General features: G+C 32.5%; 3 protein-coding genes across 5 annotated transcripts; 1 reads left to right on the top strand and 2 right to left on the bottom strand.

Annotated features, from left to right (window-relative positions):
• Positions 1-581: 581 nt before the first annotated feature.
• Positions 582-34,631, top strand: LOC139494748 (leucine-rich repeat-containing protein 70-like). Of its 2 annotated transcripts, XM_071282947.1 has the most exons (19): positions 582-749; positions 5,579-5,650; positions 7,731-7,802; positions 10,199-10,270; positions 11,304-11,375; positions 16,315-16,386; positions 18,715-18,786; positions 20,606-20,671; positions 21,298-21,369; positions 22,199-22,270; positions 23,235-23,306; positions 25,245-25,316; positions 26,529-26,600; positions 27,834-27,905; positions 28,439-28,584; positions 30,293-30,340; positions 31,246-31,344; positions 31,727-31,791; positions 34,524-34,631. In XM_071282947.1, exons 1-18 carry the CDS (start codon positions 595-597, stop codon positions 31,780-31,782), a joined length of 1,434 nt encoding a protein of 477 aa, XP_071139048.1. In that variant the 5' UTR covers positions 582-594; the 3' UTR covers positions 31,783-31,791; positions 34,524-34,631. The 2 variants fall into 2 exon arrangements, with proteins under 2 accessions (XP_071139048.1, XP_071139049.1); XM_071282948.1 differs by lacking the exon at positions 26,529-26,600.
• Positions 34,632-43,200: 8,569 nt separating this feature from the next.
• Positions 43,201-90,798, bottom strand: LOC139495084 (protogenin-like). 2 transcript variants are annotated; one of them, XM_071283234.1, is made up of 21 exons: positions 90,481-90,798; positions 80,007-80,342; positions 75,039-75,183; positions 73,354-73,520; positions 72,650-72,778; positions 71,452-71,598; positions 69,851-70,008; positions 69,018-69,147; positions 67,110-67,247; positions 65,479-65,637; positions 64,531-64,722; positions 63,276-63,398; positions 62,526-62,705; positions 61,003-61,255; positions 60,179-60,303; positions 59,359-59,526; positions 57,374-57,499; positions 56,844-56,955; positions 56,182-56,356; positions 52,376-52,522; positions 43,201-49,193 (listed from the first exon to the last, which is right to left on the bottom strand). In XM_071283234.1, exons 1-21 carry the CDS (start codon positions 90,545-90,547, stop codon positions 48,609-48,611), a joined length of 3,762 nt encoding a protein of 1,253 aa, XP_071139335.1. In that variant the 5' UTR covers positions 90,548-90,798; the 3' UTR covers positions 43,201-48,608. The 2 variants fall into 2 exon arrangements, with proteins under 2 accessions (XP_071139335.1, XP_071139336.1); XM_071283235.1 differs by lacking the exons at positions 43,201-49,193; positions 52,376-52,522 and adding an exon at positions 53,345-53,525.
• Positions 90,799-105,089: 14,291 nt separating this feature from the next.
• LOC139495082 (monoacylglycerol lipase ABHD2-like) lies at positions 105,090-119,670 on the bottom strand. The gene is made up of 8 exons (XM_071283233.1): positions 119,335-119,670; positions 116,415-116,587; positions 115,042-115,209; positions 113,540-113,723; positions 109,131-109,325; positions 108,222-108,291; positions 107,375-107,459; positions 105,090-106,027 (listed from the first exon to the last, which is right to left on the bottom strand). Exons 1-8 carry the CDS (start codon positions 119,490-119,492, stop codon positions 105,843-105,845), a joined length of 1,218 nt encoding a protein of 405 aa, XP_071139334.1. The 5' UTR covers positions 119,493-119,670; the 3' UTR covers positions 105,090-105,842.
• Positions 119,671-121,896: the final 2,226 nt, after the last annotated feature.

Here is a 121,896-nt window from a genome sequence, read left to right as displayed (position 1 = left end):
AACGGTTTATAATTTCACCAGTTTCATAGCTTTAGATACTGAAAAATTGCAGCACTTTCAAGTACGGTAAGATATTTTTTTGTTTTATATATTTTTTTTTCTTCATAGCTTTATATCTGAATATATTCAAGGGGGTACCCAACACTTGGATAAAACTACATTAAGCAAGTTTAATTTTCAAAAAATGTGCTGCACACTGTTAAATAACCCGATACGCGCGTTATCCAGTGTGCCCCAAATTTTTAATGTTATTTCTTCATAGACAGAAAAAATATTACAGTCATTCCTTAAATATAAACCTTTTTTTTTCGTGGATATATACATTATATCGCATTTAGCACTGTTTGTCCCTTTTTCGAGGAGCTTTTATTGCGCGGTTTTTAAATTTACTGAAATATGTAAGTTTAACAATTTTGCGACGAATTTATATTAGAAAAATTTTTAATAACGAATATCTTGAAATTAGTCATTTTTCAGTATCCGTAAAAAAATTAAACAGTAAAGATTGACAAGAGAACAGTCAACTTTAAAAATATTTTGTATTAATCTTTGCTATTTTCCTCCAGATCAATCAAATCAAATACAGACGTAATAATGATGTGTGTTCTGCCTGTGATATTGTTGTTTATCTCTGTTGATATGGTGATTGGCTGTCCAGAATTATGTGAGTGTGTCGATTACAGGGTCTACTGTAATAAAACTGGGTTATCTACCATACCAGATGATTTACCGCCAACAACAAAAGTTCTGTAAGATTTTACTTATATGTATAAGGCGTAGATTTAGTCAAAATTATTATATTCAAAGGGATCCTGGAATAGTCCGGGATTTTCAAGTTGTCTTGAAATGATTGTATTCAAAGGGATCCTGGAATAGTCCGGGATTTTCATGTTGTCTTGAAATGATTGTATTCAAAGGGATCATGGAATAGTCCGGGATCTTCATGTTGTCTTGAAATGAGTGTATTCAAAGGGATCCTGGAATAGTCCGGGATCTTCATGTTGTCTTGAAATGATTGTATTCAAAGGGATCCTGGAATAGTCCGGGATCTTCATGTTGTCTTGAAATGATTGTATTCAAAGGGATCCTGGAATAGTCCGGGATCTTCATGTTGTCTTGATGGTGTTTATCAATTCTGTATTCTTTTTTTTCTTATGCCACTTTTCTCTATCCTTTATATATCAGCAGCCTATTATTCTCTATTTCTTATTGCCAGATCTGCGTGAGGGTTTGATGGGGTCTTTATTCTTTATATTTCAGCACCCCATTATTCTATATTCTTTATTTATAGCCTTATCTGCGCTTATTTCTCATTATTCTATGTACACCCCATCCAGCCATCCCCCATAAATGAAGTCAGGACGACGTTCACACTTCTATTTGAGATTTCCGCAATTCGATTTCGAGATAAATTAACCTTAAGTATTTATAAATATTTTGACTAAATTCGCGCCTCACATGTTTGCACAAATAAACAAACTTATTTATTGTACATTGTTTTTAATTAAATTATATTTGAGAGAAGCAATCATTGGCGGATCCAAGGGGGGGAAGGGGGGTTGGAACCCCCTTTTTTTGACGATCAATGCATTTGAATGGGAGCATATAGTTGGACCCCCCCCCCCCCCCCCTTTACTCTGGGTTGCAACCGCGGCTGATGCATGAAACCGAGGCTGATGCAACTTACACTAAACATGAATATTGGTTTTTTTTTAAGTCTATGGTTGAATGTGTTTTAGTTGTCTTTAAACAAGATACCAATAGTATTGATAGAAAGAAAACATCATAGAATTTATAGGAGAAACACACAATATAACTTAAAGTAAGGATGTTCGCAACTCTATTTCAAAATAACAAGTTTTTCAAAAGACTGTTATAAATTGATAGTATAAATACAAAGGAGCTTAGATAACCAAAATAAAATAAAGGGTCATGCTGAGTGCTTGTTCAAGAGATATGAGCCATTAAAAATTTAGCGGGAACTAATTCTCTCTAGACTTTTCTTACATTTTACATTGGCACCATTTTTCTTTCAAAAATAGAAAACATATCAAGGCTTTTTTTTGCATTTTCAAATATGACTTTCTAAACTATATGTAATAAAAATATAAAAAGAAAAGTAGGGGGTAGCGGGGAAATCTTTTTAACGGCACAACATGGATAAAACCAGATGATTCCGAATATCTGGCGAATATTCACACACAAGAGGAGAGAACATCCTTTATTCATTAAAGATTTTCAAACTGAAAGCACAGTGGCGGATCTAGAAATTTTCATAAGTGGGGCCAACTCACTGGCTGCCTAAGAGGGGACCCACACCCGTCACGCTTCAGTGATTCCCTATAAAATCAACCAATTTTTTTCTCAAAAGGGGGGGCCCGGGTCCCCTGCCCCCCCCCCCCCCCCCCTAAATCCGCCTCTGAAGCAAACTACTAAGAGGATATAATTTTACAAAACAGTTTAATGAAATACTTTTAGAAATAAGATACAATACAAATCATCACGAGAGGTTTAGAAAGTGAGATTGTGGAGAGATCAGTATCACAGAAAAGTGAGATTGTAGAGAGATCAGTATCAGAAAAGTGAGATTGTAGAGAGATCAGTATCAGAAAAGTGAGATTGTAGAGAGATCAGTATCAGAAAAGTGAGATTGTAGAGAGATCAGTATCACACTCATTACTATTTACTGTCAATCACCGATGTGTTTATCTGTAAATGTAAAATGAGACAATTTTTACACATAAAAATAGCCAGAGGTTTAAAATTTATTAAATAGTATTTTGGAACAGTTAATGGACCTAAACTCCTCACTACTGATTTTGATCTTATTTTAAAGATTGATATAATTTTCTTTGAATAAAGCCTGTTGCAGATTTTTAGAAATTGTGATTACTGGTCAGAAGGTTTTTTTTCCAAAATCGCATTTTTTTAAATCATTTTGACAATTTTTTCAGAAACCCGTCATTCTGATTTAAAAAAATTAAATGAAATCATGGTCTGGTAATGTTGATTTAAATAGGCTTATAAAAAAGAAGATGTGGTATAACTGCCAATGAGACAACTCTTCACAAGAGACTTATAACAACGAAGTTAACAAATATAGGTCACGGTACGGCTTTCAACAACGAGCCAAACCCATGACGCATAGCCATGGCAGCTATAAAAGGTCCCGAAGTTACACATATAAAAAAAAAATCAAACGATGAAAATAACTGCATACCTGTTTTAATTTAAAATAATGAACGAAAAACAAATATGTAACACAGCAACAATCGACAAACACTGATTTACAGGGCTTGGAACTCACACATACATAACGTGGCGGCGTTAAACAAGTTAGAACCCCCCCTCCTTTTTTTACTCGAGACAGAGGTGTAATTTTGTTACGTTAATTAACAACTGGTTATCATATTATTATTGTTCAACCCCCACACCCCCACCTGCTCCTTACATGTGAGAAATTTCAAAAAAAGATATCTACAGAAATTTTAAATCAAATTTTATAAATCTTTAGATATTATATAATGCAATGATTCTAGGCATCATGAATTAAAAAAGAACTCAAAGATACACCTATTCATTTTATACTTGGTAGTAAATACAGATAAATTGTATGTGTAACGTGGTCAGCGGCAATCGTGCTGTATCGTGTCAAATAAACATATTCTACGTGAGGTATATAATAAAGTGTATATGATATTATCAGATTATTACATGGCATTTTTCATATCGCATGTATTATCAGCCCTAGATTTAATATCAGCCCAAGAGCTGCATGTCTCGAGGGATGATAATACATGCGATATGAAAAATTACATGTTGCGATCTTTTTATCATATTTATGCTTCAACATTGGAGAAAAATGAAAAATTAATGCATTGATCCTTTTGCGTTGTTCAAATTCAAAAAGTTCACGGACGTCGGACCCCAAATGCATTAAATTCGATACGAAATATTTCTAGCATATGTCTTCACAGAAAAGAAAAACAGCAGTCTGATATATTTTAATATGGACGATAAATAAAGATAATTCAACAATATACATGAATATTGAACACTGTTTGGAAAAGTCAACATTTTTAAAATAACTTTCTAGATTATGTTTGAAACTTTTGAAAATGCATTTATTTTATCCTTTGTTTGTTTGGTTTTTTCACATTTTACACAATATACTTTCCAGTATCTCAATAATTTTGTACCATACTTTGTAATGTTTTTTCACTGAAAACGTACCATTGAGGTGTATTTTCCGGAATTTGCCGAGTATCGCCAGAATGCCATGTGATAACGTTACGGAAAGGCATGTGTGTGATAATAATCGAAGCATGTGATAACTTTTTTATATCAGGCCGCTAAAAACCAATTCGGAAACATATGGAGTTTACGTTAATTTGATGCTATTATCATACAGTAAAATCATATGTTATTTTCTCTAAGTAAATGGTAAGGCTTTTTCTTCAATATTACCCACCATATCAATGCACAACCATTATAATCCCTCGAGCAGAGCTCTTGCGATTATAATGGTGTCTCGGGTTGATAAAGGTGTGATATTGAAAATCCATATCACATTGCTTTATAAATATAGGTGTTCATATAAAATGTATTGTTTGATATGCGTGAAAAATGTTTAATACAAAAGGTATTAAATTAGTTTGAAAACCCCGACCGTGCAAGGGCTGTATCGCCAGTCAAGGTCGTTAAAAATTTCCATCGTGGAAAACCCTGAACAATGTCTAGTGAGGCCCCTCATGGGGGGGTCCTAGTAATCACATAATCACCATTTTTTGGCCAATATAATCACATAATCATTAAATATTTGCTTATCTTTAGTAATCAAATAATCATAAACTAAAAATACAGTCCTAGGTAATCAAATAATCATGAAATATTTGGCTTAATAATCAAATAATCATTAAAAAAACGGCCAAGTAATCACATAATCAAAAACCCCATGAGGGCCCTCTCTAGTTCGGAGACGACAGGCAGTTTTGAATTTTAGAGAGACAATTAGTTCAAACCTATCACTATCAAGTCGAAGCCACAATAGCAAAAAAGTTGAAATGTTAAGAATTGTTTCTTCTGTGTATCAATTAACCGGAACAATCTTTTAAAACAATTTGTTAGTTTACAACAACAAATGGAAGTGTTTAACGACCTTGACTGGCTATACAGCCCTCACACGGTCGGTTGTTAGTTTAAACATATCTTATTTGCTTAAATATGCCAAAAGGATAAGACACAAGCTAATAAAACAAATATAGTCTCCTCCCAATTTGTTGAGTAAGCTGTTCAAGTATGCTCACTTCATTATGTACGAACTTTAATTTACAGTTGTATAAGAATAAAAAAAAGAAGAAGATGTATGATTGTTATTGAGACAACTCTCCACAAGAGACCTAAGAGACAGAAATTAACAGCTATAGGTCACCGTACGGTCTTAAATAATAAGCAAAGACCATATCGCATAGTCAGCTATAAAAGGCCCCGAAATGTCATGTTTTACATGATTGTCACCATTACATGATTTAAGGTAACATTATGCGTTTTTAGTCATTGTGTTTTAACATTGTTTCAGGTGTGTTGCAAGCAATCAGATGACTAAGATAAACAGTAATGCACTCAACAATATATCAAGCCTACTTGTTTTGTAAGTATGTATGTGTTTTGGAAAGGTTTAAGTCGAGTTAAAGTGTTTTACAAATATTCATGTATTTTGTTACAAGTTTTTATCAAGTCAACGTTTTTTGTAAGAATTTTTTTAAAAAGTTAATGCCAAAACTACGTGTTCTGTAAGTATTTACGTTTTTTTTTACAAGTTTATGTTAAGACTTCTTGTTTTGTAAGTATTTATGTTTTTGGACAAGTTGGTTCAAAGCTTTCTTGTTTTGTAAGTATTTGTGTTTTTTTTAACAAGTTTGTGTCAAGCTTCTTGTTTTGTAAGTATTTATGTTTATGGACAAGTTGATTTTAAACCTACGTGTTTTGAAAGTATTTATGTTTTTTAACAAGTTTATGTAATAAAGCTTTCTTGTTTTGGAAGTATTTATGTTTTTGAACAAGTTTATGTAAAGCCTTCTTGTTTGGAAGTATTTATGTTTTTGGACAACTTTAAGTTAAGCCTACGTGTTTTGTAAGTATTTATGTTTTTTGGACAAGTCCATGTAAAGCCTTCTTATTTTGTAAATATTTATGTCTTTTTGGGGACAAATTAATGTCAAGCCTTCTTGTTTTGTAAGTATTTATGTCTTTTTGGGGGCAAATTAATGTCAAGTGTACGTGTTTTGTAAGTATTTATGTTTTTAGAAAAGTTTTTGTCAAGCCTACGTGTTTTGTAAGTATTTATGTTTTTGGACAAGTTTATGTTAAGCTTTCTTGTTTTGTAAGTATTTATGTTTTTGGAAAAGTTATTGTCAAGCCTACGTGTTTTGTAAGTATTTATGTTTTTCGAAAAGTTATTGTCAAGCCTACGTGTTTTGTAAGTATTTATGTTATTTAAAAAAGTTATTGTCAAGCCTACGTGTTTTGTAAGTATTTATGTTTGTGGACAACTTTAAGTTAAGCCTACGTGTTTTGTAAGTATTTATGTTTTTTGGACAAGTTCGTGTAAAGCCTTCTTGTTTTGTAAATATTTATGTCTTTTTGAGGACAAATTAATGTCAAGCATACGTTTTTTGTAAGTATTTATGTTTTTGGACAGGTTCATCTCAAGCCTTCTTGTTTTGTAAATATTTATATCTTTTTGGGGACAAATTAACTTCAAGCCTACGTGTTTTGTAAGTATTTATGTTTTTTGGACAAGTTTATGTAAAGCCTGCTTGTTTTGTGAGAATTTATGTTTTTGGACAAGTTAATGTCAATCCTTCTTGTTTTGTAAGTATTTGTGTCTTTTTGGGGACAAATTAATGTCAAGTCTACGTGTTTTGTAAGTATTTATGTTTTTGAACCAGTTTATATCATGCTTATGTGTTTTGTAAGTATTTATGTTTTTGGACAAGTTTATGTAAAGCCATTTTGTTTTGTAAGTCTTTCTGCTTTTTGGCAATTTTATGTAAAGCTTTCTTGTTTTGTAAGTATTTGATGTTTTTTTGGACAAGTTTGTGTAAAGCCCTCTTGTTTTGTAAGTATTTAATATTTTTTGGACAAGTTTATGTCTGTCATAAAGCTTTCTTGTTTTGTAAGTATTTATGTTTTTGGACAAGTTTATGTTAAGCCTTCTTGCTTTGTAAGTATTAATGTTTTTGGGCAAGTTTATGTCAAGTCTTTTTGTTTAGTAAGTATTTAAGTGTTTCGGACAAGTTTATGTTAAGCCTTCGTATTTTGTAAGTATATATGCTTTGTAGACATGAATAGAATTTGTCAGTAACAGTAATTTATAAATAATCAAAATTGATAAGCAAGACAACATATGACAAAAATAATCATTAGAGTCCCTACGGAAAATTTCATCATTTTAATTCATTTTTTGTAAATTTGGCTGTTATAAATGATAATAAGGGACGCTCTCAATAATTCAAATCATTTATTCGTCTTTCGTTCGCTCGTTCGTTCGTCCGTTCGTTCGTTCATTTATTTATTCATTTATTCATTCATCTATTTGTCCATCTTCTTGTTTATTCGTTTATTTAATTTTCTTATTCATTCATTTGTTTGTTTTTTTTTGTAATTTGATTGTGACTTAGATTTACTTTTTATGTTAAAATTAATAGACCTCTATAATTATATTTCAGGGACTTGTCAGATAATTTGATCTCAGTTATAAATGGATCAATGTTCGAAAGCCTCAACAACTTATCGACCTTGTATGTACTTATATACACTACATATATGTTTAAAAAATATTCTAATTTGTTAAATGTTGGAAATGATTAAACAATAGATATATGAGGATGTGGTATGAATGCCAATAAGACAACTCTTTATCCAAGTCACTATGTTTAAAAGAAAAACTACTAAAGGGTAAAATGCAGTCTTCAACACAGAGCCTTGGCTCACAGGCGCGTAGCAACCCGTACGCAAAAACGCAGTTGCGTACACATTGAAAATTTGACAAACATAAAAATATGGTTAATCTAGTTAGAATAAAACTTATTAATAAGTAATAGAATTAATTATAAAGTGTTATAAAAATATGTTAATAGTCACTTTTGTAACTATATTCCGTTCCGGAAACTAGTTTTCTCTTTACATTTTCGGGACCAGCATCGTGATTGTGCTGCTGATGCAAACAATTAAAATAGCCGATTCCTCGGGGTTTCAGAATACGATAAGTGCGTCTACTATGCCTCCTTACCCTGGCATCTTTTCTGAAGATTTCAAAATGACTGATGAAATAAAATGTGATGTTCTATAAGGGTAATACTTTTGCAACCTATTCGCCGTTTTTGTTTACGATCAACGTGTTTTTTACTTTTTTATTTTATGTTCGGTCGTGCAAGATGGGTGCCTCGTTCATTTAATTATACGTGTCTCGAGATTAAAAGTGCTTATTCTCCATATGTGCAAAATTTAAAGTGCTTGTTTTTCTTGCTTTGAAAAAATAAAAGACTCGTTTTTGGAAGTTGATAAAAAGAACTCAGATTTTGTTTTGAAGCTTTTCCTTGTAGATTTTGGGACTTCAAAAGTATTTATATACAAATGTATAGTTAAAGGTTTCCAAACTATGATGTTATAAACAAGGATTTATACCCTGGAATCTTTAAAATACTATCATATCATATGCATTTATGTCGGTCTGGACGACAACGATAGAACACTCTTTCAGTACCATGAGACGACTAAAGAAATACAATGAAATCCAAACGTTTATCTGGGCTTGTTCTATTGAAAATATACCACGAAAAACAAATTTCAACGGACAGGGATTTTGATAACTGGAAAGGAAATGGTCATTGACTTTCATAACTAACTTTGAGAATTAAAAGCTAAAAGAAAGACTGCTTGTTCTCTTATCATTAAATAAAACAAAGACATGTGATTCGATTTATTTATGTATTTTCTCAATAAAAAAATACCCTTTAAGGCTAAGAAATTTGGATTTTCTCAGTGAATGTATAGTGGGTTGAGACTGATTAGGTAGCAATTAAAATATATGGTGGTGACACTATATATTTTAATTGTTACCTAATATATAAATAAGCTCTACCCACTACACATTAAAAGTTTTTTTTCTCTATTTTTCTTTTTTTTTTTTGAAATTTAATTATTTTCAAAAGTTGTTTTGTTACTCATGAAAATAAGATTTCTGTGAGGTCATTTTCAGTCCCAGGAAACCGCGAGAATGCAGGATTTTGCACCATTTACTCTAGAGCTTCTGAGGGCCTTGACCGGTCCCAGACCCCCGGCATTGCGTACACATCATTTTGGCCTAGCTACGCCCCTGGCTCACACCGAACGTTAAGCTATAACGGGCCTCAAAAATGACTAGTGTACAACCATTCAAACGGGAAATCTAACGGTCTAATCTATATAAAAAAAATCAGAAACAAGAGACATGTTTAGATATAAGAAATAAAGTAGCATGAGTATGTTTTCTAGCTGGTAACGGATGTAGATTAACATTGTTGCTTATAACCTTTAGTTGTAATGCCCGCTTCGTAGTCGAGAGGGCCATTCAGTTTGTGCATTGTCCGTCTATTCGTCTGACATTACCACTATACGTTTCGGAATATGTTTAACTCAACCAAATGTTATGAACCTTATACACAATCCACAATGATTCTAACCACAAAACTCAGACGCAGTTTGAATTTGAATGGCGTCATTTTTAATTTTCAAGAGTTGTGCCACTTTTATTTTCTTTCTACAAGAATTAACACACATCGTGAATTCTAGCGACAACCTATTTGGAAAATCAAAAGACTAATGATGGGTTTTTTATTGATCAAAACATAAAATGTCAATGCAAAACTGACCCCAGTTAATTAATTAGTTTATGTATGTATTGATAAAGGACTTTCCGTTTTGAATGGACTATTTTCATTTTAAGAACTTTTGCCTCCGCTAGTCCGAATTATATAATATTTAACAGGTTACATTTTCTGTGGTAAAGCATCCTGGTTCCAAGTCTAGTGAGAACAACGTAAAGAGGTGAAATCCAGCTTTTATTTGGTACAATTTTTGGGGTTAATTAACTGAGTTACAATATATAAATTCCGAGTCAAACGTCGGTGATGTTTTACTTTTTTTTATATTTCAGGAGGATGGACTCCAACAAATTGACGACTCTTGACGAATATACATTTATAGCTTTGACTGAATTGGACGTTTTGTATGTAGACTGTTTATATATATATAAAAAAGAAGATATGGTATGATTGCCGATGATACAATTTTCCACAAGAGACCAAATGACAAATAAATTAACAGCTATAAGTCAACGAACGGTCTTCAATAATGAGCAAAGCCGATACCGTATAGTCAGTTATGAAAGGCTGCGAAATCACAAATGTAATACAATTTAAACGAGAACACTAATGGTCTAATTTATGTACAAAAATATTGAACAAAAACCAAATATGTCATATAACAACAAGCGACTACCATTGGATTACAGGTTTGGGACAGACACATATATACAGAATGTGACGGGGTTAAACATGTTAGCGGGATGTTTGGTTACATCAGAAAACCATGTCCCAGTTCAATCTATGTATCATATGTATTCAATGGTTTAAAATCTAGCTGTATCACAGTATAGTTGTTATTTTTGGGTTTTTTTGGGACTGCTTTTAAAGAAAATATTAATGAATTAACTGAACTAGAGAATACCGCTGTTCACAAGTTACAAATCGATTTAACCGAAACAAATCCGTGTCACAAACCAACTGAAGGCAGCACATCAACTATAAGAGGCAAAAAACGGAAACACAGAAATACCGAACTGCTTAAACAAACAAACGTCAACATACATAGAAACGGACTATTTGATAAATTCCTTCCTTGGAACAGGACATTTTAAGAAAAACGGTGGTTTGAACTTTGTTTTATGGCTATCCAAACCTCCTTCTAATTTGGCAATGTTAAAAATACCTGTTAAAAGTCAACATTGCGGGACAGAAATAGAGTTCAGATAAATGCAAGACTAAGGACAGGAGAAGACAGAGAAATATGCAAATAAATAATATAAAAGTACATTTCAACATGTAAACCACATATTAACATCGAACACGTAAAATTAATTTACGACAGAACACAGATACAGCACAATACATGTACGAACTGTGCGTCACACAAATGTACTAGCTAGTAATTTATGCTACTGGTAAATTATTGTATTATCATAATTTGTTTTTGTATTTTAGGCGTCTTGAAAAGAACGAATTGTCGGAAATTAGTCCTTCTGCATTTAAGAATCTGTCAAGTCTGAGAATATTGTAAGACATTATGGTGTTTCTTTCATATGTTTTAGGAAATTAAGGGACGACATCAAAAGATCGATGTAGGATAAAAAAAACTTAAATCAAATAGTTTGGGGGTGGGGGTCAACATTCAATTTTGTTAATTTAAAATCGATTTTACATATATCCCTATTGGTCAATAAATTTTTCCCAAATTAAGTTAAGAGGGGGGTGTGGGGGTCAGTGAAAAAACTATTTGAATTAAGTTTTTTATCCTTTATTGAACTTTTGATGTCGTCCCTAATGCAGAATTAAATATGATTCGTTAAAAGTTAATGATAAATTATCACAGAAAAGTGAACTGTATATAAAATAACTGTTCTTCCATTGAGACTCTTATGTAACTTCTTATGACGACACAAAAATGTAGATTTTGTAGTAACGTTCTGGATTGCAATGAAGTATTAGTTTACTAAATTCTTGCTTAGATACTACCATTTGATTGAAAGTCTGGCTGCACATATACATTTTTATAACAAACCTAACAGCGCATCTAAACATTTACGATTATGGTGTTTATACAGCTCGTAAATTTAGACAATCCGAACCTTCAAATACTAGTAATAGTCTGGCAGATCGGTGAAAAAATTGCTCAAAGAATGAGGAAAGCACCAATTTTTGCATGATGGTACATTTTTGTGTACTGAGCAATTTAAGCTATGGACCCACGAATGGCGGCTTATTTCAAGATGGCTGCCGTACGTTCTAAAATATTTTCCAATATTGCACAAACCACAGTGGATTTGATGCTAGAAGCAGAAAAATCATCATATTTGAATGACTTGGTGTACTTAGCAAGATTTTGTTTTGATCTATCTTTGAAATACAAAATGGCGGCTATTTTCAAAATGGCCGCCTTGAAAATAAGCAAATATTCATTATTGAGAATTGACCTGAATATAAGCATTTTTTCGATGTAAAGTGTCATTTATAGTATCTGTCCCAGTTCTGTCCTTTTTGATTTTGCCTTCCTTATCATTTCCTTCACAAAGTAGTTGCTTTCATAAAAAGCTGCAGTAGTAACTTTCATTAAAAACTGCACTGTTTGTTGTCTCGGGTCACACATAAAAGCTGTGGTTTGGAATTTATCTGCCTTAAGATATCATTCAGTGCCTATCTTATTTCTTGGGTCGCAATATATTGCTATTTGAGATATTAAACTGTGAATTGAGAATCATTTCAACACACATTAAAATGGCAGAAACTGAATCACTTAAGGATATAAAGAAACCCACAGCTGAAGACGTTTTAACAGAGGAAAGCTGAGAAATGACTATTAAACTATTGTACCAGGAATTTTTAGCAGATAGAAAATCTAATGCTCAAAGAACAGTTGAGATTTACCGCAATATAAAACAGAGCAAAGCGCGAATTGATAAAATATGTGTTGGTCTCATTACGTTTAAAGCTGAACAAAAAGAGGCAATCAATATTAATAACGAACAGATGAGAGAAATATCTCGGCAACTTCAGCAGTCTGAATACATGATAGACCACAGGGCTAGTAATAATTGCTTGGCGGAATTGATGGTTAGACCAATACGATATTCAATGTTGTGGTGAGATGAATGGACAAGCTGACAACAATGAGGAAGGAGACACAGTTCAATTTAAAAGTGCATTTGAACAGCAGGTTACCTTCCAACAACTGGCATCTGTTGTAAATGAATTATTGGACAATCGAAATAAAGAAGTTAAAATTCCTGCAATGGACACATCATCTAAGCCAAAATGTGACCTTAGCCAGTACAACACAAGTTTACCAAAAGTACATAACAAAATCCATGCCTTGGGTCTTTCCCCAATTGTAGTTCGCATGAACCATAAACCGCACCAACTCTGTTGAAGGTGTATTCACCATAAGTCAAAACTCCTATGCCAGGGCCCTTGGCCCTGTATGAGACAGTTCAAATATTCAACAACAATCCCTATTTAAGAAAATACTATAAACCTCTAGTACTAATCAAAGATACCAGCAAAATGACTTATGTGTCTTCTTACGCACACTTACCATCTACTATGAGTCAATTATATTTAGTTAAGAGCAGCACACCATTACAGAAACAATTAGCTGCAAGTGGATTCGGAAGATTATAAAGAACGACTCGCGACATTAATAGAGTAAACATACAATGGGATGTGTGCAAAGAGCCATTAACAGACGATGTTATACTTAGGGTAGATATTTTGAACACACTGAGCGCAGTGATACACCTGAGTACAATTACAATCAACAATAAAGTGATAAATGCGGCATTTGTTAACAATGAAAACGAGATTTCAACTCAGCAAGTTTGCATAAAACGAACCATCACAGTTCCGCCAAACTCAAAAATGACTGTTACCATTAAAACAAATAAAAGTGCTGACCAGGAGTGCATTCTAGGACCATGCTCGCTGAATAGTTGCAAATATTTTTCGCACGTAGTTGGAAAAGGAAATAGTTGCCCCTTAACCGTTTTAAGTGAAGGCAATCGTCTAATCCCCCAGAAGAAAGGTACACCTATTAATTACATAGAATAATTTGACGATGCAGTGAAAACTCGATAGATGACGTAAGACGTGGCATTGAAGAGACACGAGACAAGGTGCCCTCGGCACTGCCTCAAAGTTCAGATGAGTTACCTACTATTCCACCACATTTAACCGACATATATTAACGTTCAATCGACTCGTTCCAACCATTAAAACTGAAAGCGTTTACAAAACAATTACAATAACATATAACATATTGATTAACATTTTGAATTTCTCTTTTTGTTTTTGTATATGCAGCCATATTTGCAAAAGTATGTGTTATAGAAATAACCAAATATTTTTTTTTTATATTTTAAATTAGTTGATAACAAATTCAAGAAAATGAAGTCCATTTTTAAAGAATCATTACTTTAATTTCCGAAATTATATAGAATACCTATAGGACAATCTTGATATTTATACCGTTTTTCCGCCATCTTGAAAATGGCAGCCATATTTGATTTTTCAGAGTGGGTCCATAGCTAAAATCTAAGGGTATATAATCAAGAACTACTATGTAAAGTTTCATGCTTTCCTCATCAAGTGAGCAATTTTGCTCTATATCTGCACCAATCGGCCGGACTATAAACTTAGTTCAGAAAAATACCAATTAAAACTGTTGATACATTTTTATGCCCCATTTATGGGCATTATGTTTTCTAGTCTGTGCGTCCGTCCGTTCGTTCGTTCGTTCGTTAGTTCATCCGTCTGTTTCTCTTCAGGTTAAAGTTTTTGGCCGAGGTAGTTTTTTTTACTAGTTATCCCACAAGGACACGGTGTGTCAGTGTAAGATCATCCCGATAGCCGGAGGCCAGAAGGTGATCTAACACTGACACACCAAGTCCGAGTGGGATAACGTTTTTACATCCCTGCTGTTTAAGATTAGACGAAAAAACGTTTACAATTCATACAATCTAGTTTAGAACGCCACACAACTATTACAATATACTTTATATATTACTATATGATGTATACTCTTTATTACCCCCAAACACGATGAGTAGATATCAAACAATGTCAACTCGCCCTACTTGCCAATCGGCCCACACTATATCGCCACTTTATAACTTTATAGGGTTGTAAAAGCGTTGACCATGCGCACAGTTTAAGAATGAAGCGCAAATGTATTTCGGTCAACGCTGTTACACCCCAATGAAGTAACAAAGAAGCATTCAATTCTTAAAATACACATATGTACATTCAGGGTCCTATAATGATTCGATACCTATATTTTGGCATAGCAAAGTTGCATATAGCTGCAAATACTCCTCCTATATCTGAACTTTCTGTATTTTGTGTTTATTCTTTTAAGCGACACAATATCCAACATTTTGTCTTAATCTGGAAACAAAAAATAAATTTCCTGGTCAATTTCCACAAGTATATTGTCAATCGCCAATTTGCTTTCATAATCTTTTGTGAATATATCCTTGTGAAATGTATTCTGCTCTATGGTCGGGTTGTTGCCTCTTTGACGCATTCCCTATTTCTATCCTCAATTTGATTATTGTATATGGGACGGCTCAAGCTCTTCTCCGGATGAAGCATTTCCTCACTGTGCTGAAGAATCCTGTGTGGCATTGAATTGGGATGTTATCTGCACTTTAGAGACATTCTTCGTTTTCATTCTATATAATGAGGATATATAAACCTCGAATGTATAGCTCTGTTTCATAAAAGTAAAATTACAAAAATACTGAACTCCGAGGAAAAATTCAGTCGTAAAGTCCCCAATCAAATGACAAAACACATCATCTAACTGTCATATTCCTGACTTGGTACAGGCATTTTAAAATGTAGAAAATGGTGGATTGAACCTGGTTTTATAGCGCTAAACTTATACAACAGTTGCATCAAATTACATTGAATTAACAAAGATGCCTGAACAAAATGTTACAAATAAGGACACAACAACAACACGGATCCAAACATTTTGATCTACTTATGCTAGAAATTACAAAAATCCCAATCCTGTTATAAAACTCAAAGTCTCATTCAATAACATAAACGGTACCATTTTATTCTGCACCAGATGCGCAATTCGACAATCAATGTCTCTTCAGTGATGCCCGAGGCCATGATATTTGAAAATCCAAAGCTTATTTTAACAATTACCCGGTTAGTCTCTCCCTATAATCGATATATCTTACTTGTATGGACCTGCACTTTGATTATACCAAATACTTTTAAAAAAAAAGTTTTGGATTGAAGTCATAATACTTTGCTCAGTGCTTGGAGCACAAAAATCAAGGTTGAAACATGAAATTCCTCATTTTGATTGGTTGATTGTCGAGTACGAGTACAAAAACCGAGTCGTAAGTTTTATGACTTCGGGGCCGGGTGTATAGAAATAAAAAAAATTGTATCTTTGATGTGGTTGTTTATTTGTATATTTCAGGCGAATTGATTACAACATGTGGACAACAATTGGCGATTTCACTTTTGACTCTTTAACCACATTACAGATTTTGTAAGTATTTTCTAAAAAAAACTGCATTATATATTTCGTGCAGAATTGCTGTGCCAATCAGTCTTATAAGAACATCAAAACATATTTTTATAAAAATCAGTTTGAAATGATATTTTGTATAAAAAAAAAATGAAATGGTAGGCAAATGACACAATCTTCATTCAGAAGGCAACAAACAATCTCGTACTTATAGCTGAGTAATGAAAACATTGCGAAGAAACAATCAAAGCACTAGCATCACTTCTTTTTTGCAATAAAGAAAAGATGAAGTTATGACATACCGGTACAACAACTACATACAAGTAGTTTGGCTTGGGACAATGTGGCAGTGTTAAACATTTTGTTAAACAAAAGAGCAGGCTAATGCCGCTACAAGGCAGCACTCGCACCCTCAAAGTGGAAAGGGGTTAATATAAGTTGCAAAAACTTGTTTCCCAATCCACTATAAATAAATATGTTTAAACTAAACAATTTTTTATGAGATCTATACTCTTTCTTTTTATTCTTTTTAGAGAATGGCAGTTTAAAAAATTGAATCATGGGATTTTATTCGTCAGTTTTTGTATTTATAACTCTACTGTATTGAATTATACCATACTGGTTTGACTCCTCCTATACTGTATTGACTCCGCCTTTACTATATTGACTCCGCCTTTACTGTGTTGACTCCAACTTTACTGTGTTGACTCCTCATATATATACTACTAGAACACACCCGTGATATCGCGGGTCCGTGACTGATATATAACTATGCGTATGCCTTATTTTAGTATTGGTATTGTCATCTGATAAAGTCATGCCGATTATAACATGTATAAGGTGCACAGTTTTCTCTGCTTTCAAAATCTTTCTGTTTGAACCCGTCGACCTGGAACCTATCAATTATTAGTAATATTAATAATTTGGAAAACAAAAGGGCCTGGAATGGAGTATTTTTACTCAACAGTATACAGCAAAATTCTAAATACACTGTTTGGTAGTGCGCCTGTCAGATGTGGAACGTACAGATAAGGTAATAGGTAACAGATGAATATACTATTGGTATCGGTGTCGGACTCGATCCGGAACTTCTTAATTATTGGCAATATTAATTACGTGGAAAACAAATGGGCCTAGAGTGGTGTAATTTTTAATCAACAGCATTGTACTATATTAGTTATATATAAAGTTGAATTCTTTGATTCATCGTTTTTACGTGATGACGGCTGACAAAGTGGACCTCGTAATTTTAGTATTATAGATGTTGACTCCTCTTATATAAGGTTGACTCCAACTTTACTAATTTCAATCCTCCTATACTGTGTCGAATCCTACTATACTGTGTTGACCCCTCCCTGACTATAAACTCCGTCTTAACTGTATTTACTTCGCCTTTACTATGTTGACTCCTCTTATACTAGGTCGACTACACCTATACTGTGTTAAATCCTCCTATACTAGGTTGACTCCACCTATACTAATTTGAATCCTCCTATACTGTATTGACTCTGCCTGTACTGTGTTGACTCTTATACTAGTTTGACTCCTCCTATATTGTGTTGAATTATACTATACTGTATTGACTCCTCCTATATGGTGTTGACGCCTATACTATATTGACTCCTCATATATTGTGTTGACTCCTCCTTTACTGTGATGATTCCTCCTATACTGCGTTGACTCTGCCTATTTTATGTTTACTCCTCCTATACTGGTTTGACTCCTTCTTATATGTATTGACTCCTCCTATATGTTGTTGACTTCTTTACTATGTTGACTCTTCATATATTGTGTTAACTTTTTATATATTGTCATGACATCTTTTAGATAGTGCTGAGCGATCTGGAACAATCAGCCAACATCTTGTTTGTAGAGGATTTTTCTCTGTGATAATATGTAGAACTTTTTTGTATATGTTTGAGTTACTATTAGTTGATCTGGCAGAAGTAGTTAACATACAACAGAAAACAAAGGTTTTGTTTTAGTTTCTACTCTGTTTATTGTCCATTTCGAAGCAATTCTAAACAATGCTCCGGAAAGGTAATTCTAGAAATTGACATAATGATATATATTTTTAAATCAAATCATCGTTGTTCATGTTCAGCAATGTAAGTTATTCCTTTCACGGATTTGGCTAAACTTTTTCGGACCTTTTGGATTATAGCTCTTCATCTTTTATATAAGCTTTGGATTTCAAATATTTTGGCCACGAGCATCACTGAAGAGACATGTATTGTCGAACTGCGCATCTGGTGCAAGAAAATTGGTACCGTTAATTTTATTATTATTGTTCAAAGTTTAAACTGTTAATAGATGTGTTTCTTCTTATTTTTTCATTTTATTTTACAGACGATTAGACAACAATCGGCTTTCCAGAATTGCCGAAACTGCCTTCAACGATCTATCAAGTTTGAGAATCTTGTAAGATTATAGCTCAGTTTTTTAATTGACCTTGATTGTTTTAATACAATATTTTTTAAAAGAATAAGACGCAAATATGATCAGTTTCTTTTAATGAACAATGTCTTAACATGTCTATTGTTTCAATACATGTATATAAGACATTAGCTAGAAAAGATATGTCTATGCCTTTATGCATCATCTCAATACATAAACTGATCATAGATACAAGGATTAATATTGTTTTTATAAAAGACTCATCGTGCAGTGACGCTAGAATGAAAAAGGGGAACGTCCCAATAAAGTTCGAAGTTAAATTGAAGGTAATTGAAGACCCAAATTTCTGAAAGGTTTTTCGAATACAGCTAATGTAGTCCATACCTGGGGTAGAAAATAAACTTATTTGTTTTAAATTGCATGTTTTTAAACAGTTCATTTTAAATTATAAACATTTCAATGATAATCCATGTCAACACGCAAGTGCTGACTAGGTTGATAATATTCTTGTGGGTGTAACATTGTCTAAATTAACATGTACCAATTCAGGAATATTACAATTGTTAGCCTTTTGTTTGTTGTGTTTAAACTTTTAATTTGGCTATATGTTTATAGACTTTTAAAATATTCCTTGGAGTTTGTTATATTTCTTATTTTACTTTTTTAGTAGTTTCTTTTGCCTAATGATATTTTATGGATCCTCACTGCTCTTCAACTTTGTACTTGTTTGGTTTTATAACTATTTTGATCAGAGATTCACTGATAAGTCTTATTTAGACGAAACGCGCGTCTGGCATATTAAATTATAATCCTGGTACCTTCAATAACTATTTTATGTTTTTATAAAAAAAAAATGTTATTCTGGTAATCGGACAAGATATTTGCAAATACATGTCATTGCAATTCGCCGTTTCAGAATCTAATGCATCCTGGGTAATATTTTCAAAAGTGTACACCACAACGTCCTGATTGGTTAAAAATGTCATAAACAATGGAAATTTAACCAATGACGTGGCGTTATTTTCATTTTGGGGTACGAACAATGAAATTACCCATGATTCTTTAGATTCTGAAACGGCTAATTGAGATTTGATTGTCAATTCTGATAATACAAAATACAATTTCGTCGAAAAGTCCTCCTGATTCTGTATAAAGACTTCAGTCACCGCAGATAAATTTTGTACAAAACACAATTAAAATAGTGTAGCCAACATTGAAAAAAAAAATCAGATAAAATACCTATAAAATACAGTTGAGGCAACACCAGAAATTGAAGCAAGACATCATACAATGTTGGGTCGCTAGATATCTATTGTGATAGATATTCAATAGTTCTTTTTAATCACGATTATATGTAAATTATCAAAGCTTTAGTGAAACGCTCAAAGATGTTTTATGCCAAAATTAGACACATTTGTGCTAATTTGAATAATTATGAAAGAGAAAAAAAATCATAAGTTGAACATGGAAAACACGAAAAACAAAAACACACATGGAGACTTATAAATAAGTCAACATTACAGTTTATCATGATCATACATGGACAAAACAGTCAGTTTTTGTTGAGTTCTTATTTTCTAATGTTAATGTTTATCAAAGGTACCAGGATTATAATTTAGAACGCTAGACGCGCGTTTCGTCTACATAAGACTCATCAGTGACGCTCATATTAAAATATTTATAAAGCCAAACAAGTACCAAATTGAAGAGTATTAAGGATCCAGAATTCCAAAAATACATATTGAACAAGTTTCTTCGAATTATACAGTTAAGAAATTTATTAAAACAACACATGCATTGTATACAACTGTTTACATCTATATATTGTTATTTTCTGTTGTAGACGGTTAGATAACAATTTGCTTACTTCAACCAGTGGCCTTCAAAATTTGACAGCACTGCAAGTACTGTATGTACCTAATGCTTTCATATTAACATTAACATCAAGTTTATGCTGCTAGGGATTTTTTTTATGGCGGCAAAATGCATCAAATTAACATATTGTATGTGGCTGTTTTGCTCATCCATGTGACATTAAGCTAGCTAGTAAACCAAGTTCTATTACTGCAATCACTAGATATTCAACATTGAGGTTGTGATTTCGAACCCCGATCATGCGGGTGCAATCGACTCCAATCTAAAATTACTAGGATTGTCGATTTGCCTATCGAAGGTCGGTGGTTTTCTCGGCACACTGCGTCTTCATCTACCCGTAAAAAATTACCATTACAAAGTAAATTGGCGCTAAAAAGTGGCTTTAAACACCAACAATCAATCAATCAATCAATCAATATATCAATCAATCAATCAATCATAAGCAAATCAAGATTTTGATGATTATTATTTCATTCATGCATTGCTGGAAACACTTAGTCTATCAACTCATCCGGTCGCGAGGTTCTAGCGATTACATTAGTTTAAATTGTTACCTTGATTATAGTACTAACTAACTTACAAAAGTGGCCTCGTTGTCCATGTAGTCTAAGTAGTCCAACGAATGTAGTGTTGCCTTTAATGATATTTATCCAATTACAGCTGCTTGAATGGTAACAAATTGACAGCCATTGACCAGTTTTCCTTCAAGAATTGTGTTAATCTGGAAACACTGTAAGTTTGGAAGTAGTACATAACTTGTTACACAACAACAGCCATACAAGTGAGAGGTTCAGCTAGCTATGAAACCTGGTTTAATATACTATTTTCTTCTTTATAAAATGTCTGTACCAATTCAAGTCAGGAATATGACAGTTGTTGTCCATTCGTTTGATGTGTTTGAGCTTTTGATTTTGCCATTTGATTAGGGACATTCCGTTTTTAATTTCCCTTGGAGATTAGTATTTAAGTGAATTTACTTGTAATAATACTATATACAACATGTGTAATTGAATAAGCCAGATAACATAATATTGTTCCTTTCTTTGTATGATAGAACAATATTTTGCTATCTGTTACTGTCATATTTTCCACGATCGATAACAAAGTAAGGCGAAGGATAACAAACGAACGTTCAAACTTACAAGATCGTATATTCGAAAACAAACTGACAATACCAATGCGAAAAGACAAATAGAAAAGCAACGACAAAGAAAAACCGAATACTGAGTTACACACACTCCACCGCAAACTAGTGGTAAATGAGATTATATATATGATTGACAAGGCGACAACTGTATTTACAGGTACATACTAAATGTCTTTGTAAGCGCTCGATCCTCTCCTAACCAGGAACAACGGTCTAACAGCACAACACAGGAATAAAACCTGTAAAATCCAGTTGTAATTGGCATAACACATATGATCGAGACGAGACACAAAAAAAACTAAAAAAAAGACACAAAGCGCCGAAATAAAAATACACGCGGATAATGAAAGTTCTAAGCCAATGACTAACTAATAATTTAGGTTAAATAAAGTAAAATTTGTTGATTTTTTTCAGGCGGTTGGAAAAAAATCTTATTACATCAATTCACAAGAGATCTTTTGAGAGTTTAGTCAAATTAAAAATTCTGTAAGTATTGAGTTTTTGTGTTCTTGTTGTCCCTTTGTTTTCCACTCATAGATGATCATGTTGATGTGTTATCCTGGGTTTTAGTTTGTGGCCCGGATTTATGATTTTGATCATTGGTATACTGCTGATGCTTTCATGGAAGTAAACTGTTCAATGACCACCTACAAGTTCCACAAACGGAAATACCAAAATACTGTATCTACATTACTGTGTATTCATGAACACCGTATGATAATTGATATCAATTTGTTTGATGTGCTTAAGTTTTTGATTTTGCGATTTGATTACGGACTTTGCGTTTTGAACTTTTCTCGATATTTGGTATTTTTGTGATTTTACTTAACATTTTTATTCGTTGTATATTGATGTGCGTGTGTTTAGTGGGTAAAGTTAAGACGAATGAAAATGTCCATCAATGTACTAATATGCTTAATTATCTGTATTGGCCAAAATGACGATTTCATTTCAATATCTTTTCCTTTTTTATGTTGCTTTTATACTAGAAAGTGATTAAAGATTTATTAATCGGCCTATACTACCATGAAATTAAGCATCAGCAACCGAGGTTAATGTTTAATAATAAGGTAGTTAAATGTATCTGATAAATACAAATCAGGCGCCTATAGCGATTGTCAATTTTATTCATGTATTTCATATTTGTTTCTTGTAAATTGATTTGCTATAGATAAGGCTGTTGAACACTATTCGTTCACATCGAAAGTCTGGTTAATCATTGAAAAAACGCGTTTAACAAATGTCACAAATTCGTTGTAAACAGTTAAACAAGAACATAAAACATGTTTAAAATTGTTGTCTCATTTTCACATCTAAGTGTCTGTGTATTGTAAATAAAACCACAACCGATTGTTTGTTTTAAGGAATTTCTTGTCACAAACCTTTTATATAAAAACTGAATGGAACAAACATGTATCAAATCATTTGTAAACTTTTTTAAATGTTTCAGGCGAATAGAAAACAACAAGTTAACATCAATTGAGACCCCTACATTTACGTACCTGGTCAATTTGAAAACTCTGTAAGTTTGTATGTTAACTTAGGTAAACATGTGAAACACCACGACATTCTGTATGGTATGTCGTAAAACTGTGGGTTTATGGTTGTCGTTAGTTATATGGCATATTAGTTTTTCGTAAATTGTTTTATTATAATTTAGATTGTTATTTCTGTCAATTAAATTGTCCTTGTTAATATGGTTACCTATAATTGCATTGGAACTTGGGTGTTTATTTGTCTCATTGACAATCGTACAAAATATGATAGGTTGAGTATTTTGAAGAAACGTTTTAATGTTTCATTTGTTAGAAAATTTTCCCATCTTATCAAAAGAGAGGCAAAAATACAGACTGAGAACACCATGGCAAAAAAAAATACGACACAAAAACAAAAAATAGAAAACTAAAGACTGAGCAACATGAACCTTAAAAATTAAGGATTGATCTCAAGTGCTCCGGAGGAGTAAGCAGAAATTGCTACACATAGTGCAACCAGCGTTTTCTTGATGCAAGTACAAACCCGATGATAAGTTGTTCTGTAGGTCACATTCTATGAGAGGAGGACGAACTTGTAGTTACGACAAGTGTATCATTTCCGTCCATATCTGTGAATCTAATATTTTAAAACGGTCAACCAACTTTTGATGGTGTTCGTCAACTTTTCAAAGATATGACTTCAACTTCACCAATTCGAACTCTTAGTTCAATATATTCTTAGTAAGAAGAAATCTATTATCATGGAAGTCATGATAGGAAATGAAAGCTATGTAAATTCGTTTTAACAGGTAGATAGATACGCCATATACAGGCGCAGTAGGAATGTTGCTAAAAGGAGGATGAAACTAATTCTTAGATATAAGATGATACTTTTAATTTAATACTTTACATTAACACAACTTGACCATGTGAATATTTCGTCAGCTCTTCGAGGTTTTTTCAAAAACATGGGTGTTATAGTTGTGTTTTCCTCCGTTTGAGTTTGTAGTCCGGATTTGTTTTCTCTTTATCGATTTGCGACCTTTGAACAGCGGTAAGTATAAAGGCCAAAGTAGTTTACCACTGTTCGAAAGTCATAAATCGATTGAGAGAAAGCATATCCGAGTTACAATCTAAAATTGCGAAAAACACGTCAAATAAAAGAGGAAAACAACAAAACAACAGAAACCTCAAAGTGCAACAGAAAAAAACACAACGAAACACAGACGGAAACAAACTATAAGAAAACAATTGTCATTTCCCTGACTTGGTATAGGACAATTTAAGAAAATTGGTGGGTTGAGCTTGGTTTCTTGTCTATCCAAACCTCCCGCTTTTATGGCAATGTTAAATATAACACTAAAATAACAACATTACATGACAGGACTACAATACATATAAATAAGAACATTCAGGACAGATCAATGCACAAATTAACAATACAATAGAGCATTACGACGTATATATTTTTAAATTGTCGAAATGCAGATTTGATGCATTTAGATGATTGCTATCATTATGGGAGTTCTCTTCTTAGTTTCAAAATAAGTAACTTTTCAAAACACTAGTTTATATTGATAGGTGATTAATAAAGGAATCAAAAGAGAAAAAAAAATATATATAGCGAACTTCCTAAATGTTATCAGTAAATAGTTATCAAAGTATCAGGATTATAATTTTGTACGCCAGACGCGCGTTTCGTCTACATAATACTCATCAGTGACGCTCACAAATTGAATACAATTTCGTGAATTGATCATGGCAGTAACTAGCTGTTTGAGAACAATTATTTTGAGCTTGAACATCACTTCCTACCGAAAATTACAATTTAAAGCAAGATAACTATTCTAGTGTAATGGCATAAACGGTACCAATTTCTGTGCCCCAGATGCGCATTTCGACAATGTGTCTTCAGTGATGTTCGAGGCAAAAATATTTGAGAATCCCAAGTTTAATGTGAGTTGCTTAAATTTGTATATTTCCAGGTATTTTTTCGACAATAGGTTGGAAACAATAGACGAAGATGCTTTCTCAAATATGGAAAAATTAGAAATCTTGTATGTATTCAAGTATGCTATAATCTTTAGTTATTTCGCATAAATTTTAATCAGCTAGTTTAATGTTTGGATAGACGAGTAACATTTCCTAAATAAAGAAGTCTTTGTTGGTGAAAATTATCCAATCTGTAATGGAAGAAAGTAAGTGTTTGTTAAAAATTCGCAAGCTTTGAAAAGCAAAATAATGATATTTTTTTCTTGGATATTATGGAAAATTAAAATATATATTAGATTCCAAATAAATTTCTGAGAACAAAAATATATTTCTATGTGAACTTTCTAAAATTCTGATGAAAAAAATACTGCAACTTTTATCAAAAATCTGTATGTGATAGTATTCAAACGGAAATCTATCTATATGTATGCTATACTATTCCAAATTATTCTCATCTGTCCTCTGCAATCATGTTTTGAATAGCGACAGGACGCATATAAAAAATCATGTATACCACCGTCATTGTTGGCTTATTATTATGGTTCAGCAATGGCTAAAATAATGTTCAGTTATTCTTAATATGATTTTGTCACTTATAAGGCTTAATGAAAATGAAAAGAAAAAATGGGGTTACCGTGTTCTTGTGTTCTTGCGACATGTAAAACAATTATAATTCACTATCATTCGAGTATAAAAAAAAACTACTATAAGAGTTATCTTCCTTTGCATTGCTAAGTTGAAATGAAAAATAGCATCAGATTTTTGTTATTTGTTTAAACATTTTGGATAATGTTATGAATAATTTATTTTCTTTATACAAATAAACAGTCAAACACAAAATTGCCAATTTTTCGGAATATTTTCCGATTAAAGTGGTACCTAACACTACAGGGAGATAACTCTGTAAAATCAGCTAAACGTTTTAATTACGTTGGCTTGTTAAGGGAATATTAAGCTTCTCAATGATCAAAATAAGTGTTTATCAAACTGCTATATAACCAGTGTATTTTTTCTGATAAAACGGTTGGTTCAAAATTTTTGAATTTTTTATATTTTTGTAAAAGGGTCAAAGTAAATACTTTGTCAAAATTTTAAGAAAATTAAACGAGCTAAATTAATTTTAGTTAAAGTGTTGGGTACCACCTTAAGGCCGAGGACTTGACTGATAGTGTACTGCTATTGTACAATTTAGGGTAGCGATATATAGTTAAACTACCTATAGGAAGGGTGATGTTCTAATCAAAACCTATAGATTTAATACTTATACTGTATTTTAGACGTTTGACTGGCAATAAGTTAGTGACTTTAGAAGAGAATACCTTTCTGTCCCTGAAATCACTACGAATTTTGTAAGTTTTGAGTAGTTAAACCTATTTCAAATCATATATATATTTATATCGGTTTCTCTGAATTTATAAATTTTACTTTCTTTTGAATTCCTCAATCGTTAATTATAAAAATGGACAAAAGACACCTTTTCTATGTAATAAAATGTACTGCTTATTGTCCGACATGTGACACTGCCTATAGACATTCGTATAAACAATTGAAACGTTTCAGTCCTGTTTTAAATAATTATAACAAAAGTTTTAATAAGTGACAGGCATAATCAGTTTCTTTATTTTTTACCTCATTGTGTGTTTATATAATAAAATAAAAAAGATAGATATACATACAATATGAACTTTCTATGATCAACAGAATTGAACGGCCATGCCCATACAGATACAAAATTTACTTGTTATTTTAATGAAAGGGGACGACTATTTGAATTTCCATGGAGAGATAAGGACGTTTAGCAAACAGAAAGTTTCTTTATTATTATATGAATTATGAAGTCAGCAAACCCAGGCAAAATGTTTGTTTTTCAAATTAGTTTGTAACCACATTTCCGATATTTAATTCATACCTCAGTTCTCATTGTATTGTAAAACATGGTCAGGATATTAATTTTATTTATCCGCTAAATTCCTCAGGCATGAAAATATCTACTAGTATTCATTTTTTTATACTTTCAAAATTTCTAATTATATGATAATTATCATTTATGTATTAGGGACGACATCAAAAGATCGATGTAGGATATAAAAAAAAACTTAAATCAAATATTTGGGGGTGGGGGTTAAAATTTTGCATGTTTTATATATCTTAAATCGATTTTTACATATATTCCTATTGGTAAATCAATTTTTCCCAAATTAAATTAAGTGGGATGGGGGGTCAGTGAAAAAACTATGTGAATTGAGTTTTTTTTTATCCTACATTGAACTTTTGATGTCGTCCCGAAGTGTGTGTTGGAAAGATCTTTCTTCATCATTTGTGTTACTGTTTGTTTGGAAAATTTGGTTTATTTAAGGGAGTAGACCTTGGTTCAGGGAGACAACTCTTGAAATCAGTTAAGCGTTTGTAAAAGTCAAGTTCATCAATGTATTTTAAGCATTTACCTGAAACAGATTGAAAATAATCTATGTAACCTAGAAGCTTAGAATATGTTTTTGGAAATGGTTGACACAAACGTACTGATGATTTTAAGAGTTATTTCCCTTAACCTAGGTCTACCTCCTTAAGTTATTTTTTTTCAGGCATTTGCATACCAATCAACTGACAAAATTGGGCGGCAACACTTTCCAGCCTCTGATTAATCTAGAGGTATTGTACGTATTTGAATAATTATTTATTACATTTATATTTCTCATAACATACTCGTATGTTTTTCAATATTTAATATATATATAACAGAATTGTAAAGAGATATTTTTATATTTCCTTGATTATGTGTGTTAAAATTGAAGGTTTAAATGAAATAACAGATGATGCTAGAATAAAAGTAATATTTTATTACAATCTACGTCCCTTAGGGCTGTGGTGAATACTTGTCTTACTGGCAATATAACTCCATCTCCTTATGTTCGGCAATACGCTTTGGAAAATAGTATTGTTTATTGCGTTTACGCCATGCACAGCCGCTCTTCTAGTCTGCAGCACAATATTTCGAACTGGAAAGGAGTCGAATCATTTTTAGGGTGTTGTTCTATATTTGTAAGCATAACATTCTTGCTAAAACATCGTTGTCAATACAGCTTTTGATTTAGTCATTTCGTAAAGTATATTCCGTTTTGAATTTTTCTTAGAGTTTTTTTGGTATTCTTATTAAAAAAAATGTTTATGTATTGATGTCATATTTCAGGACATTATACAATAACCTGTTGGTTTGTGAATGCAGTCTTCATCCATTTGTCGAGTGGTTGAATCAGACAAAAAGTAATGTGATCGGTGCCACCTGTAATGATACAAATATTCAGGTCACAGATTTTCCGTACAGCAAATGCTATGGTATGTTTTATGCTTTTGTTTTGCTGTTTTTATGCCCCATTTATGGGCTTTATATTTTCCGTTAGTCCGTCCGTCCGTTAGTCCGTCCGTTCGTTCGTTCGTTCGTTCGTCCGTCCGTTAGTTCGTTCGTCCGTCCGTTCGTTTGTCCGTCCGTTCGTTTGTCCGTCCGTTCGTTTGTTCGTTCGTCCGTCCATTCGTCCGTCCGTCTGTCCCGCTTCAGGTTGAAAATTTTGATCGAGGTAGTTTTTGATGAAGTTGAGGTCCAATCAACTTGTAACTTAGTACACATGTTACTTATGATATGATCTTTCAAATTTTATGCCAAATAAGATATTTTCCCCCATTTTCACGGTCCACTGAACATAGAAAGTGATAGTGCGGATGGGACATCCGTGTATTATGGACACATTGTATGTGTTTTACATGTTCGTTTTTATTCTGTGGTTAGCGTGTCGAAGTGTACAATTGTATTGTTTATTTGTGTATTTATCTGTGCTGAATGTTCTTACATTTTTACATTTTTTTGTACTGTATTCCTGTCATTTTTTTGTTTATTTAACATTGCTATAAAAATGCCAGGTTTGGCTAACCACAAAACCAGGTTGAGCCCATTATTTTTTCATAAAATGTGTGCGTTGATTGATTGTTGTTTATTTTTGTTGCACTTCAGTGTTTCTGTTGTGTCGTTGTTTTTCACTTAAAAGTTGATGTGTCCATCCGTTTTAGTTTGTAACCCGTAATGGTTTTCTCTTAATCGATTTTGACTTGCGAACAACGGTATATTACTGTTGTCTTTATTTACCAGATGAACTTTTTATTCTGTTAGCAACTTATCAATTCTATAAATAGGTTTTGAATGGCGTAATTTACTACGGGTTATTTCCCTTATTGGAGTACCCAAATTGTAACATGAGATACATACAAGCCTTTTAAAAAAATATCTTACTAGTGGTGAATCAAGCAAGGACAAAAAAACATGTACAGAAAGACCCAAGTTTAGCAATCAGTAATACAAGTGAATTTACCTGAACTATAAAGGAGTTTGATGACTTTGTCCTCCAACATGGCGACAAAATAGAAGTAACTCTTGGTCAAAATATGTCAACCGATTTTTTAAATTTTGTTTTATGATAAAAATATTTCTTGTTTATATTCGGTAGTCTAACTTGTTAAATTCAGGTCTGATCAGATAAAAAGAAATAACATACAGCATATTATCACACATTGTATTCTTCAATGAATTATAGTTTTTAGCAAATTATCATTTATATCGGTTTAAGACTAACCACTTGCTATGGATACAGTAGTTCGATTACCTAAACCGTCGGCCACCAATGTCCCATCCTTTATTTATTACTCCTCAACAGTAAAATAACTCCTTCTGATGAACCATATAATTTCAAAATACTAGTATTTAAACATTTAAACTATTTCTTTCAACAGGTCCATTAAATATTTGTGTGTGCGTGTATATACTAGTATATAAACGCACACACACAAATTTAATAAACATGTTTAAAGAAATGTACTATATTTTCATATTTTTATCTGTTTTTATTTATATAATTTGTTTTAGGTAAACAAAAGTTTTCACATCTAAAATTTTGTTTGCATGTTTTTAACTTCTGCAAGTCTTGTGCTTGCATTAGTTTATGAGATTAACTGTATATTGGTATTATAATCATAATTATGTTGATTTTTGTTTTAGATGAAGGCGTGAATGCCACAGAGATAACAGAATTTGTTCCCGTAGCTGGTATGTTGAAAACATAGCTTGAAAAAACTAGAGTTATCTAACTTTGAACATATTATAACCATGGAAGAGTTTCTTGAAATTTTCATTAATTTTATCAATTATAAAGGATATAAATCAACTAATCTTATACTTATTTATTTTTTAAATAGGGAATGTGTAAATAGTTGTAAAAATTACCAGGGTTATTATTTAGTACGCCAGAGACAATCCGACCATAGAGCCGAAAAGAGAGTCGAGATTCAGCTGACCCTTACATAAAAATGTGTACTAGTTTAGTCGTATTATTAAACAAAATCAAAATCATAAAAGACTTAGAAATGAAAGAGGATCCTGACTTGGGACAGGCGCAAAAATGCTGTAGGGTCAAACATGTTTAGTGAGTTCTCAACCTTCCCCTATAACTACCTAATGTAGAAAAAACAAACACACAACAAAAGGATATTTATTAAATGCGAATAAACTCATCATAGATACCAGAATTGAATTTTTTATCATCTATAAGTTTTGGATGGCAAAGGGGAATGTGTCAAATAGACAACAACCCGACCATAGAACGGGACATTATTATCTGCGTGTATATAACTGTAACATCAGACAGACTTAAATAACAATTTCAAAAAAGGTACATAAATAGAGGGCATTATAGAATGTTTTTCTTTTATCAACTTTTAAAACTTTTCATAATCTGGAAACAAAAATATCTGTAAAACGCTATTTGCCTTAAAAATGTTATATCTTACACATCCTGGGTAACTTTTTTGGATTCGAGCGTCACTGATGAGTCTTTTGTAGACGAAACGCGTGTCTGGCGTATATACATAATTTAGTCCTGGTATTTATGATGAGTTTATTTACATATCCTAGGTATGTCTTGATTTATTTAACATATGTTATCATTGTTATAGATGATGATAGCATTGGAATAGTTTTACTTACTATGATCATGGCTGGATGTGTGTTGTTTATTGTCGCAGTGTGTTTGTGCATCAAGTGCAGAACAAACCGTGAGTACTTTTTTTACTCAGAATAATTAGGTATAAAACAAGAATAATTACAACACGTAAAGTAAATTCCATTATATAAATTTATTCCGGTTTGCGTAAGGAATACACTGTTAATTATAATCAATTGACAATTTTCTAGCCTAACACATTTTAAACTGTACCTCTCAAAACACTTGTTTTTAATTGAGGAGCATTTTCTATCTGACTATGCAATATAAGCATAACTGCTCACTGTTGAAGGGTTAAAGATCACTTGTAATTGCTTACATCATAATAATTTGATAAGATTTGTCACCTCATATTGTACTTGAATGAAATCTCTCTTTATCATTAAACATTTTCATGACACTAATAGAAAGATTTTTTTTAAATTTTATTTCAGGAAAAGATATGTTCGACCATAGCGAATTAACAAATTCCAAAAGCTCAGGAGTTTAAGTGGTACTCGTAAGTAATATAGCTTATGTCTACCGAATTAGACTATTTACCGGATTTGTTATCACATAAGCAACACGACGGGTGCCGCATGTGGAGCAGGATCTGCTTACCCTTCCGGAGCACCTGAGATCACCCCTAGTTTTTGGTGGGGTTCGTGTTGTTTATTCTTTAGTTTTCTATGTTGTGTCATGTGTACTATTGTTTTTCTGTTTGTCTTATTCATTTTTAGCCATGGCGTTGTCAGTTTATTTTAGATTTATAAGTTTGACTGTCCCTTTGGTATCTTTCGTCCCTCTTTTATGTCAATTTTTGTCAACACAGGCTTGCTCTGTTTGGTGGGATGAAAGAATGACAAACAAACATTATGTATGATAAATACAATTTCAGTTCCAAATTTTTCCTGCCACTTTCTAAAGCGCCTTCTGTGATCAGATTACACGATCAGGGAAAGGAACTAAGTATTAGAATTTCTCCAATATAAGAGTTATTCCGCTTTTTATAGTACCGCCAAGTTTGCCAAAAAATCATTTTTAATAAAAAAAAAAAATAGCATTGATGTAAGAGCTTAAGTGGTACTCGTAGTAAAATAAATTGTTATCAAAGGTACCAGGATTATAATTTAGTACGCCAGACGCGCGTTTCGTCTGCATAAGACTCATCAGTGACGTTCATCTCAAAATATTTATAAAGCCAAACAAGTACAAAGTTGAAGAGCATTGAGGATCTTATGTTCAGTTATGTAATTGGTTCTGTTGATTTAAAAGACTCTTTTTAATGAATTGGATTCAGGATTTTGCTTTCATAATTTTTCATGGTCTGATATAAAAGGCGAAAGATACGAAAGGGATATTCAAACTCCTAAGTCGAAAAAAAGTAAAATCACAAAAATACTGAACTCAGAGGAAAATCAATTCGGAAAGTCCATAATCACATGGCAAAATCAAATAACAAAACGCATCAAAAACGAATGGACAAGAACTGTCATATTCCTGACTTGGTACATGCATTTTCAAATGTAGAAAATGGTGGATTGAACCTGGTTTTATAACTAGCTAAACCTCTCACTTGTATGACACTTGCATCAAATTTCATTATATTGTCACCGATGCGTGAACAAAACAAACCATACACAATAGGTAAACATGTCAAAAATAGGGGTACAGCAGTCAATATTGTGTTATCATCTTAATCACTATAAAAACAACAAATGTAACGAAGAAGCACAAAAAGGCATACATCAAATTTAACATCCTCATTTTGCTTATATTATACGATTTTATTTATCTATGTAAAATATACCCATAAAGGATGGAGAAAATAAACTGACAAATCGATGGCTAAAATATTTAAAGACCAACAAACAACAGTAAACAAAACAGTATATAAAAAACTAGAAGTTGCACTTCTGTTTATACATAGGAACTCCTTTTACGGCTAGAAATGAGACACTTAAGTTTAACTATGAAGGTTCATAAAAATTTGTATCCTGAAATGTACTTATGTATTTCTTAATTTTCTTAAAGATCAAAACTTGAACTCTGTGGCATATTTTCAACATTTTCAACATGTTAATGCCCTGAACTTCTAAAAGTGCGTGAAATAAAATTATGTACATTCTCTCTTCACTTTGGGTCTTTCTTAGAATTCAATTTGGCCGCTATTCATGTGAATTTATACTGGTTACATTTCCAAGTTCTTTCTCTATGAGATGCAGAGATCACATCTGGAAACCAGCATGTAAACAAACAAAAGAACCTATGAATTTTTATATATAAATAGGCGCTTAGTCATTTAACGAGCTTTATTTACAAAGTGCAATATATACGACTGAGCAACCGGAACCCAACCGAAAACTGGAGTTCATCTGTTGTGTCTTTTTGTTTTGTTCCCAATACAATCCTTGTCAAGATAATGAGATTTTATGCGACTGTCATACAAGTGAGAGGTTAAGCAGGCTTTAAAACCAGGTTAAATCCACAATTTTCTACACCAGCAAATGCTTGTACCAAGGCAGGAACATGACAGTTGTAATCCATTCGTTTGAGATATTTGAGCTTTTGAATTATCCATTTGATTAGGGATTTTTATTTCAATTTTTTAGTGGTTTTGCGATTTTATTTCTCACTGTATTATCTTGTTTCCTGTACATGCGCATAGTGGTTGTACAAATGCTTACCCGTTCTACATTTCAAAAGTAGAGGTACTCTCCTGCGTTATTGATCTATTTGGTTATTTTAGCACTTATCTTCTATGTTTTACCCAAATGCTTGTAAAAGTCAATGCAGTGCAACACATAATGTAAGAAATCAATTACAATTTTCTATCATATTGTTGACAAATTCGCAGATATTTTCTCGTTCATTATTTTTGCTATTCAAAATTTGATTTATCTAGCTGTAAAATCCGCTTTAACTAACCAAATGCCTGTACCAAGTCAGGAATATGGTAGTTGTTTTTCAATCACTCTGTTGATTGATAGCATTTTGTAAGGTTTTATGAATTCCGAATTTGCCTTCTGTCTTTTTAATTTTTTTTTTTTTTTTTATCTAATAATCTTTTACCCAGTATACAAAAGTTGAGAAAATCATCCGGTAAAAAATATAAATTGTCTGAGATTATACATGATATATTAAATAAAATATACGAATGTTTCCATGTATAAAGTTATAATATCAAGATCCATATATACTTGTATATATTAAAAGACCTTGACTTAAATTTACTCTTCTTTTTAATTGCAGAGTCAAAATCAGCATCGTGAGATGGATAATACGGGAAGCTGAAAAAGTTGATAAACACATATATTAAATGTTTTGTAATATATTTTATTTTGTCATTAAAGAAATGAAGTGCTGTCTTATCTGTTCTTATATTTTATTCTAAAGAAAGACATGGTGTATCAAAATGTTTTTCCTGACATATATCTTTTTAGTATCAATCTTCTTTTAAAAGACTAATTCTTTGTTATCACCAAAATGTTATGAAACACACAAAAAAATATTTCGCAGAAAGTAGAATTATATGAAACAACTTCCTACACAGAGCAAAAAATTTTGGTTCACGTTAACAATTCATTTTCTCTTTTTAGTCGAAACGGTGTATCAATCTTATAAGCAATGTTTTAAAACAATGTAGCCTATCAGACTGTGGTTAATATCCGATCGTATGTTGTTTTCTAACTTACCTTTAATAACATACAATCAATGCAGTATTTTATAGAGAGGTACATGAAGTAGAGACCGCATACACTTGACCCGCACTGAGGCATTTATTCTATAACAAATATGAAGTGGGAGTGATTTTTTTACCTCATTTTCTCACATAAATTGCTACCAAATGAATACTAGTACATCATTACAAGCTATTTAAGACATAAATTGTGGTTGGAATGTCAATAAGACAACTCTTTGAAAATAAAAAGTCACAAAAATACTGAACGCCGAGGAAAATTCAAAATATACCTAATCAAATTTACTAAATCAAAAACCAAGTCAGAAATATGACCGATGATATCCATTCTTTTTTTGGTGCGTTTTAACTTAAGATTTTGCCTTCTTTCCGTTTTAAATTTTTCATGGAGTTCGGTATTTTTGTGATTTTACTTTATTCTAAAAAAAAAAGAAACTCGAATACAAAAGTTATAATAGCCAAGTTGGTTATCATTGAGGAACAAAATTCCGAAAGGTTTTGAAAAATATACCTACGGTAATTTAAACTATTCTTGGAGTAGAAAATCCTTAGTCTTTCGAAAAAATTCAAACTTATAATTCATAATTGTGTTCTTATGAATAATAATTCAAGTCAGACTACTAGGCTGTTGTTACTCTCCGGAATAAACCTTCACTAACAGTGGCAAAAACAAAGTAAAAGCAGAGGAAAATCCAGAGCGGAAAGTCCCTAATCAAATGGCAAAGTCAAAAGCTCAGATACATCAAATGAATTGACATCAATTGGAATATTCTTGACTTGGTAAAGGCATTTTCTTATGAAGATAAACCCATCATATACCAAGATATAGATTATGTGCAGCAGACCCGCGAAGACTCATCAGTGACGCTCGAAAGAAAAAAAATAAACACTTAGAAGTAAGAAAACAATATTATGTCAATGTTAAGTATTCAAAATTGATAAATATACTCGTCATGTCAAATATGTGTCAAGATTGAAAATATATATGATTTTTACATCCATGAAACCTTTTCTTGTTACAAATGGTAACCTTGCTTTGAAATACTTAAAAGATAAACTGCTCCTGTACTAGCGAGGACAAATGTATACTTCTAAAGCTAAAGGAGGAAGTGAACTGTTGACTTAACAGTATTCCAACATATCAGATATTTCATGTATAACTTTTATGTTGCAGTCTATATGGCATTCTTTTTTTCTGTTTTCTTAGGTGCATGTATTTGAATGCGTGTTTTAATATCTATAAATATAAACCTGTCACATTCTTAATATTTACATCTGGTTTCACAAGAAAACCAATGTTTGTTTACCCATAAATAAAGGCAACAGTAGTATACCGCTGTTCAAAACTCATAAATCCAGGGACAAAAAACAAAATAGGGGTAACAAACTAAAACCGAGGGAAACGCATTAAATATAAGAGAACAACGACATAACACCGAAACGTAACACACACAGAAACGGACCAAGCATCAGACAAAACACCACGAGAATAACAAATATAACAAGAAAACCAAATCCATGAATTTGGGATAGACAAGTACCGTGCCACGTCTGATCTCAATATCTCAAAAATAAGAGAAAACACAAACGACTCAACGTTAAAATGCAACACACACAGAAACGAACAATAATATAACAATGGCCATCTTCCTGACTTGGTACAGGACACTTTTAAAGGGGAATAAAAGTGGTGGGTTGATTACCCATAGCGGAAATGATGTTTGTTTTATCATTTAAGAGAGGCAAAAATTACCAGAGATATTCAAATTCATAAATCGTAAACAAACTGACATTGTCATAGTAAAACGACCAAAAGACAAATAGTTTACACAACAAAGTAAAGTAAAGACTGGTGAACCACATCAACAACTGTGGGTGATATCAAGTGCTCCGGATGGGCAAGCATATAAATAAAGGCAACAGTAGTATACCGCTGTTCAAAACTCATAAATCTATGGACAAAAAAACAAAATCGGGGTAACAAACTAAAACTGAGGGAAACGCATTAAATATTAGAGGAGAACAACGACACAACATTAAAATGTAACACACACAGCAACGAAATAAGCATTAGACAAAATCCGATGAGAATAACCAATATAACATCAAAACCAAATACATGAATTTGGGATAGAAAAGTACCGTGACACGTCTATATATATATATTGTTTCATATCCTTGGAACTGTTTTGAGTTCAGTGGTGATATCTGACATGGACGTTTCACTATCAATGACAATTAGGTGTGATACGTCAAAGGTCATCTTTTAATCAAGTTTGCTACAAAATTGTGTCTTTTAATAATACTTGTTAAAATGATGACAACTGAAATTTACGTTAACCATCTTAATATGTTTTAAATGAATGTTTCAAACAAATAATATCGAAGATAATTCAATTTGATACTACAGGAAATCTGCTGTTGATGTTGATTTGGAATTGTATTTTACTGCAATCAGACTAGTTGCTATTTACCTGAGGCAATTAGAGATGTGTTGGTCTGTCAAACAGCGTGACAAGAGAAACCTAAGATTATTAAGATGTGTTGGCTTGTCTTGAAAAAGGAACAACATATTCATTCACTGTTATAGTCAGTATTATGGCAACAATGAATAGGTTTGGCATGCCATTAAACAAGGTTCAACCAAACATTTTTTTTTTAAATTTCCATTTCCTTGCAATGTGGCATTTTTTCGTTTGTTTTTTTGTTGCACTTCAGTGTTCTGTTGTTTCGTTTCTTTCTCTTATAGTAGATGTGTTTCCCTCGGTTTTAGTTTGCATTCCAGATTTGATTCCTCTCTATCTATTGATGACTTTTGAACATCGGTATACTGCCTTTACCGAGAAATGGGCAGAGCTGTTAGTTATTGATACTACAGAATGGTCAGAGTATTTCATGATAACAAAAAAGTCTTGTAGAGATGCTTATTTAAGAACCTTTCAAATTTGTTTCTTTAAAAAAACTTGTATTAAAAAGTAAGTCATGATACATATTGTAGCAAAACAGATGAGTGAAAGTATTAGTGTTGTATGTGAGTAAGTCAGAGAGAGAGAGAGGAGAGATAAATCAAATACATATATGTAACCTAAAATATTTTTTATTGTTAAAAATTAATTAGTCAGATTCTTTTTGTATATATTGCTATATTTTTTTCTTATATATTCTGTATTTACCCCTTGATACCATTGTCAGGTGGTAGTGTAATGGGGTGTGTAAAATCCTGACTATTGAAAAACAAATAAAAGATAAAAAAAAAAGAATATGGCAGTTGTTATCAATATTTCTTTCTGTGTTAGTGTTTGTTTTTGTTGCACATCGATGTTCCTGTTGTTCCTTGGTTTTCCTCTTATGGTTAATGCATTTCCCTCAGTTTTGGTTTGTAACCAAGATTTGTTTTTTGCTCAGTCGATTAATGAGTTTTGAACATCAGTGTATTGATGTTGCCCTAATCAATTATGACAAGTATTTCTGATTTGATGAAGTTAGTCTGAGGCACATAGAGATGTGTTAATCTGTCAGTCAGCGTGACATAAAAATAACAACATATTGATTCACTGTTATAGTGAGTATTTTATTATTACAAGTATTTCTGATTTGTTGAGGTTGACCTGAGGTAATGTGTTTTCTTCTGTACAATAAAATAATGGTACACCTCAACAAACTAGACAAAGAGGTACATGTATAATGATCTACCACTTTACAAACAAGGGGGCACCATGAAGGGACTGGAGAATGACCAAGCCTTTCATCATACTGCTTCTGTTCACTATGGTATATTAGGTGATGATGTGAAATGACTTTTTAACAAACAAAAAGGATAAAATCATAATTTAAGCATTTAGAATTCTCCAGATTCCCTTCAAATGGGCCCCCACTGATTTTGACAATTAAAAAAAAGCAAAACATGATGGAAATAAAAAACAAGATGCAAAAGAAGAGACACATAAAAATATTGTGTATTTTAACTCCTGAATCCAGTGACCTTGATTCTTGAATCAGTGACCTTGACTCTTGAATAAGTTACCTTGACTCCAGAATCAGTGACCTTGACTCCTGAATCCAGTGACCTCAGTAAAAACAACCTACTTTCCCTGTATATCATTCGGTCATTGTACAATAAAATTGTTCTCTAATAACATTCTGATATATTTATATATATAATGTAATAAACAGTGGTTTGTGATAAAAGTAACTATTTAAAATGTTTGGGGTCATTAATAGCTGACCTAGCACTTTATTTTTTAAACTACATAAGTTTTTCCCTACAGCACCTCATTGCTTTTTCCTTTATATTTGTCATTTAGTTCCACAAATTGAATACTATGATCTTATTTATTATTAACTATTATCTTGATGAAAATATACACTAAACAAGAAAATAACCAAAAATATCAGGTTTTATATGAGGTAACACAAAAAGTTGGTTTTACATGAGGTAAAAAGGTTAATCACTTTTATAGGTTTTATGAGAGGTAAACAAAAAGGTTTATTGGTGTTATGAAAAGTTTGTATAGAATCTACCAATAGGATGCTGCATAAAAATCATTCAATAAATTATTTCATACAAATGTTAAAAGACCATTCACAAGAAATCTTCCTCTTGTTTTTAAAAAAACCTTGTTTTATAATAAAAGTTAGTAAATTCTACAAATTTAATGGTAAAATTTGAAGACTTTGAATTGCTCAATTCTAGTATATATAATTTATTTCTGTCTCTTAAAATTTTCAAGGAAATATGCAAAATTGCATAAAAAAGTAAGGGTAACATCTCCTGTTAAATATCAATTGATATTTTTGGTGAGATATCTGTCTTAATAATATAAAGGCTATCTGCTTCTCATAACTCTATTTACTACTTTACTATCAGAGAAGTAACTATTGAAAGTTCAAAAGTGGAAGAAATTTTAAATAAATTTTTTGGTAGTCTTCTATCAGAATACAACAGTATAACAAGAAAGAGAAAATTTTGAAAAGAAATTCTGTTGAATGTTTGAAGAAAGAGAAGATTTCCGAATGGTCTTCCATTAATAATGAAATTATCAGATCTTAAATCCACAACATTTAATAGCACTATCTTGCTTTGGGGATTTCAACAAAAAAATCATTATACAAAATTTAAATCAGTCTTCAAAGGGAACTAATTTTTCCTTAACAAAAATGAGATTACTTCTAATTCAAAATTTAGTACATAGAAAAAACTAAAATATACTTAGTTATAAACTTAGTTCTTGGACATGATTCATTCAAATGCTGTGTTTAAGCAATGTGTCCAAACAAAACCAGAGATTTTTAACCATACAAAGTGTTTATTTTACAGATCTTATTATGACAAGTGTAAATAGGTAAAAGGTCAAGTGTAAATAGGTTAAAGGTCAGCTGCAACTGATGCACAGTATAATTTTTTTACCAAAAAAAACCACTTATCATGCAACTTTTTAACAATTCATTATTTTGCTAAATTAATTTTTATCAATTGATTGAATTATACAATAAAAGTTATATTAAGGTTCCATAGTTTTACCAATACAGATTTCTTATCAGAATAAAGATACTGAAACAGTCCTAAATTTAAATACATATTGCATGTGACAAAAATTTTGAACAAAAAAATATTTTACTTCATAATAATGCTATAAGATATGATAAACAATCATGTATAAATATTTACATCAAAGCAGATCTTTACTATCCTGATATAAATACAAAAGTTTGTACTGAAATGATATTGGTCAGATTAGAGTTGTAAAATGAGGCATTTAATGGTGTAGACCTTAGTTCAGGGAGATAACTCTTTAATTCAGTGTTGCGTTTGTAAAAGTCAAGTTTCATCAATGTATTTTAAGCATTAACCTGAAACAGATTGGAAATAATCTGTTACCAAGAAGCTTACAATATATTGATGAAGATGGTGGGCATAAACATACTGATGATTTTAATAGTTATCTCCCTTAACCTCGGTCTATTTCCTAAATTTTATATTAATTGTATACAAGCACCTGCGAGAAAAAGAACAATTAAAATAAATTGGATTTTATGATTACATGTCTAAGATTAACAAAATCACTGAAGAAAAACAAAAAAGAGGTAGATAAGTAAAAAAAAACACTCCACACAGTTTGTGTATAGAAAACAGGCATGGTTGTCTCTCTTATAATCATCTTCATTCCATCCTACTAGATTTTGTATACCTGATTTTTTATTATAGATTTCGATTCCACTAAAAACTTCTCATTCTGACAAATCAACGACAATTTTGATCATCTTTGCCTAACTCAAATAACTTTTCTCAATCTGACAAATTAACGACAATTCTGATCCTCTTTGCCAAAGTCAAATAACTTTTCTCAATCTGACAAATTAATTGCCATCTAATTTATCATTGCCAGACTGTATGAATCCTGTTTTCTATACACAAAAGTTTCTAATGATAACAGAAAAAACAAAAATGATCTATGATTTCTGTAACAACATCCCTACGGTATGATTTCAAATGAACACATATGCATAATATATAGTAAATACCAATCTATACAAATAAACAGCTCCAGGACTGACAAACTAGTCGTAGCCTTGGTCAAAACCTGTCTTCAGCTCCAGGACTGACAAACTAGTCGTAGCCTTGGCCCAAACCTGTCTCAATAGGCGTGAAATGTCCACAACAATCTCTGACCAAGCTTGACCACAACAATGCATATCTCTCTGACCAATCATGTGACAAAAATTTCTCTTTATAATTCTAAAGCGTTGTTACAAATCAACCCCTTAACACTTTATATACTTTTTTATAAGGATGTTTGCTTCTTTGGTTTTATTTTACTATTATGTCTAATATTTGGAATTCTCTGGTTTTGTCAATGTAATACCAATAAAAAAATCCCCACTAACCCATATTTTTCTTTCATAATTTTATAGTGTTCAAAGCTATTTTTAAATATTTTGTATAATCCTGATTATTTTTTAGTCAGATGGAAAAAAAATTGCCAATGTTAAATGTATGAAAAATCTAGAGAGGATTATGTCCCACCAGATTTTCAATTCATTGTATTTTAAAAACAAGAACACAGGCATACCATTTTTTTCTACTTCTTAAGGTGGTACATAACACAACAGGAAGAACACTCTGTAAAATCAGCTAAACGTTTTAATCATTCTGTATTGTTAAGGTAATATTAAGCTTCTCACTGATCAAATTTAAAAAAAAAAAAATTTTTTCTAAGGGTCAAAATTTCATGAAAATTAAATGAGCCAAACAAATTTTAGCCAGGGTATTGGGTACTACCCTAAGTTCCTTTATAAAAATCTTGTTATTTTGGAACAGAAGAGCAAACATCCTTATACATACAATAACCTTATTGTACGAATCACAAATGGAGAAGTTGAAAATTTAAACATATCTGTATACTTTGGTTGTTTCAATGTTCATTTTATACAAATAATGATAAGAAATAAGTTCCTACAAAAATGTTCTTAAGATATAAATAGTGTGTTCTATTTCCCCTCGTAATTTACTTGTGACTAACCAGCTTCTAGCATGATTTAATTCTGTTCTGGATTTCACACGAAAATTGTCACAAAATAAGTTTCAAAAAGGATTCACAACTAAAACATACACTGGTGAACAACAATCAAATATCAAGAGTATACATACATTAAAAGGGAGATAACTCTGTAAATTATCTAGCATTTTAATGAAATCTCTAATAATGAGATTTTTTTTTTTAAATAGATTTTTTTTTTTCAAATCTAAAAGAAAAATAAATCACTCGACTTATCTCCCCTTTTTACAATTTCCTAAGATGGGCTTATAAAAAGATAATACATCGATTTCGTTCAAAAAACAATCACCGGGTTTAATGTCCATAACAACCAAAATGAATTGCCATGGCAACAATCATGTCAACATGCAATAAAAATTTCAATCACAGTCTCTCGCAGGTAGTAATCAGAAATTGATAAATATCATATAACAAACAATAGACGTAGACTTTGTCCTGGTTATTAACCTTTCTAATCCTGATAGAGCATGCAAGAGCATACATAAAATATACCGTTTCAAACAAATAGGCATTTTATAATCATGGTTTTGATCAATAAATCTAAACAAATAAATAATAAATATATGGAGAAAATAAGTGCATTTAATCCTTGATGAAATCCTTGATGAAACAAAAAGGTTTTTAACATCATAAGCAGTGACAAATTTTGAGTAGGGTCTTTCCATGTTTCTTAAAAAAAAAAGTTTATGGTTTGAAGTTTCAATGATAAATGAATTTCGCCTGTTTATCTAAGTTCAATAAATGTCACATATTTTAATAGCTGTGATAGAAAAATGTCACTTGCTTATCTCATCTTTTATTAATAGCTGTGATAGAAAAATGTCACTTGCTTATCTCATCTTTTATTAATAGCTGTGATAGAAAAATGTCACTTGCTTATCTCATCTTTTATTAGAATTTTGATTGTTAATATAGACTAGAGCAAGATAATATTGATAACACAGTCTTAACTTCAGCCACAAGTTTTGTCAGCTTTCACTTTTAACAATCTTTTCAGAGGTTTTCTCTAAATGGTAGAGCAGTTTGCATTGGCGATATCTTTTTATCAAATACTCTTCGAACATGTCTTTTTGAGGTGAAAGTGTTCTAGCAATGGAATCCATTAGACAATTTATTCACTAACAACATCATTAACAAAGATAAAAATAGATTAACCATGATGCAACATAAAATAAGAAATCTGATTACTTATGACATGATAAATACCCATTCTCACATATCGACCTCAACCTTCTATATAAAATCCTCATAGTTATATTGGCCACAATATTGTCAACTACCGTATCAAGAGGAGTATAATCTGCATTTTGATGGGTTAGAAAAATGCAGACTATACATGATACGGTATAAGAGGTTGTTTTGAATTCAGAGACAAAATGACTGTGAATATATACTAATCATAACAACAATTTATATGTATACACAACAATTACATTAAAAATATGATACACATAAAAATATGACCCGCATTGTTTGAAAAATGTCATTTCCTAAAATTAATGCCTCTTAACCGAAGTGAATTGAAAAAATTTAACCAGTGCCTGTATGTTATATAAAAATTTGTCATCATTTATCAGGATGACTTCTTTCATTATCATTTCTCTAGTTAAAACTCCCATAGACATAGCAATTCAAATCCTGTCAAAAGTATGACTCGGCTACTTAAAGAATTCATCAATGAAAAATTCTAACAAAAATAGTTTATCAGACTAAAGAATATAAATTTCAATTTGTTTATTAATGCAAAAAAGATGCTCCCCATTTAATTCACTCTATGGTGAAAAGGAATAAAATTACATAAAATATTATCAAATTTGTACAAAATTTTAAAATATGCCACTAAACATGAAAACCAGCAGGTCCATGTGGCAAAAAGGGGGCATATATTTTGTTATAAATTTAGAAGTTGATTATTATCTACAGGAGATTAAAAGCTTAAGGATGTATTAAGGTGAGGTTAGGTGAAAATTAATAAATTAAGAAGTTAAAATTGATACTATAAGCTGGTAGAGTATCATTTAAGGATACAAATAAGCTAAAAATATTGATCGGTCATGAACCTCCTTTTCGAGATATTTGAGATTTAAAATATGGCGGGAAAAGGCTGACTCGGACTTTTACCTTATATTTGCATTGGTATTATTAGGTCTCAAAACAAAAGAAAGCAAATTAAGAATCTTCTAAAATTTTGGTAAATGACCTTTCATGAGCAATTAAGTCTTCCATGAAAAAATAAATGGGTGTTATGGGGCAAAATATTTTACATTGTATTGTATGGAAAAACACCAAGGAGTCCGAACATTTGACACAAATTTCAAACCTCACCTAAGTACATCCTTAACAAAAGTGTGTGTTCAAAACAAGATATATTCCGTCTCATTCCAATTGAAGTGTATAATTTGTTAATATTTGCCATCTCTTTCAGCATTCAGAATGATAAGACAAATTTATATATTTTGAATAAATAATGGAGGTTAACTTTATTATAATTCATCAACTGCTTGGTGTTTGGTACCAGTCAACAGGCCGTTACTCTATAAATAGTTCTCAGAATTATGAAAAAAATCTTTAAGTTTAGAACAAATATTCTGGCAAGAACAGACTGTTAATTTTTAAAACAGAATTTAAAATAATTTTGTGATTGAAATAGCATAAGTACAGGACAGGAAAACAGCAATTTTTTAAATCACAACATTTATGCTCATAAAAATGACGGCTCCCTGAGTAGACAAACATTAGGCAACTTGGCCCTGCCTTAACAAAGTGCCTCCCTCAAATATCATATCAACTCAATAAAGATTCTATCAGATGACAATAATAGCTTTTACTGGGAAATGACAAAAAAATGAAAAAATTTAACTGGAAAAAGTTTTGTGTAATTTCTGGAAAAAAGTTTTATGTTATCAAAATTTTATGGAAAAAAAAGCCTGGAATAATTGACACCCACCCTGTGCACAAAGATCTTAATATAAAAAAGAAATTGTTTGTTGCTTTTTTAAAAGGTAATCATTGTGTAAGTTTTATTTTCTCATCAAAATGTTTAAGTATTTTTATGTACCACATTACACTGTATATAAGTCATGTAAGTCCCCCAGGGAAGTTTTATATATACAATTCTCAAATAACATAATGCTGTGATGAGTATCAACGGGAAATCACCTATTCTTATAAAAAGAGGGAGTGTGAACTAGAACCCAGATGATGCCAGTAATTGTTCCCCTATTAAAAATGAATAAAATTCCCCATCGATAATGGAAATTAGTATAACACAATTTAGTGAAAGAGGTAGTTATAATAAAATGAGGTATTATCTTGGAAAATAAGGTCGTTATGACCTATTTACTTCGTCTGTAGATTAATGCCCTACACATGTATTTTTTTTAATAAATTTGTTTTGAAAGTTTTTCTTTTTTCTTAAATGAGTAATGTGTATTGCACAATTACTCAAAGGAACTCAGAAAATCAAATCAAGTAACTAAAACACCAACAACATCTTATATATACATTTTTAAAAGAAAACAAATGTTTGTCAAATGGTAGAGAAGTTTAAAGTGAAACAGAAGGACATTTAAGGGGAGATAATTCTTTAAATCAGTTATGTGTTTGTAGAAGTCAATTTGCATCAATGCATTCTAAGCATTTACCTGAAACAGATTGAAAATAATCTATGTAACCCAGAAGCTTAGAATATGCTTATGAAAATGGTTGACGCAAACGTACTGATGATTTTTAAGAGTTACCTCCCTTAACCTAGGTCTACATCCTTAACTTGAGGTGGCCATGATAGATAACCTCTATCCTGCATACATTGAACTCAGCTGCCTTGAATGTGATGAGAAAAAGTGGAATTAATGACACGTCCATCATTCAATTGAAACATTAAATCATCACTTTAACACAGAGGGATAAAAACATCAGATCCACACTTTAGTACAAAGACAGATTTACAGCTAATTTCTTAATGCTTGTAGAATAAAACTGTAGCTGGTTTGCTTGCTTTGTTTGAATAAATGTTAGCTCAAGCAGTGTAATTAAGATTGACATCTGCACACAATATAGACAGGCATTATTACACCAGTATATATTAAATTTGATAGCGATTATCCAAATTACATCTGTCATTATACAAATAAAAGTACGCAGGCTAACCAAAGTCTTACCCTACATGAAATGGGAAATTAGCTGTAACATCAGTTTCTATTTCCTTCTTAAATATTGAGGCTTTCGCATCAAACAAATCTGGTTTTGAAAAATGTCATTATTCTAGATCTTTTTTCAACTTACGAATTCACTATTTCATATAACATATATAAAAATGAGCAACAAATTAAATGGGGCCAAATATATATTTAGAAATTATTAAATTGAATTGTGAAATTAACACGTCTTTCACAGTCTTATGAAAATTACGATTCATTCCGATTGATTTACAAATAGCACTATGAAACAATAAATATAATAATTTAAATATCTCAAAATCATAATTCATAGTACAAAATATCAGATGGTTTTGCTACTATTTCCAATAGTAAAAAAGAAAACTATAATTTTAAATGATATAAAATTCCATATACATAATACTAGCCACAGGTCAGTTATTTCTAGCATACTACTAATAATAATTTATCAGTTTATTTATACATTTGAGGCATTGGTGAACATAAGTTTATCTAAAGCTTTTAAAACGAATCCCTGATTATCCAGACTTACAACAAATACATATATTGCTGGTCTCAACCCCTAAAAGCTGAGCAAAACCTTAATGTTGGGTCAAAATTTATTTTATTTCTTCAAGCCTTTTAGTAAAGTTAGCTAAAACTTTTTAGTAAGGATAAAACCATCGAAAATCTATTAGAACCTCTCTTGATGTTTACAAAAGAAAAACTTTTTTTCTTTAATTAAAAACTGCAATTCCTAAAAATAATCAAATCTTTAACAGAATAAACTCATCAAAAAGTTATTAAAATTTTTTCAGTTTTCAATAACCACTGAGAGTGCCAATGACAGTGGTAAAATGTTTCCCAAAAACTGATAATACACATTAGAAAAAAGACTTGTGGTAATTTTGAAAATATTACAACTGGACACCAAAGTGTCAAAAGTAAAATCTACAAAATTAGTCATCAAAAAAAACAATTCTACAAGTTGAGTTAAATATGAAATACAGTCCATAATAAAATAAACAAAATATTTCAAATAATTTATAAAATATTTTCTATCTTAAAATTATATGCTAAGATAAATTTTTGGGCTCTTGTATAATTTAGCTTTATGATGGTCATTTAATACCAAGTGTAATGCTAATATAAAATTTTAATATAACATTAAAAGACAATTGAGGCAATATAATAATTTGTATGCTGGACCAAAAATCACCGGTTATCTTTTGTCCACAGCTCACTTGTTTTACCCTGTAATTCTTTTTCCTGCTTCATATGTTTTCACTTCCTTGTTCTACTTTCACTTTCACTTTACAGCACTGCGAGGTCATGTGACTCATCTGAAGCTACTTTCACTTTTCCTCCTCCAAACTGATTATAATGTGGGATGATAATTAAATAGTCACGTGACACCTGAGGTATTTCACTATTTCGATCACATGATCGAGTCATGTGATCCTTGAGGTATATAAATGAATAATAACAACGATTATTCATAAAAAATGCAGTCTTTGTCTGCTAATAATAATATATAGGTAGATAAACGTCAGTGAGGTATCCTGTTTTTACGTATTCGACCAGGGAACAAAAATTATCAAGAGCTTATGTGTAAAACAAAGACAGTTTACCCGCATCATACCGAAAATATCATATAATAATATTCCTAAAATAACACACTATGCCAACCAACTTAAAAAATATGTCGTTAAAAACTTTTTTAAAATCGTTTTGAAAAAAAAGAGAAAAAAAATGCATGTTAAAAAGCTTAACATACAAAACCGCTAAAAAATTTGTTCATAAAATCTCTGAGTTGTCTGCAAACAACTGTTTTTACTTAAAAACAAATAATTAAAAAAAAACATTAACCAGTCTTAACAAAAGTTTGAAAAAATCAAAAATCATAAATATAAGAATATGAAATTCATGCATCAATTACTTGTTGTGAGTTGACACGATGTTCCTGAGGCGATGTGTTGGCATAGCAACGCTTTTTCCCTGGGTATGGCGGAGGAGGCGGTTGATACGTGTACGGCAACACGACCTCCTCCGGAGCCCTGATTCTACCATTCCGTAATGATGGAATTAAAGAGTCTGAGGTATTAGATTGAGGTTTGTCCTCGTTTAGTGAGGTATGGTGGTTGCTGCCGACATCCGAACAGTCCTCCACGCTGCTAACGGACCCCTCTGTCTCCACTGGCGATGGAGGATCCTGACATGACGGGGGACAGGAGGTAGACTGTTGATTAGGGGCAGATATCCTGAGAGATGATGGAGGGAGACAACTCCGTGAACTACTTGAGTTATTTCCCTTTGGTACATCCTCTTCAGATGTGTCGGGAGAGGTATGTTCTTCACTGTTTTGTAAAATGTCTGAGTTCTGAGGTAGATCCTGGCCCACGAGGCTCTTATCATCTAAAGAACTTGTTTTGAGTCCTTTAGATGAATCTTCTGATGTATGACTTCCATCACTTGACGCTAACATGGAGGCTATAAGCCCTCTTGTTTCCTGAAATATTGATCAAAAAGATTAACATGGAGGCTATATGCCCTCACGTTTCCTGAAATATTAACCATAAGTTTAACATGGAGGCTTTAAGCCCTCGAGTTTCAGGAAATATTGATCATAAAGTTTGAACCAGGTCTCATTTTTATTAATAGATAAGGATGTTCGGTGGTTGTCAATTGTTAATGTGGTTTCTTCTTTTTTATATAAGGGCTATTCCAGAAAAAAATGTATGGGGGGGGGGTTGGAAGGCACATTGTATTAATAATACATGGGTGATGGGTATCAGAGCAACTTTTCACACTATAATTCTCAATTACAATTGTCTGGGTGGCGGGTGCTGACAAAAACTGCCTTCCAACCCCCCCCATACATTTTTTTCTGGAATAGCCCTAAATTAGACCGTTGATCTTTCTGTTTTTAATGGTTTTACACAAGTCATTATTGGGGCCCTTTATAGATTGTTGTTTGGTTTGAGCCTAGACTCTGTGCTCATACATTATTGGGGCCCTTTATAGATTGCTGTTTGGTTTGAGCCTAGTCTCTGTGCTCATACATTATTAGGGCCCTTTATAGATTGCCGTTTGGTTTGAGCCTAGTCTCTGTGCTCATACATTATTGGGGCCCTTTATAGATTGCTGTTTGGTTTGAGCCTTGACTCTGTGCTCATACATTATTGGGGCCCTTTATAGATTACTGTTTGGTTTGAGCCTAGTCTCTGTGCTCATACTGTGAAAGTACTTTTATTCGTGGGGTACCAATTTTCGTGGTTTTCGTGGATGACTTTATCCACGAATTTAAGTGTCCAACGAAATAAAACAACCATTGTCCAAATCAAGACATGGAAAAATCCCCATCGGAAGTTTTGACCACTGATATTATCTAGAGAATATATTGATTAACGCCAAATCTGAGAATACTATAATAGCAGTCACAGAACTACAAGCGTATGCAGGATTATACCCATTTAATCTTTAATAACCTAAACTGTACAACTTTTGATCCTTTAATTCTCATAAAAAATATTTTTGATCGATGAAAGTCAGATTTCCGGTATTGATATGCTAGTATGATAAACTGTTCATTTTATATCCTCATAGTTCTCGTATATATGGAAAATAATAATTTCATGCTGGGCTTGATTTTGATAAGAATTATTTGACAATTCAAGATACGTTTAAAGCATTTGTTTATGTAACAATTTTCAATAGGTGACATGTTTATGGCCTAATTAACACCTTTGATGGTCTTTAATCTGTTGATCACTTTATCATGGGTTAATAAGTGTTATCACTATGATTTACACGGGTCAATGTTTACTTTGCAATTTACTTCAATCCTGACTATTTGTAACCTTCGTTTCTAAAAACTTTAATTTTGCAATTTTTTTATAGAAAACTAAAATCCACGAATTTAAAAACCCACGAACATGTAAATATTGCTCAATCCACGAAAATTGATACCCACGAATTAAAGTACTTTCACAGTACATTATTAGGGCCCTTTATAGATTGCCGTTTGGTTTGAGCCTAGACTCTGTGCTCATACATTATTGGGGCCCTTTATAGATTGCTGTTTGGTTCTCTGTGCTCATACATTATTGGGGCCCTTTATAGATTGCGGTTTGGTTTGAGCCTAGACTCTGTGCTCATACATTATTAGGGCCCTTTATAGATTGCGGTTTGGTTTGAGCCTAGACTCTGTGCTCATACATTATTGGGGCCTTTTGTAGATTGCTGTTTAGTTTGAGCCTAGACTCTGTGCTCATACATTATTGGGGCCTTTTGTAGATTGCTGTTTAGTTTGAGCCTAGACTCTGTGCTCAAACTTTATATCCTCTACAGGATATTGACAAAATACAAATATTATGTACAATTATAAAGTTTTGAAATCACAAAATTAGAAATGTCAATAGCTTTATGTTTTTAATGGAAGAGTATTTACAGTTTACAGTATTTTAGGAAGGAAAATCCTTCATTAATGAATTTCAAACAATCTTCTGGTATCAAAATGTCACAGAGATCTTCATGACTGCCAAGCAAAAGATCTCAGATCAAACTCAACTAACTTGTCATTATTTTCTCTGATTTTTAATGAACTCTTTATACTAAATTTGTTGTCCCATGTTCGGGGAAGGTTTTCTGCCTTCAAACCTCTTTAACCTGTCACATTCGTTAAGTCACAATCCTGTAGCTCAGTGGTGGTTGTTTGTTCATGTTTTTCGTAAATAGTTTTGCTACAAGTAAGTTTCCTCAATTGAATTGTTTCCTATTTTTCATGTCAGGGTTTTTATATCTGACTATATGGAAGTTTTATTTTCTCATTGTTAAAGGTTGTTCAATTGCCAATAATTGCTAATATCCACTTCATTTGAACTTTGGTGTAAAGTCGTTTGACTGGCACTCAAACCACATTTCCTAATTGCTACAAGAATTTGTGTATAAAATAAATCCTTTACACAGATCAATAGTTTGCATTCATTCCATTAAAAAAGAGCAAATATGTAAAAGGATAAATCACCATGATCAAATGTGTGATTCTATAGATTAACAAGGATGTGTCAATAGTAGTAGTAGTAGTACATGGATGCCCCACTCACACTATCATTTTCTATGTTCAGTGGACAGTGAAATAGGGGTAAAAACTCTTATTTAGCATTAAATTAGAAAGATCATATCATAGTAAACATGAGTACTAAGTTTCAAGTTGATTGGATTTCAACTTCATCAAAAACTTTGACCTGAAGCGGGACAAATGGACGGATGAAGAAACGGAGGCACAGACTAGAAACATAACTTCCATAAATGAGCATAAAAAGAACAAAAATATGGATCTCTGTATTAGTTCCTAATCAAAATCATAACCTCAGCTTATCAAACTAATGGATAAAAAGCTCCCTTGACACCGATAAATGGCTGACCCGTGTTAAGAGAGAGCCATATCTCTTGCACGTTAAATACACCCTTGTAGATTTCGAAAAAGAGTAGGCTAATGCCGCTACAAGGCAGCACTCACACCCGCAAAGTGGAAAGGGATTAATATAAGTTGCAAAACTTGTTTCCCAATGCACTATAAATAAATATGTTTAAACTAATGGATAACAACTGTCATATTCCTGACTTGATACATGTATTTTCTCATGTAGAAAATGGTAAATTAAACCTGGTTAAACTTAAAATACAAACCTCTGGATTGGCTATTTCCCCTCGTCCAGGGAAAGCTGTGACACGTCCATTCGGCACATGACCATTTCTCATGCCATTCTTAAATGGAACATAGCCATTGATTCTTGTTCCATTAGGTGTGACGATCAAATTCCCACTGCCACATCCCTATAAAACATATCATACAACACATTAGGTGTGACGATCAAATTCCCACTGCCACACCCCTATAAAACATATCATACAACACATTAGGTGTGACGATCAAATTCCCACTGCCACATCCCTATAAAACACATCATACAACACATTAGGTGTGACGATCAAATTCCCACTGCCACATCCCTATAAAACACATCATACAACACATTAGGTGTGACGATCAAATTCCCACTGCCACATCCCTATAAAACACATCATACAACACATTAGGTGTGACGATCAAATTCCCACTGCCACATCCCTATAAAACACATCATACAACACATTAGGTGTGACGATCAAATTCCCACTGCCACATCCCTATAAAACACATCATACAACACATTAGGTGTGACGATCAAATTCCCACTGCCACACCCCTATAAAACATATCATACAACACATTAGGTGTGACGATCAAATTCCCACTGCCACATCCCTATAAAACATATCATACAACACATTAGGTGTGACGATCAAATTCCCACTGCCACATCCCTATAAAACACATCATACAACACATTAGGTGTGACGATCAAATTCCCACTGCCACACCCCTATTAAACATATCATACAACACATTAGGTGTGACGATCAAATTCCCACTGCCACATCCCTATAAAACATATCATACAACACATTAGGTGTGACGATCAAATTCCCACTGCCACATCCCTATAAAACATATCATACAACACATTAGGTGTGACGATCAAATTCCCACTGCCACATCCCTATAAAACATATCATACAACACATTAGGTGTGACGATCAAATTCCCACTGCCACATCCCTATAAAACATATCATACAACACATTAGGTGTGACGATCAAATTCCCACTGCCACATCCCTATAAAACATATCATACAACACATTAGGTGTGACGATCAAATTCCCACTGCCACATCCCTATAAAACACATCATACAACACATTAGGTGTGACGATCAAATTCCCACTGCCACATCCCTATAAAACACATGGTTTCATACAACACTGTAGATTATTCAGCTAGTACCAAATTCTGAGGCAGAATTAGTCTTTACTATTTATAGAAAACTCCACTTTGTATCTTTTGTGTTTTTTTTCAGTGTTTTAGGGTTTTAATGTCATATCTTGGCATTGCAATAGGTAAGGTTTGTCTCTGTTTAAGAAGTTTTTACCCTAAATCGGATGTGTACTGATTGATACATAATTTTTTTTTTATTAGTTGTTATTGGTTTTGAACAAGCTGTCAGTAACTGTGAGTACTCTCAGATCTGTGTATTTTTGTTTTTTTTGGGGATGTACAAGTAAAATTGAGAATGGAAATGGGGAATGTGCCAAAGAGACAACAACCCGACCATAGAAAAAAACAACAGCAGAAGGTCACCAACAGGTCTTCAATGTAGCGAGAAATTCCCGCACCCGGAGGCGTCCTTCAGCTGGCCCCTAAACAAATATATACTAGTTCAGTGATAATGAATGCCATACTAATTTCCAAATTGTACACAAGAAACTAAAATTAAAATAATACAAGACTAACAAAGGCCAGAGGCTCCTGACTTGGGACAGGCGCAAAATTGCGGCGTGGTTAAACATGTTCAGGGCTCGACATTAACGCTTGTCCGATTGTCCGCTACCAGAGGTAAAAAGGGGTGGACAAGTAAAACCCCAGTAGAGCTTGTCCGATGGGACAAGTAAAATAATCTGTAGAAAATAATTTAAATCCCACTCTGATGATCAAACGAAATTCGTTAATCAATAAGGTTTCTAAAAATGTTATTCAATTTGACCTGTTATAAGATTACAAAATCAATCGATAATAAATTTAAACTGTTGTCTTGTCATATACTTCAGCATAGAAAAAACACATTCTGTAAACGTAAACCAGTCATCGACACTCTTACTACTGAATCTTCCTCCGATCATTAAGAACAACCTCCAGTGGAGAAACTTTATCAGTGATGCGCTTTAAAGATACGGAATTCAGCTTTGAGATTAAGATAACAATGTTGACTGAGACGGACATTTTATAAACAAACCCCTTCGATACAATCATGGACTTAACAAAATTTGGGTTCACTACATCTGGGAAAAAGAAAAAAACAAAAGACGAAGAAGAGTATATAGAAAGAAAGAATACGAGCTTAAAAGACAGAGGACGTATTTACCGAGCTGGGAAGAGGAATTCTTTGGGTTAAAATATGCTGTTCATACGGACAATGATGGGAAGGTTGATGAGTCAAAATCAAAAACTATGATATGCCAAACGTGTAACAACTATTCTGATTTAGCAGATAGAAATTGCTCTATGTTCATAGGAACAAGTGCTTTCAGAAAAGATACATATGTTGCTCACAAACTCAGTCTTCAATCACTGGTGGTCAGGTGGAAGACAGAAAAGACCAGGCTTCAACCCTCATGAGTTTAGAGGATTGAGAGCACTACCAGATCCTGACATGGAACAGACTCACTCTGATGATGACATTGATGACAACTAGATAATTAGAACCCTTTTGACTAAATGCAGTAGCCCTTTTTGACTAGGATGTCACTAGATAATAAATATATAAACTATAACTGTTATATTCTTTTATTTCACTTTGTGCAAGCCATTAACATAAAAATTAACTATATTTTTAAAAGAAAAAAAAAGTTCACAATTATTTTTCGGACAAGTAAAATTCCATTCGGACAAGTTCATTTTGGTAAGTACTTGTCCTACAGGACAAGTTAAAAAAAAAGTTATTGTAGAGGCCTGATGTTTGTGAGATCTCAACCCTCCCCCTATACCTCTAGCCAATGTAGAAAAGTAAACACATAACAATACGCACATTAAAATTCAGTTCAAGAGAAGAATTATGATTTCATCATATGAACATCAGGCACAATCCTTCCCGTTAGGGGTTTAGTATCATACCATCATAACATATACGAGAAGAACATAACCCTGTTTAGGGACCACATGTTTTTTTTTGCTAGATGTATTTCTATTTGTATCCATCTGATGAGTTGAGCCTATTCAACTTATTATTATAGTTTATTATTATATAGTACTATAGTACTGTTACAGCACTGTCCTATGTTAGGTGAAGATTTGCTGCCAACAAACCATGTTTTACCTGGCCACATTCTGTATGTCCCTATTATCCTCTCCAGTCTTTTATAGTTTATTATGCGATATCAGAGGCGGATTTAGGGGGGGGGGGGGGGCAGGGGGCCGCGCCCCCCCCCCCCCCCCCTTTTTCTGGGAAAAAATTTGGTTGCTTATATAGGGAATCACTGAAGCGTGACTGGAGCGGGCCCCCTCTTAAGTCAGTCAGTGGGCCCCCGCTAATGAAAATTTCTGGATCCGCCACTGGATATGGACTTTGCTTATAGCTGTTAATTTCTGTGTCATTTAGTCTCTTGTTAAGAATTGTCTCATTGGCAATCATACCACATCTTCTTTTTTATATTTGTATCTTTTGTATTTTTGTTTTCATGTCAACAGTGCTTTGTATGAATTAAGTCGTTTTCCGCTGGTTTTTATACTTTGTTTTTATGTTGTATTTTATACCAATGTCCAATCTATTTTTGCCAGGTGACCTCAAACTTTTTTTTTCTTTATGTAGTTGTTAAAATATATTCTATGTAAACTGACCTTGGAGTCACAATTTTGATTCTCTGTCAGAATTGGTGTGAACTGCTCCATCTGGTGGTGATCCAATAAACTCTGTTCTGCTGGACCAGTCACATGACCGTTACCATGGTTTGGTATGTGGCCATTACCATGGTAACAAGTTGTTTGTGTCTGTGGATAACTATTCTTAAAACATCTAAAAATAAACAAATAAATGAGGAATGTGTCCATGGTAGAGGCCAACTAAAGTTAGAGAACGGAAACTAAAAATTCAGCAATTTTTATGTTTATAATGGGACATAATTCAAGAATGGTAAAAGTAACAAGACTGAATTTCAAACTTGACTTTATGTAGTTATAAGCCTTCTGTACAAGTTTCATAACATTAGGTTGCGGCAAACTAAAGTTAGAGAACAGAAACCAAATTTGGGATGTACTGGAGTACATACAACAGTCTATACGTACAGACCTACCTTTAGGGTATAACATATGCTCCCCCTTGCTACAGCAGGGGCATAAAAACAAATAGACATGCATTTACTTACAAACAAGAATGTGTCCCAAGTACACAGATGCCCCATCCGCACTATCATTTTCTATGCTCAATGGACCGGGAAAATGGGATAAAATCTCTAATTTGGCATTAAAATTAGAGTGATCATATCATAGAGTGATGTAATTACCTGTTTCGACATAGTATTATCAGTATACAGATGATGATACACACAATTCCTATCAGACAGCCAATTATTATACCAATCTTCTGGTCTTTAGGACTACCACTCGGAGATACAACTGTAAACACAAAAGCAAAATTAAAACATCATAAACAAAATGGGACAATAATTTTTTTTGTCAATCATTTAAAAGTAAATAAATATAAGATCTGATTTTAAGTTATAATGCCCTCCTAAAAGATCCACCATTGTATATGCAATTACTGTTTCTTTCTTAGTTGAATTTGAAGTCCATGAAGTTGTTAATTCTAGAATGATAATTACAGGAGCAACACAACAGGTGCTTCGTGTGGAGCAGGATCTGCTTACCCTTCCGGAGCACCCGAGATCACCCCTAATTTTGTGTGTGTCTTTTGTACTTTTATTTCTCTGTTCATCTTTTTCTTTTTTAGCCATGGTTTTGTCAGTTTATTTTTGATCTATGAGTTGGAATGTCCGTCTGGTATCTTTCAGCCCTCTTTAAGCAATATACATACCGGTTTCCTTCTCAGGGACTACAATAGTAATTGTGGTATTACCAGGTCCTGCCCCTGTGCATGCTAACATCTTCAGATAATAATATATGCCTTCAGAATACTGTAAACTCCAGGATGTTATAGTTCCTACAAAAGATTCTTACTATTATTCAAATTGTCACATACAAATGGTTTTATATATAACAAACTTTAGGTTTCACTTGGTAAAAACAACCGTATCACAAACTGTATAACAAAAACTGTCTCTTTTGTGGAGATATCTTATATTCATAGATATTTTGTTACATTTCCCATATCAGACAGACAAAGAGGAATTTTACAATTATAAATAAACATGGATAGCGGCCAGATTGAATTCTGAGGAAACCCAAAGTGAAGGGAGGGGTAGAACAGAATATTACTCTTGAAGTTCAGGCATCAAAGATATGCCCCACAGTCCTATGTTTTGACATTTGAATATGAACTTTCCATTCTACAATATAATTTTTTACCTTACTTCATAGTAAAAAGTGGCATAGATTTAGCCATAAAAGGTGTTCCTATGGGAAATTGCATTGTCTATATTTTCAGAAGTGCAACCTTTAATGAAATTCCAAAAGGGACAGAAAGTGTTTCAAAGGATGTAAACAACCTCACTAAAAATGGAAGAAAACTAGGGTATGAAAAGCTTTATAACATTTGACACAGAAATTTGTAATACATCATTTTAAGTTACAAGTATAATATCATTTCTGAGAAAAATTAATTCATTGGTGTTGTTTTCTCATTGTCCAATGTAATAATTCTCTATACTATGGATTATTTTATCTTCGTGTATACCTATTTTATTGAACTAAGGAAACTTGCATGTCCATGGACATTTAATTTTGTGGTTTGCTAAAGTCTTAATACAATCCTTTAGAAAAGATGTCATAACTTGTACATTAAATTTTGTGGTTTGCTAAAGTCTTAATACAAGCCTTTAGAAAAGATGTCATAACTTGTACATTAAATTTTGTGGTTTGCTAAAGTCTTAATTCAAGCCTTTAGAAAAAGAGGTCATTACTTGTACATTAAATTTTGTGGTTTGCTAAAGTCATAATACAAGCCTTTAGAAAAAGAGGTCATAACTTGTACATTAAATTTTGTGGTTTGCTAAAGTCATAATACAAGCCTTTAGAAAAGAGGTCATTACTTGTACATTAAATTTTGTGGTTTGCTAAAGTCTTAATACAAGCCTTTAGAAAAGAGGTCAATACTTGTATATAAAATTTTGTGGTTTGCTAAAGTCTTAATTCAAGCCTTTAGAAAAGAGGTTATTACTTGTACATAAAATTTTGTGGTTTGCTAAAGTCTTAATACAAGCCTTTAGAAAAGAGGTTATTACTTGTACATAAAATTTTGTGGTTTGCTAAAGTCTTAATACAAACCTTTATAAAAGAGGTCATTACTTGTACATTAAATTTTGTGGTTTGCTAAAGTCTTAATACAAACCTTTAGAAAAGAGGTCATTACTTGTACATTAAATTTTGTGGTTTGCTAAAGTCTTAATACAATCCTTTAGAAAAAGAGGTCATTACTTGTACATTAAATTTTGTGGTTTGCTAAAGTCTCAATACAATCCTTTAGAAAAAGAGGTCATTACTTGTACATTAAATTTTGTGGTTCACCTGTAATCAGGAAATCCTTAAAATTGGTATCTAACGAATAATATAGGGTTATTGCATGAATATTGGGAAATATTGTCCCAAGTAGAATTTTATATTGCACGAGCTTGCGAGTGCAATATATCCCTTTTATTGTATAGCAATATAATATTTGAAGGTAAAAATTGATTTAAACTAAGATTTTATCATTGATGACGTCATGAATTTTGAAGATTTATTGCACTAGTGCAATATTAGAATTTATTGCACGCTAACTTTTGGTTACTTTCTGTTTGAAATATTATATTGCTATACAATAATATTGAATCTACAGTATGAAGAAAGAATAATAAAACCTACCATTGACTTTGATTGTATACCAGTCACCTTGAGGTTCCTCATCAGATCCAAGCTGATATTTGATGACGTATGTCGTGATTTGACCGTTTGGTATGACAGGAGGTTTCCATGTGACCACAATATTACCATTCTTCATCAAAGCAGACATATTTACTGGTGGGGAGGGAACTAAAATAAAAGTTAAAAATGTTAATCAAGTACACACACATTGTTGGAAAATATATAAATTATTTTTACAAGCTTTAGAAACAGAATGAAAAGAAAACCCTCACTTGAATTTTGGTTGTTCAAAATTCAAATACTTTTTGTAGAAATCGACATAGTGGAAACGTGCAAAATGAACTGCTATACCAAAAAAAATATCCACTTTACCACTAACAGACTTTAGTTGGCAGATTTCAGGATACATCTGCATACCTGATTAATATCCATTGACCAATCAAACCTATGTTTATAGTAAACAGACTGTTATACTCCACCTACCCATTGAATTAAGGTGTCAATCTTAATTACAATGTCTTAGCAAACAACCAAACAAAATTGACAAGCAAGGCATTTAAACTCTTGGATTACATGCTTTAATATTTTAACTGTAAAAAATTTACTGAACCATGGTGTTATCAGGACTTTGACAAATATATTTGGTCATGGTCAAATAATTTGAATGGAAACACTGCTTCAGTGAAATACATGTTTAATGCAGGACCATTCCAGCAAAATCATCCTTATTATTTGCTGGTTATTACTTAAACATAATAAGTAATATTGTTTGCAGTAATATTATCAATTTCAACAATTTTGGACAAAAATTAGAACCTACCATCTTCCTTGGTCCTTGTAAAGACTGGTTTACTGTATGGACTGGATTTACCATCTCTTGTGTGTGCTCTTACATCAAACTGGTATGAGGTGAAAGGATGCAGTTTATCAATGGTCACAGTAGTCCTGCATTCATACAATCAAAAATTGGAAATAACTTCTAGTAACAGGATTCTCACTAAGGAATAATTGTAACATTAAGGAGGTAGACCTAGGTTAAGGGAAATAACTCTTAAAATCATCAGTCCGTTTGTGTCAACCATTTTCAAAAATATATTCTAAGCTTCTAGGTTACATAGATTATTTTCAATCTGTTTCAGGTAAATGCTTAAAATATGTTGATGAACTTGACTGTTGCAAACGCATAACTGATGTAAAGAGTTATCTCCCTGAACCAAGGTCTACCCCCTTAATATGGGGGAAATTCAAACATTGAAAATTTAAAATAATCACTGCCTATATCTTTCACTCTTTGAAACTTTTTGTTAGATATTGAAGTCCTACACATGAAGATTGTAACTTTTTTTTTAATTTAAAGGCATCTAACATGAAGATCTTTGGTAATCCTTGTGAACTTTTTTAAAATATTACTATAAGGATAACTACCAATTGAGAAACCTATCTGTCAAACTCATTGCATGGATAAGGCTATATACTTTAAAGTCCTTTTTGATTTTATACCCTTTTCAACATTTGTATTAAAATTTGGATATAAACACTTTTGGCTTCAGGCATTGCTTAAGACACATAATTGTTACTGTTTTTGTAAATCAGCCTCCTCATGAAGATTTTTGATATTGAAGGAGAAATACTCAATCTACAAACCTAGTGACAGTGATTCTCCTCTCGTCCCTATCTGGATTGGTATGGTAGTACCGTACAGTATAAAAGGCCACATCAGAACCAGCATCAGGCTGTATCCAGGTCAAGGTCACCTTGGTTTCCATGGTAGTATTGATCTTTACATCTATCGGTGGTTGTATGGTGGAGTAGCCAGTCTCAAACTCGTCTACCACTGGGCCAGAGGTACCATGTTGGTTTTTGGCTACAAGTGTCACTACATAAAAAGTGTTGTTTTCTAAAAGGTAAAACATATAGATATGAGATGATGTACAGTTAATCAAATTATACATCAAGGTAAAGATATTAAAACATTATACCTGAACTTTACAGACATTTCAAGTTGGATGAGCGTTATAGAATAACACAATTTATTGCTTGATGTTCAATACGTTTTTCACAATCTGCTTCCCTAACTGGAGCACGCAAGACCACGCTTCCCTACCTGGAGCACGCGAGACCACCCCTGTCCTGTTCCTGTTGCTCTTTCTTATCAATATATTTTATATACGTACCACCATGGCTCTTTGGTTTTGTATGTTTTATTTTAGAAACTGTTTTGTCTTTTGATAATTATTTGTGTTTTTCAATTTTTGCCATGTATGTATGTACTTCGAGATTCCGCCAATATAGACGCAGCTTTGATTGACTGCAAGGGTACAGCGGATCCATGTTCACTCCCTAATGATTAATGGAGATGTGTCCTTTACAATGCTGTGGTGTTGTCTGTTAAATTGTTAGTTTTTAGCTTAGGAGTTTGATCGTTCATTTGGTATCTTTTGCCTCTTTTCTAAAAGAAGTAAATAGGGAAACGATAGTACTTTTAAAATTGCAACTCTATGCCAGTCAAAGCATGCACACATATTCATGCATAAAAATAGTAGTACTTATGATTATAAGAAGTTCAGACCTGCAGGTCAAGTCATGTCAGGTCTGTTCAGGTCATAAAATAGGATGAAAACTCGGATGAATTCATGAGTTTGAATATATATGAAAGATGAACGACGCAAATATGATCATGAGTATGAAAGAAATGAATGCATATGAAAAGATCATTAAATATTGTGACAGTTTAAATTTCTTGCAAAAAATCAATGCAATATTGTGTAACTCCTTCTATCAATTCATTCAGACCACAAGAAAACAAAATAAATTTAAACAATTACCACAAAAAAGGCTTGTAAAAGTTCATTTAGAAGGTGTTATGTTGGTATCCCTCCCTCCCCCATGAAGTCTCCCTTTTGAGTCTTCATTTCTCACCATTTAGTTGACATGGCATACAATTTTTTTTCTCTGTAACTAGCTTAAAATGAGTACAATACACTTTCAAAAATTTTGTTTTAAATATTCATATTTCAACAAAACATCTGCAACAATATCAACTATAATATCTGTTTAGATTCTTTTGTGGGACAGAAAAACATTTCTCATAATGAAAATCTTAAAATCACCTTATGTGACTATATAAAAGTGTAAAACATGATTTAAGGTATTAAACAAATACTAACCCAAATCAGTGAGGACATAATTCCTCCTGTAAGCAGGCAGATTGAACTCCTCCGGAGGCTCCGTGCTACTGATTTTATTGAGGGACAACAGGTAACCAGTTGTAGGTAGCTCTTCACTACTATGTTGCCAGGTAACATTCACTGAGGTAGAATTAATCTGGTTTACTTGTATCGTTGGGACTGAAAAAGAGCAAATCATATTCAATCCAAGATTCTGGACTAAATGTTAAATTATTTACAAAAGTTTTGTCAAATTCATTAGATTATCTTTTTTTAACTGATTTAGTAGGATTTTCTAGCTTTGTTGAAAATGGGGCTTAAGGTGGTACCCAACACCTTGACTTATTTGGATCGTTTAATTTTCATAAAATTTTGACAAAATATTACTTTGACCCTTTGACAAAATTATAAAAATTTCAAAAAATTTGAACCAACCATTTTATCAGAAAAAATACAATGGTTATATAGCAGTTTGACAAACACTAATTTTGATCATTGTGAAGCTTAATATTCCCTTAACAACACAACGTAGTTAAAACATTTTGCTGATTTTACAGAGTTATCTCCCTGTAGTGTTAGGTACCACCTTAACTCTAGAACAGAAAAAGTGATGCCACCAAATTCAGACTTAATCTGTATTTAGTGGCAATAAGCATTGTGTTTAAGTTTCATAACTAAAGTTGGAGAAATGAAACTAAATTTGGGAGGTACGAACGGATTTGATACATCTAAGATGTAAAGAAAACTTACCTGGGTTATTGCCGGTTGAAGTACGGTAGTCAACCCACGGCCAGTCCTTGTTTTCAATACGACAGTAGCCAGCCTTAGTGGATGCCAAGACTCTCACACGATAGTCTGTGTCAGGATCTAAACCTAAAAAAATATAACATAGACAGATGGTCATTTATTTATGCCCATTTATGTCAATTCACTTTAATAGAATTTCTAAACTTTGCAACTCTTTCTCTTTTTTTTCATTCAAATTTATTAAATATCTTTAGATAACAAATTTTGTCTTGCAATAATAATCTGTTTGACATTTTATGACCTCAAGGCTTGAAATAGAATAAGGGCAACATTTCTGTACACATTAAGGGAAAATTATCAATATCGCATCATATAAACACGAAAAAAAAATGTTTTAAACTTTATTTAAACAACACAAAAGTGAATTTAAAATATAACAAAACTATGAATGCATTCAAGAACAATATACTTACCAAATTGCTGTTTCAGGGAAAAAACCTTTCAGTTTAAAATAAGCATATCTTGCTGACAATTATTTTGTATGCAATTAACCAAACGGCCGCTTGATGGCAAATGGAGGTGACCAGATTTTTAAAATATAAAAAAATCAAAAAAACTTGACCCTATCATTTTCTTGGAAAAATTTCATTGGATAGATAGCAGTTTGACAAACACTGATTTTAATCATTGAGAAACTTAATATTTCCTTAACAATACAATGTGATTAAAACATTTGGCTGATTTTACAGAGTTATCTCACTGTATTGTAACCAACTTAACAGAAGACGTACAGGAAATAGATTGTGCTGGAGAAAATTATGGAGATATCTGGTATTCGTACGAAACAGTTTCAATCCTACAGGTAGTGATTATTTTAGGAAAATTTGCATACAAGCTTTTTTTTACTTAGTTAAATTTGAAGATAAACAGGGTAGAAACATTTACTTAAAACTTTCGGTTTCTTGCCTGAAATCTTCTCCCTGGAATGGGAATTGAACAAGGAACCTTTGTGTTAGTAGCCTGATGAGCTAACCACCACACCACGGCTTTAACTATATTGTATGCCCTTAAATGTAGCAGACTGTATTACCTTTTTAATATATCTATAGGTACTGAAGGGATAGTAAAATTAAATAATGCATTGTTTTAAGCATTGGTTGTAGTTGATTCAACTACAATTCTGGACAAAGGAAGATAACTCCAACTTTAAAGACGACTTTAACAATGACATCATTAATATTTGTTGTGTATGAATTACCTGTGATAAGGAAAGACGTAGCAGTCCCTAATGTTCTTTCCTTCATGATGATTTTACTCTCCACTTTCATGTAATAGATTGAGTACTCGATAATAACTCCATTCCTGAATCTCAGTGGGAGGGGATCCCATTTGACTGTGATGGTATTAGGTGTTGTGCTAACCAGTCTTATCAATGGTGCTTTGCAAGGAACTGAAAACATAGAAATATAAATAAGATCAATAGAGGCTCTCAGCTCACAATTTAAAATTCTTGTTTAAATTGACAATCAAAGTGTTTTTAAGTACTGAAGGGATAGTAAAATTAAATAATGCATTGTTTTAAGCATTGGTTGTAGTTGATTCAACTACAATTCTGGACAAAGGAAGATAACTCCAACTTTAAAGACGACTTTAACAATGACATCATTAATATTTGAAATGTGGATATTAGATTCCTTCACCTTGCACAAGTCATGTAATTCTCTCGACAAGTATAACATCATTTGTCAATATTCTACAGAAAATCTGATTATGGTAAACTTAGCTATAGGTGAGGACTCTTATAATTGATTGGAACTAGAAAGTATTACAAAAAAAATTAACTCATGGATAGTTTCTATCAAAATATTCTATGAAGCCTTTTTCAATAAGGCCTAAAATAAAATATAATTTGTTCCCCAATCCTGACCAACACTGCGAAAGCATAAAATTTTATTGTCAAAACTCAGTTAAATATTATTCTATTTGTTTCCAATTTCAGGCCTGCCAAATGGACTGTATTGTTCTAGCTTTTTGGTAAAAATAAAATAATTTCTCTACCTACCCACTCCTGGTTTGGCAGGGTCAGGACTAGGGAAACAAACAATATATTAATTTAGGCCTAACCCTGCTCTGAAAGGAGAGAGGGTTTTACCAGTTTATATCTGTTCCTCCTTAAAATGGTATATAAATTAGAGTAAATGCTTACCATCTTCTAGTGTTGCCACTGTGACTGGATCTGACTGTTCCCCTGCCCCACACAATGATGTATAGGCTAACACAAACACTGTATAATTAGTATAAGGTACCAGATCTGTGAACATCTTCATTGTATCTGTTGCTTGCATCACTTGTGTTTCTACATTACCTGAAAAATAATAAATATGCTACTGTATTACTAGATTTATTTCACTTGACTGGGCGGGGTTTAAGAAGTTCGCCTATTTAAGACCAGTCCATCTATAGACAGCCTTTGTTTGATAGTGCTTTTGCAGTCAAACTGTCTCCCTCAGGAGTTTCCAGCCTTTGTTTGATAGTGCTTTTGCAGTCAGACTGTCTCACTCAGGAGTTTCCAGCCTTTGTTTGATAGTGCTTTTGCAGTCAGACTGTCTCACTCAGGATTTTCCAGCCTTTGTTTGATAGTGCTTTTGCAGTCAGGCTGTCTCACTCAGGAGTTTCCAGCCTTTGTTTGATAGTGCTTTTGCAGTCAGACTGTCTCACTCAGGAGTTTCCAGCCTTTGTTTGATAGTGATTTTTTGTTCGTTGAGTTTTTAGTTCATTTGTATGTATTGGAGTTAAGTGTGGTGTCCATTTGCTGAGCAAAATATACAATATTATTGAGGGGCCAGCTGAAGCCCAGCTCTGGGTGCAGGATTTTCTCACTGTTTTCTAGACCCATTGGTGACCTTAAGCTGTTTTGAGGTCTTTGGTCAATAAATAAACTCATCATAGATACCAGGATTAAATTTTGTATTACAGCAGATTCCATTGAGTGTGTAGCCAAAGGTAATATCTATGATTAGCTTGCCTGTTAGCTGAACCATGAAGTCAGTGTTAGGTTAGGTAAACTACCCTACTTTAAGAATAGACTAGTCCGACATGAAAACTAATCGATCTGTCTGTTGGACTATGCTACTTCAAAAGGAGGGTAGTATACCTGACCTAATAATGACTTCACAGTTCAGCTAACAAGCAAGCTTACCAAAGATATTACCTTTGGCTACACACTCAATGGAATCCGCTGTAACGTCAGACGCGTCTTTTCGTCAACAAGACTCATCAGTAACGCTCGAAACCAAAAGAGCTAAAAAGGCCAAATAAAGTACGTAGTTGAAGAGCAGAATTCCTAAATTTTTTGCCAAATACAGCTAAGGTAATCTTTTTTTGAGGTAGAAAAGCCTCAGTATTCAAAAATTTAGAAGTTTGTAAACAGTTAATTTATAAATATGACCATATCAATGATAAGTAGTTTATTCTATGACACATTTCTGGTTTCCCTTCTCTTTTCTATTGTACCTGTAACTATATCATGAATATCAAATTGTTTAACAAGTTATGCACCAATTTCAAGCTTTTATCTCATATTGAGTTCCAAATTTTTCTTTTATCCTTGGAATTCTGAACCATGAGAATGAGATAAATATGTTCACCTTACAGCAATTAAAGACCAATTAGCTGTTTCAAAATCTAATGATTTCAGGGTAAGATTTCAAAAAGTGTTCACCAAAATATTGTGATTGGTTTAAAACGAGATAAACAATAGAAATTCAACCAATTAAGTAACGTTATTTTCATTTTACCCATAGTCCTTTAAATTCTAAAAAGGCGAAGTTAACTTACTTCCAGTGTCAGACACTTTCATTGTGACAGAGTACGCCAAAATGGGACATTTCTGGTTGACCGGTCTATACCATGAGACTTTTATGCTTCTACTGGACACTGCCTCAGCGCTGACATTTGGCTTTCCAGGCGCTGTGTCTGTAATACCAAATAATCAGTTTATGTTGAGAGTGATTCACATGAATTAACTTTAAAAAAATAATCCTATTTTAAAGTGCGTCTCATTGGGGTCTAAGCGTGACGCGGGATTGCCGAATTTTTGTAAGTGTGATATGGGAAAGTCAAATTATTGTGCCGTGAAAACGGGAATTAAGGTCTAGCATGACACGGGAAATTACAAAAAAATGAGAAATGCTTAGGTACATAGTATTAGCGGGATACTGGAATCTGACAAAACAGTAAGCAGGATCCGGGATCAGAACCCCCCAATGAGACCCCCTTCAAATGAATCTATTACTGAGGATTCATTCACTTTCGTGGTTTTAGGACATCTTTGTAGAAAACTAATATTGTGGTTTTGGCAAAATCTGCATAAAAACCTTTAGAAATTGAACATTAACATTAGTGGTTCTCTTGTATCCATGAAATCAACGAACATTGGTATCCAAAGAATATCAACAGTGATATTGTTGGCTTTTTTCAAAACTACCTCTACCCTTTTTCATTGGGAACATTTGCATCATTTTTATCAAATTGGGAAATTCATAATAAACCATGAAATTAACTGGAACTTCAATTTGCAGACCCCCTTTCAAGATGTAAACCCTCATTTGAAATAAAACCCCTTATAATCATGATTATCAGTGATAATACATAAATAGACCCTCAAATCTGCACATATGGTCATTTTAGGCATGAAAAATGTTTAAATGAGTGTTTTTCTGTTTGTATACATGCACAATTACTACTGAAACTGCAGTTTGGGAAAAAAGTTGTCCTTTTGGGAATAATTTTAAGCCTTTTTTTTTAAATTGGGATTCTTCTCCAGGGGAAAAAGCCTTTATTCTCCATTAATTTAAGGCAAACAATATCACTAATCAATGATTTCACAGTGTCTACTATTACGATACAAACCGTTCCTGTTTACTTAATTGGCTTTGAAAAATCTCATTCCAAAAGGTTATAAGTTTAACACCGTAGTAAAATCTTTCAAACTTTTTATCAGGAGTACTAACATTGATTTGAAAGGATAACACTTTTTTTACTTTTAAAGTCTAGTTCTACTGGAATCAATGAAGTATTTCTGCACTCTCACGGCAATTTTTTTCATTTGCATGTGCTGTTCAAACATCCTGTTTAAACATCCACAAGTTTTTCAATTGTATTTTTTTATTTGGTGATTTTGACTCATTTTAACACTCGCAAAGTGTTTTAGAATTGTTTGCCAGCATTTTCCACTTCTATTTTATGGGAGGGAATATCAGCTATAATTATACATTTCCTAATTTGTAAAATGTAGTTAAGTGTATTATGTATATTAAATAAAAGAACAAACATTTTATTGCATATAAATAATGAAATATTTGGAATGAGTTGGCTAAGGTACAAGTGTACATATATCAACATTGGTGGATCCAGAGGGGGGGTTCCGGGGGTTGGAACCCCCCCTTTTTTTTGGCCGATCAATGCATTTGAATGGGGACATATAGTTGGAACCTCCCCTTTATCCTGGGTTGGGAACCCCCCCTTTTTAAAATGGCTCGATCCGCCCCTGTATCAACAGCAACCTCTTCCAGAATATTCTGGAACTAGTTAATTCTACAATTGTAAAACTTCTTGAAATGTAGAAATTAATGAAACTGATGTAAAAAATACATGTTTCAAATTACAATATCACATTTTTACAAATTAAGAAATTGCATGTTTCAAAATAAGAAATGTATAATTATGGCACTCTATTCAACCTACCGTCTTTTTCAATGAGAAGCCTGGCGAATGCTGATACAAAGTCAACACTGTTCTCTGCTATACACTGATAATACCCAGAATCCTCCACTACCGTCTGCTCTATCACCAGTTGTCTCCCTTCATCTTTTATCTGTAACAAATTAAATTGGAATAAAAATATTGTATCCTTTTTATGAATTTGACTGAAAATATATTATTGTAAATTTTATTGTATCATAATACAACATCACACAGTTCTGAGATTTGAACCATTTATTTTCATGTCAGTGGTAATGTTGGCTTTTTTCAAAACTAACTCTGCCCTTTTTTATTGGGAAAATATGCGTCATTTTTAGAAAATTGGGAAATACAGAATAACCCATGAATTTGACTGAAAATTCAATTTGCAGACCCCCTTTCACGAGTCAAACCCTACTTTGAAATAAAACCTGCACAAAGGTCATTTTATGCATGGCAAATGTATAAATGAGTGTTTTTCAGTTTGTATTAATGCACAATAACTACTGAGATTGCACTGTTTTGGAAAAAAATTGTCTTTTAAGCCATTTTTTTTTTACAAGTTGGGGTTTTTCTCCAGGAGAAATAGCCTTCATTCTCCGATAATTTAAGGCAAACAATATCACTGCATGTATTTAGAAGATGATTTTTTTACTCATATATTATCAGTGAGTGATAAGATTTCTCTTGGAAGAAATTTAAATATTCCAGTGAAATAATTACACAGAACAATAGCTATTGTATCTATTCAACGGAACAATAGAGCAAACAAAAGTACAAACAGATTGACCAATCAGAGACAACTTTGGAAAACTTTGAATTACAATGGCTCTTACTTTATATCTGCCATGAGTGTTGCTGATTAGAGTTGTCTGTCCATCCTTGTACCATGTGATCTTAGGCTTGGGAGATCCTTCTGCATCACACGTAAATATAATAACACGTGACCGGGGAAACTTCTGGTTTTTAGGTTTCTCTAATATAACAGGTGGTGCTGCAAAAAAATAATAATAAATAATTAGTTGTTGTTTCTGAAAAATAATAAATAATTAGTTGCTGTTTCTGAAAAATAATAAATAATTAGTTGTTGTTTCTGAAAAATAATAAATAATTAGTTGTTTCTGAAAAATAATAAACAAGAATGTGTCCATAGTACACGGATGCCCCACTCCCACTATCATTTTCTATGTTCAGTGGACCGTGAAATTGGGGTCAAAACTTTAATTTGGAATTAAAATTAGAAAGATCATATCATAGGGAACATGTGTACTAAGTTTCAAGTTGATGTAACTTTAACTTCATCAAAAACTACCTTGACCAAAAACTTTAACCTGAACTTTGCACTATCATTTTCTATGTTCAGTGGACCATGAAATTGGGGTCAAAACTATAATTTGGCATTGAAATTAGAAAGATCATATCATGGGGAACATGTGTATTAAGTTTCAAGTTGATTGGACTTCAGCTTCATCAAAAACTACCTCGACCAAAAACTTTAACTGGACGGACGGACGGACGCACAGACCAGAAAACATAATGCCCCTCTACTATCGTAGGTGGGGCATAAAAATTAGTTGTTCTTTCTGAAGGTAAATATATATATATCCATTTATTGTTCTTACATGAATTACCAATGTTATTTCAACTGATCGGGCAAATAATTTGCATTAGAACAGTCTATTTGAAGATGTGTGTGATAAGGATGATTGACATTATAATTATTATTGAATTCTAATCACTTATCAGTGTCACCGAAACGCATATACAAAAGTACTGAGTGTTTGATATGGGACGAATAACTGGACACTACATTGATGAGTTTATCCCAAAACTCCTGTCTATAGATGGACTGTCCTTAAATAAACGAACTTCTTAAACCCCGCCCAGTCAAGTGAAATAAATCTAGTAATACATATTTATAACAATTTGAAATCTGTTAATTTTTTTAGCAGCGTTGATAATGATGAAATAAAATTCGGACATGATAGATAATAACTTTCTTTAATTTAATCAATTATGACAGTCACCATGTTATGCTGAGAATACATCTTTAATTTCATATGTGAACAAAAGCATCTGACCAGGTTTCAGTCTGTACTGTAAGTAACTAACTTGTCTGATGTCTTAGACTAGGAATATTCAACTCTTGATATAGATTATTTATCAATTTTTATTAGGTAATGAGAAAAATGTTGAAATATTGTTCTTCTGAAATTTTTTGGTGTAGAGCTTTCTATCGTCTTACTTGTAACTACAAGGTTAGCCTTAGCAGTAATGAAAGGTCCATTTTGACTAGAAACTTCACTTACTTGTAACTACAAGGTTAGCCTTAGCAGTAATGAAAGGTCCATTTTGACTAGAAACTTCACTTACTTGTAACTACAAGGTTAGCCTTAGCAGTAATCAAAGGTCCATTTTGACTAGAAACTTCACTTACTTGTAACTACAAGGTTAGCCTTAGCAGTAATCAAAGGTCCATTTTGACTAGAAACTTCACAAATATAACTGCCAGTGTCTTTCTCTTCCAGTTCTAACAATTTAAGATTTGTCCCCTGCAACACGGCTTTCGTGATGTTTTTACCATCTGAAAAATAGAACATAAATGAGCAACAAGTTCAAGGTTCAATGTCCTTTTCTATAAATAAATATTTTACATCATTTTGTTTCTGGTAGAAAGTTGTCTCAATGTCCATCATACCACATCTTCTTTTTTGTCTGATTGGTTTTTTTACTTTGGCTATCATCATTAATGCATAATTTGAAACAGAAATATGCAACTGTAGGTTCAAGGTCTGAAAATGATATTAAAGGGTTTTGGTTAAATTTTTTTCAAGACTTGGAGATAAGCTCTTTGTTTTTCTAAGTTTATGTTCTTGATTCGTCAGAAATGCTCCTTTTAAATAGGTTTCAATCCATTGCCACTGAAAATTGTGACAACTGCCTGTGTTAGGCAGAGCCCGAAATATGAAGGAAATATGAATGAGGATTAGGATCAGCTTGTTACCAACAGCTGATCATTTCATAGAGGTGCCTATTAGACCATGTCTTACTGCCATTTCATGCTTTTCAATGATAAATGTTTATTTAATGTATTTTTGATTGAGATTGACCATTTCTATTGATATGTAATAGTGTGCCTTTTTATGTTGTAATATTACAGTTACTGTCTCAGGTTAGGGTGAAGGTTGGTGTCTGATAAGACATTCAAACCTTGTGCATTTTCATGCATCTTTCCTAATTCTGAAGCCTGTTGTTCGGTGGTTGGCACAGTCCATCGGACTTGGGGTCAATTACATTGGAATTAATTAAATTACACATTACATTGCAAAAATGATCAATTACATAAATTACACATTACACTGTTTTTGAAATGTAATTAATTAAATTACAATTACTTTGTATATATATATATATATTAGACCATTGGTTTTCCTGTTGAATTGGTTAACAAAAGATATTTTGGGGTCCTTTAAAGCTTGTTGTTAGGTGTGAGCCAAGGCTTCATCTTGAAAGCCTTACTATGACCTATAATTGTTTACTTTTACACATTCACTGTGACTTAGATGGAGAGTTGTGTCATTGGCACTTATACAACTTCTTTTCTATGTTGTTTATGAAACTTTTTATTTAATTACCTTCTCTTCTCCATTTAACAATAGGTCTGGGACTACCATCGACCAGACATTCTAGCACCACTGTTTGACCAGACTGAGCAACTGTATCTGATGGTCCAGCAACTATCTTTGCTGGTCTTGGTTTATTCCCTGTAATAAATATTAAATTTATTCTTTCAGTATTTAAGGAATGACTGTAATATTTTTTCTGTCTATGAAGAAATAACATAAAAAATTTGGTCCACATTGATAACACGCGTAGCTGGTTATTTAACAGTGTGCATCACATTTTTTATGTTATTTCGAATAGACAGAAAAAATATTACAGTCATTTCTTATAATTTAATTCTAAATTCCATTTTAAACCGTAGAAAACCATGAAACATCATCGAGGACGTCACGGTCACATGACTAAATTATGTCTATGGGCTCATAACAAAATAATGTCAGCCAATCAGAAGACGCATTACATCCAAAATTAAATTATTTCTAATTGGTTTTAATTCTAAGTCCATTTATAACTTGCTGTCTTGCTGTTGAGTGTGTACTTGTTAACCTATAATTGTTTACTCTAACAACATCCGTCATCGTGACTTTGATGGAGATTTGTCTCATTGGCACTCCTACATTTGTCATACCACATCTTTTTATTTCAACAAAATTTGTGTTCAAGGTAGTTAATCTTACAAGTATCAATAACATAATCAACTGGTAATATGTTGTACCTGATTTGACTGTGAGGTAGGCTTCAGAACTTCTTTTCCAAGTAATACTATTAACTGTATCGGGGAGGTGATGTAGTCCCCCTGAGGTAGCATGACAACTGTATTGGCCCGCGTCGTCTGCAGTCACATGTAAAATCTGCAGAATCCCTGAGTTTATAATGATATACCTGAAAGATAGATACTGTATCAGGCCGTGTATAGTATGCAGTTATGTATAGTATGCACCGTCGTTTCATAAAGATAAAACTAGATATTTATATATCATGTAAAATCTGCAGTTTATAATGATAAACCTGGAACAATAGATAATTAAATTTATTGTCTTACTCTTCTTGTTGGATTGTAGTCATTTACCAATTTTTCTCTGTAAAAGTACAATGCAAAGGTCATGTTGCTTAATATACTACAATGTTTTAAAGGAAATAAATATTTTTTTGAGGAAACAAACTAGATGCTGTAATGAGCCTGTGTCGCTCACTTTGGTCTATGTGTATGTTCAACAAAGGACACTCTCCAACATTGTAGATTAGAATTCATGACAAAAATCACTGTTTTGTTGATCTTGTATTGATTATCATTTTGTCTGCTTAGTTTCTCTCTATCTTCCTCAGTTTTTTGCTCGAAACACAAGAGGGTAAAAAAAATCCTCATTTAAGGGCAATCACTCCTATAAAGAGTGACAGTCTACTAAATATATTGTCAAACTTTGATTTGTTAGTAGATCTTGCCTTGCTCAATGCTGATCATTTTTGTGATTTAAAGTATCTACTGTGGATTCATTTTTATTCGTGGTATACCAATTTTCGTGGGTCACAGCGAACCACGAATTTAAGAATTCAACGAAGAATAATCCCGAGAAATGTGTATGGAGTCGGATGTTTATTTCCGGTTATGTTATGCAGTTCTAGTAAAGTGTTGAATATTGTAACGTAACACGTGTTTTTTTATTGAAAGAAGATACAAGTATTTTGATTAAATCTATAATAAATATATCGAATATCAGTGATAATTTACTTTTTAAAATTAATTAAAACTGTTCATGGAAAATAACTGCAAGTTGTTAATTATCGTGTCATAGTTTGGTTTAACAGTGATTAAAAATCAATAGGATTAAGTACAGGGATATTGCCCGTAGGTAATATTGTTTATGACAGGAACATTTATTTTCACACCTTATACTTATATCACTGTTTATTATATCGTGATTAGGGAAATGAGCTTTCAATCATAAAGTTTTGAATGCCTTATAGAATTCAGACAAGAATTTATAAATTGTAAAACAAACAAATAATTAGTTGTCTTTGTCCATTATTTTTATCGAAGTTATCAATGAGCACTTTAACCTAGAATGACCAAACGATGATTTTGACAACTCAAAAAATTTTCAATGAATTCCTTCTTTTTTGTTTTGTTTTATTATTGATCACACCAAGGAGGTTATATGATCTCCTAAATCAAAAAGAAATCCACGAATTACTTATCTAATTTTTTGTTGTTGTAATCAGCGATCCACGAATTTACGTAGACCACGAAACATCTTTTTTTTCTCTATCCACGAATATTGATACCCACGAAAATAAATGAATCCACAGTATATTAATTTTCAAAATTGTTATATATATAAATGATGAGCACTATCAAAATCACTACAAGTCAAAGGAGTATATATAGAATGACGTATTTACCTGTCATTTGTTGCTAACTGGACTTCATCTTTGATCCATGTGTACAGAGGAGGGGGCACTGCTTTGATCTTACACTCGAACCGTGCCACACCCCCCTTGTCAACACTTTTATCTACAGGTTCAGAGCTATACTCTTTTGCTATGCCTAAAAATAAAATAACAAATATATCTAACTCTTTTAGGCCATAATAAATAATAGGTTTGTTTGCCCAAACGCTACCTACCCAGAAAAAAGCTGCCTACTCAAATTCTTTTATTGTCCTGATTTGAAGAAGTTTTTTTTTAATCAAATAGGCATGAAGACTAATTATATATATATAATAAAGATCTGATACTTCAATTTCTTTTTTTGAAGAAAAAAAAAGAAAATGCCTACCTACCTACCCGCTGTCTCAACCTTTGGGTAGGGTTTGGACAAACCAAAATATTTTTAAGTGTGGCCTTATCTACAGGGTTTCAGAACTTTTGCTATGCTGAAGACAGTACTTTGACCTATAATGGTTTACTGTTACAGATTATGACTTGAATGGAGAGTTGTCTCATTGGCACTCATACCACATCTTCTTATATCTACTAAAAAAAATATCTTTCTTTTCTATTTTACCGTATTGCATATGATGTACTTTGACCTATAATGGTTTACTTTTACAGATTGTGACTTGAATGGAGAGTTGTCTCATTGGCACTCATACCACATCTTCTTATATCTACTAAAAAGTATCTTTCTTTTCTATATAACTGTATTGCATATCATGTACTTTGACCTATAATGGTTTACTTTTACAAATTGTGACTTGGATGGAGAGTTGTCTCATTGGCACTCATACCACATCTTCTTAAATCTACTAAAAAAAATATCTTTCTTTTCTATATAACCGTATTGCATAAAATGTACTTTGACCTATAATGGTTTACTTTTACAAATTGTGACTTGAATGGAGAGTCGTCTCATTGGCACTCATACCACGTCTTCTTATATCTACTAAAAAGTATCTTTCTTTTCTATATAACCGTATTGCATAAAATGTACTTTGACCTATAATGGTTTACTTTTACAAATTGTGACTTGAATGGAGAGTCGTCTCATTGGCACTCATACCACGTCTTCTTATATCTACTAAAAAGTATCTTTCTTTTCTATATAACTGTATTGCATATCATGTACTTTGACCTATAATGGTTTACTTTTACAAATTGTGACTTGGATGGAGAGTTGTCTCATTGGCACTCATACCACATCTTCTTATATCTTCTAAAAAGTATCTTTCTTTTCTATTTTACCGTATTGCATATATGTCTTCTTAAAATTGTCATACTTGCAAGTGAGAAATTAAGGTGGTACCCAACACTTTCACTAAAATTAATTTGGCTCGTTTAAATTTCATAAAATTTTGCCAAAGTATTTACTTTGACACCTTAACAAAAATATAAAATTTTTTAAAATTTTAAACCAACCGTTTTGTCAGAAAAATTACACTGGTTATATAGCAATTTGACAAACACCAATTTTGATCATTGAGAAGCTTAATATTCCTTTTATATCACAACGTAATTAAAACGTTTGGCTGACTTTACAGAGTTTTCTCCCTGTAGTGTTAGGTACCACCTTAAACAAGCTATAAAACCAGGTTAATTTACCATTTTCTACATAACAAATTTGTTTACATTCTTTTTATGTGTTTGAGCTTTTTCAAAATTTTGCCATTTGATCAGGGACTTTCAGTTTTGAATTTTCTATGGAATTCAGTTGTTTGGTTATTTTACTGTTTACACTAGCAGCAAAAAATATGTTATATAAAAATAGATATTTTTTCCCCTTATAATACTGGTAAAACAATCAAAGAGTTAAATCCTCATTATAATGCTGCACCTTATATTTTTATAAACACACCCACAAGGTCACATGTCAATCAGCAATCTTTGAAGGTCATGTTGACATCAAGCAAATAGGCTTATGGCACAAATGTGTCCAATCATTAAATTATTACATATATACATGCAAGTATAAAAAAAACAAATTCCTTAATAAGTACAATCTGTATAATATTTACTTTCATGTAGAGTTTTTCACAATGTTTTATATTAATATTTATTAATATATTATTATAATTCATGAAAATAAAAATGTCAAATTATGCATTTTGAAATATTTCTTTTTTTAATTTTTTTTTTTTACAGCTGTTAAGAATTTACAGATGCTATGTACTATACAAAACACTCAATCATACATTTCTAATGTTTATAGTGACCAATCTTCATAAAATTACTAGCATAAAAAATAATTTTCAACTATTTTTTTCTCCTAAAAAGGCCTCAGAACTACTTAATTATTTATCCCTAGAAGACTTGAATATTTTTTGTGGCTAAAGAAAAGATGTTGGTATATTAACCTCTTTATTAACTAGTGAACATGTTTTTGTTATTTGAGCCTACACCTATTCCCTACCAGTACCTCAACACCTTGGCACTATTTCAGCCATAAGCTGACCCACAAATAAAAAAAATAGTCCCTTCTCTGTGCACTGGAATATTCTGCAATCTATATCAGTTCTATCCTAATTATGATGTTAATCATTACAAACACATAAATAAAATACACTTCTTTCTTTTTAAGTTGCAAAAAATGTTCTATGTACAAATGTATTATAAATCATATTCTTCTTCATGTAAATAACCTGATGTGACCTTTGCTGAATGGGTCACACATCAGAGAATTATGGGGCGACATAAAGGGGAACTATCTACTCTTTGTTTACAAATATTTGATTTAAGATTATAGAGGTTTAAAAATTGAAAATGTAAAAACATAGCTTAAAAGGAATTAAACTTTATGTTTGCCCTTCTAATCCGTTTAAGAATGTTCCGATAGAAAAATGTGTTAATTTATAGGATTTTGACTTGCGAGATGTATTGATTTTTCTTAGGCTATAAAATTTCCAATTCAATGTGATTTTAAAATAAAACTCAGTTGTAAATAAAGAATGAAACATCAATTAAAGGGTTCATTCAACAATTTCATGCATTTTAGATTTTAACCTCAACAAATTATATAAACACTGCTAGATAATAAGGATCGTCAGTTCAACCATTGGTTAAACGTTTATTTCAACATGTTCAGTGAAGATAAAATATTTTTTAACGAAAATGTTTTACAAAAAAATTATAAAAGGGGGATTTGCAAATCAGTTTAAATGTTTGACATCAGTTTGGTCAATATCATTAGAATTAAATCCAAACTCGCCTAATTTGAATTTATAATGGCCCTGTTTTTTATTTTTGTTTTTGATCGACTAATCATGTGGGTTAATGTTTTGAAATGAACAAGAAAATGACATGAGCCATGATCATTGATAATGAGATTAGATAAAAGTTTGTTTTTAAAGTAAGGGTCAGTTGGAATGGACAACCAGAAAAACACTAATATTTTTTCTTTTGCGTAATTGTGTAGATTATCATTGATTTAATAAAATATTTTTCTTAAATACTTTTTTCCATTTTTCTGGGTAAGAGTTGAGGGAAAAGATGATGAGGGTGATTTTTGACGACCTTGACCATGTCGACTACCCCATTTATGCATACTTTACATGAACAATTGCTTGTTTAACAAAAAAAGATCTGATTGGTCAATAATAAAAATCTATTTATAAACATGACAAATACATGTTGAATATTTACATCACACTTAAGAACTTGAGGGAGAATTAACTTCTCCCTGGAACTGGAAAGGGAGACTTCAAGGAGAACTATTTTCCTAACATCTCTACCTTTTAAGATGTATTTGTTAAGAGCCTTTTGTATGACAACTTCTACATGTAAGGTGATATTTTCTTTCCTTGATGTCTCATGACTTAACTCAAAATAATGTAAAAAGGAAAATTACAAAAATACTGAACTCCACAGAAAATTCCAATTGGAAAGTCGTCAAAGTCCCTTATAATAGAAAGAAATCTCAAACACATCAAAACGAATGGAAAACAACTGTCATATTCATAACTTAGTTCAGGCATTTTCTTATGTAGAAATGGTGGATTAAACCCGATTTTAAGATAGTTAAACCTCTCACTTGTATGACAGCCACCATCACAAATTCCATTATACTGACAATGATTGTCAAAAATAGGGGTACAGCAGTCAACATCAAGTTATAATCTTAATCACTTTAAAAACAAACAAAACTAGCCTGTTTCACTCTTATCTTGGTTTATATTTAACAAATGACACTCTCCCACATTGTAAATGAGGAATATTTCGTTTTGTTGATCTTGTAATACTGATATTTACATGTAGGATGCTTGTAATACTGATATTTACATGTAGGATGCAAAGTGATGAGAAAAGCTCACATGACCCTTTGGGCCAGGTGAGCTAAAAATGCAAGGCCACATTTAAAAGAATATCTGTTTCTCCTCCCCGGGTCTACCCTTTGTAAACAGACCAGGAAGGCAGGTTCTTTTTTTTTTTTTTTTTTTTTAACTGGATGTGATTGTCATAGCATGGTCACATGAATGGTTTGACTTGTCCAGTCCAGGCAACTTATCAGTTGTTTGTGCTCAATTTGAGTGTATTTATTTAGATTATCAATCCTTCTGCTTTCAAGCACTTTCCAAAAATGGAAACAAATTATTTTCAGGAAAAAAATAATTTCGATTTTTTTGTGGAAAATAATTTTTTGACCCGGGGGCTTATTTTTGACCCGGATGGGGGAGGGGAAACAAACATATTTTTAATTTTGGCCCAATGTAGACAGCAGAACTTACTTGCTACTTCAAGAGTGACCCATCTAGCTATAACGAGGGGGGATAGGAAGGGTCCTGATCCCGAAATCCATAATTTGCATAAAGAATTCCCGGATCCCGAAATTCAGAGCTTAAAAACACCCCATCCCGGAGTCCTGATAAAGATCCTATTCCCTCTCTATAACGCTGGCTACTTTATTCTGTACTAAACATTATAGATAGATGAACTTACTTGCTACTTCAAGAGTGACCCGTCTAGCTATAATGCTGCCTATTTTATTCTGTACTAAACACTCATACATTCCCTCGTCAGATATATTCTTCTTCTTTTTATGCCATACACGTTTAAAGTACAGGGACCCATTCTGTACTTTCTGTATACGATTGTCAAAGTCTAATAAAACACCATCCTTCCTCCACGTTATATTAGGAACACCATTCTCTGATGATTTCACCTCCACCGAACAGTTCAACAAAAGTTTGCCGTTCTTCTGTGCCACAACATGGTGGCCGTCCTGACTGTTGACCACTAACCCTGATAACAGTGGTTCATCGTTCCCATTGTTCCCTGTAATACAAACAAAAATAATCAAGGTTAATATTTGCATAACTAAATACAAAAGTTCACATCATATTCAACTAAATACAAAAGTTCACATCATATTCAACTAAATACAAAAGTTCACATCATATTCAACTGATGTTTTCACGAAATTAAGGGTGCTATAAACAGTTTCGTACTAAAAACTAGGGGTATTTCCCCAGTGAGATTTACATACTGATGGAATTCCCTGCTATTTATATACCACTAAATGAAAAAGTTGATTGTTTTTTATGTTCAATGTGAAAAACATATATTGAAGTTCAATTAAAATGCCACTTTTGTCAAGATTTAAAAAAAAAAAAATGTTTTTGTGACTTCCTACTATATGGGAGGCAACTCCATAAACAGCTGATTTTCACCTGTTGCAAAAAGCACTTTGATTTGTCAGGTAAGATAGCTCCTTTCGGAGCAGGCGAACGTAGGCTGAAACTACATTTTCTTAAATCAGCCGGATAAGCTCTTCGAAATGCATATTATAAGAAATCTCAAATATATGCACAGGTTACTGATCCGTGTGTCCAAAGGTGGTCTGTTTTTAAGGTTTTTTAGGGGGAAAATGCCTAATTTCCAGCTGATAACTTGTACCAATTTGCATGTTTAAACAAGAGACGTTGGATTTTATTATTTATTCAGAAAGTTCATAGAATTATCTTTCCATTGATGTATAGATTTCTATATAACTATGAATATCTGACTTCTGCATGATGGCCATGGGTCCACTATTACATGCCCTGTTACAGAATGACGTCACGTAAAAAACTGTTGATTGCACCCTAATGTAAGTTTTAAGTGGAAGAAATATTCTCTTATTAGTAATATTATTTCCATTGGAACAAATATTACAGCAGTGTTCTCCAAATCTTTTTCCCCTGGTGGTCCTTGAGAGAAATATGCACTATTAATTCTATTCAAAAATACTGAAATTGTGCCAGGCCTGTGAAAAGTTTGGTGGTCTAAACCTTAGGACCACTAGCTACTTTAATACAGTATTTGTTCCTTACAGAATAAAGGCCTTGGGTAAGGAATATTTGTTCCAACCCGAACATATATTATAACATTGTTTATAACTAAGTTTCCAGTGAAATTTTTTGTTTCATGTAGGTGCATGGTCAAATATACATTGACACTTGTGAATACAAGTTCAAGATAAATTACATCTGCAATGAATATTTATATCAAGATAAATAGTCTGCACTGTTAGCCACTAGGCCAATGCAAAAGACTCAATGTTCTCCATAGGGCCATAAAGCACCATGCATGGTACCCTTCTGCTATATTTTTTACCATGGTGGCTGGTGCTATCTTGAATGATTTTATAGTAGAATGTTTAGGGGCCATATGCATGCATGGTGCTATATTTTTTGAAAAACCAGTGCTACATGTATGTTAATTTCCATGGTGCTATTCTAAAACATTTTGGAAGAACACTGAGACTAGAAAATTTTTGGACTAGTATAATATTTACAAAGCAAAATGTCACAATATTGGTCTTCCAACTAAAAGATGTTACTCACTAATACTGCAGACTGGATGAGTGTGATGATAATTTGCAATTTAAGCCTAAGAATACATGTATGTGATGTCTCTATCAACTTGTGATAGAAAAAGACATTTTCTGCCTTTCATGCACTACTGGAAACAGAACATCTCAGTAATATTGTTTGCCTCAAATTACAGCCGAAATTCTGCCTTTTCCCCTAGAGAAAATTCCCAATTACCAAAAAAAATGGCTTAAAATTCCTCCCAAAAGTTTTACATTTTCCCCAAACAGTGATGGTATTGGTAGTAATGTTTGTAAATATCGTATTCATGTTATTATTTTGATATTAGAAAGCACTTTTGAGATCCGGTTTCTGATCAGATTTATCATGGTGTTTGTAACACATGTAGTTTCCAATGCATCTTATAAGTACCATCATTGCTTCTGTTTCTTTCCCCTCTTCGAAAAGTACCTTTCAGATTGAAAATGTCTGACAACCAAAATATACACGAAAAAAACTGCAAAAAAGACAGCAAAGCCAGCAAAAACTCAGAGATGTGTTTAGAATAAAATATACAAATTTCCCAATTTAAATAACAGATTATGAAATATGCATTTTTCCCAATAAAAAACGGTAGAGGTAGTTTTGGAAAAAGACAACAATATCACTGCATCTAGATTGTTTAAAGTGATGCATCACATTTTGTGCATGAAGTTCAATAAGCTGTGACACTCAAAACTTGCAAGCCATATAATAGTAGTACACATCTGCTTAATCATGATAATCAATTCATTTTTAAATTTAATTTAATCAGCTCCAAAAAAAATATGCAAATTTGAAACATGTCACATGGATTAGAAGTGAAAATCTACTCAGTTTATATCACAAGATGATAATTTAGAGTAATATAACTGGAGATATATCGTAAAACGTATATAAGACAGACCATTGGCAACTTTGGGAATTTTAAATAATAAAATTGAGAATGGAAATGGGGAATGTGCCAAAGAGACAACAACCCGACCATAGAAAAAAAAAACAACAGCAGAAGGTCACCAACAGGTCTTCAATGTAGCGAGAAATTCCCGCACCCGGAGGCGTCCTTCAACTGGCCCCTAAACAAATATATACTAGTTCAGTGATAATGAACGCCATACTAATTTCCAATGTACAATTCCTATTTTTAATGATGCATATTCTAATAGATTAGAAGTGAAAATCTACTCAGAACTGTCCAAAGGCAACCTTCTGCAATGTGCATACTACAATGTAAAATGTACATGATCATCAAACTGTTTTCAAACCCCAAGGCCACAATTAAAAATATTTTGGTTTGCCCAAACCCTTCCCAAAGGTTGAGACAGTGGGTAGGTAGGCATTTTCTTTTTTTTTTCTCAAAGAAATTGAAGTATCAGGTGTTTATTAGTTTTCATGCCTATCTGATTAAAAAAAAACTTCTTCAAATCAGGACAATAAAAGAATTTGAGTAGGCAGCTTTGTTCTGGGTAGGTAGCGTTTGGGCAAACAAACCTATTCTTTTTTATGGCCCAATTTGACAGCACTAATACAGTGCAGAGAGAACACTGAATTTCATATTCTCAATAAGAATGTATACAGATTCAGAAAAAACAGTGTGGAGAGAACACTGTGACTTGACTGTTATCATTATTTGCTTTAAATTTCATATTCTCAATAAGAATGTATACAGATAAGATAATATTTATTTCTAATTGAGGATAGATTAGCGCAAAATTAGGTTCAATAGGAAATTTATAACAAGGTATTTTTTTCAATAGGTAACCCATGTAACACAAAACATGGCCAAAATGTATCCTGATATATGGTTTATTATTTTATATCCATGATGATAATTTAGTGTAATATAACTGGACAAGACCATTGACAACTTTGGGAATTTTAAATAATGTACAATTTTTAATGATGCATAGATATTCTAATACAATAAAATCCCATCACATATAACTACATGAGTTATCTTTCCTGATTGTGAACAATGTACTCAATGTCCTTACATTCTTTATCACAGAGATGCTTCTGCTTAACGGTCAAGAGGTCATTCTTCAAACTGAGGCTAAGGTGAATGACCAAAGCTGTTTCTTAATGGTCATCCAATGAGCAAAGGTCAATTTCAGGTTAAAATCAATTTTGAACACTGAATACTAGTAATAAATTGCATAACTTGTCCCTTTCACTAACCTTTTAACCCTATTATAGAGTTCTATTTATAGACCTCATTGATTATTGAATGAAAATGCAGAAAGAAAATGTTTTAAATGTTTTAATCTTTCCTTTTAAATGATACTTTCAAGGATAGAATGAATAATGTTTCAAAACTTATTCCTTGCTTACAAGATCACCACCCTGGTTTTTGGTGGGGTTCCTGTTGCTTTAAAGTCTTTAGTGTTCTATGTGGATATTTGTATACTATAGTTAGTCTTTTGGTCGGTTTTTTGTTTAATCAATTGTTTTCACTTTATTTTGGACTTTGAATGTCTTCAGTGATATTGTTTGTCTTAAATTACTGGAGAATAAAGGCTTTTTCCCCTGTAGAAGAATCCCAATTTGAAAAAAAAGGCTTAAAATTATTCCCAAAAAGACAACTTTTTCCCAAACAGTGCAGTCTCAGTAGTTATTGTGCATGAATACAAACTGAAAAACACTCATTTAAACATTTTTCATGCCTAAAATGACTATGTGCAGATTTGAGGGTCTATTTATGTATCATCACTGACAATAAGGGGTCTTATAAGTTATATCGAATGAGGGTTTATCTCTTGAAAGGGGGTCTGCAAATTGAAGTTCCAGTCAAATTCATGGTTTATTATAAATTTCCCAATTTGATAAAAATGATGCATATTTTCCCAATAAAAAAGGGTAGAGGTAGCTTTGAAAAAAGCCAACAATATCACTGGTCTTTTTATTAAAAGAGTGTCTATGTCAATGAAGTTAATATTATGTCTTCCTACATGTATATACAGTATATAAATATCTTCCCTCATTTTTTAGAAGTAGGCTGTTTTGAGAGAGAGAAAAAAAAGACTCTTAGGACCAATTAATTATAACTATCAATACATACATGACATATATGCATTCATGTAAGATATAAAAGACCCAAGAGTATGTTATTTCTTTAAAGCATATCTGGTTCTTAAACAGGGATTAACAGAGAAATGTCCAAGGGGGAACCTAAAACAGTTATTATTGGGACGAAGTCCCCAATTACGGTAGAAAAATCAATAATAAAAAAAAAAAAAATCGGGAAAATTTCCCGAATTTTTCATTCTACTAATGAACTCAAAATCGTTAACTTTTTTTTTCAGATCTAGTTCCTGTTCCAGTTTTTCCCGCATTTGCGCAGAAATCTGTCTTGTTTACATGAGACTTTGAAAAGAAAATTATATGTATCAGTCTAGTAAAATATAAGATTGGAACTCAATACAATTTCATTTTTAATAATTGTTTGATTTGAAAAAAACGTTACCTGATGGAAGCGTTTCTATTGTTTACATTGAATATGACGTCATAATTTAAACAACGTCACAGCTAAATCCCTAACCACAGAACCGAAATCAGGAACATTACGGTATTTCCGTTTCCTTTATTAACATGTTTGAGGTAAGAAAATAATACATACAGACTTCGTCCCCATTCACAGGTTATGCCTGCCTCATATTAAAACCATTTAAAAATATCTATTTATTATTTGTTTTGCAGTACACTTTAAAACATGCAGGGTTCACACTACTTCAAAATCATAGGGGTAGACGATAGGGAGAAGTGGTGACACTTCAAAGGTGGTCAACGGCACACCACACTATGATGTTTGTTTTTTTACAATGATACATCTTACCATAAATTCCTTTTTTAATTTATTACTAATAAGGTTTATCCATTTTCTTTGAAAAGAACATTTAATTTTGTTCTAATAAAAAAAATATTCCCACACTGTAGAACTGTTTAAAGTTATTTCGCAATATGTCACTTACATATTTGGTGCAATGTTTATGATTGATATCGAAGAGGTTAGGTACCCTTTTTAGGCTTTTGAACTTACAGAACACTTTCCTTTGATAGTTACATGTATCCCCCAAAACACTGGGTTTCTTGTGATCACTTCTTCATGAACAAGGCAACCGTTATGACCTTAAAATTGAGGTAAATTTGACGTTCAAGTTTTTGAACTTTGTTATAACTTCATATTGATATGCATGTTTTAAAAAAAAACATTAAGTTCAAAGACAAATTAACTTAAAGGGGCACTAGCTACGATATATATAAAAAAATAAAGTATGATTTTTTTTAGATCAATCATTAATCAAATTGGAATAATGAAATAATAATTTGCTTTTAGCAATCAATTTCCTTTAATTTTGTTGAAATAAGCGATTAAACATAATTTTTGACTGATTCACTTGCAAGTGAAAACGTCATCATCATTCTAACCGGTATTCATGTGAACTTCAAGTTAACCCCTAGCTAGAGATTGACAACGCATGCATTGTACGTGTACTGGTTATTTCAAGAAAAAGAATGTCAACAATGAAAGTGAAACTACGGTAAATCATTTGATTACTAATTCGATGCACATAAAATCATTCTTATATGGTTAAAAACAATGAGAAACATCTATTTTTAATCTATAAAATAAAATCAAACAGACCTATAAAAATGCAATTGCACGTGTTGGTTTAATCTATTCGTATCTTTATTTTTGTTTACATCGCTTATATGGTCATCTGAGGTCAAATCGATAGTTAATTAGATGGCGTCTGGACTAAAATACACACGAAACGAACCTATATATTATCTACCCCATGCTCTGTTAACTGTTTATTTTAGACTTTTGATAGTTTGGATAAATGTTTTACATTGTTATAAACCAAATATGAGAATTTGAGTCAAATCGGTTACAATGAATTTGACAGCTAGTGCCCCTTTAAAAGTTCAACTAAAAGTGACCTTGTGTAATGTACAATGTAGTCTTCACAATAAAAAAAAAAGCCCAGACCTTTTTTTTGGGGGAAAGAGGAAATTCTAAATAGATTTTGTAGGCCTGTAGAGGTAATTTTTACAGATCGAATAATGAAAACAAATTAACAAGTGGCAAGCCAGGGCTGCTGGGCCTGAGGTCAAACTTGGGCAGGAAAAAAGGGATTCTCTTATGAAAATTTGCTAACAGAGTTTGAGTGTTGTGTTGTAAGAAGATAAACTTGATCGCTTTGTTGAAAAGTTTAAAACAATATTAAGGATATTTTCAATTACAAAATATTAAGGATAAAAATATAAAATCATAAACAGCAATCATGTACAAAAATCTACATGTTGAACATGTAGTTTCCTATTTTTTAAGGCAAAAAAATATTTCTAAAACTCACATCTGGTACATATATATTTGTTGTTTTTCAATTACATGTAACATTGAAAATCATAGAAACAAATTCAAAAAAATCTCCAGGGTCCTTTAAAACAAAACACTGACATGTAACATGTTTGTACATTTAAGTATTGGGGTAATATAAACAAATTATAAACTGTGCAGCTAATTTATCGAATAGCAATTTCTCTAATATTCTCACAACAAAATACAGAAACAATGCTGACATTCAGAGCCAACCATTCCAGTGATTCTGCACATCAAGTGAACCACTAGATAACTTGTTTTGAAATAATGTGTAGAACAGATGAATGTGTTGGACAGCAGTGCTAACTCTATTTTACAAACTGGCAAGATTAAAATATTGAAAATGAAGTACACTTAGTACATGTACACCCATACATGCCATATCTACTTAAAGTTATAGCAAACATTAGGAATTTCTCAAGAATAAATATGCAAATTTACAGTAAATTGTAAAAGCATATTTGGTACCAAATACATGTACAAATTCATAAATCTTAAAGGTACTTTATGTACTTTTATTTGTAGTTACCACCATACATCATGTAGTGTGAACCCATGATAAATCTGATGAGAAAACGAATTACATCTGCCACCAAAACCTTAAGTAAACTTTTATGAACCCTATAGGTGGCAGGACACAGTGCAGGTGGTGTTGCCATGATGTGAAATGTATCAGAAGCAAGTGCATTTAGCATTATATACACTTCAAAATGTTGGAATCACAGAAAACCTACATGAAAGCAAGATCAATGATTGAACGATTGACTGTTGGTTGCTTTAATGTCCAGTGGCAAATAGTTCATGCATATTCAGGACAAGAACAAATTTAATAATAATAGGTAGGTCCTGTAAAAGTGGCTGTCCAGGATGCAGGTCAGGAAAATTTAGACTGCCACTGAAATTAATGGAAAATTGAAGCAAGATGAGTAGTCCCTTTCAAATGTAAAAGGAATTCTATTGGTTTCCATTGTCATCATGGTCATAGAGCTAGCTATACAATACTGTCTTCTTTTCCTTAGATGTTACATTACATAACCAAAATATCCAATCGGTCCTGTATTAATTTCAAGAACTGCAGATGTGGAGCAGGATACCCCTACCCTTCTAGGACACCTAAGATCCTTTTAGGTCAGGTTAACTTAGTCTTGTATAGTTTTAACTTACATGTAAGCTTTCAAGGTTTTCTGGACTTTTGGTTTGTCTTTTTGAGTCGTCAGATTATTCTGACTAATGAGTTTGATATTTTTTTGGGTGCATTTTTGGAGTTTGTTTCAAAATAGTACCAAATATTATATTATCTGATTTAGACAGTATTTATCATGGTACAATGTAATTTGTCGTTTAATTGTGTTCTTGAGTTTCTGTCACATTGGAAAATAACAAACATGAAGATTTTCCTTTAAAAAAAGATACATGTACCAGAGGGATATTTATCAATCATTTTTATAATAAAATGCAATAAAATCTGTTGCACAACTTACAAAATGAGATACAGTATATAATCATTGCAACCCCACCACATTCTGCCAGTCCCAAGTCAAGAGCCTGCTATTCAGTGGTTGTTGTTTGTTGCTGTGTTACATAGATATACAATGTAGGAAGATGTGGTGTGAGTGCCAATGAGACAACTCTCCATCCAAATAACAATTTAAAAAAAGTAAACCATTATAGGTTTATGTACGGCCTTCAACACGGAGCCTTGGCTCACACCGAACAACATAATTGTTTAAATAATTATTTTTTCATTATTTTGGACGTTTATAAATTAAGCGGTTTAAATAGTTTTGTTAAATCAATTGTTTTACATCTTTTATTTCAGAGCCTTTTAAAGCTGACTCTGCAGTATGGGCTTTGCTCATTGATGAAGGCCATACAATGACCTATAGTTGTTAATTTCTGTGTCATTTGGTCTCTTTTACTAAGTTGTGGAGAGTTGTCTCATTGGCAATCATACCACATCTTCTTTTTATATTATACTAATTGTATGATCATGATGTATTAAAACAAAAGGTGGTGTTCTTATTTCATTCTGCTTATATCAGATAGAAGTATATATTGGTGAATAATCTTCAATTAATTATTATAATGGAACTGAAAGATGAGTAGGATAATGAAATGTTTTTTCCTATGAATAAATGTTTTTAAATACAATTTAGCATTGTTTACTAATATTGAGTGTACATGTAAACAATATTTAAATTATTATGAAATTTAATACAACTTATACAATATACATATATGCAAATAAGACTATTAAGTTGCATTTAATTTAATAATAAAAATATAGTTAATTTTTATTTTATTTACTGATTATGATAACTTTCAACAGATGATCTTTATCAATGCTATAAAAAAAATTGTACTTTGTTAACCAACACTCATTTGAAATTTGATAAATCTTTTTTTTTTGTTTATATATGCAGATTAAAAAAAAACAATAATAATTCTTGTCATTAACTTAATTCTGAAAAAAAGACCTCAAAATGGCTTCTTTTATACCAAGGTCACCAAGGCCATCTATGATGACCTATATAACTGTAATGAATTAATATGTGGATAACCAATCATCTTCCAGAACATCACAAAAACGAAAAATCTTTTATTTTATTAACAAAAAAATCCTATATTTGTAGTAAAATAATCACGGAAACAATTACCCATGTAAATTTTTGTTTATTTCTTCAATTCTTATATAAAATACACATGTTTTTTGTTAATTCGTAAATTTTTATTTTTGTCAATATAAACAGTTCAATTTTAACATAATCTTGATAAAAATGTTAATCATCACCCATAATCATCTTGTTTTGTTTTCAACCATTTGTTTATATAGCTCTTTCGTCATATCTTTAATATTTGTTCATCTTGACCCCATTTTCGCCTCTCGACACCGAGATCAGGCACAAATTCCATTCAGTGGTAAAAAAAAATCGCGAGAAAAAATCAAAACATGACCCAACTAAATTGGCATAAATTATTACAAAATGTTCCTAGTCATGTTTCGTGTCCCAGAATAATATTAGTAATATGACTGGGGTAAATGTTGATGTCTTTGGTGTGGTCAAACTCGGACAAGCCAAAAGGTGAACAGAGAGGGCACAAATAAACTGCGGCCATGTTGATTTTGTTGGAGCGGGGTGACCGATATCAAAATTTCATGTAAACATTATATTCATTATTTAAATAAGTAAATTCTTACCATTTGCAGGTGTAATCCAAAAAACTACATATAGAATACCAACAATATACAAACAGTGGGTCGCCATAAATGAGAAACCATGAGGATTTAAAAAGAGTTTACATTGTTGTTGTGAAAAAGCTGCGAGCTGTGCATGAATACACGCACTGAACCGTGTCACAACCCGTAATCTTTTAGCCTTGCGCTGTTCATTGAGATTACCGGAAAGTACCACCGGATTATCATGAGAAAGATGGAAATTAGATAAAGATAGCGATATGAAATAATTTCTACTATTTTTTTGTAACGATTTATTTCATAAACAGTCATAATAACATTGAATCATAGTCTTTAAGCATGCGCAAAATATTGTAAACATAAAATAAGCAATACACAAATATTTGGGTGTGTCAGTGTAATGGAACAGCCTCGGTGATATCGGGTCAAGCTACTGTACTGTAATGACCATGTAATTGAACGACTTTCGTTTAATTTGTTAATTAATTCTTGAAACCATCGAAATCATCCAGGAATAATATTCGTGAATAAAATACAAATCAATGCACTGGATTTAAAATTACAAATGTTTTTTGTAAGTCCATTCATAAAATTCTTTATCTGACTGTTTTACAACTATTTCTAACAGGTATACATACCGTTAGTACCCACTAGAGCCAGAAATGTACAGTATATGTTTTATTTGTATTATACAGACTGTTAACTTAAATTTATCTGGTATAAGTCAATTTTAGGAGCTAGATATTTATAGTAACTTCCAAAACGTTTTTTTTTTCTCGAATGAACTTTTAAAACACTGATTGAATTTCGTAATTTCACATAATAGTAAAGATAGGAGTCTGACTACTGGGTTCAACGGTAAAAATCTTTTGATTCTAGTCATCCTGATTGCGGAGAAAAATATTATGGAACTGTCGACTCGCATTCGGGATGATGCAATTTTTTATGTGACTGATTATTTTCAAGCAAATCGCACAGATGTGTTGCACTAATCTCTGATGACCTTTGATAAAAGTATTCGATCATGATAATGTATTTTAAACGTGCAAAACCATACGTGCTCTCTTTCTGACGATCATATATATATATATAACTTGAGAAGAATCATCAGACATAATTTTCAGATTTCGAAATCACATGTATCATATGTGTATACGGTGTAAAGTAGGTACTTCTTTTTTACCTTCTCCACTTTGCTAGTTTAATGTAATTAATTATAATTACAATTACACCTAATTCAAATGTAATTTGATTACATTAAATTACTTATAATTACTTTGTATACTTTAGATTACTTATAATTACTTTGTATACTTTAGATTACTTATGATTACATTGTATACTTTAGATTACCTATGATTACATTGTATACTGTGGTATTACATTAAAACTTTATAAACATTTGATCCTCACATAAAAAAGCTGATCTGAACAAAAAATGTATTAATATCTTAAATGTATGAATGAATGAATGAATGAATACTTCATTCTCTTAAAACAATTGTTACAGAGAACATATACATATTAACAATATACAAACTTATATAGCATGTGTGAATTACATATACATATATAAAGTGATACTAAGAAGTTCTAACCTGTTATAAATGTTAACATTTTCGTGACAAAAAGGGGGAAGCAGATTTATTCTTTCATTGATAAAGTAGCTACACGTCATAATATAGTGGTATTCATCACCGATATTCATAGAGTCACATAGAGAGCACACTATTTCGCTTCTTGGCAAATTGCGCCATCTCCCGGTCTCGACTGGTAATCTGTGACTACCACATCTAAATTTACAAAGGATGTACATATAATAGGGTGATAACTCTGAGATATATTTTTCAAAACAAAAATGAGTTTTAAATAATATATAAACATGTTATTTATAAGAACGTAGAAAAGTAGCACTGTAATATGGGTATTGTTTGATGACATAATTTATGTTATTTTATTTGACAGATTGATTCAGTTAGTTATCTTTTTTCTTTCAATCTTCCCCAAATTCATTCTCATGTTTTAAACTGCATTGTCAAATTCATCGCTTGAAGATAAAGAACTTGAATTGTTAATCTGACCAAGGAGACATAATTCGGACAATTTTTATTTGAATAACTGAACTGTCGCAAAACAGGGTTGTTTCATTATCTGTATCAAAATGGATTCTTTAATCTTTAACGTTTTTTTGTCTTAGAATTTGTATTATATTATCACCTTTCTTCTTCTTTTGGCTCTTGCTGTTTCATTTTTCGTTCTGCATTTTCGATACCTATTGAGGTGAATGCATAGCTTATTAGTTGAATACAGTAGACTACAAAAATAGCATTATGACCAAAACCATCGGAAGACCTATTATCGAGTTAATCCCCGTGTATGACGATTTTTTACTTGTTTTAGTGTTATTGAGTTTTTTTAAAGCTATATGCGTGCCTCCCCTTTCCACAGCTGAAAACATAAGAGGCTCCCGCAGGGTCAAAAACGACCTGCGACCTATTGGCTTTTTAGAGGCGACTTCCGACCTGAGGACCTAGCTTCTAAAAACGACCTGCCACCTGTAAAATTTAGAAAAAACTACCTCCGACCGACTTCCGTCCTCTGTGTTAGAAAAAACGACCTGCGACCTGTACATTTCCCTTAAAAACCACCTCTCGACGAATTTTAAAGCGACCTTGCGACCTAAGGGGGTACCCTGTGGGAGCCTCACATAACGTAAGGGTAAATGCACTAATTGTCTCAAATACCTACAAACAAACCAATGCACCTCTCGGACTGCTCATCAGGAATATATTGTCTTTAAATTATGATTTCTGACTTACTTATATGAGTTTTTTCATACAAATAAATAGAAACTCCGAAAAGTATATGATCAGCTATACAAGATCTACAAAATATATGAGACTGCATGTAAACAGCCAATCTAATTAAAATATAGATCTCCGATTTCGTTATACTACGTTACTACATATTAGTTGATAGATCTCATATGTAGTAACGTAGTATAACGAAATCGGAGATCTGTATTTTAATTAGATTGGTAAACAGCCATCTATCAGGTAAGTGTGACAGAAACTATAGGCTAATTCCTTATAGTAGCAATTGCCCTTACTACCACAAAGGTTACTGGTTCGATTCCAGTTCCGGGATGAAAATTTCAGGGACTGAATTTTCGGCTCTCCCTTGACACCATTTGCATGGGAGTGTGGTCTTGAGGAAACGATTATTGATTTTTCTTCGTTCATCAAAGTTTCACACCTAAATGCAAATATGGGTAAAATTGTCATTGAAGGGCTAAACCTCGTATAGAGTTGCGTTTTGACCATTTTCCTTGTAGATAAGTCCTGCTCATCATTTTTGCATACTATAGTTTCTATCTTATCAATTATAGTTTTCAAGATATTAGGCAAAAATGAAGGGAAAAAAATGGTAAAATTTGTTATTTCATAACAATAACTCCTACCTGAAATCGTCGAACAGTTTGATGTAAATGGACAGTACATAGATCTCAACATTGTGAATAATTCTGTTCCAAAATACTCGACCCCACTTTTCCCCCCTCAACCTTGATGTAAGAGAAACCATTTTTTTTGTGTTGTATATTAAATAAACTCATAAGAATAAATGGGTACGTTTTATTGTTAAATATTGACCCTGCAATACTACTACAATTCAGTATAAAGAAAGATAACTCTATTCATTTTAGATACCAATATCCGAAATAATCAAATATTTCCTACTGGACAACTATGGTTCTCTATGATTTTTACTTATAAAACTAATTAAACAGGAAAGTTGAAATCGAATTTTGAAGGTCATGAAGTATATACATAGAGAATAATACATGGCAAAATCCGTATCATATAGTGTATCATCCCAAGGGCCTTTAGGCCCGAGGGATGATATTGGCTGAGACATGTGATACGGATATATTTCAACAGGAGAGTATTATATTATATGAACTGTTTTCTGATCCATAGCACTATGTTACCTTCAGTTCTACTTGCTCAATTACTTATTCGAAGCACCTGGGTTACCTTACAATTTGCGTGCTGTTGTTTTAAAAATTGTGTTTATTGTTTTTTTTTTGTGTGCTTTGTATTTTTTATAATTGCATTAGTGTGCCAAAAAATATGAAAACTTGACGTTCGTGACGTCATTCAATAAATTGCGTCACGACCGAATGACCGTTCATTTTGAATCTATTTTGAGGAATAATATTTCTAAGCTTACATAAATAAAAACTGAATTTATGTAGAAAAAGAAAATAAAAGTAGGGTTGTGATAAAGGGTATGGTAAAGGGTGCGCATCAAAGTTGCGCGATATGGATTAAACAGCAGGCTATTTATCAAATATTCAAAACTACTGTATTTACTACTAAAAATATGCTAAAGGTAGTTATGGAACTCCATCTACATTTAGGAAACTTTGAAAAATTTACAGGAGTTCCTGAATAAACAATTTTAATTGATTCAGTATTAGTGGAAGTCGTGTAAAATTTCATGATAGCTTGAAATCGATTTTAAGAGGTCCTTTATTACACTAACTTGGACCCTTACATCTTCTAACTATAACATTACGTTGATAAGGTGTTTTCTGGTGTCTCTGGTATTCCACCAGGTAAAGTGTGGAACTTATTTCATAGAGATGGAACAAATTATATGGAAATTGTCTGTGAAAAAGTTCTCCCAGAACAGATTTCATGTGAAATTAGTTCCACTGGAACTTTTTTCACAGGAACAAATTTTGGCTCACATAATCTCCTGTAATGCTCAACCCTTTTCCACAAACATTTCATTTTTAATGTGTATTTTTGTGTGTATAAGGCTAGGATGAAAAATTTTGTCCTGCTTTTTTTTTAGCTGTAATCTCTGTCCTGCCTTTTTATTTTTCACTCTGTTCGGTCCTGCCTTTTTTTTTTAGTCTATCCTGACTTTTTTTTACCTAAATTGTCGTCCTGACTTTTTTTTGCAAGTGTCTCATCCTGCCTTTTTTTTTTACTCAAAACTCCTGTCCTGCCTATTTTTTCAAATTTCATCCTAGCCCCCCCCCCCCCCCCCCCCCCATAAAAAGCAACCATAAAAAGCAAATGGTAGCTCCATAAACCATGAATCATGAGTTTAAAATTTTTCAATTGATTTTTATAGGTTGTTTGTCATGTGATTTTTACTCCACTGTCCCAGGTTAGTGTGTGTGTGTGTGTGGGGGGGGGGGGGGGGGGGGGGGGGGAAGGGGTTGACACAAGTAAATATATTTACCCCACCTGTCCCAAATTAGGAGCCATCAATTCAGTGATTGTGATTTGTTGATGTATTTCATACTTGTTTTTCATTATTGTTTTGTTCAGTTTAGTTTTTATTGTTTGATTTGTTGTTCATATCATTTCAGGGTCTTTGATATCTGACCATGGAATATGGATGTCATTTTTCTCTGGTGGAAAGTTGTCTCATTGACAATGATACCACATCTTCTTTTATTTACATTTGATCTCATGTTTATAAGGTTTATTGACAGTGTGTTTTCATGTTTTTCTGTGAGCTCAGACTTGACCCTTTCCCAAAATATTGCATTAATATCAATGGCCTTTGTTTTCTATTATGTATGTGTGCATACATCACACTCATAAGGTTTATTGCCAGTGTACATACACCACACTCATAAGGTTTATTGCCAGTGTACATACATCACACTCATAAGGTTTATTGCCAGTGTGCATACATCACACTCATAAGGTTTATTGCCAGTGTGCATACATCACACTCATAAGGTTTATTGCCAGTGTGCATACATCACACTCATAAGGTTTATTGCCAGTGTGCATACATCACACTCATAAGGTTTATTGCCAGTGTGCATACATCACACTCATAAGGTTTATTGCCAGTGTGCATACATCACACTCATAAGGTTTATTGCCAGTGTGCATACATCACACTCATAAGGTTTATTGCCAGTGTGCATACATCACACTCATAAGGTTTATTGCCAGTGTGTGCATACATCACACTCATAAGGTTTATTGCCAGTGTGCATACATCACACTCATAAGGTTTATTGCCAGTGTGCATACATCACACTCATAAGGTTTATTGCCAGTGTGCATACATCACACTCATAAGGTTTATTGCCAGTGTGCATACATCACACTCATAAGGTTTATTGCCAGTGTACATACATCACACTCATAAGGTTTATTGCCAGTGTGCATACATCACACTCATAAGGTTTATTGCCAGTGTGCATACATCACACTCATAAGGTTTATTGCCAGTGTGCATACATCACACTCATAAGGTTTATTGCCAGTGTGCATACATCACACTCATAAGGTTTATTGCCAGTGTGCATACATCACACTCATAAGGTTTATTGCCAGTGTGCATACATCACACTCATAAGGTTTATTGCCAGTGTACATACATCACACTCATAAGGTTTATTGCCAGTGTGCATACATCACACTCATAAGGTTTATTGCCAGTGTGCATACATCACACTCATAAGGTTTATTGCCAGTGATCATACATCTCACTCAGAGGTCATACATCACACTCATAAGGTTTATTGCCAGTGTGCATACATCACACTCATAAGGTTTATTGCCAGTGTGCATACATCATACTCATAAGGTTTATTGCCAGTGATCATACATCTCACTCAGAGGTCATACATCACACTCATAAGGTTTATTGCCAGTGTGCATACATCACACTCATAAGGTTTATTGCCAGTGTGCATACATCATACTCATTAGGTTTATTGCCAGTGTACATACATCACACTCATAAGGTTTATTGCCAGTGTGCATACATCACACTCATAAGGTTTATTGCCAGTGTGCATACATCACACTCATAAGGTTTATTGCCAGTATGCATACATCACACTCATAAGGTTTATTGCCAGTGTGCATACATCACACTCATAAGGTTTATTGCCAGTGTGCATACATCACACTCATAAGGTTTATTGCCAGTGTGCATACATCACACTCATAAGGTTTATTGCCAGTGTGCATACATCACACTCATAAGGTTTATTGCCAGTGTGCATACATCACACTCATAAGGTTTATTGCCAGTGTACATACATCACACTCATAAGGTTTATTGCCAGTGTGAATACATCACACTCATAAGGTTTATTGCCAGTGTGCATACATCACACTCATAAGGTTTATTGCCAGTGTGATCTCAGATGTTCATATGAGCTTATTCTCTTGCTCAATCCTTTTCTACAAATACTTGTTACTAGTGACTGTTGAGTTTCCTTTTCTACAAACATCTTGTTATTAGTGACTGTTCTAGCATGCATGTGTGCCAGATCTAACTCTAACAGAATAACTTTCCAAACACTTTTAAACTTTATAATTACTGCAGACACATGACTCTTGGAAGAAAATAAACCCTGATGAACTTGGAATCAAGATGGAGATTTCTGCTTGATACTGGGCTTATACTATCATGAGCAACATGACAGGTGCCACATGTGGAGCAGGATCTGCTTAGCCTTCAGGAGCACATGAGAGATCACCTCCAGCTTTTGGTAAGGTTCCTGTTGTTCAGTCTTTAGTTTTCTATGTTGTGTTTTGTGTACTTTCGTTTGTCTGTTTCTTTTTCTTTTTTAGCCATGGCGCTGTCAGTTTATTTTCAATTTATAAGTTTGAATGTCCCCCTGGTATCTTTCACCCCTCTTTTCTGACAGCAAAGTTTAGTATTCACCCATATTATAAACAATAATAATACCACCTAATAATTTTAACTTCCTGAATATGTTTAACTGGTTATTTTTCATTCATCCAACACCATAATGATTGTGTGCCTTGAGCACATGATACACAGTCGCCTTTTCATTCAATTGTAATATCACAAATTTATAAAAAAAACAACAACAACTTAAGAGAGATTAATTGTATAAATATAAACCAGTCATCAAAGCTTCATGAAAACAGCTCAAGGTACTTTTGAGTTATTATTCTAAAACTGAAAAAAAAAACTCCTTTTTTATGAATACAAGATCTCATAACATGAAAACATCATATCTTAAATTTATAAATAAATAAAAGGGAGCTTATGTAAATTGTAACAAACAATTCACCAAAGTTTCTTGAAAATTGGCTTAAGGTGGTACCTAACACTACAGGGAGATAACTCTGTAAAGTCAGCTAAACGTTTTAATTACGTTGTGTTGTAAAAGGAATATTAAGCTTCTCAATGATCAAAATTGGTCGTTGTCAAATTGCTATACATTGTATAACCAGTGTAATTTTTCTGACAAAACGGTTGGTTCAAAATGTTTTTTTTTATGTTTTTGTTAAAGTGTCAAAGTAAATACTTTGATAAAATTTTATGAAAATTAAACGAGCCAAATTAATTTTAGGGAAAGTGTTGGGTACCACCTTAAGGGGGTTCGCGGGTCGAAATCATTTATATAGGATTTGTCTATATTTTTCTATAAATAAACTTTATCTTATAGTTAATAGAAAAATAAAATAAAAAAGTGGGGTCACTGTTCATTTGCGCTCACATTCTGCCTTCGAAAGAAGCAGACATTTTTGTAAAGGTGGGTTTTTTCTGTTGAAGTAATAGGAGAAATAAAGGTAATATCGAAATAAAAAAAAGAAATTTATAACAGAAATCGCTCAAATTTTACAATAATTTAGTTTAAGTACAGCTTATATGGAAATTATATTAAAAAATATAGGTCACCGATGAGTTAGAAAAGATATTTCAATTTTAAAGCCAAAAAATGGCATTTTCCCACCAAAGGGAGATAATTTGGAACTTTTTCAATGATCTATACATTTTAAAAGTCATCTGGGGCCAACACGAAGTGGTTGTTTTGAATGATTTTTGTACCATATGATAAAGTAACAACTACAAAAGGTAACAAATTAAATTTGTAGTGAAAATCAAATGTTTAATTTTTTTCTGAAATTTTTAAACCCTCGAGCCTCCTTAAGTGTTTTTGAGTAATGGTTTGACATGTTGACGATAGACAGATGGACAGACTTCATATAAACAAAACAAAAACATTATAAAATGTAATGAAATTTAATGCGAACTTGAACATTATGAAGATAAAATCATATATACAAATATGAAACAATTAATGTAAATATAAAATTCTACTAAATATAAATAAATATATAAATATATTAAAATATAACTGTACTCTAACTGAAAGTTTACACAATGACAAATACCTTTTAGTTAAAGGGGCATTAGCTGTCAAATTCATCATCACCGATTTGACTCAAACTCCATATTTGATTTATAACATACTGAAACGTACATATCCAAGTAACCAAAATTCAAAATGAACAATTAACAATGCATGAATTCAATAATAATGTTAAAATACTAGACAGAACATTTAAGCTAAAAGGGCATTTGCTGTTAAATTCATCATCAACGATTTGACTCAAACTTGCATTAACTCAAATATTTGATTTATAACATACTAAAACATAAGTCCAAGGAATAAAAAAGTATCAAATAAACCATTAACAAATCATAGACGCAATAATAATATTAATACTTGAAATAAAAAGAACTGTATTCTTTTTTTTTGTCTTAATCAAAGCTTATGCCCATTTAAGCTTATATCATTCTATTTCAAAATGGTACCTGTATTTTGATTTAAAAATGGTATGACAACAAATTAAAACTGGTAAATTCAAGATTTATAATCAATATAGTAAGAGAGGACTAAACATACACTAAAAGAACAAATAAGTACCTCATTAAAAATTTGTGAGGTCAGTTAAACCAGTGGCGGATCCAGGGGTTGGAACTCCCCCTTTTTTTTGGCCTATCAATGCATTTAAATGGAACCCCCCTTTTTAAAATGACTGGATCCGCCACTGGTTAAACTTACATTACCAATGGGTGAAATTGCAGTACTAGTAGTATACAAGACTAACGTTAGATATATGCAGTAGTTATCTGATCTCCCACAGGGGTGAATTTAGTGGGGGAGTGGCGGCCGTTAGATATATGCAGTAGTTATCTGATCTCCCACAGGGGTGGATTTAGTGGGGGAGTGGCGGCCGTTAGATATATGCAGTAGTTATCTGATCTCCCACAGGGGTGGATTTAGTGGGGGAGTGGCGGCCGTTAGATATATGCAGTAGTTTTCTGATCTCCCACAGGGGTGGATTTAGCGGGGGAGTGGTGGCCGCTAGATATATGCAGTAGTTATCTGATCTCCCACAGGGGTGGATTTAGTGGGGGAGTGGCGGCCGTTAGATATATGCAGTAGTTATCTGATCTCCCACAGGGGTGGATTTAGTGGGGGAGTGGCGGCCGTTAGATATATGCAGTAGTTATCTGATCTCCCACAGGGGTGGATTTAGCGGGGGAGTGGCGGCCCCCTTCCCCTTTAAAATTTGTAAAGCATTGATTTTCCTCAGCTTAATAAAGAATATTTTGATAATTTTGCCTCAATATTTTTGTCACCTTGCTACGCTCGGCAACAATTTAAGTTCCTGAATCCGCACCTGCCCCCAATCCTTAAAATTTTAATCAATAAACCATGAAAAGGGATAATCATGTTAGAATTACTGTCAACTGACTATTATAATTGATCCATTACCTATAAATATTGAGTCAGCAGTATAATTCAATCAAGAAACAGCAGTACAACTTTGTAGAAAAGTCATCAGCATCATAAAGATAGGACAATATTGTGTAAGGACCTTTGATACTATTTCAATGACTAGCCATTATGACCAAAAAGATTGCACATAGTAAGAAGTTTATCAATTGTCATAGGTTCACATGGTACAACCAATGTAAATGTACATGTAGTAGTTTATAAAAAAAAATCCCCAACTAAAGAATGGGTTTATATGTATAGCACCTAAGCCACATATATCATCAAAAGAATGGGTTTATATGTATAGCACCTAAGCCACATATATCATCAAAAGAATGGGTTTATATGTATAGCACCTAAGCCACATATATCATCAAAATGTTTATGTTATGCAGAGTTTTTTTTCGTGTTGGCAAGTTTTTGAGTAAAACTATGATTGAAACATTAAGGCATATTTATGAAAAATAGGTAAGGTGCCTGTGCCTGGGGTCTTGTGGTCACCTAGGTTCCTAACAAGTCCAATTTTGGTTGAGTGCACCATTTAATAATTTGCAGATCTAGTATTGTTTTGTCAGTCATAGAGTTACATTCTTTGAACGTAGACTATTTTACCTTGGAGCAAAGTCATGGGACTTATTCAAAGATTGGACAACATTGCGCAAGGACCTTTGTGCTTTGATACTATTTTAATGAACATCCATTATCACCATAAAGATTGGACAATATTGCAAAAGGACAAGTGTCCTTTGATACTATTTTAATGAACATCCATTATCACCGTAAAGATTGGACAATATTGCAAAAGGACAAGTGTCCTTTGATACTATTTTAACGAAAAAGTAAAAAGATGAGCACCATAAAGATTGAAGAATTCACCAGACCAGTGTAAGAGGTTCATCAATTGTCATACGTACAACCAATGTTAATAAATGAGGATGGTAGTGGTATATAAAATAAATGGAAAACATGTCCATGGGACACAGATGATACCCCATATGGCATATACCATTATAAAGGGACATAACTTTTAAACTGTAAAAGGGACATAACTTAAAGAATTGTTACAGGGACGCCACCCAGATTCCAACTTGATCTGACTTTTATGGTAATAAGCATCATGTACAAGTTTCATAACAATTTGTAGAAGAAAACCAAAGTTACAGAACTTAAACAAACAAGAGTGCAAATGATGAAATGTCTCGCCTTCTTTACTAATCATTGATTTTATGTTGATAGTCCTAATATATAACTATTACATTTAGAAGCATAATTATTAATGTCACATAAACTTAACATTAACCAAAAAATCTAAACATTTACCAATGCACCATGAAAATGAGGTCAAGGTCAAATGAACCATGCCAGGCAGGCATGAACAGCAAACAATTCTTCTATACAACAAATATAGTTGATCTATTGCATGCCTACAGTTTAAGAAAAACAAACCAAAACATAAAAACTTACCAATGAACCGTGAAAATGAGTTCAAGGTCAAATAAAACCTGCGGGACTGACATCAGAAAGTATTTCCATACACCAAATATAGTTGACCTATTACATATAGTATTAGAAAAAAAGACCAAAACTCAAAAACTTAACTTTGACCACTGAACCATGAAAATGGGGTCAAGGTCAGATGACACCTGCCAGTTGGACATATACACCTCACAGTCCTTCCATATACCAAATATACTAGACCTATTGCTTATAGCATCTGAGATATAGACTTGACCACCAAAACTTAACCTTGTACACTGATCCATGAAATGAGGTCGAGGTCAAGTGAAAACTGTCTGACGGACATGAGGAATGTGCAAGGTACGCACATACCAAATATAGTTATCCTATTACTTATAATAAGAGAGAATTAAACATTACAAAAAATCTTAACATTTTTTTCAAGTAGTCACTGAACCATGAAAATGAGATCAAAGTCATTGGACATGTGACTGACGGAAACTTCATAACATGAGGCATCCATATACAAAGTATGAAGCATCCAGGTCTTCCACCTTCTAAAATATGAAGCTTTTAAGAAGTTAGCTATAGCCGCCGCATCACTATCCCTATGTCGAGCTTTCTGCGACAAAAGTCCCTGGCTAGACAAAAAAATCAGCATAATTTGAGACTGGTAAAAAAGACGACTAACTAAACTCAAACTTGTTAGCCTTTAAGTACTTGATTTATAAAATAATAAAAAATAATTCTAATTGCATAGACAAATTACTGGTTATTTTCTTCCTACATTCATTCTGTCAATATAAGTTTTGAGTTCATGCTAGAGACTTCGTATCACGTTCAATTGAGGAGTGTTTCCATGTCAGCCTCAAAATTATTTCAAATATTCATTTTTGCAAATGACGATGACAATACTGCTTCTCAGAAGATACTGAAATTGTATTGAAACTATGAAAAATATTTCATTCATAAATTAAGAATCATGCAAGATTTTTGTTAACTAAACCTTAAAAAAAAGAAGACGCATGCACACACCGGTATAATTTTTTATCACGACCAGTCAAGTGACCTTATTAGCAGGATCACATTAAATGTACAACCTACAGATAAACAATAATATGGCAAGAACAGCAGTGAATAATTGCACATCATTATATACATAGATTTCAAATGCCATTGTTTGAGTTACTTCCCTTTAAAGCCATTTCAGAGGGATAAATGGTAAATTTTCTTATTTTCTATTAACCTAATTGGCCATTTCAGAATTTAATGCATTCTCTGTAATATTTCAAAAACATACATCAAAACGTTGTTGTTGGTTTAAGGTGGTACCCAACACTTTCACTAAAATTAATTTGGTTTGTTTAGTTTTCATAAAATTTTGTCAAATTATTTACTTTGACACTTTAACAAAAATATAAAAATTTAAAAAAAAATTTGAACCAACCGTTTTGCCAGAAAAATTACACTGGTTATATAGCAATTTGACAAACACCAATATTGATCATTGAGAAGCTTAATATTCCTTTTACACACAACGTAATTAAAACGTTTAGCTGATTTTACAGAGTTATCTCCCTGTAGTGTTAGGTACCACCTTAAAGAGTTCTAAACCATGGAAATTCATTAAATGTTGTAGCATATTTTCATGTTGGTTAATAAACAATGAGATTATCCATTCCTTTTAATACATTCTGAAAAGGTGAATTGAAACACATCTGACTAGAGATTCTTAGGCCAACTAAAATTAATTAGTAGATTTTCATCCAAATTTTTGAAAAAAATGGGGCGGGTGGGAGGATTTCATTTTTTAATTTTTATTTCAAAATTTGAAACAGGAAGTTTGGAAGGAACCACAATTTTTGACGGTTACCGGAAACGGAGATGAACAAATCCGGAAATCGAAAATTTTTCAAAATAACAAAAATCGGGGCGGGACGATTTCAGAGGGGCGGGCGGGGATGAAAATCTACCAATTAATTTTAATTAGCCTTACAAGGTTCAAGTAATGAATAAAGTTAACCTTAAGGTGGTACCTAACACTACAGGGAGACAACTCTGTAAAATCAGCTAAGCGTTTTCATGACGTTGTGTTGTTTAGGGAATATATAGCTTTTCAATGATCAAAATTAGTGTTTGTCAAACTGCTATATAACTAGTGTAATTTTTCTGATAAAATGTTTGGTTCAAACTTTTTGAAATTTTTATATTTTTGTCAAAGGGTCAAAGTAAATACTTTGTCAAAATTTTAGGAAAACTAAACGAGCCAATTGATTTTAGTGAAAGTGTTAGGTACCACCTTAATACATTCTGAAAAGGTGAATTGAAACACATCCGACTAGAGATTCTTACAAGATTCAAGTAATGAATAAAGTTAACCTTAAGGTGGTACCTAACACTACAGGGAGACAACTCTGTAAAATCAGCTAAACGTTTTCATGACGTTGTGTTGTTTAGGGAATATATAGCTTTTCAATGATCAAAATTAGTGTTTGTCAAACTGCTGTATAGCCAGCGTAATTTTTCTGATAAAATGCTTGGTTCAAATTTTTTGAAATTTTTATATTTTTGTCAAAGGGTCAAAGTAAATACTTTGTCAAAATTTTAGGAAAACTAAACGAGACAAATTAGTTTTAGTGAAGGTGTTGGGTACCACCTTAAAGTATACAAAAATGTTCAGAAAAGCCCTAGCATTTCAATTTGCCTGATTTATGGAGGAGTTTGTGCACTTAGACACCCAAGAAAAGGGAAGTAACTTTTGTTCAATTTGTGTCAATTGACACCTATCTATTACACATCAACATTCTTATAACATAATAATTGTATATTTACTTATACACATCTTACAATTTTTCAGACAGTACATAGAAATAATTTAACTTTTGATTTCAAATTTATTTAAGAATTGCACATATTTTGGGACAATAATATGGATTAAATTTTTGATTAGAACTGCACAGATTAAGTGAGAAAAATATGGATTAAATTTAAGTTCATAATTGCACATATTATGGGACAAAAATATGGATTAATCTTCAGTTTAGAATTGTTCTGATTGGTGGACAACAATATAGATTAAATTTTAGTTTAGAACTCTTCAGATTCTTGGACAATAATATGGATTATATTTCAGTTTAAAATTGTTCAGATTGTCAGACAAACAAAATGGATTAAATTCTAGTTAAGAATTTTAGATTGTGGGACAACAATTTGGATTTAATTTTAGTTAAGGATTGTACAAATTATTGGACAACAATATAGATTTAATTTTACAATTGCAAGTTTTCCATATTTACTACATGTATTGCTGTTAGGAAATTTGAACTCCATTTATTAAATTTTTCTTTGCTTGAGTAATGGTAACTGCTGCATTGGCAAACTCAATGATGGCTCTGTCTAACCAGGTAATTGTGTCAGGTGTAATATATCCTCCTTCAAAAAATCCAAGATGGCCGCCATGCTTAGTTATCATCAGTATACAATTTTCATGAGTCTCTGAAATACAGGATACATTTAAATGTTTAAATCTCCAATCAAAAGTTCAATAATTCTCCAATCAAAAGTTTGATAATTTGATAATTTGTTCCATATATGCAGGATATACAGAAAATTAAATAAAGAACTTGATCAGCAAAACGGTAAAAAATATGTGTATGTAACAGTGGTCTCATTCCGTCAGTGTACTTTATCCCGAGGATGAAAATCCCTAGTGTTTTATTATCCACCAACAAAAATTCACTAGGGTTTTTAATCTGAGTCCAGTGTAAAATATCAACCACTCTTGAGATTTTAAAGAGTGTTTTTTGAAGGGGAAATAGTTAAGAAATGGGGCTTGGTATTTTTTTTTGGGTATTTGAATAACTAAAAACTTGCATAGCTGATTTAGGTAAAACAAGAATGAGTCCCTAGTACAAGGATGCCCCCTTCGCACTAACATTTTCTATGTTCAGTGAACCAAGAAAAAAGGGTAAAATCTCTATTTTGGCATTACAATTACAAAGATCCTATCATAGGGAACATGTTTACTAAGTTTAAAGTTGATTGGACTTCAACTTCATCAAAAACTACCTCGACCAAAAACTTTAACCTGAAGCAGGACAGACGGACGAACGGATGCACAGACCAGAAAACATAATGCTCATAAATGGGGCATAATAAAACAAGAATGTGTCCCTAGTACACAGATGCCCCATCCGCACTATCATTTTCCATGTTCAGTGAACCGTGAAAAAAGGGTATAATCTCTATTTTGGCATTAAAATTAGAAAGATCATATCATAGGGAACATGTGTACTAAGTTTCAAGTGGGACAGACGGAAGAACAGACAATGATATCAAGATCAACGCTTTCACACTTTTTACATCCAATATTCTCTAGTGAAAAACAGTTACCGGTACTCAGAATGAAAACAGGGTGGAATAAAATTATGCTTACATGTACACATCAAAATGTCATGCCTCTTTAATTTATGATGACTGAATTTTTTTAATTCTTAACAGACTTAACCCTTCCAGATAACTGTATATACTTTTTAAAATTTTATACCCGACACTTTTCTTATAAGATGTGCACAATTCCTACAGTTGGGATTAATTTCCACCAGTAGTTTAAGAGGAGATATTCTTTGTGCAGTCAATAAAAGAATGGTGATGGACGCCAAGTGATTGCAAAAACTATCATAAGCTACAAACATTGATGACATACAGTGGGGGATCCATTGGCTGCCTAAGAGGGGGCCCGATCTTGTCACACTTGTGATTCCCTATATAAGCAACCAAATTTTTTTCTCAAAAGGGGGGCCTGGGCCCCTGCCCCCCTAAAAACGTTGATGATATACATACCTGCATATTGAGTGGCACACTTCAGTAACGGTTGAGGTACCAACGGGTCATCTCTAGCATTCAGTAAAAACATTGGTATTGTTATCTGAAAATAGACAATGAGAATCTGTATATCATAAAAATATGAAGATCAGGTATAATTGCCAAGAGACAACTCTCAACAAGAGACCAAATGTCACCAAAATTACTGAAGGTCACCATACGACCCTCATCTATAAGTAAAACCCATACAGCATAGTCTGTGTACATATTATATGAACAGATGTAGCAATAACTATACACATCTGTAAATTCCAATATGATGAGCTTCTTAATTTGTGGTTTTATACTGTGTAATGAAAATAAAAACAAGATATATGCGTCATATGGCTGTACTTTGACCTATAATGGTTTACTTTTTACTGACTGTGATTAGGATGGAGACTTGTCTCATTACCACATCTTCTAATTAGGAGATAACTGTATTGTATTTTAAGCTTCGACGTCATCAATTGGGGATTTGATAGTCGCAAATTAAGTTTACTGGCAACGCGTTAACGGAGACAGTAAACGGGTATTTGCGACCATCAAATCCCAAATTGATGCCGTCAGAGCTTAAAATACAATACTGTTATCTCCATTCTAATGAAACTGACAGAAAACAATGTTAAAACATGTATTTAAAATCTGTCATATGCCGTCTGCGCTTGCACGTACGTCCCATAGCATCAATTGTCAATCGATGCCATGTAGGAAAGTGACGTTATCCAATCAAAATGAACGTTACAAACGTTGTTGCATTAGAATATCTATTCTCCGGAAACTGTCAATTGTATGAATAAAGTAGAGTATCTAAATGAATATTTACATTGTTGATATAATTACAGCTACTGCATGCTTCATAATACTCGTCTAAACTCTTGTATCCCCAACGTTTTCTGAAAATAATTAAATGTTATAAATTAAAGTGCTTGTGAGTACTGGGGGGGTCAATATTGCATAAATTATGCAGTTAAAATTTTTAAAACTTAATTGTTGCAAAGTGGGCGTAGTGCCTTTGAGATGAAGAACTCAATAAAAGCTCTGTTTCTTAGCTTTTTGTGTAATTTTTTGCTGTGCATGTACTGATTTTGTGTCAAGGATGGATATCCCATATCCTTTCTTTTTTCTTTTATAGGAAAGTATTTATTTGTAATCATTTCAACTACAATTATGTAAAAAGGAAGATAACGCCAATTTTAAATATATCCTTAACAATGGTATATTGTACAGAGATGAAAATAATGTTTAAAAGGTGCTAAAATTTACAAGTATACAACAGGTATTCATTCACCTGTCAAATTTTGTTAAATTTTAAGTGATTTTGAAATGTATAGTGGGAATGATTGCATGTCTGAGTAAATTTTTCAAATCATGTTTTTATTTATTAACTCTATTCAAATTCATAGCAGTATGAAAATTTGCTATCTTAAATGCTGAAGAATTACCCAAGAAACCATTAGTCTTCAATTCAAAAATTGGTATCCTGGAAGAGGAGTGGAGGGTTTTGTTTGTTCCAGGGTTGGACACCCCCCCTTTTCAATTTCTATTTTGGAAATAATCATTTTGATCCTATTACTTGAACTTTATATGATGTTCCATGCCTTGAAGCCTCTCACCCCAGACCCCCTTTTTAAAATATTTTGATTCTTCAAATTTAATCTTTTTTTTCATGATGTTCTGGGGGTTTAATTTAATTTAAAATGGCTGGATCAGCATCCGTTAACAGACATCTTACATAGTATAAGACTGATCTAATTCTGCCAAAGATGTGGCAGCAAATATCTTGTCTTCGTCAAGCTTGTGTTTACTTTTGACATCCTCAGACAATACCGTGTGGTAATGATGGCGCAATAAAAACTTCTGATACGATGTCATAAAATACACATACATTCTCCTCAGATGACTCCATTCTAACAGCAATGGAAAGGCCCTGAAAAGTTTTATGGAAATAAATAAATAAATAATTTTTATTTCAAGAGGATAATCCCATTAGTAACCAGATGCTCCGCAGGGCGTAGCTTTATACGACCGCAGAGGTTGAACCCTGAACAGTTGGGGCAAGTATGGACACAACATTCAAGCTGGATTCAGCTCTAAATTTGGATTGTGATTAAATAGTTGACACAGCATAGGTTTCTGACACAGAATGAATGTGTTCTAATGAACTTAAAATTTTTGTTTTCTCTTAGAGCAATTCACTATGCTGTTGAATATTAATCCTCTCAAAAAAATGTTTGAAGAAATTTTCTTTTTTATTTATGAAATTTCAAATGAGAAAAATTGAACCCAATTTTTTTAATCACATTCCCCTTTCCCTTATTCCAAAACTAATCTCAATTAAAATTTCTAATGGAGTTTGCAACAATAACTACTCATTTAAATACATCATAAAATATTAAGATGTAAAAAAACTGCTTGTTATCACTGAATGGTAAAGATTATTTTAATTTATCAGTTGGTAGTAAAAAGTGAATATACATTGTATATTGTATATAACAAAGATTTAAGTTGATTCTGGACAAAGAAAGATAACTCCAATTAAAAAAAATCTTGCTATTGCACAATATTTTGCAATTAGATATTTCTTGCTTACTATTCTGGACAAAGAAAGATAACTCTAATTAAAAAAAAAATTGCTATTTCACAATATTGTGCAATTAGATATTTCTTGCCATTGCGCAATACTGTGCAATTGAAAAGACTTGCTATTGCACAATACTTAATATAATAATTTTGGATCCTGATTTGGACCAACTTGAAAACTGGGCCCATAATAAAAAATCTAAGTACATTTTTGGATTCAGCATATCAAAGAACCCCAAGATTTCAATTTTTGTTAAAATCAGACTAAGTTTAATTTTGGACCCTTTGGACTTTAGTGTAGACCAATTTGAAAACAGGACCAAAAATGAAGAATCTACATACACAGTTAGATTTGGTATATCAAAGAACCCCATTTATTCAATTTTTGATGAAATCAAACAAAGTTTAATTTTGGACCCCGATTTGGACCAACTTGAAAACTGGGCCAATAATCAAGAATCTAAGTACATTTTTAGATTCAGCATATCAAAGAACCTAACTGATTCATTTTTTGTCAAAATCAAAGTAAGTTTATGTAGACTAATTTGAAAACGGGACCAAAGGTTAAGAATCAAACAAAGTTTAATTTTGGACCCCGATTTGGACCAACTTGAAAACTGGGCCAATAATCAAGAATCTAAGTACATTTTTAGATTCAGCATATCAAAGAACCTAACTGATTCATTTTTTGTCAAAATCAAAGTAAGTTAATGTAGACTAATTTGAAAACGGGACCAAAGGTTAAGAATCTACATACACAGTCATGACAGTTAGATTCGGCTTATCAAAGAACCCCAATTATTCAATTTTGATGAAATCAAACAAAGTTTAATTTTGGACCCTTTGGGCCCCTTATTCTGTTGGGACCAAAACTCCCAAAATCAATACCAACCTTCCTTTTATGGTCATAAACCTTGTGTTTAAATTTCATAGATTTCTATTTACTTATACTAACGTTATGGAGCGAAAACCAAGAAAAATGCTTATTTGGGTCCCTTTTTGGCCCCTAATTCCTAAACTGTTGGGACCTAAACTCCCAAAATCAATACCAACCTTCCTTTTGTAGTCATTAACATTGTGTTTAAATTTCATTGATTTCTATTTACTTAAACTAAAGTTATTGTGCGAAAACCAAGAATAATGCTTATTTGGGCCCTTTTTTGGCCCCTAATTCCTAAACTGTTGAAACCAAAACTCCCAAAATCAATCCCAACCGTTCTTTTGTGGTCATAAACCTTGTGTCAAAATTTCATAGATTTCTATTAACTTAAACTAAAGTTATAGTGCGAAAACCAAGAAAATGCTTATTTGGGCCCTTTTTGGCCCCTAATTCCTAAAATGTTGGGACCAAAACTCCCAAAATCAATACCAACCTTCCTTTTGTGGTCATAAACCTTGTGTTAAAATTTCATAGATTTCCATTCACTTTTACTAAAGTTAGAGTGCGAAAACTAAAAGTATTCGGACGCAGGACGACGACGACGACGACGACGACGACGACGCCGACGCCGACGACGCCGACGCCAACGTGATAGCAATATACGACGAAAATTTTTTCAAATTTTGCGGTCGTATAAAAACTAATCTAATAATAATGTATTCATAAAGTACATACAATATTATAATGATATATAAATAAAATACAATTGCTGTGTTTTGTTAACTGTTGTTTGTTCTTTTTTAATTTATGTGTTTGGTGTTTTTTCTAAAACAAGTTTGATTGTACTTTTGGTATCTTTCAAGCCTCTTTTACATAGTTTAATTGATAAATATAAGAAAATATACACTTATAACAATAAAAACAAGAGGCTTCCAAATACCTAAATCACTCATCTGGTAAAAAATATCCCATTTTAAAATTTTTTATATTCTCTTATTGGAATTGGTTACTTTTGCTTATTTTTTCTCAGAGTTCTGTATTTTTGTGATTTGACTTTTTCTTTACTGTAAATTCAGAAATGACTGCAAAAAATGCGACAGGGTTATATTCGCAATAATTTGAACTCGCATTTTAAAACAGGGGTTAAAAAATGTTGTTGCAGATAACTAGCCCAGGACTTATTGGCAGCAGGATTTTACTATCCCTGTTCGAAGAACTGCTAGCCCATCAAAGCTGACCTGCTAGCCCATGTATGCCTTACAAATCAGAGTTTGCTGCATAATACATGGTGGGTGTCATGTTTTGAAGGGGACATTATACAACGTTTTAAACTAGTTTATTTTCTGGCAAAGAAAACATGTTTATTGGTATTATCGTGTGAAACAAGTGGTTTAATTATTATATTAGTTGTCCACACATACAAAGGAGACCTTTTATTGGGATGCTCGGGAAAACACTGCCAGTATTCACAGAACATGGTCTCAGAAATTTCATCCTGGCGCCACAGACGACCTTGCCCAGGGGAATCTTTCTGTCCATGTCACTAAATATGTTCTTTTCCGCTTTTCCCGATCGTATTTTACATTTTTTCTAGATGAATATTCAGCCTCAATAGTACCCCCTTCATCTACCGATTAATTGAAAATCTCGACAGAAGCAATGTACAATACCCCCTGTACTGAGAAATCGATATTAAAAGTGTGAGATATTGCAATCAACAGATGATACCTGTCCACCCTGAGTTATTTGTTCTATTTTTAAAACATGTAACTGTACAACAGAGTTGCGTTCAATATCGTAGGGATACGTAGTGCTACATAGATTTTTGTCTACTGAACAAGTAGCTAGCCTAGCTGTTATCAATATATATGTAGCAGCTAGGCTAGATACTCGTTCAATAGTCATAAATCTGCATAGCCCTAAGTAGCCGCTACGATATTGAATGCAACCCTAGACCTGTACAAACCAGTTCAAATGCTTCGAATCCCGATGACGTAATTGAATCTGATTGACTAAGATAGAATAGAGATGAAGGGATTTTCCACTATTTATTTTGGAAACGCCAATAATGTTTTGTAACTAGTCCGTCGGGCATATTGGGTTAAAGTTTTGATTGCCCGAGGCGCAAATGATCTAGTCCCGGGCGTCGGGCTAGTGGATTTTTTAACCCCTGTAAAATGATTTGAACAGGAATTTTTTTAAACACCACAAAAATTTAAATAGCAATTTAGACTCAAATGACAAAATCACAATATTTAAGGAATGACTGTAATATTTTTTCTGTCTTTGAAGAAATAACATAAAAAATTTGGTGCACACTGAATATTTCTTATAATTTAATACAAATTCCATTTTAAACCATAGAAAACCATGAAAAAACGTTGATGACGTCACGGTCACATGACTAAATTATGTCTATGGGCTCATAACAAAATAAAGTCAGCCAATCAGAAGATGCGATACATTCAAAATCACAATATAAATAAATGCAATCAATAATTTCTTAATTTGCAGTATTTGGTGCCATATTTGTAAGTCTTGTATTGGTGATAGTTTTGACTGATTACACTTTATAAGAAATCAGTCAAAACTATCAACCTTTAATGAGGTTGAATCTTAAGAAACAACCTCTTGTCTGAAAAAAAAACAAAAATCTATAAACACCAGAGCCTACTACTCACTTTTGAATATCATATCCCTGACATATTGACATCCCACATATAAACTTATGTTGGTGACTGTTGTCCTCTCCTAGATATTTTGTTACTATATTACCCCCCATACTGAACCCCACAGCTAGGAACTGACTATCGGGATATAGTTTCTCTATGTCTTCAACAATAATCTTTAACTCATCTGTATGCCCTGTAATAAGAATTTTTTTCATTGTACTAAGGAACTCAAAATCGTTAACTTTTTTTTATTCCAGCATTTACACAGAGATCTACTTCCTTCTTCCTGTCTCATTGTCATGAGACTTTGAGTAGTCTAGTAAAATATAGGAACTCAATGAACACAATACTGATTTCATTTTCAATAATTCTTTGTTTTTGATATGAATAAACATTACCTGACGATCGCGTTTCTTTGTTTACATTGAGCACGATGTCATAACTTAAATAAAGTCACAAGTAAAACAGAACCAAAATCGGAAACGTTACGGTATTTCCGTTTCTTTCTTAACAGATTTTGGATTTACAAAAAAAATAATTCATACAGGTATGCTGCCTCATATTAAGAAATTGTAATCTCTATCAAGTGTATAGGTACTCCATAAAGGAGTTGGTTCACTCACTCATAGTTTTTGCCCTAAAAACCTGAATATTTGTTTCAACTGCAATGATGTTGTCATTTGCTATGGTTTTGTGACTCCTTAAATGTAGGTGAATTTGTGAACAACTGACCTTTGGCATAATTTTGTAAAAATTTATGTCAGTTTTCTGAAAAAAATCAATTTAACAGTGGCGCCCCCCTCACTCACACATACTTTTGTTGAAGTTTTTAAATATGTTTTTTATATGTTTGACACTTCTTATGATTTATGAGTTTGAACAGCGGTATACTACTGTTGCCTTTATTTACTTCCATTGATTGATAGCATTTAATTTGTCAGTTTCATCTTTTCTTCTGATATATAACTAGAATCATCCAAATAAACTAAGAAAAAGCTTGTAAGCTTATCATACAAATATGACACTTTTTCTAGACCACAAAACAGCATGCGCAAAATACACCTCAAAGAATTGTTACCTTTGAAAATTGTTGTCGCACACTAAAACCCCATGGGAACTTTCAAAAGATGGTAAATTATGTTTACACTGTAAATTCAGAAATCATTGCAATGTTTTTATCATTGCAAAAAATGTGACAGGGTTATAATCGCAATAATTAAAATTTGCATTTTGAAATTTTTTGTATGAATAAAACAGAATTTGTATAAATGACTTAAACAAATTATAATTGCATTTTAGTCTAAAATCATTGAAAATGACAGAATTGCAATAATAAATGCATGCAGTAATTTCTGAATTTACAGTCATGGTAATTTCTGTGTCATTTGGTCTCTTGTGAAGACTCATCATTTTTTTGTCATTGGCAATCATACCTACATCGTCTTTTTTATATCTATACTGAGAAGTACTGCATGTGAACATTCTAGTTTAATTATGTAACAAAAACATACCGTAGGTGAACATTCTAGATGATGTTAATTCTATACTGAGAACTGCTCCTAGATGGTTCTGTACCACTACTCTGTAACCATTTTCTTGAGCATAATGTACAAATGTGCAGATATAGGCAGTCTCACTACTGTTAGCTATACCTGGGCTGATCACTATAGTATAATCTCCTAAAAAAGCAGAAAAAAAGAAAATGAAGTCACTTAAAAATTGCACATCACTTTTTTCATGTCGTAAATTTATGAATGGAATAAATGCTAATGTCCTGTCTGTGTCTTTTTGTTTTAATTCTCATATTTTTCAACTGATCTTTATAGTTTGTTCTGATGTTGTGCTGTCACACCACTGTTCCAGGTTACCCTTCCAGAGCACCTGAGATCACCCCTAGTTTTTGGTGGGGTTCGTGTTGTTTATTCTTTAGTTTTCTATGTTGTGTCATGTGTTCTATTGTTTTTCTGTTTGTCTTTTTCATTTTTAGCCATGGCGTTGTCAGTTTGTTTTAGATTTATGAGTTTGACTGTCCCTTTGGTATCTTTCGTCCCTCTTTTAAAGTGTCACGGAATAGAAGTTCCTTCATAACATAAGTTCAAAAGGAAAACATATTCTGGAATATTATTTCCACAGGAATAAATATTACAGTATATGTTCCTAACGGAATAAATGGTATAGAATATTTGTTCCAACAGGAATAGATATTATGACAATGTTTATAACAAAGTTTCCCTTGGAACTTCTGTTAGGCGGAACAAGTTTATGTTGACAACAGCAGGGTTAATAGCTCACAAACATGTTAAACTGGTGACCCTCTGCTGTTGTTTTTTATTTGGTCGGGTTGTTGTCTCTTTGACACATTCCCCATTTCCATTCTCAATTTTAAACTGGGAGTGCAATATTTTTATTGTGCCTGTCCCAAGCCTGTAGTTCAGTGGTTGTTGTTGGTTCATGTGTCATGTTTGTTTTTTTGTTAAAATGTTTTGTTATAAATTAGGCCTTCAGTTTTCTCAATTGAATTGTGTCATTCTTTTTATGTCGGGACTTTCATAGCCAATTTTACGATATGGCTTTTTCTCATTGTTAACATTGTTAAAGGTTTTGGTTGCAAATAAGTGCTTACAAGTTACATCCACTTCATTTAAACTTTGCTGGATAGTTGTCTCCTCGGCAAGCATAACACATATGTCCTTATTTTTAAATAAGATATCTATAAAAAAAATAAAGCATCATTTTATGGACTTCGTTTTTTTTTATTAGATATATTAACTAAAAATACTTAATTTTATATTATGACCATTTTTATGTACAATTGTTTATGTGATTTAAAACTCTAAAATATTATTTTTATAAAGTCTACCTTACATATATATATTATACAAACCTCTAAGATGAGGGGATATAGGTTCAAATACATCATATGTCAACGTAGCTCCATCTTCAAGTTTGATAAAATATCTCTTCCCCTTTGGAAATGGAGATTTAATTCTACCTAATTTCCCATACACAATTGTTTGCAAATGTCCACTTTTCCCCCAAACTTTTGTAGGTATATAACTGAAATAAATTAGATAATTAATTATCAAAGATTTCAATGGCAGGATACATACATGTACATGTACATATATAACGTCACAGTACCCAAACTGCACCTATTCAACATAAACAGCTGAGAAATCGTAAAAAATTTCTTTGAGACTAAACAATTGACATTATACACAGCTTATAAATTAGGTCAATATATTCAAATATACACTAAACATTCACAGTTTATATCAAGCAGTGGTCTCGCTAGCCCAAAATAGAAGGGCGCCGCGCCCTGGGTGCCCTCAGCCGCGCCCTGGGTGCCTTCATCCGCGCCCTTCTGCCCTGACGTCTTTTTCCAAAATTCTCTTGTGCCGTTTTGGTAAAATTGCCTTTTGTTTCATCGATTTCTGATCTCCAAGTTAATTACATATCTGACACCTGTGTGATTGCCCCCAGGTTAATCATGTCATTATAATCAATTACAATGACAAAGACTTCAAAGGTGTTAATATCTAGGTAATTTAATTAGGACAATGTATCTTTTTGTCATACATTTGATGAATGTGTCAGCGAGTGTGTTTAGCTTGGGTCGGCATTTTCGATTTCCAAGTCACAATGGAAGAGTGTATAAATGAAGACTTTCATGACTTTAGAATTGAATTTAAGTCATCAAAATAAAACTATGCCTTCACAGAAATGCCTTCCATCTCAACTTGTTAGCGACAAGCACAGTTTTTAATTAACGCAAACGTGTTGGAAATTAATTTTGGAGTTACTTCCCCTGTTTTAGCTTATTACAAATTTGTGCTCTAAAAATATTATCTAGTATCAAAAAAAGGAATAAAGAACCAATTGAATATATAAAAAACACATAATATGTTGATGAAGATGTACTATATAATTCATAACTACACAAACAATGAAATAAAGACTATAGTTAAAATGCATCTTTATTTTAAAAAAAAAACATATACAGTAAAAAAAAAGAAAGAGATTCGTTAACTCGTGATACACACAGAAACGTAGACAAAAAAAAATAGCAGTGCCTTTTCTTATCATAAAAAGTGCCCTGCCCTCCACTGGCACCCTGCCCCTTTTGATTTCTAGCTAGAGCACTGTCAAGAGATGAAGTTTTCACTGGAAAAGAAAAATGAACGAAAACACCGTCATGCCACATTCACAAAAAGCCATCTTTTAAAACAAACAAAATATGTTTCAAGCATCAATTCAAATAAATAAATTAGTGAGTTGTTGTAAATATTTGAAACAAGAATGTGTCCCTAGTACACGGATGCCCTATCTACACTATCATTTTTTATGTTCAGTTAACTGTGAAAATGGGACCCGTAAAAACTCTAATTTGGCAATAAAATTAGAAAAATCATATCATAGAGAATATGCATATAGATATAGGAAGATGTGGTGTGAGTGCCAATGAGACAACTCTCCATACAAATAACAATTTAAAAAGTAAACCATTATAGGTTAAAGTACGGCCTTCAACACGGAGCCTTAGCTCACACCGAACAACAAGCTATAAAGGGCCCCAAAATTACTAGTGTAAAATCATTCAAACGGGAAAACCAACGGTCTAATCTATATAAACAAAACGAGAAACGAGAAACACGTATATGTTACATAAACAAACGACAACTACTGTACATCAGATTCCTGACTTAGGAAAGGTGCAAACATTTGCAGCGATGTATATTAAGTTTCAACTTCATCAAAAACTAACTTGACCAAAAATGTTAACCTGAATCGGGACAGACAAACGTAGGGACAAAGGAACGAAGGAATGAATGAACAAACGGACACACAGACCAGAAAACATAATGCCCATAAATGGGGCATAAAAACAAAACAAAACCTGTGTTATTTGATGTTTAATGATGTGAATTTAATTAAGCACTGATGTAATTTGGGTACTCCTCATTACGGAATAATGGATAGTTGGAAGTCGAATCAAACCCATTTTTCTGACTCACAAGGATTTAAAATCATATTGGTGTATTCCTATAACAAAGAAGGATACAAAATAAACACAGAATAGATTTTTTTTTCTTTATCATAAAAAAAACGTAGGTGAAAAAACTGTCTTTGGATACTGTCACATTAACATGTATAATGAAGAGCTGAGCACATCATGAGCACATGATACAATGTATTTTTGAAAGAATAAAGTTCCAATACATCTCAATATCATACCCCCTTTTTTTTATGATCAATGCATTTACATGAGGACATATGGTTGGAACCCCCCATTTATCCCAGGGAATCCCCAGCACATGGAAAAGGTATGTATTATACATGATATATATAATATATTTACTAGAAACTTTGAGGCAAATTCAAGGAATTGATTGGACAAGAAGTTTTAAGAATGTGCTAAACCTATATTTCTATATATATTTACCTGTTTTAATGCTTTATCCCACATCTATTCATTTTTATATTAATAATGTGATTATTATTGATAGAAAGACCCTTTATTGGCTAAAATTTCAGAAATTACAGAAATTAAGTCTTTAAATAATTGCCAAATTGGGGTGTTTTTTGTGACAATTTCAACCTAAAAATTATCTATAACTTTTGGCTTTCCTTTAGGGTCACACTTTAAATAGGACAGTGGTACATGTATACTAAATTGTCCATACCTATAACACGCAGTAAAGTTTAAACCGGTGCGCAATAACCCGAATTGTGTATGGCCTGAACTTTTAAGTTATTTAATTGTAAATAATCATTTAAGTGTAACATTAAGTTATCATACTTACGGTTTTGTGAGTATAGAACACATTTTAAGGATTTGGCTGGCAAAAAACGAGCCATCTTTGTATTTCAGTTCTGGTGCAGATGACGAACTGGCCAAATGAAGCAGACGAATTGTTCCGTAAATTACAACTCCCGCCACACACGCAAGAAGAAAACTCATTCTGCCACTATCAACGCGTTTAAATAATGTGTAAATTGTGTGGATTGCAATACACTAACTGACCTATTTTATAAGTTCTGCATCCTGAGAATAAATGTTTCTGGAACTGCGATCATGCGATCATACGATGATAAATAGTAAATTTGGAGTTGCGTCCCTTGTAAAGTCGAAACGGAATGGGGACACTAGACAACTTCCGGATTGTCACATTTCCTTGATTGATATATGATCTGATATCAAATAGTGTAATCAGTCAATTAGTATTTGTTTTAGTATATTTCTGTATATTTGTCCGGAATCAATACAATTTATGATCTATATGTTACTAAACATCCTGTAAATTATGCAAATTTGTTCTAGATGATACCGTTTTGAAACATTTATGATTATTGGTCATGCAGCCAGGTATATATATATTGATTGCGAGTAACTTCCATAGTAGTCAATGGGACTCTATTTCAAAAGGTTTTGTGAAATATGGAACGGAAAAATATACTAGCTGGTACATAATTATATCCGCTTAAGACGGATAGATTTTCATTCCCCTGGAAAAAATCTACCTGTGAAATTCCATATCTGGAAAAAAATTACTGTGACAAATTATCCTTAGGATAATATATCACAGGTGAAGAAATAAACCGTTACATATCTAATAAGTTAACCCATTTCTTTTTTAAAAGTCCTACATGCAGCTTTTATTCACACGTGTTATAAATATACTAAGGTATATATGATATTTTTTTCTCGGACAAGTGCCTGTGATACATAGTCTGTTTTGGTGGGATTGAACCATGTTCAAAGTTAACAATTGAACGTTTAGAGCAATAAAGTTTACCACATGTGTCTATGAGCAGTATTAGCAAAACATCGATTTATTACAAATAAAAGAAAACAGATTACAAAAAGCCGGTGTTGTATACTGATAGTTAGAGATCAAAAGTGTTCCCACTTTGAAATTCCTCCATATATTCATACAAAAACACACATGTCCGTGCTTGATTATTTTTGTGTTTAGTGGTAAAAATAAATTATATATTAGTATTAGTTGTATCTCCCGTATTTTATACAGTCAGAGGTCGAAAGTGTTTCAATATTCGGAAATATTGAATATCGAATATCGAATAACGTACTGGCTGCTAACTTCACATCCATACGTTATCTGCGTTACAACTTAAATTGTATACATACGCATGTATAAATATAATGAAAATTAAACTCTATTTTTAAAAGTAAAATGATTAAAAATAGTTAAACAATATTGGTTTTAAATTAATCGTGCACTATTATAATCAAATTGAAAAAAAACTTGAAATACATTGTAGTCAATGTGTTTAAGATTTATTTACATGAACATTTTATTAATATTAACAGCTTACTATACAAATCCTTGATTTGTCTTATTCAAAATTAGGCAATAGTATAATCTCTATGATAATATCACACATATAAAACCACTAAAGTTAAGATTGATTAATAAAAAAGATGTTAAAGAGAGCTGCAGGTACATGAGGACATACTAAAGAAAAGTAGGGGGTCGACTCTGGTATAAGGTTATCTCATTGGCAATCATACATCATTTTATATTTATGCATTATCGTATATGGTCAAAAGATTCAGTGTATGAAACAAGGAAAATAAAAACATTAAACATGAATGACTATATATTTGTCTCAAAACTGTTTGATATGAAGGCTAAACAATACTGTAAATTGATATCAGAGGGGGTTCATATAATAATAACGTAGAGCTTCTCTGTACCGGTTATACAATATACAACGTTGCCTTCAAAGATATGAGAGTTAAGTAAAACAAACGAATACAATGTTCTTCTTTAAAATATTGCCATGATAGAATACTTGAGGACTAGAACACACCCGCGAAATCGCGGGCATTCAGAGCGTGGTTGAAAGTATGTAAAGTGTTGTAGGAAGAATTTTGTAAAATATTTAATGACTTGAGAATGTTTAGGAAAAGTATCAAAAGTCATAGGTACTTGGGGACAGGAAAAAGTTTTTTGTATCCCTCCTCCTATTTCCAAAATTCCCAATTTTTGGTTTTCTTTTTATTTCATTATTAACATACATTTAGTATATTATGAACATTCAAGGCAGGAGCCTGTAATTCTGTGGTTGTCGTTTGTTTATGTGTTATATATTTGTTTTTTGTACACACATAAGGCCGTTAGTTTTCTCATTTGAATTGTTTTACATTGTCATTTCGTGGCCTTTTATATCTGACTGTGGGTATTGACTTTGCTCATTGTTGAAGGCCGTAAGGTGACCTATAGTTGTTAATTTCGGTGTCATTTTGGTCTCTTATGGAGAGCTGTCTCATTGGCAATCATACCACATCTTTTTTTTTGTAATCAATGAATTTATGTAAAGGATTTAAAGACTGGAGAATT

This window comes from Mytilus edulis, chromosome 11 (genome assembly GCF_963676685.1).
Source record: "Mytilus edulis chromosome 11, xbMytEdul2.2, whole genome shotgun sequence".
Lineage (NCBI taxonomy): Eukaryota > Metazoa > Mollusca > Bivalvia > Mytilida > Mytilidae > Mytilus > Mytilus edulis.
Note: the sequence above shows the minus strand (reverse complement) of the source record. Positions and strands in the feature narration are given on the sequence as shown.

Coding starts and splice junctions, on each gene's coding strand:
- LOC139494748 (XM_071282947.1), top strand. CDS start 595: ATGATGTGTGTTCTGCCTGTGATATTGTTGTTTATCTCTGTTGATATG. Junction 20,672..21,297: donor TTGACAGCACTGCAAGTACT/GTATGTACCTAA, acceptor ATCCAATTACAG/CTGCTTGAATGGTAACAAAT. Junction 22,271..23,234: donor TTAGTCAAATTAAAAATTCT/GTAAGTATTGAG, acceptor TAAATGTTTCAG/GCGAATAGAAAACAACAAGT.
- LOC139495084 (XM_071283234.1), bottom strand. CDS start 90,547: ATGGCGACCCACTGTTTGTATATTGTTGGTATTCTATATGTAGTTTTT. Junction 80,343..90,480: donor TTGGATTACACCTGCAAATG/GTAAGAATTTAC, acceptor TTTGTATTACAG/GGAACAATGGGAACGATGAA. Junction 49,194..52,375: donor GGGAAATAGCCAATCCAGAG/GTTTGTATTTTA, acceptor TCAATATTTCAG/GAAACAAGAGGGCTTATAGC.
- LOC139495082 (XM_071283233.1), bottom strand. CDS start 119,492: ATGAGTTTTCTTCTTGCGTGTGTGGCGGGAGTTGTAATTTACGGAACA. Junction 113,724..115,041: donor ATCTAGAATGTTCACCTACG/GTATGTTTTTGT, acceptor TTCTTATTACAG/GGCATACAGATGAGTTAAAG. Junction 108,292..109,130: donor TTAGATCAGTCTTATACTAT/GTAAGATGTCTG, acceptor AATTATTTTCAG/AAAACGTTGGGGATACAAGA.